This window comes from Oncorhynchus masou, chromosome 15, assembly GCF_036934945.1.
Source record: "Oncorhynchus masou masou isolate Uvic2021 chromosome 15, UVic_Omas_1.1, whole genome shotgun sequence".
In the NCBI taxonomy this organism is placed as follows: Eukaryota; Metazoa; Chordata; class Actinopteri; order Salmoniformes; family Salmonidae; genus Oncorhynchus; species Oncorhynchus masou.
In genome coordinates, this window is record NC_088226.1 from 64,841,079 (window position 1) to 64,985,257 (window position 144,179).

The 144,179-nt window shown below is 43.6% G+C and overlaps 4 protein-coding genes and 2 long non-coding RNA genes across 6 annotated transcripts in view; 3 read left to right on the forward strand and 3 right to left on the reverse strand.

Moving 5' to 3' along the window:
• Positions 1–3,714: 3,714 nt before the first annotated feature.
• LOC135556656 (uncharacterized) lies at positions 3,715–4,530 on the reverse strand. Its single transcript, XR_010458034.1, has 2 exons — positions 4,391–4,530; positions 3,715–4,285 (listed from the first exon to the last, which is right to left on the reverse strand). It is a non-coding gene; the product is annotated as an uncharacterized LOC135556656 (long non-coding RNA).
• A 1,495-nt stretch (positions 4,531–6,025) lies between these two features.
• Positions 6,026–17,950, reverse strand: LOC135556655 (nucleobindin-2-like). Its single transcript, XM_064990030.1, has 13 exons — positions 17,703–17,950; positions 16,577–16,714; positions 12,250–12,357; positions 11,867–11,999; positions 11,079–11,176; positions 9,365–9,550; positions 9,047–9,137; positions 8,859–8,917; positions 8,696–8,788; positions 8,481–8,570; positions 8,184–8,354; positions 7,777–7,837; positions 6,026–7,566 (listed from the first exon to the last, which is right to left on the reverse strand). Exons 2-13 carry the CDS (start codon positions 16,712–16,714, stop codon positions 7,454–7,456), a joined length of 1,341 nt encoding a protein of 446 aa, XP_064846102.1. The 5' UTR covers positions 17,703–17,950; the 3' UTR covers positions 6,026–7,453.
• Positions 17,951–18,581: 631 nt separating this feature from the next.
• LOC135556657 (phosphatidylinositol 4-phosphate 3-kinase C2 domain-containing subunit alpha-like) lies at positions 18,582–90,904 on the forward strand. The gene is made up of 33 exons (XM_064990031.1): positions 18,582–18,669; positions 28,678–29,876; positions 40,457–40,551; positions 41,195–41,355; positions 46,494–46,614; positions 47,985–48,096; positions 50,364–50,443; positions 50,561–50,624; positions 50,877–51,023; positions 53,341–53,374; positions 53,553–53,811; positions 59,050–59,172; positions 59,904–60,071; positions 62,994–63,102; positions 64,223–64,365; positions 73,687–73,875; positions 74,204–74,297; positions 74,457–74,551; positions 75,168–75,348; positions 76,345–76,449; positions 78,923–79,015; positions 79,677–79,806; positions 80,111–80,247; positions 80,720–80,889; positions 82,398–82,554; positions 83,235–83,344; positions 87,052–87,259; positions 87,497–87,621; positions 87,788–87,905; positions 88,052–88,133; positions 88,209–88,318; positions 88,575–88,700; positions 89,057–90,904. The coding sequence occupies exons 2-33, from the start codon at positions 28,767–28,769 to the stop codon at positions 89,237–89,239; spliced, it is 5,139 nt and encodes a 1,712-aa protein (XP_064846103.1). The 5' UTR covers positions 18,582–18,669; positions 28,678–28,766; the 3' UTR covers positions 89,240–90,904.
• A 6,581-nt stretch (positions 90,905–97,485) lies between these two features.
• LOC135556659 (small ribosomal subunit protein uS15-like) lies at positions 97,486–107,135 on the forward strand. Its single transcript, XM_064990033.1, has 6 exons — positions 97,486–97,584; positions 98,049–98,097; positions 99,536–99,614; positions 104,596–104,765; positions 106,449–106,549; positions 107,064–107,135. Exons 1-6 carry the CDS (start codon positions 97,562–97,564, stop codon positions 107,095–107,097), a joined length of 456 nt encoding a protein of 151 aa, XP_064846105.1. The 5' UTR covers positions 97,486–97,561; the 3' UTR covers positions 107,098–107,135.
• An 88-nt stretch (positions 107,136–107,223) lies between these two features.
• On the forward strand, positions 107,224–110,818 carry ppp1r15b (protein phosphatase 1, regulatory subunit 15B). The gene is made up of 3 exons (XM_064990032.1): positions 107,224–107,857; positions 108,224–109,551; positions 110,167–110,818. The coding sequence occupies exons 1-3, from the start codon at positions 107,674–107,676 to the stop codon at positions 110,419–110,421; spliced, it is 1,767 nt and encodes a 588-aa protein (XP_064846104.1). The 5' UTR covers positions 107,224–107,673; the 3' UTR covers positions 110,422–110,818.
• A 14,852-nt stretch (positions 110,819–125,670) lies between these two features.
• LOC135556660 (uncharacterized) overlaps positions 125,671–144,179 on the reverse strand; it is an 18,580-nt gene continuing 71 nt past the window's right edge. The window contains exons 1-3 of the long non-coding RNA XR_010458035.1: positions 143,710–144,179; positions 130,276–130,379; positions 125,671–128,503 (exon numbers count right to left, since the gene is read on the reverse strand). The exon at positions 143,710–144,179 is cut by the window's right edge and continues 71 nt beyond it. This is a non-coding gene — a long non-coding RNA (uncharacterized LOC135556660). The remainder of the gene's footprint in view (positions 128,504–130,275; positions 130,380–143,709) is intronic.

Genomic DNA, 144,179 nt, shown 5'->3' on the forward strand with positions numbered 1-144,179 from the left:
CCACGTGGAGTTCCAGGTCTCCGGTAGCCTCTGGAGCTGCCGATCTGCGGCCAACAAGGCAGAGTTCATCTCAGCCTATGCCTCCCTCCAGTCCCTCGACTTCTTGGCACTGACGGAAACATGGATCACCACAGATAACACTGCTACTCCTACTGCTCTCTCTTCGTCCGCCCACGTGTTCTCGCACACCCCGAGAGCTTCTGGTCAGCGGGGTGGTGGCACTGGGATCCTCATCTCTCCCAAGTGGTCATTCTCTCTTTCTCCCCTTACCCATCTGTCTATCGCCTCCTTTGAATTCCATGCTGTCACAGTTACCAGCCCTTTCAAGCTTAACATCCTTATCATTTATCGCCTTCCAGGTTCCCTCGGAGAGTTCATCAATGAGCTTGATGCCTTGATAAGCTCCTTTCCTGAGGACGGCTCACCTCTCACAGTCCTGGGCGACTTTAACCTCCCCACGTCTACCTTTGACTCATTCCTCTCTGCCTCCTTCTTTCCACTCCTCTCCTCTTTTGACCTCACCCTCTCACCTTACCCCCCTACTCACAAGGCAGGCAATACGCTCGACCTCATCTTTACTAGATGCTGTTCTTCCACTAACCTCATTGCAACTCCCCTCCAAGTCTCCGACCACTACCTTGTATCCTTTTCCCTCTCGCTCTCATCCAACACTTCCCACACTGCCCCTACTCGGATGGTATCGCGCCGTCCCAACCTTCGCTCTCTCTCCCCCGCTACTCTCTCCTCTTCCATCCTATCATCTCTTCCCTCTGCTCATACCTTCTCCAACCTATCTCCTGATTCTGCCTCCTCAACCCTCCTCTCTTCCCTTTCTGCATCCTTTGACTCTCTATGTCCCCTATCCTCCAGGCCGGCTCGGTCCTCCCCCCCCGCTCCGTGGCTCGACGACTCATTGCGAGCTCACAGAACAGAGCTCCGGGCAGCCGAGCGGAAATGGAGGAAAACTTCGCCTCCCTGCGGACCTGGCATCCTTTCACTCCCTCCTCTCTACATTTTCCTCCTCTGTCTCTGCTGCTAAAGCCACTTTCTACCACTCTAAATTCCAAGCATCTGCCTCTAACCCTAGGAAGCTCTTTGCCACCTTCTCCTCCCTCCTGAATCCTCCTCCCCCTCCCCCTCTCTGCAGATGACTTCGTCAACCATTTTGGAAAGAAGGTCGACGACATCCGATCCTCGTTTGCTAAGTCAAACGACACCGCTGGTTCTGCTCACACTGCCCTACCCTGTGCTCTGACCTCTTTCTCCCCTCTCTCTCCAGATGAAATCTCGCTTCTTGTGACGGCCGGCCGCCCAACAACCTGCCCGCTTGACCCTATCCCCTCCTCTCTTCTCCAGACCATTTCCGGAGACCTTCTCCCTTACCTCACCTCGCTCATCAACTCATCCCTGACCGCTGGCTACGTCCCTTCCGTCTTCAAGATAGCGAGAGTTGCACCCCTTCTGAAAAAACCTACACTCGATCCCTCCGATGTCAACAACTACAGACCAGTATCCCTTCTTTCTTTTCTCTCCAAAACTCTTGAACGTGCCGTCCTTGGCCAGCTCTCCCGCTATCTCTCTCAGAATGACCTTCTTGATCCAAATCAGTCAGGTTTCAAGACTAGTCATTCAACTGAGACTGCTCTTCTCTGTATCACGGAGGCGCTCCGCACTGCTAAAGCTAACTCTCTCTCCTCTGCTCTCATCCTTCTAGACCTATCGGCTGCCTTCGATACTGTGAACCATCAGATCCTCCTCTCCACCCTCTCCGAGTTGGGCATCTCCGGCGCGGCCCACGCTTGGATTGCGTCCTACCTGACAGGTCGCTCCTACCAGGTGGCGTGGCGAGAATCTGTCTCCTCGCCACGCGCTCTCACCACTGGTGTCCCCCAGGGCTCTGTTCTAGGCCCTCTCCTATTCTCGCTATACACCAAGTCACTTGGCTCTGTCATAACCTCACATGGTCTCTCCTATCATTGCTATGCAGACGACACACAATTAATCTTCTCCTTTCCCCCTTCTGATGACCAGGTGGCGAATCGCATCTCTGCATGTCTGGCAGACATATCAGTGTGGATGACGGATCACCACCTCAAGCTGAACCTCGGCAAGACGGAGCTGCTCTTCCTCCCGGGGAAGGACTGCCCGTTCCATGATCTCGCCATCACGGTTGACAACTCCATTGTGTCCTCCTCCCAGAGCGCTAAGAACCTTGGCGTGATCCTGGACAACACCCTGTCGTTCTCAACTAACATCATGGCGGTGGCCCGTTCCTGTAGGTTCATGCTCTACAACATCCGCAGAGTACGACCCTGCCTCACACAGGAAGCGGCGCAGGTCCTAATCCAGGCACTTGTCATCTCCCGTCTGGATTACTGCAACTCGCTGTTGGCTGGGCTCCCTGCCTGTGCCATTAAACCCCTACAACTCATCCAGAACGCCGCAGCCCGTCTGGTGTTCAACCTTCCCAAGTTCTCTCACGTCACCCCGCTCCTCCGCTCTCTCCACTGGCTTCCAGTTGAAGCTCGCATCCGCTACAAGACCATGGTGCTTGCCTACGGAGCTGTGAGGGGAACGGCACCGCAGTACCTCCAGGCTCTGATCAGGCCCTACACCCAAACAAGGGCACTGCGTTCATCCACCTCTGGCCTGCTCGCCTCCCTACCACTGAGGAAGTACAGTTCCCGCTCAGCCCAGTCAAAACTGTTCGCTGCTCTGGCCCCCCAATGGTGGAACAAACTCCCTCACGATGCCAGGACAGCGGAGTCAATCACCACCTTCCGGAGACACCTGAAACCCCACCTGTTCAAGGAATACCTAGGATAGGATAAGTAATCCTTCTCACCCCCCCCCTTAAATGATTTAGATGCACTATTGTAAAGTGGCTGTTCCACTGGATGTCAGAAGGTGAATTCACCAATTTGTAAGTCGCTCTGGATAAGAGCGTCTGCTAAATGACTTAAATGTAAATGTATTAAGTATAGTAGAATATGCATGGTATTAAGTATAGAAGAATATGCATGGTATTAAGTATAGAAGAATATGCATGGTATTAAGTATATCCATGGTATTAAGTATAGAGAATATACATGGTGTTAAGTATAGTAGAATATCCATTGTATTAAGTATAGTAGAATATCCATGGTATTAAGTATAGTAGAATATACATGGTATTAAGTATAGAGAATATCCATGGTATTAAGTATAGTAGAATATCCATTGTATTAAGTATAGTAGAATATCCATTGTATTAAGTATAGTAGAATATCCATGGTATTAAGTATAGTAGAATATCCATGGTATTAAGTATAGTAGAATATCCATGGTATTAAGTATAGTAGAATATACATGGTATTAAGTATAGTAGAATATACATGGTATTAAGTATAGTAGAATATACATGGTATTAAGTATAGTAGAATATACATGGTATTAAGTATAGTAGAATATACATGGTATTAAGTATAGTAGAATATACATGGTATTAAGTATCGTAGAATATACATGGTATTAAGTATAGTAGAATATACATGGTATTAAGTATAGTAGAATATACATGGTATTAAGTATAGTAGAATATACATGGTATTAAGTATCGTAGAATATACATGGTATTAAGTATCGTAGAATATACATGGTATTAAGTATATCCATGGTATTAAGTATAGAGAATATCCATTGTATTAAGTATAGTAGAATATCCATTGTATTAAGTATAGTAGAATATCCATCGAATTTAATTAATTTTGGGTAACAGACATATACAACAAAATGTACAATGTGGACTGAGAGGATATCACTTGAAAGTATTAATTAAAACACTTGTTTCCAAAGTGGTCCTCGATAGTAAAACAATAACACATATAATGATGAAAAGGCAAGACAAAATTACGAACAACCATAAATACATACATTTATATTGACATGCTAAAAAGTGGTACTACTCAATGCATTTTCCCCTAACTTTAAAAATCACATTAAAACAATATTTTCATACCTATCATTCAAATAAATACACCTGACCAGCAGTAGGGGGCACAAGGGGCAGTGGAGTGGTTTCTCTTAGACAATTTTACAAGACATAACATTAACTCTGGTATTGTAACTGTGTCGGTTATAGACCATATCAATGTGTTTTTTCATATAACCTGGGGCCCGGTCATTTAAGATGTCAAACATATGATTAAGGTTAAGTTGGTCCACTCTGGACTCCAAAGGCAACAAGCCCACCTCCCAGAACTCCTGTACCCCTATGCGGGTCCTAGGGGGGACATTTAGCATATACCTGATAACATTTAGCATATACCTGATAACATTTAGCATATACCTGATAACATTTAGCATATACCTGATAACATTTAGCATATACCTGATAACATTTAGCATATACCTGATAACATTTAGCATATACCTGCATTCTCTTTTTCAGCTTTTTTGATGGCCCACTATACCAAGCAGAGCAGCATAATCAAAATGACACTGAATGAAGGTTGAGACAAGCAGTTTCTTGACTTTGATGTTAAAATATCTGGTGTTACCCATATAACAATTCAAATGTGTTCACCATTTTAGCAGCAATCAGGTCTCCAGAAATGGATTGATCTAGGGACACACCAAGATAAGTCACACTTGTTTTAGATTCAATCTCCTTGCCTGCACAGTTTACCTTTATCTAAGTTCTGTTCCAAACAAAATCAATTCAGTTTTTCCCAAATGTCACGACAATTTGTTGTCAGTCAACCAATCTCTAACAAAATGCAATTCCTTCCTGATGGTCTCCTCTATGTGAATTGTATCCTTCCCTGATATCAGTATGGCTGAGTCGTCAGCATAAAGCAGGAGTTTGCAATTTACTGTATCTGGCATATCATTAACATATATAAGAAATGAGAGGCCCTAAAATGGATCCCTGCGGTAACTCCACAGGATATTGATTTGGCCTCTGACAGAACATCACCAACATTACATTCTTGTGTTCTGTTGGTCAAAGAAGACCTAAACCAATTCACTGCTACATCATTTAGACGCATGCATTTCAGTTTCATTAGGAGAATTGTCAGGACCCGGTTACGAACCTGGGTCTCCGGAGTGAGAAACAGTCACTTAACCACGAATAGTCAGCAGAACCCAGAAGATGAGGCAGACACAGCAGTACTTAAGACGGTGTATTTAATAAAGTAAAAAGGAGAAGTCCTTCAATACAAAAATGGCAAATCCAAAAGGTGGTAGGAATAGCACAAAAAAAGCCTCAAGAGATACTCAAAAACAAAAACAGAATTCCACAAGAGCATCCACCGGAATCGACAAGAATACACAGAACACTAGGGCTGGGTGCTAACATACAAACACAGAGCACAGAACTGAGGGAAACTAAGGGTTTAAATACAATCAGGGGAAACGAGGCACAGGTGCAAATAATAATGGGGAACAAGGGAAAAAACATAAGGTCAAAAAGCACAATGGGGGCATCTAGTGACCAAAACCCGGAACAACCCTGGCCAAATCCTGACAGAGAATATTATGGTCCACAGTGTCAAAAGCTTCCTGCAATTCTAACATGACCATACCTGTAGTTCCCCTTCTCACTTTCCTGCTAGATGTGGTCAAAAAGGCGGATGAGCTGTTCGAAAGCCAAATTGGAGTTCATTTGGAGTTCAGTTGATTAAAAACTAAATCTCTCAACAACTTTGGATAAAGGTGCTGAGGATCGTCACAGGCCTGTAGTTTCCTATACTTGTTTTACTGCTCTTCCTGTGGAACGGAACCATGATATTAAGCAGTGGTGGAAAACGTACATAATTGTACTTTAGTAAAAGTGAAGATATATTAATAGAAAATGACTCAAGTAAAAGTTAAAGTCCCCAAGTAAAATAACACTTGAGTAAAAGTCTAGTATTGGTTTTTAAGTATTTGGTTTTTAAACATACTTAAGTATCAAAAGTAAATGCAATTGATAAAATGTACTTTAACATCAAAAGTAAAAGTATAAATAATTTCAAATTCCTTATTAAGCAAACCAGACAGCACGTTTTACTTTTTTTTTTATTTTAATTTATGGATATCCGCGCCAACACTCAGACACAATTTACAAATGAAGCATTTGTGTTTAGTGAGTCCGCCAGATCAGGCAGTAGGGATGACCAGGGATGTTCTCTTGATAAGTCTGTGAATTGGATCATGTTCCTGTCCTGCTAAGCATTCAAAATGTAATGAGTACTTTTGGGTGTCAGGAAAACGTATAGAGTAAAAAGTACATTATTTTCTTTAGGAATGTAGTGAAGTAACAGTTGTAAAAAAAAAAAAAAAAAAGTAGAGTAAAGATATAAAAAAAAAACTACTAAAGTAGTACTTTAAAGTATTTAAACTTAAGTACTTTACACCACTGGTATTAAGTATAGTAGAATACCCATGGTATTAAGTATAGATCTGTGGTATTAATGTTGAATATCCATGGTATTACCCCACAAATCCATGGATTTTGTTCCTAATCTGTGATCCTCATACTTACTCTCACACAAAGACAAGCACTCACACACAAATACAGTAAACAGACAGTCACCACTAAGATAAATGAAATACCAATACTTATCAACCACAATGGAATAAATAACATTCACAGTCCACATCAACAGGGTGTTTTTGTTCAAAGAGGAAGAATGGCAGTTTATGGCAGGTAAAAAAAAAAGGTGGCCAATATTGAATTACAGTACCATAATAGTTTCTTAATTAACAAAATCCAGTTAAAATGAATGTAATACTGAAAATAACTATTTATGCCTTCATTGCCATTGATGTGAAGCCAATAGGAGTTTCTGTGTATGGGCAATTATTAATGTCAGGAATGAATCGGCAAGGCTATTTATTATCAAGGTAAATTTGAACTTCTTGAGGTTGACATACTATCAAACAGCATGTCAAAATAGGCATTAATTTGACCTTTATTTTCCCACCTCTGTAAACTATTCAATCAAATGTATTTTAAACATGTTTCTCCAAAGAAGCAATGCCACCGGGTAGCCTACCTAACTAGGTAGAAAATGAAATACTGCACACATTCTGCTAATATTCAGGAACAAAATCTCTTCCCACTTCTCCCAAAGCACATCCCATCTAGAACTGTGCCGTGGTTGTCAATAGGTTATAATGAACTAATAACGAAGAGTGGATTGTCCACAGAATGTCTGGTTCAGATTCTTTCAAGTCTTGTCGGTTGTGCTGGGTGCTCCTGTCAGCTACATAATGCCATAACTAGAAGTGGGTCAAAATCAAAAGGCTACATTCTATTTGGATCAGCTAGTGTCTGGAAATTGTTGGACTGTATGTGTTCATTCGGGTGTGTGTTGGGAAATCCGGAGGTCTGACAACACATTAAAACAGACTAAAACTGATTCACTGGGAGAGATATATATACACACACACACACGCAAACACACAGAAAAAGCTTCCGGGCCTGCTAAGAGCGTGCAGGTAAGTGTTGCTGGTGACCAGGGGGTAGAGGTAGGCTGTCTCCTGGTAGTACTGGCAATGCTTGACCTCCAGGGGGCACTGCTACTGTAGCGCCGCCATCTGAAGACAAGTTAACACATCATCCCCATGTTTGAAACAGATAGGGGCAAATCCTAACTTCCCCTTCAGTCAAATGTTGACTTGGTCTCCCATTGACATCAATGCATGACTACTTAAGTGGAAGTTAGGATTCGACCAATAGTTATTATTAATGATGGTAATACCAGTCTATGAAAGAGGATATTATAACTGAAGGCAACTTGAACTAACCTTTAACCTCAATGCCGGCGTTTGCTTTTTCCGATTTTATTATCTGCATGTGTTCCACAGCCTGAGGAGAAGTCAGACAAGAGAAGAAGTTATCCACCAACATGGGAGAGTGATGACCCAGTTCAAAAGTTTTTACAATTAACAAAATTGTAGATGAAACAGCTCTCTTTTGTTGACGATGAGCCAATGTCACACAATAAACAGTCAAATTACAAGTCACTTATTTATTAAGTTGGTTACCCCTCTAATACTGAAGGTACTTGATTCTACTGTGTCAAAGCTCTGCTGCTGTGTGCTGCAGATGCATTTTGTGTCAAACGGGTACAGTAGTTGTTAATGGATTGTTAGCTGTTTATGCTAACATTTTGTAAATGATAACATTGCTATGTGCTACTGTTTTATGTTACCTGCTGCAGCTCAGCTTTCTGGGCATTGAGCTTCTCCTGCTGCCTCTCCAGCTCCTCCTTCTGTTTCTGCAGATCTGAGTTCTTCTGGTTGAGGTTGCTCTCCTCCTGGGCCAGCTGCTCCTCAAACAACTTCATCTCCTCGTCAGTGTACGCAGGAGCCTGCTCCAGAGTCTGAGGAGGAGACGAGAGTAGAGGGTAGAAGCTCCATTACTGCATAGCCTCTCAGAGTTAGGATCAACAACATGTCTGTACTCCTGACCATCAGGTGGCAGCAGGTGGTGGCGGCCTGTCTCCTACCTCCCAGCTGTCTGGCTCTAAGAACTCTTTCTTGTTTGTGGACATCAGGAACTCCTCCAGGGAGACCAGTCTGTCCTTGTTGGTGTCTACCTGAGTACAGACGAAAGGAAGTCAAGTAGGTTGACTGAAGAAGCAGTGGGGTAAAATCCAGAAAACTGTTGGCTGTGTGAATGACTCAGTGACCCCATCATACCCCACCCCTTGTATCAGCTCACCTCATTCATGACATGTTCCCTCATGCGCAGTCTCTCCTCCTCCATCTCTGTCATGTCATCCTCATCTAGATTGGGTCTGTACATCTTCTCCAGCTACAAAACACAACACACATATTTCAAAACTAGGCCTGCTCCAGCCACACACACACACACACACACACACCTCTTTAGTGAACAGGGCTTCAAGCTCCTGCTCATCGATGTAGCTGTCTCCATTGGTGTCTGCAAGACATAATTTCTCAGTAGGGTTCATTGTGGTTGGTGTGTAATTTGAGAATGTGAGACAATATTATTGTATTAGACTTTTGTTCTGTGTTTTCAAGCTGTGAATAGCTTCTGGTGTGAACTTACCATGGAGTTTGAAGAAGGTCTTGGGGTCAAAGTCATTTGGGTCCAAACCATCTGACTCCTTCCAGACCTCTTTCAGCTGGTCCTGACTGCCCTACACACACACACATTTTGTAGCCTGGTCCCAGATCGGTTTGTGCTGTGAAGCCAACTCTTATGGTTGGCTACAGGTCTACAGCACAAAAAGATCTGAGACCAGGCTAGTGAATTTGGGGTTTAATGTCACTGAAATGTCTTGGGGGGGGGGTTGATTATCAAGGTAAATGCCTCACAGGGTGGTGGATTTTGGGTTTAGTTACAGTATCAAGGCAAACGTCTTACAGGGTGGTTGACTTTAGGATGGTCTGCGTGTTTCTTCCTCAGCTCTTCATAGTGCTGCTCCTCGTCTTTGCGATGCTCCTCGTCGAGGTTCTTCAAGTGCTCCTTCCTCTCGTGCTCCTTCATCATCTCGTACCTCTTAAACTCCTCGTGACGCTTCTGGTCATAGTTCTCCAAGTCATTAGTAGCCTAATATATATATAAACCAGAAAAAATAAAGCATTCTTATTCGATTCTTATTCTTCCTATAGCAACCCTAATTTTACCAGGTAAGTGAACATTTTGATAGATCTGTGTAATGAGAAATTATTTGATTAATTATTTTCCAGTATTTGATTTACTGGGATCTGGATTGATATGTAATAAATCATAACTGGCCGGTGGCACCTTAGTTGGGGAGGACGGGCTCATAGTAACGGTTAGGACGGGCTCATAGTAACGGTTAGAACGGACCAAATGGAATGGTATTGAACTCAAACACATGGTTTCTATGGTTTCATTCCATTTACTCCATTCCTGACATTAGTAAGAGTCGTTCTCCCCTCCGCAGCCTCCTATATAATAAACATGATTTTATGTTCGGGGAGACGCATACAGATTCCCTCCCCAACAGAATGTAACAGGACTTAACCATGTACATTTAAGTAGGTCGTTTTCACTTGTGAGTCTACAATTATCTGTTGTAACTATGTATGCATGTTCTTACCTTTGAGCCGTTTTAACTGCCTGTATCAAATGTGTGTCAGTGTTGAATGTTTGATAGTGATTGATGCCATAGCTGCAGAAGGTACACTGAAAATATCTCTGTGACAGAGTGTGATCCTGTAGTGATAGTGATTGATGCCAGAGCTGCAGAAGGTACACTGAAAATATCTCTGTGACAGAGTGTGATCCTGTAGTGATAGTGATTGATGCCATAGCTGCAGAAGGTACACTGAAAATATCTCTGTGACAGAGTGTGATCCTGTAGTGATAGTGATTGATGCCAGAGCTGCAGAAGGTACACTGAAAATATCTCTGTGACACAGTGTGATCCTGTAGTCGCTGATGTTGTAACTTTGTACAAGTCTCTCGGCTGATGTTTACAGAATATTTGGTACGGTCTGATTAATATAGGTGCCTTCTCAGAGAAGGACCGTTAGACGTGTTCTATGCTTATGTTCTGGAGGGGTCTCCCTGAATTATTGTATTAAACTGGATTGACTTCCTCAATGACTGCTCTCCTTTTTGTTCACCTGAAAATTCCCATTATATACTGGAAATTAAATAAATACTATACAAGCCCACTGTTCAGTGTCAGAGACCAATAACAACTGGGGAACGAGACCATTAGAGAAGAGAGTGAGAAAGACATGTTCCTGATGATTAGTTTTAAGTGCAAATGATGGTCCTCTAAACATTTTTTTTTTTTTTTCAGCATATGTAGCACATGTACGTGGTGTGCATGGTTAGGGTGAACTTTCCAATACAGCCTCTATTCAAACACAGCAAGTTAGCTTTAAGGCTACAACCCCTTTGGACTGTTGGCTCAAAATGGATGTCCTCGTTCACCAGAGAGTTGTTATTCATTCAAGAGACAAGTGCAGAGCAAACATTTTGGTTGTAAGGCCATTGTCAGTGTGTGAACTTTTAAAACTATTTTTCAGTATTGAATCTGGTTTAATTTTGGTATCTAGTTGATGATCCCTGATGTAGTGCGCATGAACAACATCCCTACCGATTGAATAAGCTTATCCAGGTCCTCCACTTCAAAGGTGTGTGGGTTCATGTGGTTCATGTACTCAAACTGCTTGAGCAGCGCCTTGTGGTTCATTTCTGAGGGGAAAGAGGAGAGAAGGCTCTAATTAGGAGGGAAACTAATACTATACGAGTTAAGTGGTTACAAGTCCCTTGCTGAAAACTGCTGACAAAATGGAGGCTGTATATGATGAGGTAATTGTGTAGTTACAGCTGACGTTTATCCGCAATTCAAATCCTTGTAATTAATGATAGTGACCTTTACTCTGAAATGTTCCATATTAAAATCCCCTCTTAATAATTAACTAGTCACACCATGTTGACTGATGACACCAAGCAGTTATTGACATTGTGGACATTTGTAGTGCAACGCTAAAAGAATGTGCTAACATTTCACAGGCAGTTGAGAGTTTTTTGGGGGCCGACTCAACTGCACGTTAGCTTTGACACTGACCACAGCCAAGTATTTCTGGCATTTCCAATGTAAGCACGGTCTTGGTTGAGTGCAAGACCATGCTCGGTAGTAGAACCTCAACCCCTCTTCCCAAATGTGTCAATATAGACATTTCACAACATGTGACTTTCCTATTTACTTGCACAATAGCCTCAAGGCACTTCCACTTTCCTATGTGACACACTATATCAATCTTAGGATGTTGGTGGTGCACTGCATCATGTCCTGTCAACTGGACAAACATTTCTGCTCATAGGATGGCAGCCATTTAGACAGGAAATGACATATTTGAATTAACAGATATACCAGCGCACCATGCCCTCCCTCAGCGTCTTGTTTGGCTTTGATGAGCGTCCTTAGTCTGTTCACCTCCTGCCTCTTCAGCTCGTCCAGTTTGGTCCTCACTTGATGGCCGACAAAGTCCAGCTCTTTGGCCAGCTTGCCTTGCTGCTCAGAAACAAAAGCATCCAGAGATTTGAGGGCCAATAACAATCAAAGGAAACTAACCAGGCCAGCTGGATCGTGTTCATTAGGGCATGGAACGAACAACAGCTGAAAATGTTTTGCAACGGGAAAATATAATGAGCATTTCTTATTGGACGAGTACAGGTAGCCCATCTCTGTTTCAGTACGTTTTTTTAAATATATTTGGTGTCTAATGAACACAGCCCTGCAAATGCTATAGCTAATGGGGTACCTTAATGTCCTCCATGTCTGTATTGTGGAGCTTCTCTCTGAAATGCTGGTCCTTCTCCAGGAAATCAATGACTTCCCTGAGGTAGCGGTCATAGTGAAGCCCGGTGTCCTGAAAAAATAAATAAAATCAAAATCCACATTGTAGTATGTAAGTGGAAAGTGTTGGGGAATAATCAGAATTAGTTGGGTAACATAGATAGGATGTTTTATTTTCATGATATGCTTATGAGTTATTTCTCATAAGAATGTCTTTTGTTGTACTATAGTGGTGGCCATTGGCAGTTATCTGTTCTCTGTCAGGACTAAGTTGCTTGGGCCGCAGAGAGGGGAGAGGTCAAGGTGTCATCATGTGTAAACATATCTTTTGCTCCACTGTGTCTGTGTGCCAGTCACTCCCTACTTTTCCCATCGGGGAGAGGAGGATGGCAGTGTCTGGAATCATTCTATGCTCCCTCTCTCTTAACCTATAGCCTCACTCTCCTCTCTGTGAGCTTGTCCAGGATTGGTTGTATTTAGAATTGGTTGTATCTAAATGACAATTTGTTATATATCATAGGGTGGGGGTAATGTCTTGGTACCATTTTTTACCAAGGACAAAATAAGAGCTTTGTTTAGGAGACCAAACTGAACGATAATTTATAGCCAACTCTGTCTGGCTAGGGGATACTCCTCTCTGAAGTAAAGTCTTTCTTTGTGTAAGTTCCTGGGACCTGTGGATTGTCATGTCGTCTAAGGGGGGTGGATCTTCGCTATAAAGGATCCCATTTGCCATTATGTTGGGACTCTCAACTTTTCATTAGAGATACTGAACTGTTGAAAGTCAAAATGCTATTGCAATGTGGAAGGGACTCTCAGAGAATTCATTGAGACTCTGAATTGATCTGAGAGTCACAGGGTTTGTGATAGAGCTCATATAATTAAAGATGGACTTTGATAATTAACTCTGACTTGTGTGTGTGGTTTGCTCTCATGATTTGGTAAATAGAGGAAATTTCCACGACAAAAGGGGAGAGGTTTACATTGGATTCACATGTGGCCTATATGTCTAGACCTCCTTCCATTTTCTGCAGTGGTGTATTTCTTTAAAAGCCTTTCCTCTTTCTGACTCATTATTCATGCTCCAAGTGCGTACAAAGACAAATCACGACAGCTGTGACGGAAACAGGTAGTTTCGTTACAATTTTATAAATGCCGACAGATGATTTGTTCGTTCGACATGGTGGGATTTTTCTGTGTCTGTAAAATGTAGTATGCGACAAATGGCGGTGGGAATGCCTTTATGCACAAATATTAATATAATAACCATCCTATCGAAGTAAACTTGGAGTCATGCAATGACACAACTGTAATAAATTATGATGAACTTCACAAAAAATTTAAATCTGGATCTACACACAATGCACCATAACGACAAAGCAAAAACAAGTATCTAGCAATTTTTGCAACAGAAAAAATAAGAAAACAGAAATATCACATTTACATAAGTAGTTACAACCTTTACTCAGTGCTTTGTTGAGGCACCTTTGACAAACCAGTATTTTGGGAGTTTCTCCCATTCTTCTCTGCGGATTCTCTCAAGCTCTGTCAGATTGGATGGGGAGCGTTGCTGCACAGTTATTTTCAGGTCTTTCCAGAAATGTTCGATCGGGTTTAAGTCCGGGCCACTCAAGGACATTCAGAGACTTGTCCCGAAGCCACTCCTGCGTTGTCTTGGCTGCGTGCTGAGGGCCGTTGTCCTGTTGGAAGGTGAACCTTAGCCCTAATCTGAGGTCCTGAGCGCTCTGGAGCAGGTTTTCATCAAGGATCTCTCTGCACTCTGCTCCGTTTATCTTTCCCTTTAATCCTGACTAGGCTCCCCAGTCCCTGCCGCTGAAAAACACCCCCACAGCATGATGCTGCCACCACCATGCTTCACCGTAGGGATGGTGCCAGGTTACCTTCAGATGTGACGCTTTGCATTCAGGCCAAAGAGTTAAATCTTGGTTTCATCAGATTAGAGAATGTTATTTCTCATGGTCAGTCTTTAGGTGCCTTTTGGCAAACTCCAAGCGGGCTGTCATGTGCCTTTACAGAGGATTGGCTTTCGTCTGGCCACTCTACCAGAAAGGCCTGATTGGTGGAGTGCTGCAAAGATGATTGTCCTTCTGGAAGGTTCTCTCATCTCCACAGAGGAACTCTAGAACTCTATCAAAGTGACCAACAGGTTCTTGGTCACCACCCTGACCAAGGCCCTTCTCCCCCGATTGCTCAGTTTGTCCAGGTGGCCAGCTGTAGGAAGGGTCTAGGTGGTTCCAAACTTATTCCATTTAAGAATGATGGAGACCACTGTGTTCTTAGGGTCCTTCAATGCTGCAGACATTTTTGGTACACTTCCGCAGGTCTGAGCCTCGACACAATCCTGTCTCAGAGCTCATGGTTTGGTTTTTGCTCTGACACGCTGTGGGTCAACTGTGGGACCTTATATAGACAGGTGTATGCCTTTCCAAATCATGTCCAATCAATTGAATTTACAACAGGTGGACTCCAATCAAGTTGTAGAGACATCTCAAGGATGATCAATGGAAACAGGATTCACCTGAGCTCATTTTCGAGGGTCTGAATACTTATGTAAATAAGGTTTTAAAGAATAATCATTTGCAATCATTTAAAAAAACGGTTTTCACTTTGTCATTATGGAATATTTTGTGTAGATTGATGAAGAACAAATATAATTCAATCAATTTTAGAATAAGGCTGTTATGTAACAAAAGGTGGAAAATGTTAAGGCATCTGAATACTTTCCGAATGCACTCCTATATACAGTGTGGCTCTGGGTGTAATGATGGATATTGTGTTGGCTTCAGTCTGTAAAGAACAGGGTGGACCAGAGAATGGTCAGACCTGTTGGTTTCAGTCTGTAAAGGGTTGGGTGGACCAGAGAATGGTCAGACCTGTTGGTTTCAGTCTGTAAAGGACTGAGTGGACCAGAGAATGGTCAGACCTGTTGGTTTCAGTCTGTAAAGAACAGGGTGGATCAGAGAATGGTCAGACCGGTTGGTTTCAGTCTGTAAAGGACTGAGTGGACCAGAGAATGGTCAGACCGGTTGGCTTCAGTCTGTAAAGGACTGAGTGGACCAGAGAATGGTCAGACCTGTTGGCTTCAGTCTGTAAAGGACTGAGTGGACCAGAGAATGGTCAGACCTGTTGGCTTCAGTCTGTAAAGGACTGAGTGGACCAGAGAATGGTCAGACCGGTTGGCTTCAGTCTGTAAAGAACAGGGTGGACCAGAGAATGGTCAGACCTGTTGGTTTCAGTCTGTAAAGGACTGAGTGGATCAGAGAATGGTCAGACCTGTTGGTTTCAGTCTGTAAAGAACAGGGTGGACCAGAGAATGGTCAGACCGGTTGGCTTCAGTCTGTAATGGTCAGACCTGTTGGTTTCAGTCTGTAATGGTCAGACCTGTTGGTTTCAGTCTGTAATGGTCAGACCTGTTGGCTTCAGTCTGTAAAGGGTTGGATGGACCAGAGAATGGTCAGACCTGTTGGTTTCAGTCTGTAATGGTCAGACCTGTTGGTTTCAGTCTGTAAAGGACTGAGTGGACCAGAGAATGGGCAGACCTGTTGGTTTCAGTCTGTAAAGGGTTGGATGGACCAGAGAATGGTCAGACCTGTTGGTTTCAGTCTGTAAAGGGTTGGGTGGACCAGAGAATGGACAGACCTGTTGGTTTCAGTCTGTAAAGGGTTGGATGGACCAGAGAATGGTCAGACCTGTTGGTTTCAGTCTGTAAAGGGTTGGGTGGACCAGAGAATGGACAGACCTGTTGGTTTCAGTCTGTAATGGTCAGACCTGTTGGTTTCAGTCTGTAAAGAACAGGGTGGACCAGAGAATGGTCAGACCTGTTGGTTTCAGTCTGTAAAGAACAGGGTGGATCAGAGAATGGTCAGACCTGTTGGTTTCAGTCTGTAAAGGACTGAGTGGATCAGAGAATGGTCAGACCTGTTGGTTTCAGTCTGTAATGGTCAGACCTGTTGGTTTCAGTCTGTAAAGAACAGGGTGGACCAGAGAATGGTCAGACCTGTTGGCTTCAGTCTGTAAAGGGTTGGGTGGACCAAGGGTCTGAACACTTATGTAAATACGTTTGTTGTTGTTTTGTTATTATAAATGTGGGAAAAAAATCTCAAAACCTGTTTTCGCTTTGTCATTATGGGGTACGGTGTACATTGAATTAATTTTAGAATAAGGCTTTAACGTAGCAAAATGTGGGGAAAGAAATCAAGGGGTCTGAATACTTTCCGAAGGCAATGTAGGTACTGCAACACACACACACACACACTCCACACTCCACTCACTACACTTTGTGGTGCCTCCAGTTTCTCCTCTGGGGTTTCCACTTCAGTCTTGTCCACAACGATGGGCACTGCTTCCACACAGAACCACCGGCTCAGGAGGAGCACAGTGTATTGGCAGAAGGCATTACTCCACAACATCTGTGTACAGAGGAGAACATCACATAGCTGAGGTTAATCATTGACGACATAAACAGCTGCTTCAAGAGAAACTATGAGAAATGGCTAATGGCCAAATAGACACATTTCACGGTTGGTTAAATTAACTGACACTAATCTACTATTTCACAGACAGAATGGCAAGATATACAGCATCTATTTCAGCCTATAGGTAAGTCATTGATAGCGTGTTGCCAAACAATCTCTTCATATATATAGGGCATATGAAATTCCTAAATGTTTCATAGGTAACATGAAGAAACAGGGTTATACTGCACTGTTCTTCAGTAAACATCACCCTCCTACAGTAAAGCTCACTGGCCTGGGAAATGTGGCCGATGCTTTTGGAACCAGTGAACCCCCACTGAACTATTGACCAATGTGTTGACAAGTTAAACTAGTTTAATCTTAATCCCCACATTAACCTCGACCAGAATAACACCGCGGTGACTGTGCCACTCCCTTGTCTATGGGATAAAAGGGGTGTTCAGCAGGACACGTCAGATATGTTATGCAGAACAAAAGTGCCTCTCCGACATGTAGAACAAGAAATCATGTTGGTTGCATTTCTATCTGCAGTGTTCAACAAAGTTTAGCAACTGAACATAGCCCAGTTCTCTTGGGCTTTGACACCTGAAAGAGAACCTTGTTAACCCGTTTAGGTGTAACATCATGACCACATCAGCAGCAGCAGTCAATGGTGTTGCACTTGTTCTGTTACATCTGTTATCTAGCCATCTAATTTTACCAGGTTCATATTGTGGTTCTTTTTTGATAATATTCTAATGAGCTCTGGATATATTTGTAAGATATACAGGTAGCAGCATAATAACTATCTAGCTAGGTACTGAAGTGTTGAACAAGTAGGGTGTGGATAGAGCACGCACGATCTCCAACTACTGAAATGTAATTTGTCCATAATAGTATGATACTACATTTAATTGAAAAGCTAAAAGAAACAGAAACTTACTTTGACAGTGTACACCTTTTCAGTTATTATTTTTTTTAACGTTGGCTATAATTCATCCAACCCTGGAGACAATTCGAAAAGACTGGAGTCTGTTTACAGATGTCATGCACTTTACACTGGTCAGCCTCTTCCTAGTAAGACCAACCGAACGGCTAATTGCCATGGTAACGCCCCGCCCCCAACCATCCTCATTGGGTAGAAATGTTCTCTTTGCTCTGTGAAAAAGTCGCGTTGGCAGCCAGTTGGGCAGAAGTAGTCAGTCAAATTGTTTTCTTAAAATTGTTGGTCAAGGTGCTGTGAAGCAAGATGTACGTGGCGTTTATAAACCTGTGTAAAGCAAGAGGGCGGAGTTACATCAGAGCCAAAGAGATGCTGAATTGGGACGTGGTCCAACCCATTCCAGTCTCAACTGTTGCCTGTATTTGAGTCATTCTGGGAGTCAAGAATTACAGTAGTAATTTGAATGCAATGCACAGCCTTTAAAATGTAAATGTCTTAGAATTTCTCATGTCGTGTGTCTTGAGGTTAAGATGATACAGCTATTGTTTTATTTTATTTGAATAAAAAAGCTGTTCTGTTTGTTGTTTTTCTCATAGTAGTCAACTCTCAAGCTATGTAAAAACATCTGACTGCAAATGGAGCATACAAAATAAAATTACTAGCTGTTCATATTGTTTGTGAACCTGAGGACAGTGACACCAAATAGCCAGTCACGCATAAATAAACAAATTATAATCAGAGATTCAGATAACATCAACATTGTCCAAAGATTTTCCAGTATTAATTTTCCTTGTCATCTTTCTGTTTTATGGCACATGGTGACGCTGTTTCCCAATTTTGTATGATTTTGGTGAAACGTATCAAACCAAACTACCTCAACAGGAACTGACGTTGTGTCTGCGCGAGCGAGTGGATGGATAAAATTGCAGCTTCAGAAAAATGGCTATAAACATCGTACCGCTAAAAGGTGAGAAATTATATTTATTTACTGATCATATATGTATGAAAGAGTTAAGATACCGATAACTATATTTGGCCAAAATCGGTCAGGTATTCGGGCTTTGCTCGTACTCAAATTCCTGCGTTTCTTCCTTGTTGTTTAACTTTGTTGGCAGGTCACGGAGTGCTTTAAATTATTGAATCAGTGTTGTGCAAAATTCTGATCAACGAAGATAAACGTTTGACGCCTCCAGAGCACATTATTCCAAGACAAATGACACGTAGTTATGCCACCGTCGCGTACCAAAATTGATTCGATGTTTAAATTGATTTCTCTCACTCTGTCTGGCTATTTGAAGTTAGTCAATGTAGCCAAACTATATTGACAAGTTTATTCTCTGAATTATCTGTAACTAGTTAATCAACTCTAAATTATTATTTTCAATTTGTGAAATCCTACTTGATACGTGTGCGTATCAAAGTACGAATTGTATTTGTGGCAACAGTAATAGGATCGGCTTCAAAGTTCAGCTCGAGTCAGGTGTTACATTTATTTATTTTTTTACTTTATTTACCTAGGCAAGTCCTTTTAACCTTAAGAACAAATAATTATTTACAATGACGGCCTACAAAAGTCAAAAGGCCTCCTATATGTGTGTAAATATAGGACAAAACGCACATCACGACGAGATAACACATACAACACTACAGCAACTTTAAACATCTGCTAACCGATCGCTGCAGCTGTACATAGCCCACCTGTAAATAGCCCATCCAATCTACCTACCTCATCCCCCATATTGTTTTTATTTACTTTTCTGCTCTTTTGCACACCAGTATTTCTACTTGCACATCATCATCTGCTCATCTGTCACTCCAGTGTTCATTTGCTAAATTGTAATTTCTTCGCTACTATGGCCAATTTATTGCCTTACCACCTCACGCCATTTGCACACACTGTATATGGACTTTCTGTTTTTCAATTGTGTTATTAACTGTACGCTTTTATTCCATGTGTAACTCTGTTTGTGTCGCACTGCTTTGCTTTATCTTGGCCAGGTCAGTTGTAATTGTGAACTTGGTTTCAACTAGCTTACCTGGTTAAATAAAGGTGAAATAAAAATAAATAAAGAGATCTATGACAGCAACACATGACAACACAGCATGACAGCAACATGGCAGAAATACATGGTAGCGATACAGACAACAGCACAAAGGGCAAGAAGGTAGAGACAACAATACATCACACAAAGCAGCCACAACTGTCAGTAAGCGTGTCCATGATTGAGTCTTTGAGTGAAGACTGTCCAGTTTGAGTTTGTTTGCAGCTGGTTCCAGTTGCTAGCTGCAGTGCACCGAAAAGATGTGACCCAGGCATGTGTGCTTTGGGGACCTTTAACAGAATGTGACTGGCAGAACGGGTGTTGTATGTGGAGGGTGAGGGCTGCTGTAGATATCTCATATAGGGGGGAGTGAGGTCTAAGAGGGTTTTATAAATAAGCATCAACCAGTGGGTCTTGCAATGGGTATACAGAGATGACCAGTTTACAGAGGAGTATAGAGTGCCGTGATGTGTCCTATAAGGAGCAAGAGGATTTTAAAAATAAAGTCGTTGTTCAACTGCATAGCAAGTATCTTGGTGTTAGACGATCATTATGGTTTTGTTAAACTTGGCCTAGTTACAGCAGAACAGTTGGTAAAGATACTACAGAAAGACTGGAGAAGCAGGTGCTCCTTTGATTGTCCAATAACTATTTGCCCAGTCATCAGAAATGTTTCCCAGAAGGAAAGGCAGGATCTGTGTCTAGCTAGTTTTCCATCCAATTGGTGACAGATTTTCATGCAACTATTTAAAATATCTGCATAAAGAAAATATGCACATTTTCCCACCAGTGGTGTTTCCACGCAACAGACTTGTTGTGGATAAAAATCAGTGCATGATTACATAGTACACCCACTGTACTTTTTCACTTAAGTTTTCATGTACCGAATACAAATCTAAAGTTCAATGTGTTTCCATCACATCTTCAACTCTACCGATAGTTTTGTCAAACTGTTGTGTTGAATAGCAAATATGCCTACTCTGACACGTGCTCTCTAGCCAATAGCTTGCATATACTGTGTGGGTAGGCTAGTCCACATGAGGAGATTATGGAAAAGAGCAATTCATATTTTTATTTGTCTAACGGCAGTCAAGCATCGATCATGTCACCAGAATAAGACCCTTGATATTTATTGGAAAAAATATAAATAAATATATCCCATTTAGCAGACGCTTTTGTCCAAAGCGACTTACAAGTCGGCTGGGGCCACTAAAAGAACATCAAGATCACTGTGCACTTTCACCACCCAGTGACGGTCTTCATAACTGATTTAATCTGTAGCCTAGTAAACTGCTTGCTCAAGTCATATGGTGGTTACTATAGTAATATTTGCGCATAAAGGCATTTCCACCACCATTTCTTGCGTAATAAACCGTAAGACACAAAGTTCCCACCGCGTCGAACTAATAAATTGTCTGCATTTATAAAATTGTAGCAAAACTACCCGTTTCCCTCACAGTTGTGATATTTATTTATACAGTATGACTTTATTTGAGTAACTGTGGATGGAAACGTTGTTTGTGGCAGAGTTTGCATGTGGGAACCATGAATATTGAAGTGCACATGTACTGAGGTTATGAACTGACATTTTGAGTTAGGCTATTGCCACTTTGTTGCATTCTTTTACATATTATTGACATAGATGAGATTTGAGAGGTGACATTGTAGTTGTGTATAGGGTATTGAGACTCTACTTTTAAGCGTGGACTCTAAAGTCATGTCAGAATGTGTTTCTTTCTTGTTGCACCAGCTCTCTGTTGGACCCAAAGCAGCAGGAAGCTCAGCATTTTAGATTTAGCCCAGCCATCACTGTACAAACTGACCTGGTTACTCATTCCTTTCTTAAATATGTTGTTTTGTACTTTGATCTGCTGCCCAGTAGATTGTTAGCTTACATTTTTATTAGACAATTTGAAATTCAAAAGAGGCTATTCTACTCAATCGAGTGAACAAATGATCTCTGGAAGTTCCAAACTCAGAATGTAATTTGGTGTCGTGACCCCTCCATCCTTCATAAATGATTCTAGTCAGACATTTCCCTAGTAGTAGGTAGCTTCGAGTAGCGTTTGTCTTTTTAACACTTTTTTTTACTTTAATACGTCATTAGGGAATTTAGCTCAACATCGTTTACAGCGCCACAGATATTTTCTACTTTGAGCCTATTCTCCAACTGCTTTTTAATTTTAATTTCACCCTTTCCCTTTTAAGTGCTTCTAAAACATGATGCCCATCTCCAGTCAGAAACTTTTGTTCTGTGGCTGTAGGTTTAGTCTGCCTTCCTGCAGCCCCACATAGTAGCCTAATGTGGAGGCTAAATGTAAGAGACATTTGGGTACATTCTGTTTATAAACTTCTTCTTTTTTGCGATTCATGTCCATCCATTTATATTAGAGAATGTCCGATGTGTATTTTTTTTAGGGGGCTTATCATTGAATTAGAAAATGTTGATGACAATTTTCCAGAGCCATTTATGCATTACTGCATCAATTTTAATATTGAACAATAAATTGTACTTAGATTGATAAAAACAAACAACATAATGGTAATAATTGTTATATGAATGGCAAATCTCTTGATAAACGGGGTAAATTAAGATGGCATTGGCCTACAATACAGGTGAATGCATATTCAATAGGAGTGTGAGGTATGCATTGAGTTATTGAGCTTGTTTTGGCTGATCAGTGGAGTCTATGGTACCACAGATGATAAACAATCTGTTTGCCTTCCATTAGCCTACTGATCAACAACATTTCCATAGAAACGTCACTCCAGCATTTCACCCCTGTGTGGAAGGACGTCATATACTGTAGGCACTGCTGTTAGTTTGAGAATATAAAATAACATCTATTCAATGCAGATGCTTTCAACGTAATGTCATGATTTGTGCTCATGGATGCTTATTTCGTATTTTTATTTCACCTTTCATTTAACCAGGTAGGCCAGTTGAGAACAAGTTCTCATTTACAACTGCGACCTGGCCAAGATAAAGCAAAGCAGTGCGACAAAAACAACAGAGTTACACATAAAGAAACGTGCAGTCAATAACACAATAGAAAAATCTATGTACAGTGTGTGCAAATTTGGAATAGTAGGGTGAGGCAATAAATAGGCCATAGAGGTGAAATAATTACAATTTATCATTAACACTGGAGTGATAGATGTGCAGATGATAATGTGCAAGTAGAGATACTGGGGTGCAAGAGGGTAAGTAATAATATGGGGATGAGGTAGTTGGGTGTGCTATTTACAGATGGGCTGTGTACAGTGATTGGTAAGCTGCTCAGACTGCTGATGCTTGGAGATATAAGGCTACAGTGATATTTGCAATTCGTTCCAGTCATTGGCAGCAGATAAATGGAAGGAAAGGTGGCCAAAGGAAGTGTTTGCTTTGGGAATGACCAGTGAAATATACCTGCTGGAGCACGTGCTACACATGGGTGTTGCTATGGTGACCAGTGAACTGAGATAAACCATATTCCGTGCTCTGGAGAGAGAGAGAGGGAGATATCAATCTATATAGATATATGTTTTTGTTAGGACACATCTCTAAACAACTTGGCTGCCAGGACGAAATGACTGAATTGGCTAGTTCAGCTATCTGTCAAGAAATGGGCGGGTTGAACAGTGTTTTTGGAAAGTATTCACACCCCTTTTTCCACATTTTGTTATGTTACAGCCTTACTTTAAAATTCCTTTTTATTTTTATTATTCCCTTGTCAATCTGCACACAACCTGTTTTTGCTTTGTCATTATGGGGTTTACATTTTTTGCAAATGTATTAAAAATAAAAAACCATTACTTTGTTTTAAGCACCTTTGGCAGTCTTCTTGGGTATGACGCTACAAGCTTGACACACATGTATTTGGTGAGTTTCTTACGTTCTTCTCTGCAGATGCTTTTAAGCTCTGTCAGGTTGGAAGGGGAGTGTTGCTGTACAGCTATTTTCAGTTCTATCCAGAGATGTTAGATCGTGGTCAAGTCCGGGCTCTGCCTGGGCCACTCAGGACATTGAGACTTGTCCCTGAAGCCAGTCCTGTGTTGTCTTGGCTGTGTGCTTAGGCTCGTTGTCCTGTTGGAAGGTGAACCTTCGCCCCAGTCTGAAGTCCTGAGCACTCTGGAGCAGGTTTTCATGAAGGATCTCTCTGCACCTTGCTCCGTTCATCTTTCCCTCAATCCTGACTAGTCTCCCTGTCCCTGCTGCTGAAAAACATCCCCACAGAATGATGGTGCCACCACCATGCTTCACCATAGGGATGGTGCAAGGTTTCCTCCAGATGTGACACTTGGCATTCAGAGTTCAATAATCAAATCAAATCAAATTTATTTGTCACATACACATGGTTAGCAGATGTTAATGCGAGTGTAGCGAAATGCTTGTGCTTCTAGTTCCGACAATGCAGTAATAACCAACAAGTAATCTAACTAACAATTCCTAAACTACTGTCTTATACACAGTGTAAGGGGATAAAGAATATGTACATAAGGATATATGAATGAGTGATGGTACAGAGCAGCATAGGCAAGATACAGTAGATGGTATCGAGTACAGTATATACATATGAGATGAGTATGTAAACAAAGTGGCATAGTTAAAGTGGCTAGTGATACATGTATTACATAAGGATGCAGTTGATGATATAGAGTACAGTATATACGTATGCATATGAGATGAATAATGTAGGGTAAGTAACATTATATAAGGTAGCATTGTTTAAAGTAGCTAGTGATATATTTACATTTCCCATTCAATTCCCATTATTAAAGTGGCTGGATTTGAGTCAGTGTCAGTGTGTTGGCAGCAGCCACTCAATGTTAATGGTGGCTGTTTAACAGTCTGATGGCCTTGATATAGAAGCTGTTTTTCAGTCTCTCGGTTCCAGCTTTGATGCACCTGTACTGACCTCGCCTTCTGGATGATAGCGGGGTGAACAGGCAGTGGCTCGGGTGGTTGTTGTCCTTGATGATCTTTATGGCCTTCCTGTAACATCGGGTGGTGTAGGTGTCCTGGAGGGCAGGTAGTTTGCCCCCGGTGATGCGTTGTGCAGACCTCACTACCCTCTGGAGAGCCTTACGGTTGAGGGCGGAGCAGTTGCTGTACCAGGCGGTGATACAGCCCGCCAGGATGCTCTCGATTGTGCATCTGTGGAAGTTTGTGAGTGCTTTTGGTGACAAGCCGAATTTCTTCAGCCTCCTGAGGTTGAAGAGGCGCTGCTGCGCCTTCTTCACGATGCTGTCTGTGTGAGTGGACCAATTCAGTTTGTCTGTGATGTGTATGCCGAGGAACTTAAAACTTGCTACTCTCTCCACTACTGTTCCATCGATGTGGATAGGGGGGTGTTCCCTCTGCTGTTTCCTGAAGTCCACAATCATCTCCTTAGTTTTGTTGACGTTGAGTGTGAGGTTATTTTCCTGACACCACACTCCGAGGGCCCTCACCTCCTCCCTGTAGGCCGTCTCGTCGTTGTTGGTGATCATGCCTACCACTGTTGTGTCGTCCGCAAACTTGATGATTGAGTTGGAGGCGTGCGTGGCCACGCAGTCGTGGGTGAACAGGGAGTACAGGAGAGGGCTCAGAACGCACCCTTGTGGGGCCCCAGTGTTGAGGATCAGCGGGGAGGAGATGTTGTTACCTACCCTCACCACCTGGGGGCGGCCCGTCAGACCAGAGAATCTTGTTTCTCATGGTCTGAGTCCTTTGGATACCTTTTTGACAAACTCCAAGCAGGCTGTCATGTGCCTTTTTACTAAGGAGTGGCTTCTGTCTGGCCACTCTACCATAATGGCCTGATTGGTGGAGTGCTGCAAAGATGGTTGTCCTTCTGGAAGGTTCTTGTGACCATCGGGTTCTTGGTCACCTCCCTGACAAAGGCTCTTCTCCCTCGATTGCTCAGTTTGGCCGGGCGGCCAAGAAGAATCTTGGTTCTAAACTTCTTCTATTTAAGAATGATGGAGGCCAATGTGTTCTTTGGGACATTCAATGCTGCAGAGATGTTTTAATGCCCTTCCCCAGATCTGTGCCTCGACATAAATTGTAGAAACATCTCAAGGATGACCAATGGAAACAGGATGCACCTGAGATCAATTTCGAGTCTCATAGCAAGGGGTCTGAATACTTAAATGAAATACGTTATATTTTTTATACATTTCTGAACCTATTCTCGCTTTGTCATTACGGGCTCTTGTGTGTAGATTTCTGAAGGAAAAAAAATGTTATCAATTTTTGAACAATGTTGTAACTTAACAAAATGTGGAAAAAGTCAAAGGTTCTGAATACTCTCTGAATGCACTGTATCTTGATCCTTCTGCTACGATTGGATAGAACTAGGCTGTAACTCTGCTCCTTTTCATATCTCTCTCCATCACTCATATCACTTGCTGCAGTTTACTGCTACTATGAGAACTCCCTCAATGGAGATGACTTTTGCTACCAAGCCATAAATGTGCTTAATATGAGTGAGGTTAGGGAAGAATATGAAGCGGCGATGCATGTTCTGTCTGAATGACTCAAATCTGCCCATAGTTTGAGAAGGTTGAACGCACACACGAGCGCCGATCTTCAGCTTTCTTGGTGCATAAACATGCAGGAAGATTCTGAAGAAGCTAAACCTATTGCTAACCTTTTTATTTAAACATTTTTAAAACACCGTTCCATATCACAACAATAATGTAATGCGACTACCAACTGTCAATTTCTGGATTAGATTGCAGTTGGTCAGATCAGTACACCAGTGAATAGCTAACGTTGCACCGCAAGTCAGATGGCTCGTTGTCGAAAATGGTGCATGTTCAAAATAATAACCGGCTAATGTCAGCTAGCTACGTTGGCTATTAGCTCCTATCTGATATCTTAGCTCCATGTTTATCAGGCTAGCTAACACAGTTCTTGTGATCTTTGCTAACAGTTCACATAGCTAGCTTGCTATTGCATGCATGTCTGGGTGGGCATGTTGACACAAGCCTTTATTCGTCAATTAACTAAACTAATATTTGCAATAGGAGTTTGGTTTTGGTCACTGGATGATGGGCTGGCTTGTTGCTTGCTGCTGATTGTCTCAGACATTCCTCGGCATTGTGCAGTGCTCGTGGCTCAGGCGGTGAGTGGCAGGTACAATAGCAGCAGCTTTACTATCGGCAAAGACCACAAAGGGACTATCGACCCGATAATTCAGCTCGGCCTATTATCGGTCATTCTGTCATTTATATTGCATATAGTCTTGCATTCGCTCATTCTTCCTCAGTGACCCTTACTTTGAATGGCATTGGCAGTCCTTCTGCAAAGCTACAAGATGAAAAATGTATATAGGCCTGATCCCTTACTGTAGCCCTTTCAATTCAAACCTCTCCTCGGGGGCCCTCAGCCGTTCCATATATTTGAACTATTCCAGAGCTAGCACACCTGATTCAACTTGTCAACGAACTGTCAAGCCCTTGATTGGGGTGAGCTATTTTAATGCTACAACAAAACTATCAAATGTTTGAAAACCACTGACCTAGCCTATAGCATTAAGATGCCATAGCCCACTGCATCTCCTCCAAGTATAGGCTACTTTTTAAAAGAAATACTGAGGGTAAAACTGCATATTCTAGGCTACATGATGTTGAGTCAAAAAAATAAAAATCATCCAGTACCACCACTCTGCCTTCCTGTTTTCTTTACCCAGATCAACCGCGGTCGACGTCTGTCTGGCAGAGCTGTCTGTCACAAAGCTGCTAGACAAATGTTTGAGTGCTGCTCCCTCCGTTGGTTTGCCACCGCTGGAATCTCTGCCCAGGATCTGATATTAGTACAGCTGATAAGACGCTCTTGGGCCGTAGCATACAAAATGATACAGAGAGAAAGAGACCCGTCTGGCTGCCTTTCATGCCAAATTCCTCATGTACAATGGTGCTAGGCTAGCTGGAGAGCCCATGCACAGCTAGCCTTCACCACTATGGGAGGGGAGCTCAGGAAAGGGCTGTGTTGCCTGGGGGGAGAACTCTGACTGAGGGCCTGGGTAGTGAGGAGAATAGGAGCGCTGTGTCGTTTTTGAGGAACTCAATGAATGCACACGTTGCAGCCAGGGAGATGTTTTTATCACAACACATAGGCCTGTTAATGTTCTGCACCATACTGCTGAGATTTGTGACAGAAGACAACAAATACAAAAAACAGGCACTGTAATATCATGATATTATCATTTAGCCTGTCTATGAAACATTTTTATACGACATCATTTAACTACCTACCTGTATCATGGTTGTCAATTTTCAGGAAGAAGTAAGCCTCTGATAACATGGCTATTGCTTGCTGCTGTATGAGACAGACAATCAATTTCAATGAAAAGGGCATGCAGTAGATGTGTTGGCCTGATTCTCAACTCTTCACTCCAATAACACACACAAGCCAAATAACAGTCACTTATGACATTGATCCCTACTGTAGCTACACTCAGTGAAATCAGTAAGAAAGATGGTTTATTTTGAAGCACATTGTACTATAGTGTGAAACCCATGTGACAGTCCTTGTGCTAGTCAGGCGCAGTAAACTTTAACAGGCATTTTATGGTCTCCAACTTGACCCTGACTGTGCATCATTGTGTATGTGGGGCTGTCAAGGATTTTCTCTCTGCTGTTTCTACATGTTGAACAACTTCGATACTTCAGGATGTCAGTAAGCCTCTTGCTCTGTTGTTTTTACCAGTCACAGTCAAAGGTCCCGTGTGATTATAGCTGTTAAATCTTGGTAATACATTGTTCCCTTACAGCTAGGCTATTTAAAATGTAACGGCATTAGGATCGGCTAGTTTTTTTGTTGTCTTGCAGACTTTACGATTGGCTATGGAAATGGCTCACTAAATGCAGAACAGATGCCTCTGTCGGACCCTGTCGTGGTTGTAGACTGTTCCTGGTGATGTCTGTATTGTGACTTGCTCTCTTTTCTCGTCCTTTCCCAGGTTTTTGAATAAACAAATCTCCCGTCTGACCCATTTGTCACCCGTGCTGACTACAAACTCGACTTACATGGCACCCTCAAATTGACATCATGGCCCAGATATCCAGTGGTAATGGGTTCAAGCTGGACGTGACCCAGCCCATGGGGGTTGTGGGTAAGGAGGAGGCCCTTCGCATGGAAGCAGAGGCCTTAGCGAAACTACAAAGGGAGAAGAGACACACGCTCCCGGCGACCACTGCCGCTCCAAGGCCCACTCCTTCCACCAGCAGCCGACCAGAGAAGGACCTCATAGTCTTCCCCGATGCCAAGAAGCAGGCGGAGAAGGACAAGTTCCAGGACATCGACGTAGACAAGCTGACCAATGAGGAGCTGGAGAAGCTCCTGCTGGACGACAGCTTCGGGGCCAACAGCGGCAAGGCCTCGCGGCCCTCCTCGCTGCTGGGATTCAACCTCAGCGCCTCCTACCCGGGGGGCCAAGCTACCTCTCCCTTCCCCAACGGCCAGTGGACGCCTTCCATCCTCTCCAGTCCCTCCGGCTCTGGCGTGTCCACACCAACCCACCATCAGGCTCCCATGTTCCCCTCTGCTCCGTTCCCCAAGCCCCAGACCTGCTCCTTCCAGAATGGCTTTTCTCCAGCCATGCCGCCCTACATGGGCTTGCCTGGCCCGCAGACCTCCTTCATGGCCTTCACTCCTATCCAGCAGCCCGGAGCCATGGTGTTCCATCAGCCCACCGTCACCCCAGAGATGGCCAAGCTCTTCCACAAGATCCACAGCACCTCGGAATACTTGAAGAATGGCAGGTCAGCCAGTACTGACCTGGATGCTGCCCCGACCTGTGCCGTGTCGCTGGCGCCCAACCCACCGCCATCTGCCGTGGAACCACTTGCCGTCAGCCGCTTCGAGTGGCTGGACCTGGACCCGCTCAACAGGTGCAAAGCTGAGGGTGATGAGGGCACCTCACCGGAACCGAGCGGCACCGTGACTGTAGTGGGAGGGCCAGCCGGCGGGGACCCCTGGGACGCCGTGCTGCTAGATGAGACTGAGGGAGGGGCTGGCGGCAGCAGTCCACCAACTGAGGTGAAGGGTCATCTCGCAAGTCGCTCTCTGCCTCGGCAGTTGTCGGTAGGGGCGGGGGTCACCAGGAGCCACTCCCTCACCCTCCCAGAATCCGCTTCCCAGCACAAGCCAAACAATCAGGTATGTCTAGTACTCTACTTGCATAAGACGGTCATAAAAACTCTGAAACTGAAACCTCAAATTTTGTCCCTAAAGCAAATACCACTAGCCAAGCAATCAGTAATGGTTGCATTGCCCACACAATGGCTGCATTTAGACAGGCAGCCCAATTCACTAATTGTGTCTCTTGACCAATCAGATCAGCTCTGAAAAATATCTAGTGTGAAAAGGTCTGATGTGATTTGTCAAAAGGCCAATAAGTGGAAAAAAATATCAGAATTGGGCTGACTGTCTAAACGTAGCCCTTGTGACAAGCCAAAACAAATGGGTAAGATTCTAGCACAATAAAATAATTTTAAAGGGGTTCAACAAAGCCCAGCCAAAAAAGCTAGGTAACAAGTCCCACATCATACCAGCACTGCCAAAACATACATTTTGGTTCCCAAAGCATGTAGCCAAGTAGTCTGGTATGGTTGCCCACTCTTTGTGAAGGCTTGACCTCTAATACTTCCACCTTTTTCTCCTTTTTGAGAGGAAAGATGCTCTTTCTACTGTAAATCTGTCTCTTTTTAATCAACATTTCTGAGATTTGGGACAAGACCGAAGGCATGTGGCGCAAAATACCATTCGCCTCCATTTTCCTATAAGTGAGCAACCATCTGTCTGAAGCATTTGTCAGTGGGTTTGAGCTCAACTGAAGGGAGGCCACAACAATTCTAACTTCTCTATATACACAATGACTCGTCTATCACTTTTTATTTACCGTGTCTCTCCCTTTTAGTCTGGTTTATTACAAAATCTCTTCTCTGACTGAGAGAATGAATGAGTAATCAGGAATAAAGGCGTTGCCTGTGTGTGTGGCGTTCCCAGAAAGCCCACTTCCTGTCTCATTGTGTTTCTCTGTGTCGGAACAGGACAATTGGCTGCTGTCGCATTCTTCCCACAGAAAGACCATAATTTCCGTTCTGCATGAGATGATTGTCTTAAATATAAACGGCGTCATTTGTTTATTTCCCCCACTGTTTCGGCGGTATAGTAAGCAGGACACCTGCTTTGTTTACTGTACATTGACTATGATGGTCCAAAGTAGTGCACTATGAAGTGAATAGGGGGACTTTTGGGATACCACCTTTATCAACCTCTTGATGTCTATTTACCACCACAAACCGATGCTGGCACTAACACCACACTCAACAAGCTGTATAAGGCCACAATCAAAGAAGAAAATGCTCATCCAGATGTGGAAAACTCTAGAACACCTCTACACGCAGAGACGCATGCATATCTCACCCTCCATTTGGCAAATCTGACTTACTCCATCCTATTAATTCCTGTTTGCAAGCAAAAGCTCAAACAGGAAGTACCAGTGACGCGCTCAATATAGAAGTGGTCCAATAAGGCGGATGCAAAGCTACAGGACAGTTTCGCTAGCACAGATTGGAATATATGACTAATCCCATGGCATTGAGGAGTTTACCACATAAGTCACCGGCTTCATTAAGTGCATGGATGATGTCGTCCCCACAGTGGCAATACGTACATATCCTAACCAGAAGCCATGGAGTACAGGCAACAGCCTTACTGAGCTAAAGGCTAGAGCTGCCGCTTTCAAGGAGCATGGCACAAATCTGAACACTTAAAAAATAAATCCTGCTACACCCTCCGAATTATCAAACAGGCAAAGCATCAGTACAGGACGCAGATCAAATCCTACTACACTGGCTCTGACGCTCGTCAGATGTGTCAGGGCTTGTAAACTATCACGGATTACAAAAGGAAACCCAGCCACAAGCTGCCCAGTGACACAAACTTCTCAGACAAGCTGAATGCCTTCTCTAAGCTCTCTTCGAGGAAAGGAACACTGAACCTTGCATGAGCGCACCAGCTGTTCTAGACAATGTGAGTAAAACCTTTTAAACAGGGTAACATTCACAAGGCCGCGGGGCCAGACAGCACATACTCCGAGCATGTGCTGACCTTCACTGACATTTTCATCCTCTCCTTGACCCTGTCTGTAATATCCACGTTTTAAGCAGACCACCATAGTCCCAGTGTCCAAGCTTGCCAAGGTTAGTTCCTCAGTGTCCACATAACTAAGGACCTATTATAGTCCAAACACACCAAGACTGTCGTGAAGAGGGCATGACAACGCCTCTTCCCCCTCTGGAGACTGAAAAGATTTGGCATGTGCCCTCAGATCCTCAGTTCTACAGCTGCACCACTGAGAGGATCTTGACTGGTTGCATCACTGCTTGGTATGGCACCTGCTCGGCATTTGACGGCAAAGTGTTCGAGGGCAGTGCGTATGGCCCAGTACATCACTGGGGCAGAGCTCCCTGCCATCCAGGACCTCTATACCAGGCGGTGTCAGAGGAAGGCCCTAAATATTGTCAGATTCCTGCCACCCAAGTCAGTCTGTTCTCTCTGCTACCACACGGCAAGCGGTAGCAGTCTCTAAGACCAAAAGGCTCCTGAACAGCTTCTACCCAAAAGCCATTAAACTGCTGAACAGTTAAACAGTTTCTGCTTACCTTTATCTACATGTACATACACTCAGCAACAAACAAAAAACGTCCCTTTTTCAGGACCCTGTCTTTCAAAGATAATTCCTAAAAATCCAAATAACTTCACAGATCTTCTTTGTAAATGGTTTAAACACTGTTTCCCATGCTTGTTCTATGAACATACACCTGTGGAATGGTCGTTAAGACGCTTACAGACGGTAGGCAATTAAGGTCACAGTTATTAAAACTTAGGACACTAAAGAGGCCTTTCTACTGACTCTGAAAAACACCAAAAGAAAGATGCCACAGTTGACATGAGAAGACGTTTCTTTTTGTTGATGAGGTTTGTACTACAATCAATCACCTAACCAAACCTACATATTACCTCGATCAATCACTGCAACTACCTCGTACCCCAGTACACTGACTCAGTACCTCCTTGTATATAGCTCATAGTAACAAAATAAAATAACAATTATCTTTTCATCTATTAGTGTGTAAGTAAGCATTTCACTGTAAAGTCTACACTTTTTGAATTCGGCACGTGACAAATAAAATTTGATTTAACAAATATCTGTGAACTGTCAATTTACCTAAAACCCTTTCAATGTGTCTGTCACCAACTGTATACCATTAGTTGAGAACTATGTCCAGTTCACTCTGCTATGTCTGTTTTTCTGTGAACGTTTATGGCTGCCTGTCCTATGTCTGTATGTTAAACATACTACTGTTACATAACGTGTTGTCTGGACGTGTGCATTCATGTCGATCTGTACATGCTTTCGCCTTAACAGTGTGTTGCCCTAGTTTGCTAGCCTAGCTGCCAGGCAGCAGTAATGTTGGTATAGCCTAAACGGGGACAAGCCCATACAGCTCCCCACCATGCCCCGCTGCAGACTCATCTGACAAGCCCCAGAGCGGCCCAGCGTTGCCATGGCAGCAGGCGCTCTCATGTAGGCCGAGTGTGTAAACTGTGAGAGTGCTGGTGGGCAAAGCACTACTCTCAACCAGCATGGCACAGTGGTATAGTGTTACTTTCTACAGACCAAGACACCCCTTATCGGTTTCCAGACCCATAGTAATCTGGCCCACAGCCTATCACAGTCAACTCCCTACTCGAGCCAGAGTGCTATTTTGTTACCTTCCAGATTAACAGGTTGGGTGTAAGGAAGCCTGTTGTTGATAACACTACAAGGGCTGGCATCAGATGTTGCAAAGCAGGTGGAGTTTGTTTCTGTGGAAATGTTTGCTCTTGTATTAAATGAAACAAGTGCGCTTAGTTCGGGAGGTAACAATTGCATTTACATCTGTCTGTTTTTTTTATTTTTTTATTTTTTTTCTCTCTTTGACAACCTGTGGTAGCTAAGCCCAGGGCCGGGCCCTTGTATTGAAGAACCAAAGTCAAGCAAACAACATTAACTGCTCGAACAACGGATATGTCTCAGATTTAAAAAAAACAAACACATTTAGTCAGGCCAGCTCCCCCTGCAGTTTGTATTGGAAAGCCGAGAGGACTTCCCAGCATGCAGTAAGCCCAGGGGACATCACCATCTGCAACAGAACACTGAAGTGCACCATAGAGTTCAGTCATTGCGAAGTCAAGACTTTTGTACGCACAGAACGCCTGTGTCGTCACAGCAGAGTACTAGCTAGGACTTGCCTGTTACGACAGGCTATGGTGCTTGTTTCTGTGTGTGGGGACAGTTGATCAATGGGCACAGTTGATGAATGGACAAATTTCAGTTGTACAACTGACTAGGTCAGTATATCCCGTTCCCAATATGTAACTTTTTGGGCGACCCGACCACATTCACCATTCTTGGTTGGCCCTGGTTAAGAGGTTGAGGAAAGTCCAATAGACTCCTGCTGGTGGAAGTCTATAGTATTACTAAACCACTAATAACCTGGGCTCGTGAAGTAGGTACCATTCTAGGACTGCTACAGGCAGAAAAACTGGACAAGCCTGGGACAATAGTGTTTTACTGTACTATCTTAAGACTGACCTAAGACGGAGGAGCTGTAAAGCAGACTGGACCTGACTCAGAACAGTAGGGTGGACTAAAGCAAACCACATCAGATTAATGATCTGTGAGTCACATGGGCCTTACCCATCCTCTCTCACTCACACACTCACCCCTGTCAGACAATGAAACAGAGAATACAAAGACGGGCCTGTCTAACAGCCCGGTGTCTGTCCTGTGGGGGGATGTGAGTGAACACACCGCTCACAATGCCTCATTGGATTATCTTTGCATGTTTGTTTTCAATGAATGGATTGTGTATAAAACACACACTGCTAATCCCTCACTTCTTTCTTGCCTGGCTAGATGGGATGTACACGGTGCTTGGTGAGAGCGAGAGATTGGGGTCTCAGCCAAGTTGACGCTACTAGCACACTGCTTTGTAAATGTTTCATTTTAATACTATTTCGGGTCAAAACCATGTTTGTCTCTGTAAAAGTTCTCTGCAACAAATACTTTTAACATTTTTTTAAAGTCCAGGGTAGTCTTTCCATATTCCAATCGGGTTGTCTTCCGTTTGGCACCTAATGAACACGACCCTGATGCCACTTCTAGGTTCAGTCACATTTCATGTCCGGGTTGTTGGTTTTGCTTGTGTGAAGTTAAGAACCGCTGAGCAAAGTGAGCATTATTTTATGAGCTGATCTGCTATGTTCTTAACCCGCTGAATGACCAACATGAAGAAGGCAGACTCTTCTGTTGCAGTACAGCATTACCATTGTACTACTCATTTCATCAATTACAGATAGACAGCCATAACATCCTGTTATTATAAACAACTGGAAAGATGGGACCTTCTCTATAAACAAAACTGACATTACCTTGCTGGCCATTAAGTGTGCGTGTTTTAGATTTTGCATAGATCTCTTAACATGGAAGTCTAGAATCAAATTTTATTTCACATGCTTTGTAGACAACAGCGAGTAGAATGTAGGGAGTAGAAAATAACATGGCTATATACAGGAAGTACCAGTACCAAGTCAGTGTGCAGGGGTATGAGGTAATTGTGGTAGCAATGTACTGTACATATAGGTAAGGGTAAAGTTACTAGGCAACAGGATAGATAATAGACAGACAGTAGTAGTAGCAGCAGCGTGTGTGTGTGTGTGTGTGGGTGCCATCTTAACTATGGTTAAGATGGTGCCCGACAGAGGGGCTCCGATAAAACATTGGAGGTTTCTCTTTTTTTGTTTACCTCAAATGTTCTTAATCAGTTTGTTTTCATGCATTACTACATACACCCAGGTATTGGGATACGAAATAAAAACAATGAATTATAATATTTTTACAAAACAATTATACAGTGCATTCTGAAATTATTCAGACCCCTTGACTTTTTCCACATTTTGTTACATTACAGCCTTATTCTAATATATATATTTTAAATATTCCAATATTCCAATCTACACACACTACCCCATAATGACAAAGCAAAAACAGGTTTTTAGAAACTGGAAATATCACATTTACGTAAGTATTCAGACCCTTTACTCAGTACTTTGAAGCACCTTTGGTAGCGATTACATCCTTGAGTCTTCTTGGTTATGATGATACAAGCTTGGCACACCTGTATTTGGGGAGTTTCTCGCTTTCTCTGCAGATCCTCTCAAGCTTTGTCAGGTTGGATAGGGAGCGTCGCTGCACAGCTATTTTCAGAACTCAAATATGTTTGCTCGTGTTCAAGTATGAGCTCTGGCTGGGCCACTCAAGGACATTCAAAGTGATGACCCAAAGCCACTCCTGTGTTTGCTTGGCTGTGTGCTTAGGGTCATTATCCTGTTGGAAAGTGAACCTTCACCCCAGTCTGAGGTCCTGAGTGCTCTGGAGCAGGTTTTAATCAAGGATCTCTCTATCTTTCCCTCAATCCTGACCTGTCTCCCAGTCCTGTCTCCCAGTCCCTGCTGTGAGGAAAAACATCCCCACAGGATGATGCTACCACCACCATGCTTGCCAGGTTTCCTCCAGGCGTCACGCCTGGCATTCAGGCCAAAGAGTTCAATCTTGGTTTCATCAGACCAGAGAATCTTGTTTCTCATGGTCTGAAAGTCTTTCAGTACCTCTTGGCAAACTCCAAGCAGGCTGTCATGTGCCTTTTGCTGAGATGTGAATTCTGTCTTGCGACATAATGCCTAATTAGTGGAGTGCTGCAGAGATGATTGTCTTTCTTGAAGGTTCTCCCATCTCCACAGGTGGCCAGCTCTATAAAGAGACTTGGTGGTTCCAAACAGAGGCCACTGTGTTCGGCTTGGTTTTTCTGTTTTTAATACATTTTTTAAAAGCTGTGGGGGGGGGAGTGTATTTAATTCATTTTACAATAAGGCTGTAACATAACCATGTGGGAAAAGTCTAGGGGTCTGAATACTTTCTGAATGCACCAACGATACCAGCCCACAGAATGACATGGATGGAATGGGCGATGTTGATTTTAATTTAGAACAACATGTAAACATGTAAGACATTTTGATTTCTATATTGTATCAGAAAGAGCATGTTCTGCTGGTTCTATGACATTTTATTAGTGTCATATAACTCTCTCAATTGAAGAGGTGCAGCTCTATTTCCAACTGTCACTTTTCCCAGCAATATCCGTGCTGTTCATGCATTCAGAACATGACCACTTGCACGGCAGCATTGCTCTGGCTACAAGTAACATAACAGCAAAACCCAATAACATACAATTAAAATCTGCTATTCTGTCATCAATGAGTGGGCCATAGACACCTGACAAACTGATAATGGTGCATGTGACTTCAATGAACTGAATGAGGCCGAGGATGATTGAATTTAGATCAATAGTGTAATGATGAAGAGTCGTGGGCGGTCTTATTTTATTATGAAAGATTGATATGACTCAGGAAATGATATACCATTTATAGATGCTGAGTACAACCATACAATAGCAAGCCCAACCAAACAAATGGATGCACTGACAGCATTGCAAATGTTGCAGAATTTAGATGAGTTTGCTATTGAACTTGAAATCGACGTTGCTGATGAAAAGTAATCTGATTCTGATGTTTACTTCGAGCCTCTGCCTCCGATGAGTCTCGCCGCAGAAAAACAACAGAGCCAACAGACGTTGATCCCAACTGCCACGGTGAGACAGGAGTCTGGGGGGGGGGGTGGCACGGAGAGACAGGAGTCTGGGGGGGGGATGGCACGGAGAGACAGGAGTCTGGGGGGGGATGGCACGGAGAGACAGGAGTCTGGGGGGGGGATGGCACGGTGAGACAGGAGTCTGGGAGGGATGAGTTTGAAATGCAGATGTTGCAGCATATCAGATTGTACTGTTGCTTATGCGCACAGAAAAGGAAACCATACATGAGACATGTTTATGGATGAACTCAAAGCATTTATTGTACTCTTGTGTGTCCGCGGAATGTGGAGTCATTTTGGTATGATAGGTATGGGGTGGACTTTTCCCCCAGAGACCATGCCACACGTGCGGCATGTGCACGCAAAACAAGGCCCATAAACTGAAGTTCAATCAATTTTGTTTGCGGGGTTTGCTCGCACAAAGCCCCGAAAATGTGTGCCGACTGTGGATGCGAAGCATAAAGAGATGACTAGATTGATTCATGTGAAAAGGTACGCGTATAAGGCCACAATACAGTTTCCAATACGATCAACAAATTATTTTATATCTTGTCATGAATTAATTTCCACAAATATTTTTTTATGGAATTCATCCTTTACGATTGTTCATGCGCTGGTGCTTTTGTTTAAGCAAATCATTTCACCTGTGCACCTGGGGTTGTTTTTATTATTTATTATTATCATCTTTTTAATTTCTACTTTGTCAAACGGAGCTGTAACTGGACTTTTCCTATTAACTCTATTACTAATCGAATCTACAAATAAAGTTTATCAAATGGATTACATTAGTGTGTTTTTATTGTCAAGGAAACTAAAATAGGCTATAGGACTACATTTTATTGTCGAGGAAACTAAAATAGGCTATAGGACTACATTTTATTGTCGAGGAAACTAAAATAGGCTATAGGACTACATTTTATTGTCGAGGAAACTAAAATAGGCTATAGGACTACATTTTATTGTCGAGGAAACTAAGATAGGCTATAGGACTACATTTTATTGTCGAGGAAACTAAAATAGGCTATAGGACTACATTTTATTGTCGAGGAAACTAAGATAGGCTATAGGACTACATTTTATTGTCGAGGAAACTAAGATAGGCTATAGGACTACATTTTATTGTCGAGGAAACTAAGATAGGCTATAGGACTACATTTTATTGTCGAGGGAGGAAACTAAGATAGGCTATAGGACTACATTTTATTGTCGAGGGAGGAAACTAAGATAGGCTATAGGACTACATTTTATTGTCGAGGGAGGAAACTAAGATAGGCTATAGGACTACATTTTATTGTCGAGGGAGGAAACTAAAATAGGCTATAGGACTACATTTTATTGTCGAGGGAGGAAACTAAAATAGGCTATAGGACTACATTTTATTGTCGAGGGAGGAAACTAAAATAGGCTATAGGACTACATTTTATTGTCGAGGGAGGAAACTAAAATAGGCTATAGGACTACATTTTATTGTCGAGGGAGGAAACTAAAATAGGCTATAGGACTACATTTTATTGTCGAGGGAGGAAACTAAAATAGGCTATAGGACTACATTTTATTGTCGAGGGAGGAAACTAAAATAATAATCCTGATATATTTCTTCATGCAATGAATCCTCTACAATAGTTTACACTGTTAATCAAGTGTTGGTGCTTATGTTTGAGCACCGCCCGGCAATGTTCTCTAGCGCAGGGGATCCCAAACTTTTTCACTCTGGGGGAAGGCCCCCCTTCCAGCATTGGCGAACAACCCAGATGTGAGTGCTATGGGGTGATAGTCATTTTAGACAAGTTACCTTAGCGTTCTTGGGCACAGGGACAATGGTGGTCTTCTTAAAACATGTAGCTATTACAGACTGGGTTGAGGATGGGTTGAAAATGTCAGTGAAGACTTGCCAGCTCGTCAGTGCATGCTCGGAGTACGCGTCTTTGGTAATTCATCTGGTCCTGTGGTCTTCTAAATGTTAACCTGTTTAAAGGTTTTCCATCGGCTACAGAGAATGTGATTGGCTCTCCAGGTGCAATTACTTTGCTAGTGGAATGTTGTTCAGTGTAAAGCTGTGCTCTGATGCAACTTCTAGTCCGTGTCCTAGAAATCACACATTTGTGTTTTTGGTTTAAAATGTAACACACATGGAACAACACACGAAAGGGACTCTGCATACCAGACATTTTTGTTACCCTCCCCAATTCCCTCTGAGCAGAATCAGTCGTTCTCTTTCATGCATCGTGATGTCACTGAATTCCAGCACTCCTCTGTGTGCATCATGATGTCACTGAATTCCAGCGCTCCTCTGTGTGCATCGTGATGTCACTGAATTCCAGCGCACCTCTTGTGCGTTTGTGCCAAATCACAGTAGACCATGAAGAGGAGGCGGGACTTTTGCTGGTAATTTCCTGTTGCACAGGAAAGGAAATGCATTCTTAGATGGCTAGTTTGTAAAATGATGGGGCGTACTTCCTGCCAGTTCCCGGCAGCTTTCACACTACATCCAGGAATCCCAGAACTCAATTCCTAGGGGGGTCTTTTTAGTGTGTGTAGCTTTTTGCCCCAGCCCTTCCTGACTTGATGTTTATTCACTCGATGGGATTCAATGCGTTCATATCAAAATGTCTCCATTATTTAAGCCGGCAGCATACACCACTCCTAAACACCTCAGTTACTTTGGGGAAAATGCACAAGACTAAATTAATAGAGCCTCAGTCAGTTTGTATAATGTGTAAATGTATTCGTGGATTGGTCCAATTTAGTGTTAGGGTGCTCATTTGTATTTCCTGTCTTTACTGCAAGTTTTTGTGTTTTAATCTGTTTACAATACATGCATGCATACATACATACGAACGAACGAACACCAATTAAATTCCATATGAAATGAACACCAGTAAACATATACACCATCACAATGGAGGTTGAAATGTGTGTTTTGGCCCATGTACCGTTTTTCTGGTTGCTTACTGTTGTGTTTTGTGTCGTTGTCTCGCAGCATGATAAGAGACCTGTGAGAGTACTGTACACCGCCCTGGAGGAGAAGGAAGCCCAGAACCTAGAAGTTGTAGCCTTCTGTGAAGACGTAGCAACGTAAGCCACCGTGTGTGTGTGTGTGTGCTATAATGTTTGAATGATTCGGTATGCAGCCTCACTCCAGTCCTTTCAGGGTGCAGTGATGAATATCTGTGCTCTGGGAATCACTCTGACATGATGAACACCTGCATTATACCACACACACACACACACACACACACACACACACACACACACACTATTCAATAAACACATATGCAACAAATATCAGCAAAGCAGAAGAGTTTTTGAAGTTCTTTGGATCCCATAATGAAGTACGGGGCAGTAAAAATGAGCCAGGTAGCCTAGTGGTTTGTGCGTTGGGCCAGTAACTGAAAGGTCGCTGGTTCGAATACCTGAGCCGACATGGTGAAAATCTGCTGATGTGTCCTTAAGCAAGGCACTTAATCTGCTCCAGGGGCGGTATGTGTCTGTCTGACCCTGTAAAACAACACACTAGATAGGTGCAGTGAAATGTATGTGACAATACATGTTTTATTTTTTTATGGGAAGTTAAGTAGGAGAATGGATCATAAATGGATTATCTACTAGTTTATGGGTGTATAACTTCTAGATAAGCTAATTTAAGGAAATACAAATAAGATAATTAAGGATATGAAGTTTATGAACGGTAAAGATGACATACTGGCTTTTTTTTCAGCCTGAGGTCAAAGTTCACCCATGATGACCTCCACACCAACCCGGGGTATGTGCTGAGTGCAGTCATCCCTCAGAGGGACGGGGGCGGGGACAATGGCTGTAGCGTCAAGGTGTCCATCGAGATCTCTGAGTCCCAGGAGCCTGTCACCTTCACATGCGATGGTAAGGACAATAACACAATACACCTACTAACATTGCTAAATCCCATAAACGTTCTCAAAATTCCCATGTTTTCCAGAAATCCCTATAGGAGAGTTCCTGGGAATCAGGAGGGGAAACAGAATCCTCCAAACGGGATTTCTGGAAAACCTGTGAATTTTAGGAATGTTTCTTTGCAACCCTGACCCAAACAGGTGCTCAGTGGTCCCCGACCCTGAGTGTGCAGGCTTCGTGTTAAGACACCTTTACACCCATAAAAGTATGCATTGACATCAATTGGCCTCTTTTAATTAAATGTCTTTTATTTTTAGAATGGAGCTCTTCCAGGTTTCAATAACCCAACTCCAATTCATTTTACCTTTCTATTTGTATCTGAGGCATTTCCCTTTTTAAGACTGAGCTTTAGACTTCAGATAGAAGATAAGAACACTGGATGAGAGGTCTGAAGGAGGAAACAGCCAGTTTACTATTATCATTTTTTAAATATGTTTTGTTGTTGTGGGAATATGCCACATTCCCTCTCCTCACATAAAAGGTTGGGCCCCTGCCCCAAAGGCCTTCTCTATACCCTTGTCCCTGTGTCGCCCAAAAGGCCTTCTCTGTACCCTTGTCCTGCAGTAGTTACTGTATAAGGCCTTCTCTGTACCCCTTTCCTGCAGTAGTTACTGTATAAGGCCTTCTCTATACCCTTGTCCCTGTGTCGCCCAAAAGGCCTTCTCTATACCCTTGTCCCTGTGTCGCCCAAAAGGCCTTCTCTGTACCCTTGTCCTGCAGTAGTTACTGTATAAGGCCTTCTCTGTACCCCTTTCCTGCAGTAGTTACTGTATAAGGCCTTCTCTATACCCCTTTCCTGCAGTAGTTACTGTATAAGGCCTTCTCTATACCCCTTTCCTGCAGTAGTTACTGTATAAGGCCTTCTCTATACCCCTGTCCTGCAGTAGTTACTGTATAAGGCCTTCTCTATACCCCTTTCCTGCAGTAGTTACTGTATAAGGCCTTCTCTATACCCCTTTCCTGCAGTAGTTACTGTATAAGGCCTTCTCTATACCCCTTTCCTGCAGTAGTTACTGTATAAGGCCTTCTCTGTACCCCTGTCCTGCAGTAGTTACTGTATAAGGCCTTCTCTATACCCTTGTCCCTGTGTCGCCCAAAAGGCCTTCTCTATACCCCTTTCCTGCAGTAGTTACTGTATAAGGCCTTCTCTATACCCCTTTCCTGCAGTAGTTACTGTATAAGGCCTTCTCTATACCCCTTTCCTGCAGTAGTTACTGTATAAGGCCTTCTCTATACCCCTTTCCTGCAGTAGTTACTGTATAAGGCCTTCTCTATACCCCTTTCCTGCAGTAGTTACTGTATAAGGCCTTCTCTATACCCCTTTCCTGCAGTAGTTACTGTATAAGGCCTTCTCTATACCCCTTTCCTGCAGTAGTTACTGTATAAGGCCTTCTCTATACCCCTTTCCTGCAGTAGTTACTGTATAAGGCCTTCTCTGTACCCCTTTCCTGCAGTAGTTACTGTATAAGGCCTTCTCTGTACCCCTTTCCTGCAGTAGTTACTGTATAAAGCCTTCTCTGTACCCCTTTCCTGCAGTAGTTACTGTATAAGGCCTTCTCTGTACCCCTGTCCTGCAGTAGTTACTGTATAAGGCCTTCTCTATACCCTTTTCCTGCAGTAGTTACTGTATAAGGCCTTATCTGTACCCCTGTCCTGCAGTAGTTACTGTATAAGGCCTTCTCTATACCCTTGTCCCTGTGTCGCCCAAAAGGCCTTCTCTGTACCCTTGTCCTGCAGTAGTTACTGTATAAGGCCTTCTCTATACCCTTGTCCTGCAGTAGTTATTGTATAAGGCCTTCTCTGTACCCCTGTCCTGCAGTAGTTACTGTATAAGGCCTTCTCTGTACCCCTTTCCTGCAGTAGTTACTGTATAAGGCCTTCTCTGTACCCCTGTCCTGCAGTAGTTACTGTATAAGGCCTTCTCTATACCCCTTTCCTGCAGTAGTTACTGTATAAGGCCTTATCTGTACCCCTGTCCTGCAGTAGTTACTGTATAAGGCCTTCTCTATACCCTTGTCCCTGTGTCGCCCAAAAGGCCTTCTCTGTACCCTTGTCCTGCAGTAGTTACTGTATAAGGCCTTCTCTGTACCCCTGTCCTGCAGTAGTTACTGTATAAGGCCTTCTCTATACCCCTTTCCTGCAGTAGTTACTGTATAAGGCCTTATCTGTACCCCTGTCCTGCAGTAGTTACTGTATAAGGCCTTCTCTATACCCTTGTCCCTGTGTCGCCCAAAAGGCCTTCTCTGTACCCTTGTCCTGCAGTAGTTACTGTATAAGGCCTTCTCTATACCCTTGTCCTGCAGTAGTTACTGTATAAGGCCTTCTCTGTACCCCTGTCCTGCAGTAGTTACTGTATAAGGCCTTCTCTGTACCCCTTTCCTGCAGTAGTTACTGTATAAGGCCTTCTCTATATTATCTTCTCATTCATCCAAAGGGCTTTTCGTTCACTCTCTGGGGGTGCGTTGTCATTGGCTGACCCCAGGTTTGTAGCTCCGCCTCCGAGGCAACCCCTCCAAAGCCAGTCACTGATCTCTCTTGGCCCGCACACTGTGACCAAGTTCTCTGATGGAGTCTGTCCTGGACTCCCTGGGCCCTGGCAGCGAATCAACACCAACCTTTTGTGTGTGGATAATACTGACTGTGTTATGAGCTTAGGCGCTGTCTGTCCCCACTGAGGACTCAAGCTGGGAAGCTACAAATGGTGTCCCTCCCTTTCCTCACATGATGTCTGTGTTTCATCTGTCCTAATTGCCTTTTTTTTTTAACCCTCTGTGCCAAACAAACTGGTATCGTTTGGTATTTCGTGTGTGTGTGTGTGTGTGTGTGTGTGCCCAGTCCTGCTGACCCAGTCTCTCTCTGTACCTCACTAACTGGTCACACTGTCTCTTCCTTCCCCTGTACTGTACGGCCAGGCCTGATTCGCTGGCCACACCGCCTTCTCCTCAGTTCACTTCCTGGTTTGCTACCCAATTGTGCTGACCCACATTGTTGTGTTTAGATTCCCCTGATTGGCCACAATGGAAAAGCCAAGGTCGTATATATTGGCACACAGGAACACTGGCTTTCAGTTCTCTATTCTGTTAGTTCTGTTAGAAGAGAGGTGTGCGGGGGGAAGGAGAGCAGGCTGAAAAGTTGTTTTCTTTCCCTGTCTCTTGCTTCTCTAATCTGTGGCGTTCCTCTCTTTGTCGTCAGGTAGGCCGGGCCCCTTTCTTCCACTTCCACCAGCGTTTTACCAGCTTCCTAAATGTGACACGTGGAAAATTCAACCGGGGGGGGGAGACCCATTCCCAGACAACTCTTTCCCCGACAACTCTTTCCCCAACTGCTACTGTTGCAGCTTCTCTGCTCTCCGCTGACACTCTTACTGTAGTTAACAGCCAATCAGAGCCGAGCTGGCTTCTGTTACCGGGGAGATAATGACTTCTTTCTTAGCCTAGAATCTCCAACAGCAAGATTTAGGTTTAGGATACCCTGGTGTGGGGAGAGGGGAGACCCTGGGAACTGGCTGAGGTGGATGTCTTGTGGCTTTGAGTTTTGGATGCCACCTTAATCAAACCATATCTTTTTAACTCTGCTGCAGTTCTCTGAAATGCACTGGCCATCATACTCTCTCTCTTATTATCTTCTGGTATGTTCTTTGTCTCACTTGTTATGTTCTCCCTTTTCCTAGCATCCTGCTGTGTTGCTAGACTAGTACTGTAATCATAGACTCCAATCCGGCTTTAGACCAGACCAACCCCCTAACACCCATGTTGGTGTGTGTGACCTTGCACGTCTAAAACATTCCAGCACAATGTGTGAGTTTGTAGTCTTTTTTTTCCTTATTTTTTTTATCAACACACACCCTCGGAAATGCCAGCCTGGTCCCAGATCTGTTTGTGCTGTCTTGCCTCCTCCTATGACCAGGAGTCAAAGCAGCAACAGCAGATCTGGGAACAGGCTACCAAAAGGCCCCCCTCTTCGGTCGTTGACGATTTTAGCCTCCCAAGTATCCCAAGAAAGCCACCTCACAGCACCCACCCACTACCAAGGCGTGACCAATCAAAACACGCTCTGAATCCCTCTAGTATTGGTACCTTAATCCGGTCCATTCCTCAGTGGGTGTGGGGTTGTAATTGCTGGAGAGCCCGGGGTGATTCTTCTCTGTGTGTGTGTGTGTGTGTGTGTGTGTTGGCATCAAATGGAGAAGGCAGTAACTTGCCAGAAGTGGCAGATCTGTTGTGTGTCAGGTTTCACACACACACATATTTCCTAGAAGGAGACATGCTGACATGTGTTTTCCAATAACAGAGTACTGTAGCATCTTGAGATCTGGATTCGGTTAACTGTTTTTATGGAATAAGGGAATATGGTAATAGAATATGAATTAGCCTGGTCCTAGATCTGTTTATGATATCTTGACAACTCCTATACGGTCATTATCATGACTATAGATGTTGGCAAGACGGCACATACAGGTCTGGGAACAGGTTAAGTATGAGTATAATCCGTCCAAGAGGCCCTCCACTGTATTTTTTTTTTTTAAATTAAACTTCTGTCGGGCCAATTATTGACTGTTTTTACATGAGTGATCGTTTCGGACATAGTTCCATTGAGCCTCTTGGACTTGAAATCCTCACTTATTGTGTGGGCCACTAGATCTAAACTCCTCCTTTAATTAAAATCTGCTCCCCTCCTACCTGTGACTAGACATAGACCATCTTGCTTTATGCCTGATGCCCCTTAGTAATGTGAGATGCAGCCTATGGCCCTGTTCAAATTCTTTACATGTGCATTCTTCCTTTCTCCCTTTTCTTGTGTTCACTGATTACAAATGAGTGGACCATTGAAAGCCCTGTGGTGGAGGGCTGGCGCTCACCAATCATGTCTCATCAGTGATTACTTCAAAGAAGGGAAAAGGGAAGGAAACACTTTACAGGTCTGTGTATGCAATTATGCTTGTTTTAACCACCCTTTCTTCCCCCCCCCCCCCCTTTTCTCTCTCCCCTCTTTTAATCCCTCTCGCCCTTCTTTCTCTCTCTCTCCTGCCTCTTTCTCTCTCTCCCCTCTCTCACGCTCTCTCCCACCCACCACCTTCTACCCCATAGTGAGTTCTCCTGTGGAACTCCTCATCATGCAGGCCCTATGTTGGGTTCATGATGACCTCAACCAGGTGGATATTGGCAGCTACGTCCTCAAGGTCTGCGGCCAGGAGGAGGTGCTGCAAAAGTGAGTCCTGTACATACTCAGAAACCTCACTGACCCCTGCGTTTCCCACAATCCTGCCTCAATGTCCCTGGCAGAGAGAGGGGAGTGAGATAAAATAGGGATATCAATAAGATCACTGCCAACATTCCACAAGCAGGGAGCTATTTGTCTTTTAATTGTGTTAGGAAAATGTTTCCTTTTGGCCATTTTGCAGTGGATGCTTTTACTAATAAACAACGGAGGGGTTGTGCAATAGCAGGTCTCCCTTTTTAGAGACTTCTTAGGCACATTGTGTGTGTACTTATACGTGCGCACATATTTTTATTGCTTTGTGTCTCACTACAAGTTCGTGTGTGTGTGTGTGTGTGTGTGTGTGTGTTTATCTAGACTCTCCCAGCCTTGTCTGGTCTTGGCAAGCCCTCAGAAAGTGATGGAATTAGACTCAGCTGATGTTTCCATTGCTCCCTGCTAAGCATAGCATCTCAAGTCAGGTCCCCCTCTCACTCTTTAGATTCATGGGAACTCTAACTTTTAAGTGGGTGTTAAGTGTTTAGCCTCTTTGGGCTAGGGGGCGGTATTTTGACTTCCGGATGAAAAGTGTGCCCAAAGTAAACTGCCTGCTACTCAGGCCCAGAAGCTAGGATATGCATATAATTGGATTTGGATAGAAAACACTCTAAAGTTTCTAAAACTGTTTAAAATAATGTCTCAGTATAACAGAACTGAAATGGCAGGCGAAACCCTGAGGAAAATCAAAACAGGAAGTGGCTTCTATTTTGAAAACTCCATGTTCCATAGCCTCCCATTGCTCCATTTAAAGGGATATGAACCAGATTCCCTTTCCTATCGCTTCCTCGAGGTGTCAACAGTCTTCAGACATAGTTTCAGGCTTTTATTTTGAAAAATGAGCCAGAACGATAACATTGCATCAAGTGGTCACATGAGATTTGCTCGCGCAACAGAATTTGGACAGCCATTGTTTTCCCCTCTCCTACTGTGAAAGACATTTGCGGTTGTTATATTATCGATTATATATTTTAAAAACAACCTGAGGATTGATTATAAAAAAAAAACGTTTGACATGTTTCTGTGGACACTATGGAAACTATTTGGAATTTTCATCTGCGTTGTCGTGACCGCTCTTTCCTGTGGATTTCTGAACATAACGCGACAAACAAACGGAGGTATTTTGGATCTAAAATTCTTTGAGCATAAGGATATTACTGCTGGGTGTTGTTCAACACAACAGGAAACATTTAAAAACGTATTGAAAAGGTAGAAGAACATGAGCGTTTATTTTTGGACCAAGGTAATCCCTGATGTTTTCTTCCGATTGGTGCCATGATATCATATTAACCTTTGACCCCTATGGTCCTGTGTCCTCTCCATAGTAAACACAGCCTGGGCAGCCACGAGTATGTACAGAGCTGCAGGAAGTGGGAAGCAGAGATCAAGCTCCAGCTGCTCTCCCAGAGCACCATGAGAAGGGATCTGGCACGATCGGTAAGACCCAAACCAACCAAATCAGCAACGTATCACTTTGGTGTGTGTGTTTGTCACAAAGAAAGACCAGCTAGAGGTCAGAGGCCTGGAGGATGGTCAATGAAACAGACAGACGTCCAGAAAGACAAACTTTCAGACTTGCGGAGAGAGACTGACAGGTAGACTTGCAGAGAGAGAGACCGACGGGTAGACTTGCAGAGAGAGAGACTGACGGGTAGACTTGCAGAGAGAGAGACTGACGGGTAGACTTGCCGAGAGAGAGACTGACGGGTGGACTTGCAGAGAGAGAGACCGACGGGTAGACTTGCAGAGAGAGAGACCGACGGGTAGACTTGCAGAGAGAGAGACCGACGGGTAGACTTGCAGAGAGAGAGACCGACGGGCAGACTTGCAGAGAGAGAGACCGACGGGCAGACTTGCAGAGAGAGAGACCGACGGGCAGACTTGCAGAGAGAGAGACCGACGGGCAGACTTGCAGAGAGAGAGACCGACGGGCAGACTTGCAGAGAGAGAGACCGACGGGCAGACTTGCAGAGAGAGAGACCGACGGGTAGACTTGCAGAGAGAGAGACCGACGGGCAGACTTGCAGAGAGAGACCGACGGGCAGACTTGCAGAGAGAGACCGACGGGCAGACTTGCAGAGAGAGAGACCGACGGGCAGACTTGCAGAGAGAGAGAGACCGACGGGCAGACTTGCAGAGAGAGAGAGACCGACGGGCAGACTTGCAGAGAGAGAGAGACCGACGGGCAGACTTGCAGAGAGAGAGAGAGAGACCGACGGGCAGACTTGCAGAGAGAGAGAGAGAGACCGACGGGCAGACTTGCAGAGAGAGAGAGAGAGAGACCGACGGGCAGACTTGCAGAGAGAGAGAGAGAGACCGACGGGTAGACTTGCAGAGAGAGAGAGAGAGAGACCGACGGGTAGACTTGCAGAGAGAGAGAGAGAGAGACCGACAGGCAGACTTGCAGAGAGAGAGAGAGAGAGACCGACGGGCAGACTTGCAGAGAGAGAGACCGACGGGCAGACTTGCAGAGAGAGACCGACGGGCAGACTTGCAGAGAGAGACCGACGGGTAGACTTGCAGAGAGAGAGAGAGACCGACGGGTAGACTTGCAGAGAGAGAGAGAGAGACCGACGGGCAGACTTGCAGAGAGAGAGAGAGAGACCGACGGGTAGACTTGCAGAGAGAGAGAGAGAGACCGACGGGCAGACTTGCAGAGAGAGAGAGAGAGACCGACGGGTAGACTTGCAGAGAGAGAGAGAGAGACCGACGGGTAGACTTGCAGAGAGAGAGAGAGACCGACGGGTAGACTTGCAGAGAGAGAGAGAGACCGACGGGTAGACTTGCAGAGAGAGAGAGACCGACGGGCAGACTTGCAGAGAGAGAGACCGACGGGCAGACTTGCAGAGAGAGACCGACGGGCAGACTTGCAGAGAGAGACCGACGGGTAGACTTGCAGAGAGAGAGAGACCGACAGGTAGACTTGCAGAGAGATAAACATATCTCACATCAATAACTAGAGAAACTGCAGTCCAAACTCGGTCCTCAGCCCTTAAATGTGCCTTGCCCAAGCGAGGGAAAGTGATGATCGGCGAGACAACGTTCTTGGTGAAAATCTTAAAGTTGAGCTTAAAAACAACCAACCTGAAGCTATTAATGTACCTAGTAAGCTAACGTAGCTAGCTAGAACTCCTGTCAGGTAGCTTGCTAGTTACAGTTACCCATAGCTGGCCAGCTAGTTTTATTGTTTGGTCATTTATTCCAATACATTTCAGAATTGCCAAAAATATGTTAATGAAGCTCGCTCCGTTTTTATAGGCCACTCACTACAAGACTAAGTCAATTTGCCAATGCTAAATTAATCTATATATATTTTTTAGCAAGATCGTGTCATCATTTTGTCTCCCCGAAAATGCAGCTGTTTTGATTAAATATGAAACTTCGCGGCCACCGGTGTATGACACGTGACTACAGTTTGTGTTGAATTGTGGGTCATGTCAACCCCATAAGTGATCAGAGTTCTTCACTTGCTCCCTTGAGCTAAATCGAGGACTGTGGGTGGCTACGTTATTGAATTGGACCTCCATTTAAGATGGCAATCAAACTCCATCCAGTTACAATGGGGATTCCCCCAAGGGAAAGTGGCTAGCGTGAGGGCTGAGGGGGTAAAAATAACGTGTTTGGACTGCAGCCATTGAGGACCTAGTGAGACTGGAGTGAGAGCACAGTGAGATCTCATTGTTTCATGCTTTGTGTGCATGCAGGCGGAAGATGACTCTTCTCCGGTGGACTTGGAGAGGCACCTGAGCCAAGTGGAGAGGCTGTTTAAGGAAAAGGTCACCAGGTAGGAACTTTCTTTCTGCTTCTTATCGCATCATCTTCACCATTGTCTGGAACCAAATAAGGCCATCTGGAATTCCCAATAACTATCTGTTGATTCTCTCGCGCCCACCCCCCCCAGGCAAGGCCTGGCCGACTATCTGGAAGGCTATCACAATCAAGTCAACATCTGCCTGCAGAATGAGGTAATTTATGAAGTTTATTCACCTCTTTGATGCTCCATTGAAGGCCTTAAACATGTATGGTGGGGTTGTGGTGCAGAATTGCTATCAGGCGTTGAATGGGGGTTGTGCGTTGCGTGGGTAGTTCACACAGAATTGCGAAAGGCCTATAGATTCCTGGAAGATGTGCTGTTTCAAGAGTCACTTGCATTGTTGAGTAACTCAATAGAGATTGCTCTCACACACACTCTGAACAATGACTTTGTTCCACCACAGAGTACCCAGTATAAGACTGTGGATGGGGTGGTTCAGATGGTGAAGAACCTGTGCTGTGCCCTGGATGAGGTAGAGACCCAGGCCATCACGGAGGCAGTCAAGAAAGTCAAACGCTCAGTCAACCTCCCCAGGACACGCTCGCCAGAGGTACGTTCAACGATGCATAAACATCATATGAATATATCAATGTATGGGTTGTTCACGTCTCTATTGGGCACCAACTAACAAAACCTTTTGATGTAGCCATTCATTTCGACGACTATTTCACCTTGTAAAGTGCACAAAATGAGAAGTGAAGTGACAAAAGTGAACCATCATATTTGTCTATTGAAGATCTAATAATGAAAGAGAAGAATTGCTGTTTTGAATTTGGTCAAGTTTAGAAGAGATCCCTATTTGTTCCTGCCATGGCAGCAGCTACTCTTCCTGGGGTTTATTAGGGATCCCCATTAGCTATTGCCAAGGCAGCATCTACTCTTCCTGGGGTTTATTAGGGATCCCCATTAGCTGTTGCCATGGCAGCAGGAACTCTTCCTGGGGTTTATTAGGGATCCCTATTAGTTCTTGCCAAGGCAGCAGCTACTCTTCCTAGGGTTTATTAGGGATCCCTATTAGCTCCTACCATGGCAGCAGCTACTCTTCCTGGGGTTTATTAGGGATCCCTATTAGTTCCTACCAAGGCAGCAGCTACTCTTCTTGGGGTTTATTAGGGATCCCTATTAGTTCCTGCCAAGGCAGCAGCTACTCTTTACTCTTCCTGGGGTTTATTAGGGATCCCTATTAGTTCCTGCAAAGGCAGCAGCTACTTTTTACTCTTGCTGGGGTTTATTAGGGATCCCCATTAGCTATTGCCAAGGCAGCAGGAACTCTTCCTGGGCTTTATTAGGGATCCCTATTAGTTCCTGCCAAGGCAGAAGCTACTCTTCCTGGGATTTATTAGGGATCCCCATTAGCTGTTGCCATGGCAGCAGGAACTCTTCCTGGGGTTTATTAGGGATCCCTATTAGTTCTTGCCAAGGCAGCAGCTACTCTTCCTAGGGTTTATTAGGGATCCCTATTAGCTCCTACCATGGCAGCAGCTACTCTTCTTGGGGTTTATTAGGGATCCCTATTAGTTCCTGCCAAGGCGGCAGCTACTCTTCCTGGGGTTTATTAGGGATCCCTATTAGTTCCTGCCAAGGCAGCAGCTACTCTTTACTCTTCCTGGGGTTTATTAGGGATCCCTATTAGTTCCTTGCAAGGCAGCAGCTACTCTTTACTCTTCCTGGGGTTTATTAGGGATCCCTATTAGTTCCTGCAAAGGCAGCAGCTACTTTTTACTCTTCCTGGGGTTTATTAGGGATCCCCAGTAGCTATTGCCAAGGCAGCATCTACTCTTCCTGGGGTTTATTAGGGATCCCCATTAGCTGTTGCCAAGGCAGCAGCTACTCTTCCTGGGGTTTATTAGGGATCCCTATTAGTTCCTGCCAAGGCAGAAGCTACTCTTCCTGGGGTTTATTAGGGATCCCTATTAGTTCCTATCATGGCAGCAGCTACTCTTCTTGGGGTTTATTAGGGATCCCTATTAGTTCCTGCCCTGGCAGCAGCTACTCTTCCTGGGGTTTATTAGGGATCCCCATTAGCTATTGCCAAGGCAGCAGCTACTCTTCCTGGGGTTTATTAGGGATCCCTATTAGTTCCTGCCAAGGCAGCAGCTACTCTTCCTGGGGTTCATGAAGATAATATTATAATCATATATTCATCATATAACATTATTATACCACTACATATCTACAATACAAAATGTATAATACTACCATACAACATTATTTCAATGAATGTGGGTAGAGTGCTAGCGTTTGTGTGCGTGTCTTCACAGACCCTGCTGTTCCATAAGGTGTATTTGTTTTATGTTTTTTTATCTGATTCTACTGCTTGCATCAGTTACTTGTAGTACTGTGTGCCTCCCATAGAAAATGCCTAACCACTTGTATAATCTATTTGCATACACTTCAAGCAGACATGCATACCCCACCAGACATGCCACTATGGGTTTCTTCAAAGTACCCAAACCAAAAACAGATTTAATGCGTCAGTTATGTATAGAGCCATGTAATCGTGGAAGGCTCCGCCACCAGAGGAAAGAAATTTTAGCTTTAAAAAATTTATAAAAAAAGATATTGTCACAGCACCTCTCCTCTCTAGAGATCTGATTTAACTCTACTGTATATACGAATATGTATATATGAAGTGTGTAAATAGTAATTATGTTCTGTTTACAATATATCACTCTTATTTATTTGGTCTCTAACAGTCCTGTACTTTGTCATGTTTGTATGTTTTATGGAACAAATAAAACGTTTCTGCCGTATGTGCGGTTGCTAATGGGGATCCTAATAAACTAAACTAACAGCTTTCTGAACTGAAGAGATGGGCATAGAATTCCAGTCCTGTCATTCATATCTGTTTTACGTTTCTGTCTCAGGTGGGCTCCAAATCCTTAGGTGGCTCGGCAAATGGTGAGTGCTACAACAACCAGTCACAATTTTCATACGTTTAAAAGTTTGACTCAGCAAGACTATGATCCGAATATCATCACACACAGTGGCGCAACTTCCTGCTTACGGAAATCAACAAAAAAATAGTTCAAATCGTTTGAGTTAACATGACCCTCTCCATACCCTTTGACTCCTTCAGGTCACCTCAGCCCCGTAGAGGAGAGCATGTGCTTCCTGACGGATGCCGTATATGACCTGGCCAAGCTCTACCTGCGCTCCTTCTGCCCCGCCTCCTCTTCCTCTAGCTCCTCCCCTGACTCCTCCTTATCCATCTCCCAGCATGCCGAGGGGGAGTCTCCTGTGGAGGGGCGTAGCTGTAAGGAGGCCTCGGGCACCACTGACCACCTGCAGTTCACCCTGTTCGCCATGCATGGCATCCCTGCCGCTTGGGTCAGCAGGTGAGTGTACCAGGCACCACCTATTGGCTTGACATGGTAGTGCAGCTAGCTAGCGGTTTACTAACACATTGTTTTGCTACTAGCTACTTTTTGGGGATGGTTTGATAATAATAAAAATAAACAGGAAAGATCCTCACCTAGCAGTCCAATAATTAACTAAATACAATATGGCACTTTACAAAGTTTGGATGCTATGCTACACATCGGTCTTATTTATCCTCAAACATGTTTGGTAGCGAATGTCAGAGGTAGGACCAAGTCACTATTATTCTAGTCAGAAGCAAGTCACAAGGTCCGAGTCTCAAGTCGAGTCCCAAGTAGAACGGGTCAAGACTAGTGTCAAGTCCAAGTCGTGCATTCTAAGAGCAAGTAAAGTCTCAAGTCAAGTAAAAAAAAATCTATGCAACAAATCTTTGTCTGTTCATTGAGACTACCAGACAGCCCCTTTCATGATTTTGTCTACAACACATTTTGATGATGTAATTGTGAAATGGGGACCATGTAGCAGTCGTAAGGACATGACATCAGCAGGTTGACGTGCTCAGAGTGTAGATTTATTTACAGGTCTTGGTGATCCAATGGTGAAAGCCCCATATCATATAAAATACACCAGTGCATTTACCAAATAAACAGTGTATTCGGAAAGTATTCAGACCCCTTGACTTTTTCAACATTTTGTTACGCTACATCCTTATTCTAAAATTGATGAGAAAAAAAAGTAATCAATCCATACACTACCTCATAATGACAAAGAAAAAAACAGTTTTTTTAGACATTTTTGCAAATGTATTAAAAATTTAAAAATGGAAATATTACATTTACATAAGTAGTCAGACCCTTTACTCTGTAGTTTGTTGAAGCAGCTTTGGCAGCGATTACAGCCTCGACTCTTCTTGGGTGTGACGCCCCAATCTTGGCACACCTATATTTGGGGAGTTTCTCCCATTCTTCTCTACTGATCCTGTCAAATCAAATATGTCAGGTTAGATGAGGAGTGTCGCTGCATAGCTATTTTCCAAGTCTCTTCAGAAATGTTAGATCGGGTTCAGGTCCGGGCTCAAGCTGTGCCACTCAAGGACATTCAGAGACTTGTCCCAAAGCCAGTCCTGGCTGTGTGCTTATGGTCGTTGTCATGTTGAAAGGTGAGCCTTTGCACCAGTTTGACGTCCTGAGCTCTCTGGAGCAGGTTTTCATCAAGGATGTCTCTGTACTTTGCTCTGTTCATCTTTCCCTTGATCAGGACTAGTCTCTCAGTCCCTGAAAAACATCCCCACAGCATGATGCTGCCACCACCATGCTTCTCCGTAGGTTTGGTGCCAGGTTTCCTCCAGATGTGACGCTTGACATTCAGGCCAAAGAGTTCAATCTTGGTTTCATCAGATTAGAGAATCTTGTTTCTCATGGTCTGAGTCCTTCAAGTGCCTTTTGGTCAACTCCAAGCTGGCTGCTGTGCCTTTTACTGAGGAGTGGATTCCGTCTGGCCACTCTACCAGAAAGGCCTGATTGGTGGAATGCTGCGGAGATTGTTTGTACTTCTGGAAGGTTCTCCCATCTCCACAGAGGAACTCTGGAGCTCTGTCTGACTGACCAAGGCCTTTCTTCCCCGATTTGCTCAGTTTGGCCGGGGGGCCAGCTCTGGGAAGAGTCTCTTGGGGGTTCCATTTAAGAATGATGGAGACTGTGTTTTTGGGGCCCTTCAATGCTGCAGACATTTTTTGGTACCCTTCCCCAAATCTGTGCTTCGATACACTCCTATCTCTGACCATTCCTTTGACCTCATGGCTTGGTTTTTGCTCTGACATCCACTCTCAACTGTGGGACCTTATATAGACAGGTGTGTGCCTTTCCAAATCATGTCCAATCAATTGAATTTACCACAGGTGGACTCCAAGCAAGTTGTAAAAACATCTCAAGATTGATCAATGGAAACAGGATGCATCTGAGCTCCAGTTCGAGTCTCATAGCAAAGGGTCTGAATACTTATGTAAATAAGCTATTTCTGTTTTTTATTTTGTATAAATTTGCAAATATTTTAACAACCAGTTTTAGCTTTGCCATTATGGGTTATTTGATATTTGTATTTTTTTTAAAATCAATTTTAGAATAAGGCTGTAACGTAACAAAATATGGAAAAAGTCAAGGGGTCTGAATACTTTCTGAAGGCCCTGTACACAGGCAATGGCCCAAAAGAAAGCCTCTGTATCAGACTTAAAGACATGCTTTGTGACTACTGGCTAAAATGTAAACAAATGTACCGGAGAATCCTTTTAACCTGTCCTATCTGAATGGACACCGGTAGAGGGCAAGGCTGTACAGCCTCCCCTTGAGAAACCAAATGGAATCTGTCTAATAGGTAGGCCTCCACAACATAAGCACTTGGCCCCCAGGACCATACGATTACCACCAATCAACAGCTTCTATAATGTGAAACTTTATTTCCACATACATTTGTCTTAATCAGACTTAATTATTATTAATGAGATTTCAACAGATGCATACATGGAACAATTTTATCTTATTCAACATTCTGACTCCAAAGCCTGGAGCTCAGGCCACGTAGCCAATTTCTATGTGCACTGAGGCGCGCACGTTCCTATTATACACAACCAGAATGACCGAGACATAGGACACAGCACCCGGAACTCTGGCGTAACCCGGGAAATATGAACAAAGGAAACCATACAATGAATAAAAATAAATACACAGAACTTCTACCTCATGCGTTTTGTTAATGTGCATGTGCACAATAAACATTGCGCCACTCAGAGGGTAAGAAATGGTTGGCTAAATGAAAATGTATCGGAAACCTATCAAACATGAAACAAATGTCTATGTGTTGCAATGACCGGTTCGGGATGGAATGATGAAATGCTAGCATTTATTGTAGTATTAGATGGAATAGAGATTTACCACATAGGGCCTATTCATTTAAACATGTGAAAACAACAGCAAATATTTGAACAAGAGAAAAACTCCACTGACGGGAGTTTGGAGAGGGCAAGTGAAGAGCCACGCCTATGGTGCGTACTCACCACAGTAATAATTAATTTTAAACAAATTCCAAATGCAAAATTCATAACTAACTGAAACATGTCAAGCAATTGTTACATACCAGTAGGCCTATGCTAGTAATTGTTGCCCCATTGCTGATGAGCTTGCAAAGTATTCTTGATCACCAAACATTTTTTGGAGCTGCTTGTTTTCCATAATAAATCATCTTCTCTTCCTATAATTTAATGTTTGTGCTGCACCATATAGCGGTACAGCAAATCAACAATGTGTATGCTAGCTCACCACCCGGCCTGTATATCAGTACGCTGGCACAATCAGAGTGCCGAGGGTGCGTTTCACTAGCCAAACTGTTGCAGGTTTTTTTGCAAGGGCGACGCTACGGTCTCTGGCTGTGTGTAGAGTTATCCCCGTAGACTCTGTGCCACAAAATGAGAGGGAACGCATTAGAAAACATGGCCAGATAATTTCTCAAGTCAAAGTTGAGTCTTGAGGCTCTGAGTCAAGTTTCATTATTTTATTTTCTGTTGAGTCTCAAGTCATGAAATTTGTGACTCGAGTCCACAACTCTGGTGAATGTTCCGTTCCGGTCACTGTTCTTCCGTTTGATGCCTAATGAACACAACCCAGGCTTGGTGGGAGGGAGGCAGGTCCAAAATGCCACTGGAAAATGTGTTCTGGACGCCTGTGCCTTTGTGTTTGGCCAACGAGGGTTAAAAAAAGAGGCACTAGTAATCGCAGGCTATTTCCTTCTGCCCGTCATCCATAGGGCATCGTCCAAGAGCTTGCACTACATGACCAAAAGTATGTGGACACCTGTTTGTCATGCTGAATAGGAAAGGGCCTTCCCCAAACTGTTGTCATAATGTTGAAGTACAAAATCATCTAGAATGTCATTGTATGCTGTGGCGTTAAGATTTCCCTTCACTGGAACTAAGGGGCCTGAACCATGAAACAGCCCCAGACCATTTTTCCTCCTCCACCAAACTTTACAGTTGCCACTATGCATTGGGGCAAGCAGCGTTCTCCTGGCATCCACCAAACCCAGATTTGTCCGTCAGACTGCCAGATGGTGAAGCGTGATTCATCACTCCAGACAACGTGTTTTCACTGCTCCAGTGTCCAGTGGCGGCAAGCTTTACACCACGTCAGCCGATGCTTGGCATTGTGCATGATCTTAGACTTATGTGCAGCTGCTCGACCATGGATACCCATTTCATGACGCTCTCGACGAACAGTTTTTGTGCTGACGTTGCTTCGAGGCAGTTTGGAACTCTGTAGCGACTGTTGCAACCGAGGACAGACTATTCATTTCGCACTTCAGCACTCTGCAGTCCCGTTCTGTGAGCTTGTGTTGCCTACCACTTCACGGCTGAGCCATTGTTGCTCCTAGATGTGTCCAATTCACAATAACAGCACTTACAGTTGACCGGGGCAGCTCGAGCAGGGCAGAAATTTGACGAACTGACTTGTTGGAAAGGTGGCATCCTATGATGGTGCCACGTTGAAAGTCACTGAGCTCTTCAGTGAGGCCATTCTACTGACAATGCTTGTCTATCGAGATTGCATGGCTGTGTGCTCAATTTTATTCACCTGTCAGCAACGGGTGTGGGTGAAGTAGCCGAATCCACTAATTTGAAGGGGTGTCCACATACTTTTGTGTATACATATAGTGCATTTTTAGGAGGCATGGAAAACCTTTCTGAGCACCATATCAATGGAACTCTGAAAATGTTAATCCTGTAACACGATGAGAAATGAGGCCCGGAAATATTTAGTCTTTAACTAACAGTTACTCCAACGTTGTGGCATGGCTGGAATCGTCTCATCATTAAGGAGGGACTGTTCTGATCTGTTGTGGCTAGCGTATTATGAGACACACACACACACACACACACACACACACCATCTGTAGGCACAGTGATGCATCATGTCACCAGCAACAGTGAACGCATGCACACCGGGCTGTGTTGAAGCACAAGACAGATGGCGTTGAGTAATAGGAAATCTTTTGGAATCCTAAATGGTTCACTGCATGGTTTTCTCATTGGAGCTTATGGATTGTCAGGTCTTTCATAATGTCAAAAATGTCTTACATCAAAAATGTGAACTGTGAAAATAAACAGAGCCAACTTAACACCATTTTCTTTTTTTTCTCTGTACAAAGATGGATTTTAACTCCAGAATAATTAGTTCCTTCCTTTCTTTCCTTCGTCCTTTCTTTTGCAGCTATGAGAAGTACTACCTGATGTGTGCTCTGACACACAATGGCCGGAACCTGTTCAAGCCTATCCAGTCCAAGAAAGTCGGCACCTACAAGAGCTTCTTCTACCACATCAAATGGGACGAACTGTACGTCACTACTGCCCTCGACCCATAGAAATACAATACCGTTAGACAACTTATTATACATATGAATTTTCATTGTATATTTTTCTGTTTTTATATGTACATGATCACGAAGCAACTGAACAAATCAATAATAGCTGATCGAATCTATAATTGTGGTGTTTATCTAATCTATAATATCGTTGTATTGAATTTTGTGCCTATACCAATCTTGAGTTTCCCATTTAGGGTCAGATGTTAACTAGGGTCAAATTTCCTTGGCATCTGTTGCACAGGCCCAGTCACAAGCACCACAAACATAGCAGGACAATAATACAAACTGATAAGACATGACAACATTTAAAGGATTGTTACCTTGTAATACATGTATCATTTAGTCAACCGCTGGATACAATTACCAGTAATAATTACAGATTCCACATAAGACACTTTTTTTTTTTTATCCAAAGAAACTTAAGGGTACAGTCAGTGAATACATGTTTAGTTGAACCCTCTTACCAACTCAAACACACACTACCATTACATATCACAGACGATGCACATTCATACTTACGCTATTGCGTGTTTGAGAAGAACTGTATGCAGTCAGACTGCGCAGAATCACTGATCTACAAAAAATGACCTTTACGTCCCACAAATAACTACTCATTACGTGATCAAGATAAGCGATGCTGCGCCTTGCTTTGCTCAAACTGATCTCTCTCTCTCTCTCCTCTCTCTGTCTCTCTCTCCAGGATCAACTTCCCAATGGCGGTGGCCCTGCTTCCATTGGAGTCCATGCTGACTCTCTCTCTCTTCGGGGTTCTGAACCAGAACGCCAGCGGCTCCCCAGACTCCAACAAACAACGCAAAGGACCAGAGCTGCTGGGCAAAGTCTCCCTGCCCCTATTTGACTTTCGACGGTATTGCACAACCACATATACATTTTAGTAGTGTGGTTGTGTAATTTCTGTGTGTCTGTTGTGTTGTATGGCATAATCTTGTGGTCTATTTCAAGAGTTAATTGTGTGTAATCGCTGTCTATTGGGGATTCAGAATGGTGTGTGTGTGTGTGGGGGTGGCGTGTGTGTGTGGGGGTGGCGTGTGTGTGTGGGGGTGGCGTGTGGGGGTGGGGGTGGCGTGTGTGTGGGGGTGGCGTGTGTAGTGGGGGTGGCGTGTGTAGGGGGTGGCGTGTGTAGGGGGGTGGCGTGTGTAGGGGGTGGCGTTTGCGTGGGTAGGGGGGTGGCGTGCGTGGGTAGGGGGGTGCGTTGGCGTGCGTGCGGGGGTGGCTGCGTTGGCGTGCGTGCGGAGGGGGTGGCGTGTGTGTGTGTGTGTGTAGGGGGTGGTGTGTGTGTGTGTGTGTGTAGGGGGGTGGCGGCGTGTGTGTGTGTGTGTGTGTGTGTAGGGGTGGCGTGTGTGTGTGTGTGTGTGTAGGGGGGTGGCGTGTGTGTGTGTGTAGGGGTGGCGTGTGTGTGTGTAGGGGGTGGCGTGTGTGTGTGTAGGGGGGTGGCGCGTGTGTGTGTGTGTGTGTGTGTGTGTGTAGGGGTGGCGTGTGTGTGTGTGTAGGGGTGGCGTGTGTGTGTGTGTGTGTGTGTGTGTGTGTGTGTGTGGGGGTGGCGTGTGTGTGTGTGTGTGTGTGTGTGTGTGTAGGGGTGGCGTGTGTGTGTGTGTAGGGGGTGGCGTGTGTGTGTGTAGGGGGTGGCGTGTGTGTGTGTAGGGGTGGCGTGTGTGTGTGTAGGGGTGGCGTGTGTGTGTGTAGGGGGGGTGGCGTGTGTGTGTGTGTAGGGGGTGGCGTGTGTGTAGGGGTGGCGTGTGTGTGTGTGTGTGTAGGGGGGTGGCGTGTGTGTGTGTGTGTGTGTGTGTAGGGGGTGGCGTGTGTGTGTGTGTGTGTGTAGGGGGTGGCGTGTGTGTGTGTGTGTGTGTGTAGGGGTGGCGTGTGTAGGGGGGTGGCGTGTGTGTGTGTGTGTAGGGGGTGGCGTGTGTGTGTGTGTGTAGGGGGTGGCGTGTGTGTGTGTGTGTAGGGGGTGGCGTGTGTGTAGGGGGTGGCGTGTGTAGGGGGTGGCGTGTGTGTGTGTGTGTGCGCGTGCGTAGGGGGTGGCGTGCGTGCGTAGGGGGTGGCGTGCGTGCGTGCTTAGGGGGTGGCGTGCGTAGGGGGTGGCGTGCGTGCGTGCGTAGGGGGTGGCGTGCGTGTGTGTGTTGGCATGCGTTGGCGTGCGTGCGGGTGCTTGCGTGTGGGGGGTTGGCGGCGTGTGTGTGTAGGGGGTGGCGTGTGTGTGTGTGTGTGTGTGTGTGTGTGTAGGGGGTGGCGTGTGTGTGTGTGTGTGTGTGTGTGTGTAGGGGGTGGCGTGTGTGTGTGTGTGTAGGGGGGTGGCATGTGTGTGTAGGGGGGTGGCGTGCGTGCGTGTGTGTGTGTGTAGGGGGTGGCGTGCGTGCGTGTGTGTGTGTGTAGGGGGTGGCGTGCGTGCGTGTGTAGGGGGTGGCGTGCGTGCGTGTGTAGGAGGGTGGCGTGCGTGTGTGTTGGCATGCGTTGGCGTGCGTGCGGGTGCTTGCGTGTGGGGGTTGGCGGCGTGTGTGTGTAGGGGGGTGGCGTGTGTGTGTAGGGGGGTGGTGTGTGTAGGGGATGGCATGTGTGTGTGTGTGTGTAGGGGGTGGCGTGCGTGTGTGGTGTGCGTGTGTAGGGGGTGGCGTGCGTGTGTAGGGGGTGGCGTGCGTGTGTAGGGGGTGGCGTGCGTGTGTAGGGGGTGGCGTGCGTGTGTAGGGGGTGGCGTGCGTGCGTGTGTAGGGGGTGGCGTGCGTGCGTGTGTAGGGGGTGGCGTGCGTGTGTGTAGGGGGGTGGCGTGCGTGCGTGTGTAGGGGGTGGCGTGCGTGCGTGTGTAGGGGGTGGCGTGCGTGCGTGCGTGTGTAGGGGTGGCGTGCGTGTGTAGGGGGTGGCGTGCGTGTGTAGGGGGGGCGTGCGTGCGTGTAGGGGGTGGCGTGCGTGCGTGTAGGTGGGTGGCGTGCGTGCGTGTAGGGGGTGGCGTGTGTGTGTGTGTAGGGGCGGCGCGCGCGTGTGTGGTGTGCGTGTAGGGGGGGGCAGCGCGTGTGTGTAGGGGGGCAGCGCGCGTGTGTGTAGGGGGGCGGCGGCGCGGCGTGTGTGTAGGGTGGGGGCGGCGCGCGTGTGTAGGGGGGTGGTGTGTGTGTGTTTTAGAGTGGTGTGTGTAGAGGGGGGTGTGTGTGGGTATAGAGTGGTGGGTTTGGGTATGTGTGGGTATAGAGTGGTGGGTGGGGTGTGTGTAGAGGAGGGTGTGTGTGGGTATAGAGTGGTGGGTTGGGTGTTTGTGTGGGTATAGAGTGGTGGGTTGGGTGTGTGTGGGTATAGAGTGGTGGGTTGGGTGTGTGTGGGTATAGAGTGGTGGGTTGGGTGTGTGTGGGTATAGAGTGGTGGGTGGGGGGTGTGTGGGTACAGAGTGGTGGGTTGGGTGTGTGTGTGTATAGAGGGGGGGGGGTATAGAGTGGTGGGTGGGGTGTGTGGGTATAGAGTGGTGGGTGGGTATAGAGTGGTGGGTGGGGTGTGTGTAGAGGGGGGTGTGTGTGGGTATAGAGTGGTGGTATAGAGTAGTGGGTGGGTATAGAGTAGTGGGTGGGTATAGAGTGGTGGGTGGGTGGGTATAGAGGGGTGGTATAGAGTGGTGGGTGGGTATAGAGTGGTGGGTGGGTATAGAGGGGTGGTATAGAGTGGTGGTATAGAGTGGTGGGTGGGTATAGAGTGGTGGGTGGGTATAGAGTGGTGGGTGGGTATAGAGTGGTGGGTGGGTATAGAGTGGTGTGTGTGACTATGTGTGTTAATACTTAGGTGTGTGTTTCAGGGTGCTGATGAGTGGGACCAAGCTGCTGTGTCTGTGGACGTCTCCTCAGGCTTCCTCTGCTGCAGCCGGGAGCCGGAGGAAGAACCTGGCTGAGAGGATCATACTGCAGGTGACCACACCACTCTACACACACACACCACTCTACACACACACACCACTCTACACACACACACCACTCTACACACACACACCACTCTACACACACACACACACCACTCTATACACACACACACACACACACCACACACACACACACACACACATACATACACACACACACACACCACTCTACACACACCACTCTACACACACCACTCTACACACACACACACACACACACACACACACACACACGGGAATACCAATATAAATGTGAAATTTTACAACCAATATAATTGGGAATTACTGGAATGGCCTTTATCGTTAAAGTCAATCTTTGGCAATATTGTAATGTACAGGCACTGTTTGAATGCACGCTTCCTCAAAGCAATCAGTGATTCAGCCATTGGAAATCAAGCACCCGTTCAGTCATGTTAGATCTGTTTTTACCTCAAGAAAAAGATGCTTATTTGTTATTATTTATTTGTTATTGTTAAGTATTTCAAACAGGACCACGGTCTTGCTCACACACTCCCCTTACACAAACATATTTCCTCTTCTGTGGCGACCTAATAAGTGTGTGTCTACCTAGAGTCCAAACAGTTTGAGCATACATTATGACAATATTTTGTGACGTTATTGTTAGTTTTGGTGTTCAGCAGTATTGAGTATGTTTTTTTTCCCGGCTGTTCGAGCACACAACAATTTTTCTTATGGCACCCGAAGTTCTGCAGCTGATGTCTACGCCCCCACCCGTTGATTAGTGGTCAAGAGTAGGGATTCTTCAATTAAGTGTTTGTTGTCCAATGAGAGACGACTGGTTTTCATGTATATTTTTTTCACTTGAGAAACACTGTACTAAACATCTTAGCTAGATGCAAAAATGTACACATTTATGACAGATTTCTTGATTTGGCTGAGATTGATTCTACCTATGTTGTTGCTATGGCGTCTCAAAAAGGTGACAAACAGTAATATTACTGCTTTCTTCAATTTTTTTAAACCAAATGTATTTTTAAGGGTTTAAACAAGGCACAGACATTCGCTTCGCCTCGTCAACTTCTGCTAGGAACAAACCAAACCTAGTATGCGGATGCCTTAACCATTCCATGACCTCTGACCCCCTTCAGGTGGACTTCCCCAGTCCAGCGGTGGATGTGCTGTACGTGGGACCCCAGGAGAGACCCAGCCCTGATCCAAACACCCTGGAGGAGCTTGACCCTGACCTCCGTCGCCAGGTGGACAAACTTTGCAGCCGAGCCTCCACCTTCGGGTACGTATGAGTTACTGGGGCACTTCAGTAAGGCCCCCTCCCCCCCACACACCTAACTTTAGATCCGCTTATGTAACAGGCTGGAACTTTACCGAAATCCTGATCGATATCATTTCGAGAAACATTTGACTCAAGGGCGTGTGTATCGCATAATGATTTTGTGTTGGTCGTTCCGCTGTTGGGACTGTTCAGCGGTTGCTTAGAGTTCTTATTTTTGGGATTGGCCTGTCTACAAGGTAACAGCTTTTTTTAAAGTTTAAGACACTATTGTATTGTGTAGCTTTCTTCTTTGTTTTAGATTATTACATCATCACTATCTACGCTCTAATGAGATCCAGCCAAGGTTTTAAGGTATTCCCCAAGAATTGGACACGTGCGAATGTCCCATGCTTAAGACTTAATACACAAAGATGCCGTTATGTCCCAGCCGTAGGGCATTTGTTTATCAAGGGCAGGTTTGGTGAATTAGGTGCTAAGCCAAAGTAAACACAGGCTATAACAGGAGGACAAATTAAGGTGGCACTGACTGTGGTGACTACTGACACCAAATATACTCATGAATCAATGTCTTAGGCAAAGACCCTAGCTAGTTGGCAAGGCATTATGCAAGGGTGTTAGCATCTTAGATGGGTCTGATTTCATAAGCTGATACTAGCTGCCATGACAACTGTTACAATTCTAGTGTTATGTAGGGCCTTATGATGGATGTTTCTGAACAGTTTGTCATCATAATTGTTGCGTCTGTTGTCATAAGCTGATACCTGCTGCCGTGACATATCTTTACTTTACCTGCTGCCGTGACATATCTTTACTTTACCTGCTGCCCTGACATATCTTTACTTTACCTGCTGCCCTGACATATCTTTACTTTACCTGCTGCCCTGACATATCTTTACCTGCTGCCCTGACATATCTTTACTTTACCTGCTGCCCTGACATATCTTTACTTTACCTGCTGCCGTGACATATATTTACTTTTCCTGCTGCCCTGACATATCTTTACTTTACCTGCTGCCCTGACATATCTTTACTTTACCTGCTGCCGTCCTGCTGCCGTGACATATCTTTACTTTACCTGCTGCCGTGACATATCTTTACTTTACCTGCTGCCGTGACATATCTTTACCTGCTGCCGTGACATATCTTTACTTTACCTGCTGCCGTGACATATCTTTACTTTACCTGCTGCCGTGACATATCTTTACTTTACCTGCTGCCCTGACATATATTTACTTTCTCTGCTGCCCTGACATATCTTTACTTTACCTGCTGCCGTGACATATCTTTACTTTACCTGCTGCCGTGACATATCTTTACCTGCTGCCCTGACATATCTTTACCTGCTGCCCTGACATATCTTTACTTTACCTGCTGCCCTGACATATCTTTACTTTACCTGCTGCCCTGACATATCTTTACTTTACCTGCTGCCCTGACATATCTTTACTTTACCTGCTGCCCTGACATATCTTTACTTTACCTGCTGCCCTGACATATCTTTACTTTACCTGCTGCCCTGACATATCTTTACTTTACCTGCTGCCCTGACATATCTTTACTTTACCTGCTGCCCTGACATATCTTTACTTTACCTGCTGCCCTGACATATCTTTACTTTACCTGCTGCCCTGACATATCTTTACTTTAACTGCTGCCCTGACATATCTTTACTTTACCTGCTGCCCTGACATATCTTTACTTTACCTGCTGCCCTGACATATCTTTACTTTACCTGCTGCCCTGACATATCTTTACCTGCTGCCGTGACATATCTTTACTTTTCCTGCTGCCCTGACATATCTTTACTTTACCTGCTGCCGTGACATATCTTTACTTTACCTGCTGCCGTGACATATCTTTACCTGCTGCCCTGACATATCTTTACTTTACCTGCTGCCGTGACATATCTTTACCTGCTGCCCTGACATATCTTTACCTGCTGCCGTGACATATCTTTACTTTACCTGCTGCCGTGACATATCTTTACCTGCTGCCGTGACATATCTTTACTTTTCCTGCTGCCCTGACATATCTTTACCTGCTGCCATGACATATCTTTACTTTACCTGCTGCCGTGACATATCTTTACTTTACCTGCTGCCCTGACATATCTTTACTTTACCTGCTGCCGTGACATATCTTTACTTTACCTGCTGCCGTGCCATATCTTTACCTGCTGCCGTGCCATATCTTTACTTTACCTGCTGCCGTGACATATCTTTACCTGCTGCCGTGACATATCTTTACTTTACCTGCTGCCGTGACATATCTTTACTTTACCTGCTGCCGTGACATATCTTTACTTTACCTGCTGCCCTGACATATCTTTACCTGCTGCCGTGACATATCTTTACTTTACCTGCTGCCGTGACATATCTTTACTTTTCCTGCTGCCCTGACATATCTTTACCTGCTGCCATGACATATCTTTACTTTACCTGCTGCCGTGCCATATCTTTACCTGCTGCCCTGACATATCTTTACTTTACCTGCTGCCGTGACATATCTTTACTTTACCTGCTGCCGTGACATATCTTTACTTTACCTGCTGCCCTGACATATCTTTACCTGCTGCCGTGACATATCTTTACTTTACCTGCTGCCGTGCCATATCTTTACCTGCTGCCGTGACATATCTTTACTTTACCTGCTGCCGTGACATATCTTTACTTTACCTGCTGCCGTGACATATCTTTACTTTACCTGCTGCCGTGACATATCTTTACTTTACCTGCTGCCCTTTTTTATTTTTTATTTTTTTCACCTTTATTTAACCAGGTAGGCTAGTTGAGAACAAGTTCTCATTTACAACTGCGACCTGGCCAAAATAAAGCATAGCAGTGTGAACAGACAACACAGAGTTACACATGGAGTAAACAATTAACAAGTCAATAACACAGTAGGAAAAAAAAGGGGAGTCTATATACAATGTGTGCAAAAGGCATGAGGAGGTAGGCGAATAATTACAATATTGCAGATTAACACTGGATTGATAAATGATCATGTACAGGTAGAGATATTGGTGTGCAAAAGAGCAGAAAATAAAATAAATAAAAACTGTGGGGATGAGGTAGGTGAAAATGGGTGGGCTATTTACCAATAGATTATGTACAGCTGCAGCGATCGGTTAGCTGCTCAGATAGCTGATGTTTGAAGTTGGTGAGGGAGATAAAGGTCTCCAACTTCAGCGATTTTTGCAATTCGTTCCAGTCACAGGCAGCAGAGTACTGGAACAAAAGGCGGCCGAATGAGGTGTTGGCTTTAGGGATGATCAGTGAGATACACCTGCTGGAGCGCGTGCTACGGATGGGTGTTGCCATCGTGACCAGTGAACTGAGATAAGGCGGAGCTTTACCTAGCATGGCCTTGTAGACGACCTGGAGCCAGTGGGTCTTGCGACGAATATGTAGCGAGGGCCAGCCAACTAGAGCATACAAGTCGCAGTGGTGGGTAGTATAAGGTGCTTTAGTGACAAAACGGATGGCACTGTGATAAACTGCATCCAGTTTGCTGAGAAGAGTGTTGGAAGTAATTTTGTAGATGACATCGCCGAAGTCGAGGATCGGTAGGATAGTCAGTTTTACTAGGGTAAGCTTGGCTGCGTGAGTGAAGGAGGCTTTGTTACGGAATAGAAAGCCGACTCTTGATTTGATTTTCGATTGGAGATGTTTGATATGGGTCTGGAAGGAGAGTTTGCAGTCTAGCCAGACACCTAGGTACTTATAGGTGTCCACATATTCAAGGTCGGAACCATCCAGTGTGGTGATGCTAGTCGGGCATGCGGGTGCAGGCAGCAATCGGTTGAAAAGCATGCATTTGGTTTTACTAGCGTTTAAGAGCAGTTGGAGGCCACGGAAGGAGTGTTGTACGGCATTGAAGCTCGTTTGGAGGTTAGATAGTACAGTGTCCAATGACGGGCCGAAAGTATATAGAATGGTGTCGTCTGCGTAGAGGTGGATCAGGGAATCGCCCGCAGCAAGAGCAACATCATTGATATATACAGAGAAAAGAGTCCTGACATATCTTTACCTGCTGCCGTGACATATCTTTACTTTACCTGCTGCCGTGACATATCTTTACTTTACCTGCTGCCGTGACATATCTTTACTTTACCTGCTGCCGTGACATATCTTTACTTTACCTGCTGCCGTGACATATCTTTACTTTACCTGCTGCCCTGACATATCTTTACTTTTCCTGCTGCCCTGACATATCTTTACTGGCTTTATTTTCCACGTTTAAAATGGAGTTAAGAAAAGGACAACAACAGTACAGTAGACAACAAAATCAGGGCCGTTATATACATTATATATTAACCCCAGCTGTTTAGGAGAGATGTCACACCTTACTGGGTGGCTAGGGACATTAATCCCAGCTGTTTAGGAGAGATGTCACACCTTACTGGGTGGCTAGGGACATTAACCCCAGCTGTTTAGGAGAGATATCACACCTGGCACAAATTATTGTCTAGTTGTGTTTTTCTGGCTGGTGCCCTATACCTGCACCCAGAGAGTAGTTCCAAGTCCAGGTTTATAGCAATGTTATGATGGAAGTTTCAAGTCTTCATGCCCAAATGACTCTCCAGTCTTCCCAGACCATAGACGTCTATCTGTTCTCATTCCAGAGTGTCTGTTCCCCCAGACGTTTAATTGTGGGCATATAAATGCCCACTTACACCCACTGCCAACCTCTGCCAGGCTGCCAGCCAGATCCATTAGCCATTTTCAGCCTCCACAGAGAGTCATTTCTTCTGAGGCACTAATCCCTTTGACTTTCTCTGAGCGTTCTCTCATTTACTCCCATGTTAACCTTCTGTGGTTTGAACTTCTTCTTTTGCCATCTGTTTTGTTAGGGTGTATTTCGGAGTTATTTAAGATTCTCTTAGAACAAGAGACTTCAGCTAGTGTGCACTTGTTCTGTTCCCTTCACTGATCTGAAAGGAAATGGCTGGTATAAGACTCCAACAAGCCCATGCCTGGTCTCCCACTAGCCCACTAGCCCAGGATGGTCTCTAGATGACCAAGTTACAAAGGACGTACTAACATGTGCAATAAAGGGTATATCATCAGAGGATACGTTGCCAACTAGTAGATGGCTTTAGACTGGGTAAGGTTGAAGGATTTTGGCATTGGTAGCGATAATGTCGCACTGCTGTCCATCCTATTGCCAGATAGTGATGACCCTGTCAGCAGTGGTCTTTTTTGACCCATCCTATGACTCATCTACTGCCATTGAGCAAGGCACTTAACTGGAGGTCGACCGATTATGATTTTTTTCAACGCCGATACCGATTATTGTAGGACCAAAAAAGGCCGATACCGATTAATCGGACGTTTTTTTTTTTTTTTTTTTACATTTATTTTTAATAATGACAATTACAACAATACTGAATGAACACTTATTTTAACTTAATATAATACATTAATAAAATCAATGTAGCTTCAAATAAAATAAAACATGTTCAATTTGGTTTAAATAATGCAAAAACAAAGTGTTGGAGAAGAACGTAAAAGTGCAATATGTGCCATGTAAGAAAGCTAACATTTCAGTTCCTTGCTCAGAACATGAGAACATATGAAAGCTGGTTGTTCCTTTCAACATGAGTCTTCAATATTCCCAGGTAAGAAGTTTTAGGTTGTAGTTATTATAGAAATTATAGGACAATTTCTCACCTATTCGATTTGTATTTCATATACCTTTGACTATTGGAAGTTCTTATAGGCACTTTGGTATTGCCAGTGTAACAGTATAGCTTCCTACCTGGGCTCGAACCAGGAACACATCAACAACAGCCAGCCTCGAAGCAGCGTGACCCATCGCTCCATAAAAGCCACGATCCTTGCAGAGCAAGGGGTACAACCACTCCAAGTCTCAGAGCGAGTGACGTTTGAAATGCTATTAGCGCACACCCCGCTAACTAGCTAGCCATTTCACATCGCTTACACCAGCCTAATCTCGGGAGTAGATAGGCTTGAAGTCATAAACAGCTCAATGCTTGAAGCACAGCGACAAGCTGCTGGCAAAACGCACTAAAGTGCTGTTTGAATGAATGCTTACAAGCCTGCTGGTGCCTACCATCGCTCAGTCAGACTGTTCTATCAAATCGTAGACTTAATTATAACATAATAACACACAGAAATACAAGCCTTAGTTTCCGGATTCGACCATATTAATGACCAATCATCTCGAAAACAAGGCGTTTATTCTTTCAGTGAAATACAGAACCGTTCCATATTTTATCTAACGGGTGGCATCCCTAAATCTAAATATTCCTGTTACATTGCACAACCTTCAATGTTATGTCATAATTACGGAAAAAAATCTGGCAAATTAGGCGGCCCAAACTGTTGCATATACACTGACTCTGCGTGCAATGAACACAAGAGAAGTGACACAATTTCACCTGGCTAATATTGCCTGCTAACCTGGATTTCTTTTAGCAAAATATGCAGGTTTAAAAATATATACTTCTGTGTATTGATTTTAAGAAAGGCATTGATGTTTATGGTTAGGTAGCAACGATTGTGCTTTTTCTGCAAATGCGCTTTTGTTAAATCATCCCCCGTTTGTCGAAGTTGGCTGTCTTTGTTAGGAAGAAATAGTCTTCACAGAGTTTCGCAACGAGCCAGCTTAACAGGCAATATTTACTAAATATGCAGGTTTAAAAAGATATACTTGTGTATTGATTTTAAGAAAGGCATTGATGTTTATGGTTAGGTACACATTGGAGCAAGACGGTCCTTTTTCGCAGATACGCACCACATTGATTAAATGCAACGCAGGACACGCTAGATAAACTAGTAATATCATCAACCATGTGTAGTCATCTAGTGATTATGATTGATTAATTGGTTTATATAAGATAAGTTTAATGCTAGCTAGCAACTTACCTTGGCTTCTTACTGCATTCGCGTAACAGCATTGGACTAGTTAACTGTAAGGTTGCAAGATTGAATCCCCGAGCTGACAAGGTAAAAATCTGTTGTTCTGCCCCTGAACAAGGCAGTTAACCCACCGTTCCTCGTTGAAAATAAGAATGTGTTCTGAACTGACTTGCCTAGTTAAATAAAGGTGTAAAAAAAAAAAAAAAATCTGCCAAATCGGTGTCCAAAAACACAGATTTCCGATTGTTATGAAAACTTGAAATCGGCCCTAATTAATCGTCCATTCCGATTAATTGGTCGACCTCTACACTTAACCCCTAACCTGCTCTGTGCTGCTCCCAGCCTAACCCCTAACCTGCTCTGTGCTGCTCCCAGCCTAACCCCTAACCTGTTCTGTGCTGCTCCCAGCCTAACCCCTAACCTGTTCTGTGCTGCTCCCAGCCTAACCCCTAACCTGCTCTGTGCTGCTCCCAGCCTAACCCCTAACCTGTTCTGTGCTGCTCCCAGCCTAACCCCTAACCTGCTCTGTGCTGCTCCCAGCCTAACCCCTAACCTGTTCTGTGCTGCTCCCAGCCTAACCCCTAACCTGCTCTGTGCTGCTCCCAGCCTAACCCCTAACCTGTTCTGTGCTGCTCCCAGCCTAACCCCTAACCTGTTCTGTGCTGCTCCCAGCCTAACCCCTAACCTGCTCTGTGCTGCTCCCAGCCTAACCCCTAACCTGCTCTGTGCTGCTCCCAGCCTAACCCCTAACCTGCTCTGTGCTGCTCCCAGCCTAACCCCTAACCTGCTCTGTGCTGCTCCCAGCCTAACCCCTAACCTGCTCTGTGCTGCTCCCAGCCTAACCCCTAACTTGTTCTGTGCTGCTCCCAGCCTAACCCCTAACCTGCTCTGTGCTGCTCCCAGCCTAACCCCTAACCTGCTCTGTGCTGCTCCCAGCCTAACCCCTAACCTGTTCTGTGCTGCTCCCAGCCTAACCCCTAACCTGTTCTGTGCTGCTCCCAGCCTAACCCCTAACCTGCTCTGTGCTGCTCCCAGCCTAACCCCTAACCAGCTCTGTGCTGCTCCCAGCCTAACCCCTAACCTGCTCTGTGCTGCACCCAGCCTAACCCCTAACCTGCTCTGTGCTGCTCCCAGCCTAACCCCTAACCTGCTCTGTGCTGCTCCCAGCCTAACCCCTAACCTGCTCTGTGCTGCTCCCAGCCTAACCCCTAACCAGCTCTGTGCTGCTCCCAGCCTAACCCCTAACCTGCTCTGTGCTGCTCCCAGCCTAACCCCTAACCAGCTCTGTGCTGCTCCCAGCCTAACCCCTAACCTGCTCTGTGCTGCTCCCAGCCTAACCCCTAACCTGCTCTGTGCTGCTCCCAGCCTAACCCCTAACCTGCTCTGTGCTGCTCCCAGCCTAACCCCTAACCTGTTCTGTGCTGCTCCCAGCCTAACCCCTAACCTGCTCTGTGCTGCTCCCAGCCTAACCCCTAACCTGCTCTGTGCTGCTCCCAGCCTAACCCTAAACCTGTTCTGTGCTGCTCCCAGCCTAACCCCTAACCTGCTCTGTGCTGCTCCCAGCCTAACCCCTAACCTGCTCTGTGCTGCTCCCAGCCTAACCCCTAACCTGCTCTGTGCTGCTCCCAGCCTAATCAGCTCTGTGCTGCTCCCAGCCTAACCCCTAACCTGCTCTGTGCTGCTCCCAGCCTAACCCCTAACCTGCTCTGTGCTGCTCCCAGCCTAACCCCTAACCAGCTCTGTGCTGCTCCCAGCCTAACCCCTAACCTGCTCTGTGCTGCTCCCAGCCTAACCCCTAACCTGCTCTGTGGTGGACCCTGTGCTGTTCCCAGTCGTGTGTATGTACAGTATGAGGGGTACTGTAATATCGAAATTAACATTTTCCATTGTCTCTATATGACCAATCAATAAAGATGGATAGTGGGGGTCTCCTGAGTGGCGCAGTGGTCTAAGACACTGCATCACAGTGCTGGCTGTGCCACTAGAGATTCTGTGTTCAAGTCCAGACTCTGTCATGACCGGGGGCACTGCACATTTGGCCCAGTGTTGTCCGGGTTAGGGGAGGGTTTGGCTGACAGGAATGTCCTTGTCCCATCACGCACTAGCGACTCTTGTGGCAGGCCGGGCGCAGTGTACGCTGACACGGTCGTCGCCAGGTGTACGGTGTTTCCTCCGACACATTGGTGCAGCTGGCTTCCGTTTTAAGTGGGCATTGTGTCAAGAAGCAGTGCGGCTTGGTTGGGGTTGTGTTTTGGAGGACGCGCGGCTCTCGACCTTCGCTTCTCCTGAGTCCGTACGGGAGTTGCGGCGATAAGACAAGACTAACTACCAATCGGATACCATGAAATTGGGGACAAAAAAAGTGTTAAAAAAATACAAATTTAAAAAAAATATATATATTTTGTTTATGCCTCTCCCTCTTCCCTCCCTCTTACAGGTTGACGCGGGCCGACCGCCAGCTGCTGTGGGATCAGCGGCACCACTGCCGGGCCCACACCCATAGCCTGCCCAAGGTGCTGGCCAGCGCCCCCAGCTGGGACTGGGGCAGCATGGCTGAGATCCACTCCCTCCTTCATCACTGGCCCTCGCTTCAACCAGTCTGTGCCCTGGAGCTGCTTCACTCTAAGTACTTGTGGCGTACACATACACACAGATTCTCTTGAACACTTGATACACTTTTTTGAGACGTTGAGAGAAGTTGTTTGAGAGAGCTCGAGTTTGATTTATGGTCAATAGAAAAAAGTTTGATTTGTAAAATGGGAGGTGCAAGTTGCTATCACAGGAGTCTTTTATATTTCTGTGTGTGTTAGCTTGAGAGCTAAGAGAATGTAACCTATACTACTTAAATCACCTGTTTGACTATAGTTCAATAAATGGTAGACAGACAGATTGTACTTTACTGTAAGGAACATAGGTTGAAGGTCACTCTGTCGGTCTTTGTTTCTGTCCTGCAGGTTTGCTGACACAGAGGTGAGGAGTGTGGCTGTCAGCTGGATCGAATCCAGCAGTGATGACGAGTTGGCTGACTACCTGCCTCAACTAGTGCAGGTAAACAGTGTGTGTATATACACACACACACACACACACACACACACACACACACACACACACACACACACACACACACACACAGGAAATCAGTTTGTTAGTGACTCTGAATGCTTTGCTCACCCCATCTCCTTGTCCCTGTTCTTTTGGCTCTCTCAGGCCCTGAAGTTTGAGTGTCACCTAAAGAATGCCTTGGTCATGTTCCTACTGTCCAGAGCACAGGGCAACGTCAGTATCGCCCACTACCTGTACTGGTGAGTCTCCACCCACTGAACTAGTAGCATAGTATATAATATAGTGTATATAACATAGCATTGCATATTATAAACTGGGTGGTTCAAGCCCTGAATGCTGATTGGCTGACAGCTGTGGTGTATCAGACCGTATACCACGGGTATGACAAAACACTTGTTTTTACTGCTTTTATTACATTGGTAAACAGTTTATAATAGCAATAAGGCACCTCGGGGGTTTGTGGTATATGGCCAATATACCATGGCTAAGGGCTGTGTCCAGGCACTCTGCGTTGCATCGTGCGTAAGAACAGCCCTTAGTCGTGATATATTGGCCATATACCACACCCCCACGGGCCTTATTTATTAAGTATAATATATAGCATAATATATTGTGTAGCATAGTATATAGATATATATATAGTGGTCTGGACCTTTATGGAACAGGAGGTAGTGTGCTTGTCCCGGACACCCAAAACAGATCATTTTAAGTCAGTATCTAGGCTGGGAACTGTCGTAGGACTACATGTAGTAAGAATATTGTATCTAAAAAGCCACAGTAATCTATATGGAGCTATTAGCGATATCAACTGCTTTGTCTGATCCAATTGTACTCGGATCCTCTCTCCCCCACCAGGCTACTGAGAGATGCAGTTCTAGACCCTGCGTTTGGCCGGAGGTACGACCAAGTGCTGGGGTCCCTGCTGTGTCTGTGTGGGGCCGGCCTCCGGGATGAGCTGGACAAACAGACCCGCCTGGTCACTCTGCTGGGGGAGCTGGCCGAGAAGGTCCGGCAGGCCGGGGGCTCCACACGACAGGTGATGGGGCTAGGAAACACTACTAGAATGTCCAACCTGTACCTCAGGGAGCCTCTAAAAGGGCTTGTTAACACTTTATTTTACAGTCAGCTGTTCATCTTGTATTTACTTATGGTATGGATGTCCTGTTAACCCAATGAGTCCCGTCCCTGTGATTTAGGACCTCAAACCCCTTTTCAACATTGTGAGTTTGAGCTATAGAACTCGTCTATTTCTTCGGCATCCGTTGGTACCAGCCAACCGTCTGTGTAATTTACCGGGGCTGAGCTAGAGCGGTGTTTGTGAGACGAGGGCGGATCTCGGATGGGACCCGGGGCCAGAATAGTTTGAATTACAAACTACTGAAAGCTATCTATGAAAAGCTGAGACTCTATCGAACATGCACATGTAACATGTTGTGCTCTATGACGCTCACAAGCTACATAAAAGTTGTTAGAAGGTACGGGGTTCTTCTACATAGAAGATAAAAGGAAATCCCTGGACATAGTGTCTATAATACTTTAAGTTCACATAGTTGCTGTCACAAACGCCACAGATTTGTCACTGACTTGAATATTAATTTCCCACTCAGCAAACAATTTCTGTGTTTACAGCATTCATGTAAATTCATTTTGAGCAGACTTTATTTTGTTTATTGACATTTGTCAATAAAACTCATGAATGCAACTGTTTGTCAAATAGGGTTGTGTTCTACTTTTAGCCCTGGTTGGTTGTCCTGAAAGGAAAATTATAAAACACTTAATTGTGAAGCTAAATATAAGGGCTGGACAGGTAGCTAACTGAAAGTCAGATAAATTAAAATAGTATTTTTGCTGGGGTCTTGGGACTGAAGGGGTTAAAATCACTTTTATTTCATTTGGTACCGGTTATTTAAAATTTGTTTAAGTTTCCAATTTTTACCTTGTAATTCTGTTGTAAATATCAGCTAAACGATGAAATAAAGCGCTGTCAAATGTTAATTGGTTGACAGTAAATCAACTATTTGTGTGTGTCCAGGTGGTGCTCCAGGAGGGTCTGGAGAGGATGCAGTCATTCTTCCAGAGGAACAGCTGCAGGCTGCCCCTCAGCCCCAGCCTGGAGGCCAAACAACTCAATATCAAGGTAAGGCCATTGTCCATCAATGGAAAGAGTGACCCAAAGCTTGACCATTCACTCTGCAAATGCCCATTTGACCATCAAAATCATTTTTACCATCTCAACAACATATGGACTATGACCTATACCAGGGTTTCTGTTAGCCAGCTTTTGGCTGATTTTAAATAAATATAAATAAATAGTTGCCCGCCAAATTGCCTGAAAAAATCCATTGCAATTGTGTGTCCGCCGAGAGGGGATTCTTTCTTCAAAACAGAGTAAAGACAGCCTCCAGATCGCTCCTTATTGAGTACAAGGTAACAAGGCTGATGTGCGTCAAGCTGCTCCAAGGAGTTTCCAACAGCAGCAGCTCACTTTGAGCAGGCCAATGTCCTCTGCAAACGCAAGTAAATTAGAGGCTAAATGTGTTCCTCAGGCCCTTTTCTAGCAGTTCTGCTGCCGCCCTAGGCAAGACCAACATATGCCACCCCTGTCTCATGTATAGTTTAAAGATTTGGAATGGATTGATAGACAAGAGCAGGGCTGCCCAACCCTCTTCCTGGAGATCTACTGTCCTGTAGGTTTTCAGTCCAACCCTAATTTAGCACATCTGATTCAGCTAGTTAAGGTCTTGTTGAACAGCTAATTAGTAGAATCAGGTGTGTTAAATAAGGGTTGGACTGAAAACCCACAGGACGGTCGATCTCCAGGAAGAGGGTTGGACAGAACCCACAGGACAGTAGATCTCCAGGAAGAGGGTTGGACAGAACCCACAGGACAGTAGATCTCCAGGAAGAGGGTTGGACAGAACCCACAGGACAGTAGATCTCCAGGAAAAGAGTTGGGCAGCCCTGGACCAGAGTAATGATCTGTATCATGCGCAATTGGTGCATTTCAGTTGAGCTTACTGAGTTGCACTTGGAAACGAAACATCGTTGCCAACTATTCACAGCGGCGTTGCAATGTTGCAATCACTAGGCAGCCATCTGCCTATAGTAGGAACCAGAGTTGTTATCAATAAGCCACATGACACGAGTCACGACCACACGATAGTTCAAATTATAGTAAACATCATGTATTAACGTCAAGTAGAACTGTAAAGGGTGAGATAAAATTTGAACTTTGGAATCAAGTGCTCTCATAAATGCATGGCCTCATTTCACAAAAATAAGCTTTCGCTCAATGAACCAGCCTTAATACGTTTAGTTTATTTACATATAGTTTCTTAATTTCTTTTATGGCAGCGTAAGTGTCCTCTTTCCACTGCTGTGGTGAAGGCATCCAGCTTTTGTCAAATTAACATCAAAAGTATTTTTTGTCTGTTGCATTTTAGCTAACACTAACCCTTTTCCTAACCTCAGTCTCCTAACCTGCTACGTTAATTATCCTAACCTGCTGTGTAAGTTCTCCTAACCTGCTACAAAAAGTGAAATCTGACGTTCATTTGAAAAAAAGTTGGATCCATTCTAGCCATGACTGGCCGGTCCTTGTGTTCATAGACAACCATGTTTTGTTATTTGTTAGGCCTAATTTAAAGGTTCATGCTTAGGATAAATTAAATTAGATGCTAAATTACATAGAGATTCAACTAGAGAGGCCGAGATTGTATTTGTAAACAGCTGTGTTTTGTTATTTATTAATGAAAATGGTCATACAAATAGCCTATAAGACAGGTTGTTCTCAAATGATTTTATACACATATATTTTGATGTTGTTTTATTACTGGTGACTTGTTATTCTAAGCTAAATTATGTTTTATTTTTAAAATTATATTCATTTATGATTTATATGTTTTGCTTAGACATGGAGAGTCTCTAGACCATGTTAGTACTATCCAAGACAAGGCAATGTTTTGCTTAGGCTAATTTCTCTTCTGTTAAAACTAATTACAATCATGTAAATATGATTTTGAGCCCTGTGGGTAGCCGCCCTAATGTGTTTCGCACCCAATGCATATGGATGTTCGGTAAACCCTGACACATAATGTAGTCGTCCTAGTGACTGGTGATGTCACCATAACCTCTACCATCCAAACGCTGACTGGCACATCTACAGGTCACTTCAGTTACCCCCACCACCTCTGTTGTAAGAGGCCATTGACTAGAATACAATATATGGCGTGTGTGTGTGTGTGTGTGTGTGTGTGTGTGTGTGTGTGTGTGTGTGTGTGTGTGTGTGTGTGTGTGTGCTGTCCCCGATTGCTCCTCTTTTCCTGTCTGAGTGTTTTGCTCCATTCTCACGGCCACGTTTCTCACCGCTGGGCAAGTGTGTTTGTATATGAGAGGTCGTGTATTTGTTGTTGGAGTATGTGTTTTGCTCAGCGGTGTATCTGACCACAATCCCGTACCAGACAAGCCAAGGCGATGCCCCCTCATTGAATAAAATCCGCCCTTTGTCTCCCTAAAGCAGGCTAGTGCTCCCAGGGTCCAAGGAAGGCTTGTATAACTAACCACAGGGGCTTTCTCTTTGTGTGTGTGTTTGCGCACGTGTGTATGTACAGTCGTGCTCCTTTTTCAACTCCAACGCGGTGCCCTTGAAGCTGGCCCTGGTGAACTCCGACCCTCTGGGAGAGGAGATCAACGTCATGTTCAAGGTGGGTGGCTGGGACACGCTGATCCTAGATCAGCATTCCTACTTTAAACACACCTGGGATATATTTAGAGTGCTGATCTAGGACCAGTTTTGCCTTGTAAATAGCTGAACCTATATTAACACTCCTATTCTGGCCACGTTTTGTGAATGGGGGTCCACACAGAGATAGCTATCAGACTAGACGACTAGATTCTGTTTCTATGGCGCCAGAGTCTCTGAAAAGATGCAAAGTTTCATAGACAAGCAATTTATCACAGATGTAATACTAAGTAATCCATGGAATACCTTGACACGTTCTAGAACACATTCTCTGCATGACTTCACCATTCCTTCTGGAGTATTTGAAGCTTGAAGGAATGCAGGAATATATTCTAAAGAATTCCCTTTGTGTATTGATGCTATAACAGCTTAATATCAACGCTGCATTGTCCATTATTTTCCCCATAGGGAAGAGATCAGTTACTGCACTCGTTTGCATTGTCTTTCATAGTTGAAACGGCACCACCTGGTGGCATAATATAACACCAGACCCTGACGATAGAATGTGTACGGGAGTCTTTGTTTGACCAGACTTGCAGACACACAGATAGAATGAAACTCCTTATTGAGAATATTATAATACGTCTCTGTGGATGGTAACTAATGTGTGTGTGGTCTACTAGGTGGGAGAGGACCTGAGGCAGGACATGCTGGCTCTGCAGATGATCCGGGTCATGGACCGCATCTGGCTTCAGGAGGGACTGGACCTGCGCATCGTCAACTTCAAATGCATTTCCACCGGGAAAGACAACGGTACTACACACACAGACTAGAACTCACACTCAAATCACCAGCTAAATCATTCTGATTTGAATGAAACTTACTGAAACCTGTTTGTCCTCATCACAACCTCTGTGGCTCTGATTCTACCATTCTGGCCATTATAAAACTAGCTGAAAGTGGATGCCACTGCACAGACATATTTCAATGGGTGATTGTTAGATGATTGCTGATGAACTTGGTTCTTTGCGTCATATAACATCCGGTTTACTCATTTATAAATGTGTACTCATGCTATGCTTGCAGTTTTGACGTGGTTCTGTATGTGTGTTGCCAGGAATGGTGGAGCTGGTGCCGTCCTCCGAAACCCTGAGGAAAATACAGGCGGAGTACGGAGTGACGGGCTCCTTTAAAGACAAGCCCCTGGCGGAGTGGCTCCGCAAGTACAACCCCGCTGAGGACGAGTACGACAAGGTAACTGTCTGACCCCGAAACTTTACCCTCTGACCTTTGAACCCTAACACAGACTCCTACAGAGGGTGAGGTTGGGAAGATGAACAACTGATGATGACTTCTACGCTTTATTTCTTGTCTGTATTCAATATGCATATATTATTCACTGATTTGTCCTTGATATCAATGCATGATTCAGCTGAAAGTCCCAATTTACGTATGCAGATCTCGATTGAGCATTAGCTCAGAGTTCCTTTTGGATTGAGGACAAGATACTGTAGGGCTTTTCACACTGAGCTGAATGGCTTCAAGTCCAGCTGTTCTGAGCTGCCCTGGTTACATGTCCACCATAGTTGCTGGAACAGTGCTGAAGAGGGCAATGTGAACCAAAGACATCCAATCCAGCACAGTTTGGTTTGGCTCGGCATGATAGTGTGAAAATGTTGTGTATCTAACGACGACTCTCTGCCCCTCTCTGTGTGCGTGTGTTCAGGCTTCGGAGAACTTCATCTACTCGTGTGCGGGCTGCTGCGTGGCCACCTACGTGCTGGGTATCTGCGACCGCCACAACGACAACATCATGCTACGTTCCACCGGTCACATGTTCCACATCGACTTTGGCAAGTTTCTGGGCCACGCCCAGATGTTCGGCAGCTTCAAAAGGTAAGAATGTTACCTGCGGTGGTCGAAGCTGCTTCCTCCAGAACACATGTTGTAACAGTGTTAGCATGGGTAACCTGCTTCCTCCAGAACACGCGTTGTAACAGTGTTAGCATGGGCGGCAGGGTAGCCTAGTGGTTAGAGTGTTGGACTAGTAACCGAAAGGTCAGCTCGGGGATTTGAACTTGCAACAAGGTACAAATCTGTCGTTCTGCCCCTGAACAGGCAGTTAACCCACTGTTCCTAGGCCGTCATTGAAAATAAGAATTTGTTCTTAACTGACTTGCCTGGTTAAATAAAGGTAAAATAAAAAAAATATTTAAAAAAACCTGCTTCCTCCAGATCACACATTGTAACAGTGTTAGCATGCGTAACCTGCTTCCTCCAGAACACACGTTGTAACAGTGTTAGCATGGGTAACCTTCTTCCTCCAGAACACGCGTTGTAACAGTGTTAGCATGGGTAACCTGCTTCCTCCAGAACACGCGTTGTAACAGTGTTAACATGGGTAACCTGCTTCCTCCAGAACACACGTTGTAACAGTGTTAGCATGCGTAACCTGCTTCCTCCAGAACACACGTTGTAACAGTGTTAGCATGGGTAACCTGCTTCCTCCAGAACACACGTTGTAACAGTGTTAGCATGGGTAACCTGCTTCCTCCAGAACACACGTTGTAACAGTGTTAGCATGGGTAACCTGCTTCCTCAGAACACACGTTGTAACAGTGTTAGCATGGGTAACCTGCTTCCTCCAGAACACACGTTGTAACAGTGTTAGCATGGGTAACCTGCTTCCTCCAGAACACACGTTGTAACAGTGTTAGCATGGGTAACCTGCTTCCTCCAGAACACACGTTGTAACAGTGTTAGCATGGGTAACCTGCTTCCTCCAGAACACACGTGGTAACAGTGCTAACAAATCTGACCCACTACTCTTCTAGCACACTCCCTCCCCTCTAACTTTTACTGTTTCTTCCCACTCCTTAGTAAAAGTCAATTGTGTGCTTAGTTAAAATACTAGAAGTAAAGGTTTATTGACAACAAGGACGTGTGCTCCGAGAACCATTTGCACTCCAGATGGGGCCTGAGTGTTCTTTCTCTGACTTCGACCTGGGAAACCAGAAAGTAGGGTGCATGTTGTTCTCAGCTGTCCATACAAAATGACATGTAGGGCCAGCTTGGTTCAGGATGGACTCTGCAGTGGGTGGAAACAGTGGCGCTGTCTGTCCCACCGCTGTTATTTTAGTTTTGTTGACAAAGTGGAGGTGAGGAGTGTCGTGGTATAAACATGTGCAGTATATATTCTGCTGTTTTATCGCACGTCAAAGTCTGAGGGAAGAGAACTTAGTTTGTGGTTTGTAGTAACTTTGTTGTAATATTGCAAAACGGCGTGGCAGTTTCACCATTAAGGATTCCAGCGTTAAACCAGACTGAACGCTATACTCATCATTTAACCAGGTAACATGTGTCCCATGTTTTATTGAGTCTTTCTCTCCCTCCCCTTCTCCCAGGGACCGTGCTCCATTTGTGCTTACCTCTGACATGGCCTACGTGATCAACGGGGGAGAGAGGCCCACCAGTCGCTTCCAGCTGTTTGTGGACCTGTGCTCCCAGGCCTACAACCTCATCCGCAAACACTCAGGCCTCATCCTCAACCTGCTCTCCCTGGTAATAACTAAAACTCTGCTGTCAAGCTCCAGTTCTATCCTGGTCCCAGATCAGCATGTACTGTATAGCCTACTCCTATGGTTGTTGCCATGCCAAACATTTAACATGACAACGACCGAAGGAGTCGGAAATGGAACAAAACCAGATCTGGGACCAGACTAGTTAAGACCAAGTTCAAGTCGTATAACTACATTGGCCTTTTATAGGAATTTACCTGGCATTTCTTGAGTTTGCATGATAAATAATTCACACCAATGGAGGCCAAGGTGCACAGGACAGCTGAAAGATGGATCAGTCACAGGACCACTGACGGATGGATGGGTCACAGAGACTGCTTCGTGAAATAAGTGTTTTTAAGTGTGATGCCAGCCTAGTAAATAACTGGTAATGATTACTCTCCTGTTGCCTGGGTAATTTTTTTTGTTTGGCTGTGGTGATGGCCCAAGGAATTTCTTGAGTGTTCTCTTAGGGATTCAAATGCTCTACTCTAGCCTCGAATCAAACCTTGCTGGCTACAGTTATTACCTTCCTCAAATCATTGGTTCTTATAGTCTTTTGTTACTAAATAATTTCGTTGTACATTATAATGTATTGCATTTGCAATTATAAACTGTTTTTTACTGTCTCAAACCAAAACAAATTCGTGTGTGTGTGTGTGTGTGTGTGTGTGTGATTGACAGATGACGTTGTCAGGCCTACCAGAGCTGACGGGAAATCAGGACCTGAAGTATGTATATGACGCTCTGCAGCCCCAGACCACCGACGCAGAGGCCACCATCTTCTTCACCAGGTACATTGAGACATATATTAACGATCAACTGCCCCTTATAAACCAACTTATCTGGTTTAAACAGCCTATGTGGCATCGATATAGTCAAAGACGACAGGCGTTGGAACCGGTACAAGGAACCAAACCGGAAAATAACGTAATATTTTGAGGAACAGAATCAAAACCGGGAATGACTGTGATCTATACTGTTTCGGAACAGAAGCATTATTTTAAAAGAATGGGAAACGGTCATTAATGTTATTTTACGTTCTGGCCATTTTTTTAGTCACACAACAAATGCAACAAAGCGCCTATGCAAAGACCTCAAACGAATCCAGTGTCTGCCTGCCAGTTGAAAATCTTTGCCTCTCTGAGCTTTCTGCCCCTCTACTAGAATAATACTGACGTTACAAGTGTGACTCAGAAATTGTGGAGAGATATTTTTAATTTGAGAAGAATGGATTAACTTTTTCAAAGCTAGTTAAGGATACTAAAGTTCACATTTCACATTGGATTTATTAACTTCAAAAAGGTAAGACGTGTTTTTCTTCTATTATTCTGGTGCCGCTCTACAGAAAAGCTTGCTAGCTAGCTAGTTTTGGTCCAACAAAGACATTCAACGTTCCTCCATAGAAGCTGGTCCTCCGTAGGTATAATTCTGTGGGCCTTATTCAGATAATGCATGTCACAACAAGAAGATTCACAGCGCTTCAGGCCAAGCCATCCTCCTCCACCCTCCTTCGCACTCTCCTCACCTGCAAAAGTTCAGTTGCATCTTGCGTCCTACACTTGTCTGTCCAATGCATGTAAATAACGTGCCCACGCCATAGCAAGCTGCTCTATCCACAAAGTTTGGTTAAGTAACTTAGTGTCAAGACACCCCCCCCCCCTTTGAACCGGTTCAGAACTTTATTTTGCTGTTCTGAAGAGTGGAACAGAATGAAAAATAATAATGTTCCAACCCCTGGTCAGAAACATTCATTCTCGTCTCTCGCACAAAACACTTTTTTGTGTGACTGTGTCACAATTTACTGAGGTATTGGGTTACGATCATGCCCACTTGCCCAGTAACAGCTGCATGTGCTCTATCCAATCATATAGCAGACAGAACCTCCTGAGAGTGAGACCTTCCCATTACGCAGCCCCTCTGACTTGTTTACCTAAGACAACACGTCGCCAATGTCATGTTGAAATAATCCTTGGCCCTAAACCCTTCATAGGTTGGCCACTGGCTGATTGACTCGTGTCAATCACTTGAGAATTGAAACAATCAGAACACACCTAACTGCAACTTGTCAATATTTTAAAACCCATTTGCGAACATCTTGTTTTCCCCCAACCTGATATGGAACACTGCCAGACAGATGCATACTCTGTTATTAATAGATAGTGAGAAAGTTGTAAAAAAAACAATGACACTGAAGCACACGTCGCCACTCGCCAGGGACTTGATAAGCTGATTGTGGTCTGGCTGCTCAATGTGCTTGCTAGCTACTAGTTGCTAGCTTCATTAACAGACACGGAGTTGGAACTTTGCTTGCCAGCTAGTGATTTTGGGCACTGATAAATATCATGGAGCTTGTGCTTTATTTACGATACTTGGACCGCTGATGAGGAAGTAGTAGACATGTTATTGTTCTCAGCAATCAGTCTTGAGCGTGCAGCCAGACTTTCCCGACTCGATTGACTATATGCAGTGCACCGTCTAGTTTTTCCTGCAAATGTTTTCACTTGAGTTTACTGCACCAATAACATTAGCGAGATGTAAAATTGTGCTACTAAGACCTCTTCAAAAATGTCTAAATTAATTACATTTAAAACAATTTTTTTTATCGTAGTTTAATTCTAACTATTTTAAGTGACTATTTTCAGAACGTTGCTAGGTGACTTAGGGTTGCTTATTCCCTCCTGATTCCGGGAATTCTCCAACCAGGATCTCGGGACAACCAGCGAATTTATTGAAAGGTCCAGGAATTTTGCAACACTACTCAGGAGGGACAAACAACAGTACCTCCCAGGGAACGAAGTGCAAACATAATACAACCTCAAGACAACTCGTTTGGCTTGAGTCATGACCGCTAGCATTTCTTAATGAGCAGTCTTCAAAAGAAGGCCAAATAGGAAGCGCAATCTCCCTTCAACATAATATATTATATTAGAGGCCACCATCTTCACCAGGTGCTGTCTGTCAAGTGTTTGTTTTCCCACAAACTCTCTGGTGATTATCTTGAAACAAGGTGCACTGCTCCACTTTGAGCCTCTGTCACAGCCATTGTTCTGCCTTACAGTGCAAAATGCACCTGAACTCTTACTCTGTTTAGGAGCTTGAATTAGTTTCACTTGAAAAAAGCAATCCTTAGTCTCAAATAAAATATAACTTGGCTGAAATGGAATAGTGGGAAACTGTGGACTTTCCCCACAATGCCCAGCTGGTGGCAGCATAACAACGATGTATATAAACCCTGAACTGCAACCAATCCTCTGTCATTAACACAATGGAAAGGTCCAATTCTTTATCTAAGTGTTGAAAGTGTGTGGGCGATGGATAGAAACATTATGGTGCGTTTTGACACCATGTGGCGGAGAGTAATGCAGGCCTTGGAGAAGGGTTGTGAGAGAGAAATCACTATTTACCTGATTTGTTTAATATTAATAGTTAACCATTTAACATGCTTAACAAATTGTAAAGACGTATCTTTAGTGCCAATGCTGTGCTTCTGAGAGAGGATGGTTCTTCTCTTCCACGTTCACTCCCCACAGCTGGTCTTGTAGACAAGGACATGAGATAGAGATAAGCTTGAGGAACAGATAGACCTGTATTGTTTCAATGTCTCTGCTTCTGAGTAACCTGATCACACGGCAAATGACAAAGAGCCTCTGAGAAGTGACCACAGTTCTTCAGTAAATGAAAAGGATGGGCTATCTTCCAAGGGCACAGCTGTGGGGAGATGGAAGAGAACGAAGGCTAGCTTGGAGAAGGGAGTAAGCGGAACTGCCCTTATCACTTGTTTGTCCACTATGACCCGATACACCTGGCCACAAGAGGAAAACAAGGAAGCTTATGATGCCTTGATTTGCTGGAGAGGGGTGGAACCAACCATGACTAAGCAGTTCTTGAATTTCTATATAAATCGCTTGCGTCTCTGTATTATTCAAGCACTCAATTCACCTTGTGTGTGTTGTATTGACCTGCTCCCTCATTAATAAGTGAGTAAAGATTTAGTTTAAGTGTAAACTTGTGTGATAAGTTTCTCTCCTCATTTGATAATAGAGAAATAACCACCACAGGGTCTGGGCAGGTGTGATGTAGTTCATGTTTGTGTGATGTCTTTGTATGTTCTGTTTTGTTAAATGGTTTTATAAAATAATAATGTAATGATACCTGGATTGCTGATACTATTTATTGTCTAATGAGAGGCTTTGAAGCCAGTAAAGCGGTCCCCCATAGGAATGAATTGAATTCTATAGTATTTCATTTAAATGTTTCAAGGACAAACTTTTTTGTTGTAGTGAGGGTGAGACTTACTTTAACCCTTGGCCTTTTCAACATAACATTATGAACGCCTTAGAACTCCCAGTTACTAGCCTAAAACATTGATGTGACATGCTGCTATTAGCCATGTTATCTACCATTTACCTCCTGTCTCTCTTCTTCCTCTGTGTAATAGATTAATTCAACAACATACTCCCTTTTTGTCTGAAGTTTAACCTTCTTTCCCTCCATCCAGGTTGATCGAATCCAGCCTTGGCAGCGTGGCCACCAAGTTCAACTTCTTCATCCACAACCTGGCCCAGCTGCGCTTCTCTGGCCTACCGTCCAACGACGAGCCCATCCTCTCCTTCTCCCCCAAGACCTACACACTGAAGCAGGAGGGGCGCATCCGCGATGCCTCCATCTTCTCCTTCCAGAAGAGATACAACCCCGACAAGCACTACGTGAGTCTCCAACCAGAGACGTACATATATTCATGTCTACTGATGTGTTTTCATACACCATGGTCTCACTGTTCCTTCACTGACAGGGCCTAGCTTTCCTATAGGATGCCAGAAGAACACATATCTGGCATACACAGTTCTTTGTGTAAATCAAACTATATAGAGAAGTCACAACATTAATGGAATTCTGACTAAGATGAGCTCAAATTCCTCCTCTTCCTCCTCCCCTTCCTGTAGACGTATGTGGTGAGGCTCCTGCGAGAGGGGCAGAGCGAGGCCCAGTTTCTCTTCCGCACCTTCGATGAGTTCCAGGAGCTCCACAACAAGCTGTGCATCCTTTTCCCTCTGTGGAAGCTGCCAGGGTACACACAGACACACACAGACAGACACACGTGTGGAGAAGGTTGAAAGTCTGCCTTATTGGACCTTAGAAAGCCAAAGTGGGAGATACACCAAAGGGAGCTCCCACTTGTACCACAGATGCACCCTTCTTGTTAGTGCACTAATCTTTCCCCATCCCCTCCCTAGGTTCCCTAATAGGATGGTGCTGGGTCGTACCCACATCAAGGACGTGGCGGCCAAGAGGAAGATTGAGCTCAACGGTTATGTTCAAAACCTGTTGAGGAGTTCCACAGAGGTCACACAGGTGACTTACACAAACACACACACCCACCCACCTTACCATCCACCCACCCACCTAACCACCAAATCCATCTATCCATCCACACACACACACATACAAGTAAAAAGCCCAACGCACTCAATTTTCACTGATCATTTTCTCTCTATCAGTGTGATCTTATCTACACATTCTTCCATCCGATCGCGAGAGACGACAAGACGGAAGGATTGGAGACGACGGCCAGAGCACCAGGTAAACCTGAGCCCACTCTCTCTATGTATGACCATTGTCGCCACTACAGTTTTTAAAGGTTGATTTGTTCTGCAGATAAGCCACCGTTGAGTCCCACCTCTGGCAGAGTGGAGGGGGAGGTGAAGCTGTCCGTGTCCTACAGGAACAGCACACTCTTTATCATGGTCATGCACATCCGGGACCTGGTGAGTACAGTGGCTCACAGGGCCCAATCCTAACTCAAAACTTTTAGCATTTTTATAATGAATTTATACTGTTTATCCTCAGCCTTACAGATGGGGCTAAGGCAGCGTGGTGGTTCATTTACCATTAAACATATCTCAAGGGACATTTATTTGCCCCTGATGGGATGAATAAAGTTGTATTGGATTGAATTAAGAACGTGAATCCTCAGTTTGGCCTTAGCTAATGCTCCACTAACTAACATCCGCCTGCTCATAGGTATCTGAGGAGGGGACAGACCCTAACCCCTATGTGAAAACCTACCTGCTCCCAGACCCCCACAAAACCTCCAAGCGCAAAACAAAGATATCCAGGAAGACCAGGAATCCCACATTCAACGAAATGGTGAGTGAAATCGGTGTAGCATGTTGGTAATTTCCATTAGGGCCCTGTAGCAAATTGTCATAGTTAACGACTTTGCGTCACTTTGTTTTATTTTCATTTTACCTTTATTTAACTAGGCAAGTCAGTTATTTTCAATGACGGCCTAGGAACAGTGGGTTAGCTGTTCAGCCTGTTTAGAGGCAGAACAACAGATTTGTACCTTGTTAGCTCGGAGATTTGAACTTGCAACCTTCCGGTTACTAGTCCAACGCTCTAACCACTAGGCTACCCTGCCACTGTTCTCCTGATCTGCTTGTGTGACTGATCTAACTTATACAAACTGCTGCTAACTAGTCTGACTACCTCCACCTCCTCAGCTGGTGTACAGTGGCTACAGCAAGGAGACCCTGGGGCTGCGGGAGCTACAACTGAGCGTGCTCAGTGCCGAATCGCTGAGAGAGAACTGCTACCTAGGCGGCGTCACGCTCACACTCAAAGACTTCGACCTCAGCAAGGAGACGATCAAGTGGTACAAGCTGACCGCCGTGCCCTACTTCTAGATGACTCCACCTGAGAAAAATGCTGCTTATCAAGAAAACTCGAGATACACCTATTTAAGGGCAGCGGAACACCCCAGGGTGGTGCCTCAAATCCTCCCCCTTCCTCCTCAAGCTCAAGACCCTGTCCAGAAACCACCCCTTACCCCTTTAGGCCCTGTCTAGAAACCAGCCCTAGCCGCTTTAGGCCCTGTGCAGAAACCAGCCCTTACCCCTTTAGGCCCTGTCCAGAAACCAGCCCTTACCCCTTTAGGCCCTGTCCAGAAACCACCCCTTACCCCTTTAGGCCCTGTCTAGAAACCAGCCCTAGCCGCTTTAGGCCCTGTGCAGAAACCAGCCCTTACCCCTTTAGGCCCTGTCTAGAAACCAGCCCTAGCCGCTTTAGGCCCTGTCCAGAAACCAGCCCTTACCCCTTTAGGCCCTGTGCAGAAACCAGCCCTTACCCCTTTAGGCCCTGTCCAGAAACCAGCCCTTACCCCTTTAGGCCCTGTCCAGAAATCAGCCCTAGCCGCTTAACCCTTTTGTTAGATCTCAAAGAATGATAAGCAATATGGTTGTAGCACCGACCTTTCAGCTCTACAAAAGTGCCTAGATAGATGGGGGCAATGGGGTTTATTCTGGGTGGGGCCATTCTCTCCCTCACTAATCAAGGTTTTTTTCTCATTGTTTGCTACAATCTCCACTTATTTAGATTGTCCTAAACTATAACACGAGAGCTGTAATGTTTTGTACATTTTGACATTCGAGGACCAAAACATCTTACCTTCAGAAGAGTATATATAGATTGACACTTTAAAAAAAAAAATTATAGTGGCTCATTTAAAATAAAAAAATAAAATAAAAAAATCAACGTAAACAAATAGGAAGCGTCTGGTTTCCTGCTAAACTGGCTGAGAACGTCTGGGAATGTGCCCATCACAAACCAGACTCCAGGAAAGAGTGTTCTTGTGTTTCCCAATCACATGCCAAAAGAACTGATGATGGCAAACCACTCTCCCAAAGGGGAACCGATCATGGTGCCTTGTTTGTGTTCACAATCTCTTATACACTCCACTTTAGCCTTATTGCAATGTATTTTATTTTTAAAAATGTGATATTCCAATTTAACTATTTTTTATCTATTCTGTCAAATAATGTCAACAGTTCTCAGTGTGAGCAGGGTTGTGGACAAGCATCAGAAGGTGTTGGAACGGTCACCTCCCACTTGTATGCACACTACCATATATTTAATATGGTAAAAACTTGACTTTTCACTGCATACTTTTGGGGAAGACAAGTTGCCTCAACGCTGATCCAATGCCAGTTTTTATTTCACCTCTTATTGGTTTTAATGGTAGAATTTAGAGTGGGGTAAGCTGATCGTAAACTTGTGCTCAAGAGGTAACTGGACAAAAAAAGGGAAAGCCATTCAGGTCAGGAGATACACTGCTTCCTCTGAGCTGCTTACAAACCTAAAGATGAAATAATGAATTAATCCAGGAGGGGTTTTCAAGAGAATGTCAACAAAGACAATTATGATGAGCGACTTGATCTCCTATTTTAATGACTGTATGAGTTTCTATTAACATGGCCAGTTATTTATTCTTAATTAGTTACCTTAACCCGAATGAATCGGTGTGTACTGTAATCCCTCTTTCCTAAAGCAAATTAAATGTTTTTTTGAACAAAGATTGTGACATTGTTTTTTATGATTTATTTTGGATAAGGGCCAATATAATCTGTGATATTGACTCTCATTGAGAGAAAGGGCTATATTTCCATAGCCCATCAACCGGATGTCCTGTTTTTCAGGGGAAATTAAAAAAGCCTGCGACTTCTACTTTTAGATGTTAGCAATGCAACACTCAATTTTAACTCCTCCACATTCAGTTTTTCACAATTCCTGAAATTTAATCCAAGTAAAAAATGATCTGTTTTAGGTCAGTTAGGATCACCACTTTATTTTAAGAATGTGAAATGTCAGAATAATAGTAGAGTGATTTATTTCAGCTTTTATTTCTTTCATCACATTCCCAGTGGGTCAGAAGTTTACGTACACTCAATTAGTATTTGGTAGCATGGACTTTTAAATTGTTCAACTTGGGTCAAATGTTTCGGGTAGCCTTCTAAAGCTTCCCACAATAAATTGGGTGAATTTTGGCCCATTCCTCCTGACAGAGCTGGTGTAACGGAGTCAGGTTTGTAGGCCTCCTTGCTCACACACGCTTTTTCAGTTCTGCCTACACATTTCCTATAGGATTGAGGTTGGGGCTTTGATGTCCACTCCAATACCTTGACTTTGTTGTCCTTAAGCCATTTTGCCACAACTTTGGAAGTGTGCTTGGGGTCATTGTCCATTTGGAAGACCCATTTGCGACCAAGCTTTAACTTTCCAAACACCTGAAGGTAGACTGATGTCTTGAGGTGTTTAAATATATCCACAAAATGTGCCATCCTCATGAGCCATCTATTTTGTGAAGTGCACCAGTCCCTCCTGCAGCAAAGCACCCCCACAACATGATGCTGCCACCCCCGTGCTTCGCGGTTGGGATGGTGTTATTTGGCTTGCAAGCCTTCCCCCTTTTTCCTCCAAACATAACAATGATCATTATGGCCAAACAGTTCTATTTTTGTTTCATCAGACCAGAGGTAATTTCTCCAAAAAGTACGATCTTTGTCCCCATGTGAAGTTTCAAACCGTAGTCTGGCTTTTTTATGGCAGTTTTGGAGCAGTGGCGGCTTCTGTGTTGAGTAGGCTTTTAGGGCAATATAGGACTCGTTATACTGTGGATATAGATACTTTTGTACCTGTTTCCTCCAGCATCTTCACAAGGTCCTTTGCTGTTGTTCAGGGATTGATTTGCACTTTTCGTACAAAAGTACGTTATCTCTAGGAGACAGAATGCGTCTCCTTCTTGAGCAGTATGGCGGCTGTGTGGTCCCATGGTGTTTATACTTGCATACTATTGTTTGTACAGATGAATGTGGTACCTTCAGGTGTTTGAAAATTGCTCCCAAGGATGAGCCAGACTTGTGGCCTACAATTCTTTTTCTGAGGTCTTGACTGATTTCTTTTGATTTTCTCATGTCAAGCAAAGAGGGGCTGGGTTTGAAGGTTTGCCTTGAAATAAATCCTCAGGTACACCTCCAATTAAGTCAATTAGCCTACCAGAAGCTTCTAAAGCCATGCCATAATTTTCTGGAATTCTCCAAGCTGTTTAAAGGCACAGTCAACTTTGTATGTAAACTTCTGACCCACTGGAATTTTGACACAGTGAATTATAAGTGAAATAATCCGTCTGTAAACAATTGTTGGAAAAATGACTTGTGTCATGCACAAAGTAGATGTCCTAACTAACTTGCCAAAACTATAGTTTGTTAACAAGAAATTTGTGGAGTGGTTGAAAAATTAGTTTTAATGATTCCAACCTAAGTGTATGTAAACTTCCGACTGTAGGTAAGGGTAAAATGACTATGCATAGATAAAACAGCGAGTAGCAGCAATGTAAAAACAAAGGGGGTGGGGAGTCAATGCAAATAGTTTGGGTGGCCATTTGATTAATTGTTATGGCTTGGGGGTAGAAGTTAAGGAAACTTTTGGACCTAGACTTGGCACTCCGGTACCGTTTGCCATGCGGTAGCAGAGAGAACAGTCTGACTTGTGTGACTGGAGTCGTGGGCGTGTTCGTCCCTCCTTTTCCTGTAGTCCATCTCCTTTGTCTTGCTCACATTGAGGGAGATGTTGTCCTGGCACCACGCTGCCAGGTCTCTGACGACCTCCCTAGGTGATCAGGCCTACCACAGTTGTGTTGTCAGCAAACTTAATGATAGTGTTTGAGTTGTGCTTGGCCACGCAGTCGTGGGTGAACAGGGAGTACAGGGCAGGACCAAGCACGCACCCCTGAGGGGCCCCCGTGTTCAGAATCAGCGTGGCAGATGTGTTGTTGCCTACACTTAGCACTTGGGGGCGGCCTATCAGGAAGTCCAGGATCCAGTTGTAGAGGGAGGTGTTTAGTCCCAGGGTCCTTAGCTTAGTGTTGAGCTTTGTGGGCACTATGGTATTGAACACTGAGCTGTACTCAATGAACAGCATTCTCACGTAGGTGTTCCTTTTGTCCATTTGGGAAAGGGGAGTGTGATTGAGATTGCGTCCTCTGAATCTGTTGGTGCGGTATGCTAATTGGAATGGGTCTGGCTGCCTTCGCTTTCTTGGGCACAGGGACTATGGTGGTAGGAATTAGACTCGGTCAGGGAGAGGTTGAAAATGTCAATGAAGACACTTGCCGGTTGTGCCGTGCATGTTCTGAGTACCCATCCTGGTAATCCTTCTGGCCCTGCGGCCTTGTGAATGTTGACCTGTTTAAAGGTCTTGCTCACATCAGCTACGGAGAGCACGATCACAAAGTCGTCCGGAACAGCTGGTGTTCTCATGCATGCTTCAGTGTTGCTTGCCTCAAAGGGAGCATAAGTCATTTTGCCAATCTGGTAAGCTCAAATCACTGGGCAGCTCGCGGCTGGGTTTCCCTTTGTAGTCTGTAATAGTTTTCAAGCCCTGCCACATCTGATGAGTGTCAGAGCCAGTGTAGTAGGATTCAGTCTTAGTCCTGTATTGATGTTTGATGGTTCATCTGAGTACATAGCGGGGTTTCTTATAAGTGTCTGGATTAGTGTCCCGCTCCTTGAAAGCGACAGCTCTAGCCTTTTAGCTTGGTGTGGATGTTGCCTGTAATCCATGGCTTCTGGTTGGGATATTACGTCATCGATGCACTTATTGATGAAGCCGATGACTGAGGCGGTATCATGCCCTTGGATGAATCCCGGAACATATTCCAGTCTGCTAGCAAAACAGTCCTTAAGTGTGGCATCCGCATCATCTGACCACTTCCGTATTGAGCGAGTCACTGGTACTTCCTGCTTTAGTTTTTGCTTCTAAGCAGGAATCAGGAGAATACAATTATGGCCAAATTTGCAAAATGGAGGGCGAGGGAGAGCTTTGTATGCGTCTCTGTGTGCCGAGTAAAGGTGGTCAAGAGTTTTGTGACATGCTGGTAGAAATGAGGTCAAACTGATTTAAGTTTGCCTGCATTAAAGTCCCTGGCCACTAGGAGCAGCGCTACTTGATTTTATTTTATTAGGTTCGCTTTTTAGTCCTCATTTGGACTAATCTTCCAGAGTCCTTAAACATTAAAAAAAATTATAATACGATCACATTTTGACATAACACACTGTTACAAACAGACATAATACACGGGCATATTGACCAGATAAATACTCTTAACAGTCTAAAAAGAATCAATCTATCTACCATAGTCCAGCCCAACTTTACGATGTATTTGTTTGAATTTATGTATTGAATGGTTTCTGGTTTGCTCAGATAAATTATTCAATTTCTTTATTGCTCTAAATCTAAATGTTATTTTGCCTATTTCTCCTTTCTGTCTGGATAATATATAGATGGTGCACAAACTAATCCTAGTATTTACTGAATGTCTGTCTCTTACTAACTGAATACTGTTGTGAAGAAAGTTTGGCTGTTTTAAATGGTGAACATTATGAATTAAAATAAGCGTTTTTTTACATTTTTTTTTCAATTATCTTGTTGATTGATGAGCATTTTCTTGTTTGCTTATACCGCTCCTTGAGTGCCGTCTTAGTGCCACCGTCGGTTTGTGGTGGTAAATAGATGGCTACGAAAAATATACAGTGTGATCTACAGCTTATCTTGAGGTACTCTACCTCAGGCGTGCAATACACCAAGACTAATTTAATATTAGACATTGCGCACCACCTGTTATTTGCAAGTAGACACACACCCCCACCCCTCGTCTTACCGGACGTAGCTGTTCTGTCCTGATGATGTATATTATCCGTGTTGTCGTTCAGCCACAACTCTGACACATAAGATATTACAGTTTTTATTGTCCCGGTGGTAGACGGGACAATATCTTGAACGGAGCTCATCCAGTTTATTCTCCAGTGATTGTACGTTGGCCAATAGAACGGATGGTAGGGTTACCCACTCGATGAATTCTCATATAAGCACCCTGATCTGCGCCCCTGTATTTTCAGCCATTTCTTTAACGCCTGCTACATTGGGCTAGTATTTCAATGCACCTGATTATCTCTTGGGGATCCAAAGGGCCAGGCAACCCTTGGGTTCTCCTTTGAAGCGTTAACCACAGCACACTATAGTCCTGCCTGTCTAATTGCAGCCTCAATGTGAGTCGTTTTAACAGATTCCCACAGAGGTATTTTTTGCATGGGACATTTACCTGAACTATGGAAACTTGGGAAGGAACTCAGAAAAAATGTTGGCTCGAAGCTGTTCCACAAAACCTCAGTGGAAATCGGGGCTGAAACAGCTAACAGTAAGTGTACCTTTTTATATTTGTCAAATTCTTTAAATTATATTTAAGTTGAGTGTTTCAAAACTGCATTGCAATCAAGGATCAATTGTTTATGGATACAATTTACTCCAGTCAATTGTTTAAAGCTTTGCTCAATTCCCCTCAGGTAATCCAAGAGGGATTCAATGACTCCAATCAATCAATCAATGGAATGCATTGGAGTCGGGCAGACTGGGATCAGAAATCGGCCCTGGCATTTAACACATCGGACAATTTTTCTTTCCTCTGCCCCCATCATTAGCCAGACAATTATCATTTAGCAGTAAAAACCTAAATTAGACAGGCCCACTGGCCTAAAACATTTTATTAAACTAAACAAAAATATAAATGCAATATGCAACTATTTAAGATTTATAAGGAAAGTCTATTGAAATAAATTCCTTAGGTCCAAAGCTATGGATTTCACATGACTGGGAAGAAAGATATGCATCTGTTAGTCACAGATACCTTCTTTTTTTCAAAGTAGTGGCGTGGATAATAAATCCAGTATCTGCTGTGACCACCATTTGCCTCATGCAGCGTGATACATCTCCTTGACATAGAGTTGACCCGGATGTTGATTGTGGCCTGTGGAATGTTGTCCCACTCTTTCAATGGTTGTGCAAAGTTGCTGGATATTGAAGGGAACTGAATCACGCTGTTGTACCCTTCATTCCAGAGTATCCCAAACATGCTCAATGGGTGGCAACATGTCTGGTAAGTATGCAGGCCATGGAAGAACTGGGTCATTTTCAGCTTCCAGGAATTATGTACAGAAATCTGATGAGCTTCCCTGAGATGGTTTCTGACAGTTTGTGCGAACCCACAGTTTGATCAGCTGTTCGGTGGCTGGTCTCAGACAATCCCTGATGTGAAGAAGCTGGATGGGGAGGTTCTGGACTGACGTGGTTACACGTGTTCTGCGGTTGTGAGGCCGATTGGACGTACTGACAAATTCTCTAAAACGACGTTGGAGGCGGCTTATGGTAGTGAAATTAACAAATTCTCTGGCAACCGTTCTGCTGGACATTCCTGCAGTCAGCATGTCAATCGCATGCTCCCTCGAGACATCTGTGGCATTGTGTTGTGTGACAAAAATGCGCAGTTTAGAGTGGCCTTTTATTATCCCCAGCACAAGGTGCACATGTGTAATACTCATGCTGTTTCATCAGCTTCTTGATATGCCACAACTGTCAGGTGGATGCAATATCTTGGAAAAGGTGAAATGCTCAATAACAGGGATATAAAACAAATTTGTGCACAGCATTTGAGAGAAATAAGCTTTTTTGGCTTATGGGAAATTTCTGGGATATTTTATTTCAGCTCATGAAACATGTTGTTTATATTTTTGTTGAGTATAGATAGACAAGCATTCTTTCCATATTACAGCCCAAAAATAAAATTATACTACTCATCTGACTAAAAATAGGGTTGATTTGAGGGTGGATATACCTCCAGCTCCATCCCTCAGTTTTACAGCTAAACAAGTTGCGATGCTGCGGTTCATTTAGCTGAGAAAGAAATGCAGGAATAAAAAATTTTAAAAAGTATTTTTTTAAATTATATATATTTTTTAACATAATACATCACTACATGTATATTTTTATGAAAAAAAACAACATAAAATAGCATTAAAAGTAAAAATATATATATTTTTTAATTACAAGAATTGACTTTCAAAAGTAAAAAAAAAATAAAAAAGGATAAAAAGCCAGGGGTTACAGTTGTATAAACTTATGGAAGAGTTGTAAGAATACAGTGTTTTTTGTTGTCGTTATTGACAAAAATATATATTTGAAATCTGTCCCTAAATGCAACATATTTTTACTTGAAATCCAATATCTATTATGAAATTCAGGATTGTGGCTATCTACTCAAGAACATCTGACGTCATTTCCCCACACAGACACAAAGTCGTCCTTTCAGTTGGCTGGAAGGCCTCTCTTCCTCTACCGCCATCATGGGTCGCATGCACGCTCCAGGGTAAGCTTTATTTTCTACGTATTAAAGTGTCTAAATTACATGTATTTACCATTTATACAATGGGAATATATTGTGTACACATAACATCCTCATTGAAACGTCGAAATTTCCCCAGTTACAATTAATTGGTTTGAACAAGCTACCCAGCAATAAGCTAGTTGCCGCTAGCTAATGTTAGTTAGCCAACACACTTCACTGCTTTCATAATCATGTCGGATGTGAAGTCGACAAGCTAATTTTTATCACTGGTTTATTAATGAGTTAGTCAGGCCTACGCCCTGGTTACTTTTTTTTGTCGTATTGTCTAAAATAGAGCCATTGGTTAATTAGTATTTGACAGCTGTAGCTATCTCGCTATTGCCACGTCAGTTGGTTCATTTATTTTGTAGCCAATGAATTGTACCGCACGCAACTTTTTTTACAGTCACAGTCTACTAATACATTTAATATAATTATTGTTTCAGAAAGGGCTTGTCCCAGTCGGCGTTGCCTTACAGGCGAAGTGTCCCCACTGTAAGTATAACGGTTCATCAATATTGTTGGGTCAATATTGGTCTGCTGTTTACTATACCAGTGGATGTAGGCAACTAGTGTCTACTATCTACATAAGACGGGTAAGTAAGAAGGTGACTAGACACCTACCTGTTGCAGTCCAATTTAATCAGATTTGAACTTGCCGATACTTTCTGAATTCTCACCATCTGATCTCTTCTCATAGATCAAGGTGGGTGTATTCATTCGTGGCACACCGGAGCATAACGTTTTACAATGGAAACCGTTTCCTCCAATTGCTTTGAAACATTGCGTGTTAGTTCTGTTTCGTGGCTGTTAATTATTTTGAAGCAGGGCAGCAGAGCGATGCCGTTTAACTACATCTACTATTTAAGAACATAACGGTTGCAACCGCTTTTATGTCAATTTGCAAAGTGTTTTCTGTGACACAACGTTTCGCTATGGTGTGCCACAAATGAGCACCCCAAAGTACTGCATGTCAGTGCTACTTGGATTAAGAGTCGTTACCTGCTCTTGATCAATGAGATGATATTTGGGAAAGACGATGGCAGTATGTTTTTTGGGGGGGCAGTCTAGTGGTTAAGAGTGTTAGGCCAGAAACCGAAAGGTTGCTGGTTGGAATCTCTGACCCGACCTAGGTGAAAGATCTGTCATTGTGCCCTTGTGCAAGGCACTTAACTCTAATTGCTTTTGAAAGTCACTCTGGATAAGCCCATGTGCTAAATTACTAAAATGTAATTTGTGTGCAAAAAAATACGAGCATTTTCTGACTGCCTGGTTATCGTGGGCCGCTAGCCACAGAAGTTTAAGCCACTTTCCAAAACTAGAATGAAGTATCGACAAGTTAAGTTTGGTTGAAATGCTTCTGTATTTGGTGAGTATGGGGCCAATGGCAATATGTAACCGTGTGTGCGAACACCACATACCTGGTTAGTGTGACTAGGTGTTACTCTCGTCATTTCCTGATCTGCTCGCTGGACACTGACTCCAAATGGATATGAAAAGGTTCCTCAGTCCCCGGGGGTATTCAATAGTCGCACATTGTTGCAAAATGCTTTAGAACAGTGCAACAAAAAGCGGCAAATAAAGTATAAAAAAATATGCCTCGTTCTTTAAAAAAAACGCTGCATTCCAACTGCAAGCTAGGTAGCTAACGCTAAAGCAGCCTGCCCATTGTATTCTAAGACTCTGCAGCTTTTCATCCCAACAATATGCGTCACACTTTGGATTCCATTGGCCTGCTTCAGCATTAGCTTGGAGATGGAAGGCTGTTTTTTATGAATAAACTAAATGCATTTTGCTACATTTGATTTTAAATAATCGGGAATAGCCTTTTCTGACTCAAGTCCTGGATTGAGGAACATTTTCATATCCGTTTTGAGTTTGGGTTGTGTGAGGTGATCATCGGCCGTAATACTCTTATGGTCTTCTCTTCCAGTGGCTGAAGCTGGCCTCTGATGATGTCAAGGAACAGATCTTCAAGCTGGCCAAAAAGGGATTGACCCCCTCTCAGATTGGTAAGGTTAAGTACTCCACAGTGTAATAGGAATTAACACAAAAGTAGAGCTGTCATTGATTTTTGTATTGATATTATCAATCTGGTTTAATTCAAGGAGAACACCTCCAGCACAGAATTACATAAAATGTCTGACTGGGCTCTTGGAGACAGGTGCTTTATATTCTAATTAGATTGTACAAAATGTTCTCTAAACATTTACGTTCAAGTAATTTAGCAGACGCTCTTATCCAGAGCAACTTACAGTAAGAACACTGGAAATCATGCATACCGAAAGGGGAAATGTATAAATATGCTAAGCATTGTGTTAATCACTCTTAAAGCTGCAGTATGTAACTTTTTGGGGGACATGACCAAATTCATATAGAAATGAGTTACAGATCGTCATTGAAAGCAAGTCTTAAGAAGCAATAGATTGGTTCCAAGTGCGCAATTTCTATTCAGCGTCCTTTGGTTTTGTACATTGGCTTCAAATAGCTGAAAATACAATATTTTTCGTAATGGAAAATATATATTCACATTGGCTTCGATGGTACAATGATTCTCAACACTATACTTGCTTATTTTGTCACAAACTGAAATTAGGCAAACTATTAGTTTTTTAGCAACCAGGAAATGGAGGAGCGATTTCTGCATAGTGGGTCTTTAACTGAATATCAGCTAGGCTGGTTATCTGTAGAGAATTGCCATATTAACTCAGCTTTGTCTGTTCTATAGAGTTATTATCTATAGACTCAACCCCCAGGTACTATTATTATTTTACTTATATTAGAGATGTCTACAGATACAGCACCAGAGACTCTTAATATATTTAAGAGCATCTAAAAACCTTTTTATATAATCCTGCGCTGTTGAGTGGAACAAATGATCACATCAACTCAAAGCCCATGTTGACCATAACGTAGTTACAAATATAGAAATATATATATATTTTTTATTTTTTTACCTGTAACTAGGAAAGTCAGTTAAGAACAAAATCTTATTTACAATGACGGCCAAACCCGGGCGACGCTGGGCCAACGTGCGCCGCGCTATGGGACTCATTCAAAGAAAACGGTCTAATCCGGTTCTGGGACCACGCTGGAAATTCGTCCAACTTTTTTGTGAAATCCCTGTCATGTTTTTATTATTGAAAAAAAAAAATCAAATCAAATTTTTATTTGTCACATACACATGGTTAGCAGAAGTTAATGCGAGAGTAGCGAAATGCTTGTGCTTCTAGTTCCGACAATGCAGTAATAACCAACGAGTAATCTAGCTAACAATTCCAAAACTACTACCTTATACACATAAGTGTAAAGGGATAAAGAATATGTACAAGAATATGTAAAGATATATGAATGAGTGACGGTACAGAGCGGCATAGGCAAGATGCAGTAGATGGTATCGAGTACAGTATATACATATGAGATGAGTAATGTTGGGTATGTAAACATTATATTAAGTAGCATTGTTTAAAGTGGCTAGTGATATATTTTACATCAATTCCCATTATTAAAGTGGCTGGAGTTGAGTCAGTGTGTTGGCAGCAGCCACTCAATGTTAGTGGTGGCTGTTTAACAGTCTGATGGCCTTGAGATATAAGCTGTTTTTCAGTCTCTCGGTCCCTGCTTTGATGCACCTGTACTGACCTCGCCTTCTGGATGATAGCGGGGTGAACAGGCAGTGGCTCGGGTGGTTGTTGTCCTTGATGATCTTTATGGCCTTCCTGTGACATCGGGTGGTGTAGGTGTCCTGGAGGGCAGGTAGTTTGCCCCCGGTGATGCGTTGTGCAGACCTCACTACCCTCTGGAGAGCTTTACGGTTGTGGGCGGAGCAGTTGCCGTAGCAGGCGGTGATACAGCCCGACAGTATGCTCTCTATTGTGCATCTGTAGAAGTTTGTGAGTGCTTTTGGTGACAAGCCGAATTTCTTCAGCCTCCTGAGGTTGAAGAGGCGCTGCTGCGCCTTCACGATGCTGTCTGTGTGGGTGGACCAATTCAGTCTGTCTGTGATGTGTACGCCGAGGAACTTAAAACTTACTACCCTCTCCACTACTGTTCCATTGATGTGGATAGGGGGGTGTTCCCTCTGCTGTTTCCTGAAGTCCACAATCATCTCCTTAGTTTTGTTGACGTTGAGTGTGAGGTTATTTTCCTGACACCACACTCCGAGGGCCCTCACCTCCTCCCTGTAGGCCGTCTCGTCGTTGTTGGTAATCAAGCCTACCACTGTTGTGTCGTCCTCAAAACTTGATGATTGAGTTGGAGGCGTGCGTGGCCACGCAGTCGTGGGTGAACAGGGAGTACAGGGGAGGGCTCAGAACGCACCGTTGTGGGGCCCCAGTGTTGAGGATCTTCGGGGTGGAGATGTTGTTGCCTACCCTCACCACCTGGGGGTGGCCCGTCAGGAAGTCCAGTACCCAGTTGCACAAGGCGCGGTCGAGACCCTGGGTCTCGAGCTTGGTGACGAGCTTGGAGGGCACTATGGTGTTAAATGCCGAGCTGTAGTCGATGAACAGCATTCTCACATAGGTATTCCTCTTGTCCAGATGGGTTAGGGCAGTGTGCAGTGTGGTTGAGATTGCATCGTCTGTGGACCTATTTGGGCGTTAAGCAAATTGGAGTGGGTTTAGGGGGTCAGGTAGGGTGGAGGTGATATGGTCCTTGACTAGTCTCTCAAAGCACTTCATGATGACAGAAGTGAGTGCTACGGGGCGGTAGTCGTTTAGCTCAGTTACCTTAGCTTTCTTGGGAACAGGAACAATGGTGGCCCTCATGAAGCATGTGGGAACAACAGACTAGGATAGGGATTGATTGAATATGTCCGTATACACACCAGCCAGCTGGTCTGCGCATGCTCTGAGGGCGCGGCTGGGGATGCCGTCTGGGCCTGCAGCCTTGCGAGGGTTGACACATTTAAATGTTTTCCTCACGTCGGCTGCAGTGAAGGAGAGTCCGCATGTTTTGGTTGCGGGCCGTGTCAGTGGCACTGTATTGTCCTCAAGCGGGCAAAAAAGTTATTTAGTCTGCCTGGGAGCAAGACATCCTGGTCCGTGACAGGGCTGGTTTTCTTTTTGTAATCCGTGATTGACTGTAGACCCTGCCACATACCTCTTGTGTCTGAGCCGTTGAATTGAGATTCTACTTTGTCTCTATACTGACGCTTAGCTTGTTTGATTGCCTTGCCGAGGGAATAGCTACACTGTTTGTATTCGGTCATGTTTCCTGTCACCTTGCCCTGATTAAAAGCAGTGGTTTGCGCTTTAAGTTTCACACGAATGCTGCCATCAATCCACAGTTTCTGGTTTGGGAATGTTTTAATCGTTGATATGGGAATGACATCTTCAACGCACGTTCTAATGAACTTGCTCACCGAATCAGCGTATTCGTCAATGTTGTTGTTTGATGCAATCCGAAACATATCCCAGTCCACGTGATGGAAGCAGTCTTGGAGTGTGGAATCAGATTGGTCGGACCAGTGTTGAACAGACCTCAGCGTGGTAGCAAATACACTGAACAAAAATATATAAACGCAATGACTTACAGTTCATATTACAGTCGATTTATATAAACTCATTAGGCCGTTTTCTATGGATTTCACATGACTGGGAATATACAGATGTGCATCTGTTGGTCACAGATGCCTGGATCAGAAAACCAGTCTCCTTCACATAGAGTTGATCGGGATGTTGATTCTGGCCTGTGGAATGTTGTGGCACTCCTCTTCAATGGCTGTACGAAGTTGCTGGATATTGGCGGGAGCTACAACATGCCGTTGTACATGTCGATCCAGGGCATCCCACACGTGCTCAATGTGTGACATGTCAGGTGAGTATGCAGGAATGGGACATTTTCAACTTCCAGGAATTGTGTACAGATCTTTGCGACATGAGGCCATGTATTATCATGCTGAACTGAAGTGGTGGCGGGGGATGAATGGCACGACAATGGGCCTCATGATCTCATCACGGTGTCGCTGCGTTCAAATTTCCGTCGATAAAATACAATTATGTTCGTTGTCCATAGCTTATTCCTGCCCATGCCATAACCCCACCACCACCATGGGGCACTGTTCAATCATTGACATCTGCAAACCACTCGCCCACATTTCTCCATACACGCAGTCTACCATCTTCCTGGTACAGTTGAAACCGGGATTTGTCCATGAAGAGCACACTTCTCCCGCATGCCAGTGGCCATCGAAGGTGAGCATTTGTCCACTGAAGTCTGTTACGACGCCAAACTACAGTCAGTGTGGATGACGAGCACACAGATAAGCTTCCTTGAGTCAGTTCCTGACGATTTGTAACTAAATTATTCAGTTGTGCAAAGCCACAATTTCATTAGCTGTCCGGGTGGCTGGTCTCATGATCCCACAAGTGAAGAAGCTGGATGTGAAGGTCTTTAGCTGGCATGGTTACATGTAGTCTTCGGTTGGATGTACTGCCAAATTCTCTAAAATGATGTTGGAGGCAGCTTGTGGTAGAGAAATTATTATTCAATTCTCTGGCAGCAGCTCTGCAGTCAGCTTGCCAATTGCACACTACCTCAACTTGAGACATCTGTTGCATTGTGTTGTGTCAAAACTGCACATTTTAGTGGCCTTTTATTGTCCCCAGCACAAGGTGCACCTGTGTAATGATCGTGCTGTTTAATCAGCTTCTTGATATGCCAAACCTTTTTATGCATATTTAAAAAAATAATAATAATAATAATAATGGCATCTCATGAAATATGCATGTTGCGTTTTTATATTTGTTCAATATAAAATCTATCAATACTAAGTATTCATGTTAGTAACAGCAAAAATGTTCCTCTTGCAGACAGTCCATGAATGAGAGCGATTAATATCTATTTGTTGTTAAGCTGGATTTTGGCTAGCTCCGGTGCTTGTCCGTTTCTTCATAGGCAGACACCATTGTTATGCCAGACAGGCATCCAGCCTTGATATAGGTCATTTCTCTTGACTGTCCAGTTTCCTTCCTCCCCCTCTGTGTCCAGGTGTCATTCTAAGGGACTCCCACGGTGTGGCCCAGGTGCGTTTTGTCACCGGCAACAAGATTTTGAGGATCCTCAAGACCAAGGGCCTGGCCCCAGACCTCCCAGAGGACCTGTATCACCTCATCAAGAAGGCTGTGGCTGTCAGGAAGCATCTGGAGAGGAACAGAAAGGTGAGCAGGCTCACATAACATTAAGAAAAGTGTCCTTCCTTGTAGGCTTATGGCTGATCTTAATATGGCTTGATTTCACAGTAAGGTCTACACTTGTATTTGAAAAAGTTTGATTTGATGGGTGAAATCTAGTCATGACCGATCAGTTTTTACTACAAGGGTCTGGAGGTTTGTTTTTACTTATGTTGCATTGTATTCAGATGAGCAGGCTCACATAACATTAAGAAAAGTGTCCTTCCTTGTAGGCTTATGGCTGATCTTAATATGGCTTGATTTCACAGTAAGGTCTACACTTGTATTTGAAAAAGTTTGATTTGATGGGTGAAATCTAGTCATGACCGATCAGTTTTTACTACAAGGGTCTGGAGGTTTGTTTTTACTTATGCTGCATTGTATTCAGATAAGCTGTCTCTTCAAGTCACTCCATCGATCTGATAGAAGTGAACGTTATGGGGTAGAAACTACTAGACGGCGCTCTTGCCTACGTCTATGGAAGAGAAAAGGGACACATTTTTGGGAATGAAGCTACACAAGACATGTATCCAGATGTCAAGCAGGTTTTTGAAAGAACCAGAATGCATGTGTTGCGTTCATTACACACACAAACATAGCATACATTTTGAAATGAAAGGGGTACTACTGAAGCTTGTCCAACAAGAATGCTCAATTTTCACTATCTGTTCCAAACGATTTCCCCCATTTTGAGTCTAATTAACAATAACCAGGTTACTAATGTATTTTATACATTATTTCTCTGAACCAAATATTGTGTGCTGCACTAGCTAGCTACTCTAACATCCGATAGTCGACGTGACCCCCATCTCACAATTGGCAAAGTAGGCCAACCAATGTAATCATGTTTTTCTGTCACAAGATACTTTTGTTCATGTAGTGTATGTGGACACTTGCTTGTCACATATTAATTCCAAAATCATGAGCATTAATATGAAGTTGGTCACTAGAACATTCTGCCCTAGATATTGGAACATCGCTGCGGGGACTTGCTTCCATTCAGCCTCGAGCATTAGTAAGGTTGGGCACTAATGTTGGTCGATTGGGCATTCCAATTCATCCCAAGGGTGTTTGGTGTTGAGGTCAGGGCTCTGTGCAGGCCAGTAAAGTTCTTCCAAACTATTTCTGTATGGACCTTGCTTTGTGCACAGGGGCATTGTCATGCTGAAACAGGAAAGGGCCTTCCCCAAACTGTTGCCACAAAGTTAGAAGCACAGAATCATCTAGAATGTCATTGTGTGCTGTGGCGTTAAGATTTCCCTACACTGGAACTAAGGGGCTTAGCCCGAACCATGGAAAAACCGCCCCAGACCATTATTCCTCCTCCACCAAACTTTAGAGTTGGCACTATGCATTTGAGCAGGTAGGGTTCTCCTGGCATCCTCCAAACCCAGATTCATCCATCAAACTTCCAAACTGTCAGCAACGGTTGTGGCTGAATCCACTAATATGAAAGGGTGTCCACATACGTTTGTGTGTGTGTGTTTCTAGATATATATAGTATGTTGATTACAGCATATTTTGAGTCATATCATGGACTGCACACTCCCTTCTTGGCTGGGTGTTTTTGTACTGCATGTGGGGAGGAGTCATGTTCACGCTCTTCAAGAATCAATTGTCAAGATTTTTTGTTTCTAGATATGCTAATATCTGTACCCGTGTTCTTTGCAGGACAAGGATGCCAAGTTCCGCCTGATCCTCACCGAGAGCAGGATCCACAGGCTGGCCCGTTACTATAAGACCAGGAGAGTAGTTGCTCCCAACTGGAAGTAGTATGTACCCAAAACCTCTGTCAGGGAAATGTTTTACCCCTGATAAATCACATTATATTACTGTATCAAGCCACTGTCTTTGCCATTCATCCTGCACAATTCACAGTCCTGCTCTGTAAGAGATGAGATATATTTTGTGCCAGAGGAACTTTGGGGGTCAATTAGCAGAGTGGCTGCACTGTGTCAACTCTTCCAGTCACCTTCAAACAGTGTTGTATAAACACTCCAACCAATGGTTTAGTTTCTGGGATTTCCAGTACTCTATTAATTTGATTCACATAGGCTTATTCAGACTGATCTGGGGTCAGATATAAATGATTAGAAAGTGAGTAATTATTTAGGATTTTAAAGTAAAGCCTTGAAATGAGTGTGGTTTCCTGGATTAATGTTGGGTATTGAAATGCAAAGCAGTTATGTATTTTCCTCATGGTTGTTTTGTGTTAAACTTTTGGTTTATAAAAGTAGACTTGTGTTTTCCTATTTCTAATCATTTCCATCTGTTTCTGTTTTACAGTGAGTCGTCAACAGCTTCTGCTCTGGTGGCATAATCATCACGTTTTGGAGAAATAAAGAATTTGGATTCAAATATTAATTTGTCTTTATTTGAAGAGGAAATGTTTGAGAATAGTTTGTTTTGCTTTATGAAGCCCACCATTGAATAACACTTCGGCATGAAATGGATAGTGAAAGCTGTCTTTGTTATTGTGCTATCTTCAATTTAAATTCACACTGACCGAAAGGGGTAAACGGGAATTTACGGGCACTTTCAGTGCGTCACTAAAACAGGGGCAGTGTCAACAATGGGGTACTTGGGTGTAACTGACACTTACTTGGTCCAATCACATGTTTTACGACGCGACTTGTTTGTCCAATCACATCATGTTATGACGACACGACTTGTTTATAGTAGGGCAGTGTCGCAATCATTTGACATTCACTCTACTAGCTACAACGAACGACAGGAAATATGGCGCCACTAATCAACATTTGAGATTTTATATAGGTGGAAAGAAATACATTCTGGTGAAAATGAAGCCTTTTCGTATAGTACGACAACTGACGGAGAATAATCTATTTGTTTTGGACGAGGAATATCAGAATACGTGAGGATAATTCCTAGGATCATGGACATCGCTCAAGAAAAAATGGCATCAAGTGTTGATTTTAGGAAGGCTTCTCATCGAACTGCGATGGAGAGGTTTGGCGACGGGGGTATGGCGCTTCTACCGTGGACCAAGCACGTACTGACCGTACTGTGGGAACAACTACGGGTGTTGGTCCATGTCATTTACTACAGCTTCTTGGCAGGTAAATTTGATGCAACAGAAACCTCCGTGTTTATTTTGTATGTGTGGTAAATGTGGCCCGGGTCAGACTGCTAACTTGTGTTTTGTTACTGTACAACAGGCGACAGTAACAGACCCAGTTTCTAAACCCTGCTGTACTATCTTTGGTAACAATATATCGGTGGCTTACGTTTTAGAACACGGACAGAATGTACTAGTGACGTTACAAAGTAACAAATGCCGGATTTGGAACTACTGTTGCCATTATATTGTCATATTTGTGTTAATTGTTAAATCCATAGTCTGGTTTAATCAGGAAAAAAAGAGGTCAATTTTTTAAAATTAATTTATTGTGAGCCTAATCTTTTTGTTTTGTTCTTTTTAACAGTTTTCCAAATGTTCAGGTTTGAAGTTCACCTGAGAATCACGGATGAAACTGGTCAACACGTCCAGCACATGACCACGGCATCAAATCCAGCCGACTCCTTCCTCTTCTCCTCATTGTTTGACAGTGAAGAAAGTGTCATGCTTGCTGGCTCTAACCCCCTATCGAATTTCTGTGGGGACGTGGGTGATTCTTTCTCTGGGAATCCCCACGCAGGGTCCCTTCTGTCTAGCCTACGGGCTGAGGAGCTGTGCTGCGGATTGGTGGACGACTTTGTGTCCCGCGCCACAATGGATAGCGAAGATGGACTTTGCCTTGGACTCCACCCCAGCTGGAAACTGGGCTTTCCAGGTGACTGGAACCTGTTTATGAGCAGCACTGACAGCAGCTCCAGCTCAGATGAAATGTGTTGCAAGAACAAGGAGAAAGTGTTTGGCTTCAAACCCAAACATGACACCACTGAAGATGATATGGATCTTAACTGGGGAAAGGAGGCTGACCGAAACATGGGTGAGTTTGACAGCGAGGACAGTAAAGCACTTTGGGAGTCCTTGTCCATCTCCAGCGACCCCTATAACCCTCTATCTTTCTCCGCCTGCATTTCAAGTTGCTCCAATATGGCGGAAAGGGAAAATGATTGTGTTGGGAGCCGCCTCGAATGTAACTTATCCAGCAGGCCCGGCGAAGACCTTCAAGAGACCTGCGGTGGCGTGAACTTCTGGAGCAGCCGTTCAGATAGTGAAAGCAGCTGGGGCAGTTCGGAAGGTTCGTGCGCAGACCTGGACAAAGAGGAGAGTGAGAGGCTCTGGGAGCTCTTCACCAGCCCCACCGACCCATATAACCCCCTGTGCTTCACGGCATCTGTAGTCAGCTCAGTCCCTCACACAGACAAAACACTTACACACTTCCAGGAGGCTGAAGGGGCCTCAGTCATGACCTCATGTTCTTCTGACACAGAGAGGGAGAGTGTGGGCCATTCCTCTTCTGATGATGATGAGGAGCAGCATCTATGGATGTCCCTCTCCCAAAACAACGACCTTTACCACCCTCTGAACTTCCATGCCTGCTTCCAGAGATCCCCGAAAACCACAGAACCACCTGCCTTCAGCACTAAAGACCCACTTACTCCACATAGCTGCCCCACAGAGACACCACTCGGCCAGGCTAAGCAGAGGGGGACCAAAAACCCCCAAACAACCAGGCCCACAAAGCCTTGTCTACCCAAGAGACCGCAGAAGCAGCATTGCCACCCAGCTACTACACTGGTGCCCTGGAGGAGACCTGAAGCTAAAGTAACACAGGAAGACAAGGACATCCATCCTCTAAAAAAGGTTATTATAGTTCTCCGTGTTCTACATCCCACAGTCTATAGTCCAAGTTCTAGCGTTACCACCTTAAATATGATGTACCACTATCACATCCTCCATATAAACATACACAACTAAACCTGGGCTATTTATAGCTCAAACTTGACATATTAGCTAAACAATGAACACACAAGAAATCCAGTTCACACTACTTGAATATTAGGAACTGCATGTTAGGATGGTAGAACCACCAATTTACTCAGGAAAAACTTGGTATTAACAACCAAGGTATGTGATTACAGATAGGTCATGTCACTTACAGTATTGTTTATGGTGAGGTCAGTCTGACACTTCTGCCTCATAAGCACTCACCCAAGCCCTTGTTTATGGTTGGTTAGCAACAACAGAGGTTGTCATGACTAACCCTGTCATGTGATACGAGTCAGCAGAGAGTTCATTTCCAGTTAATTGGTGTTGTGCGAGTCAGTCTGACGCTCCAGTCAAATGCTCTTTTTAACACAACTGGATTAGAATATTTAAATGGAACCTAAACTGCCCATTCTGTTATATTCTTAACTACAATAATGTGCAATTGAAGAAGACCTTATCTGACTCTGACACCTGTTTTATATGTTTTAGGTGCGGTTCTCACCACTTGTTCAGGTCCACGTGATGCGTACTTGGCCCTTCGCTAGGCATGTGTCTCGCAAAGGACCCTGGGAGGAGCTAGCCCGAGACCGAGGCCGGTTCCGAAGGAGGATCCAGGAAGCAGAGCAGACCATTGACTACTGCTTCAGTCAGTCTCACAGAGAGAAGATCTGGGCCAATCTGCTTAGCATTTCAACATCAGCCACACCTCTGGTCCAAGAGCTCCGAACAAGTGTCTTTCCATAATTTTCTATTAGACTTTTGACTGGTTGCAATGCAACACATGTTTTTAGGTCCATTAGAACAAATGTGGTCCTAGGCCAATAGGATTTGGCATCAAATGTTACCCACACTGTACCTCAAAACACTCAAGTGATTGTTGCACTGATTTTATATTTATTATAGTTTTTAATCTTGTATGTAATGTACTTTTGTATGCCTTACTCATTGATCCAGCTATGTAATTTATTCATGCCCTATGGAGCTTGTTTTTATTGTGAATGTTTTAAGTGTTTGAATTGTATCAGTTTTGAAATGTTCATCTTTATCCAGGAATGTGGTGTATTTAGAACTCTTATTATTATTAGCAGATGGTATTTGTGATCATACCGTAGTTAATAAATAACCTTGTTTCACACCATAATCATAATGGACTGTCTATATTCGTCTTAACACACTCTGAATGTTCCGAAGCAGGTTATAGGAAGGATTCACCCACTTGGAATGCTATATAGATTCTGTGCATCTCTGAGCAGTGTAACATTCAAAAGACTGAATCTTGCTTTAACACGATTAGGACTTTGGAAAAGACGCAACTAAGCATCTACTTTTACATGTCAGTTACGTGAAGAATCAGGATAAATTCTGTTGGGGTGATTTTTTTTTTTTACTGGAAAGCTGTTGTAGTACTGGGACAAGACTTGGATTCAAGTCATGTTGTTTAATGACTCGTGACTCGACCAGTGGTGACATCGTCAGTCTCTCCCTTGCATATTTCAACATTCTAGCTATAATGGCAAACGTTAGATACACAGCAAATTTTCCAGTGTTTAAAGTACATTATTGGTTTGTGTAAAGCCTTATTTGCATATTTCCAAGAGGACCTTGCCACAAGTTGTATTTACCCCACCATGACTTTGTTAGTGACAGAGACTTAGTTACATTCATTCACACATTTTGAGTCCTGTGCCCTTCAAGTGAGATCCTAAGCAAATATGTTATTATTCAAATTAAATTCTTAAACACAATGCAAGTAATATGGCCTTATTTGAGAGCCTAGTTTTGCCTTTATACAGTGGCCTGAAACTGATGGTTTTCAGGCATACGAATTGCATTATGATGGCTTACACAATGTGTAATTCCTATTGGAATCCAGCCCGAGTGGGGATATCCAATATGTTTGTTTTTATTCACCAGCAGCCTGGATTCAGAACGACTGTGACTGCCGGGTTGGGAAGCAGTGACTGCCGGGTTGAGAAGCAGTGACTGATTGTTCGCGAACGAATAGGACTTTGAGGGGCTCTTTTTGGTGAACGTTGGGAACCGAATCGCATCGGTAAAAGAGCCGTAAATTCGGATCCCTGATTTCCATACGGCTACTATTGCTTTTTGAGTTTCAAACAACCATTATCTGCAAAAAAGTTACAAATTAATTATCTGAAGATTGTGAATCCCCACTGCAGAAACGGTAAATAGAGGGGAGAGCGCTTCTTTCTGGTCCACGCTTATTTTTGCAGTACGTAAAAAAATAATTGCATGCTATCTAATCAGTTGACAATGTAAACATGTATTTGATCGTGCATGTCACGATCTGACACAATTGTAGCTTACTTTCTGGGCATAACATTAGAGCTTTTCAATGTCGTCATGGATCTTGTCATAGAATTACGAGTTAGATCCTATTACTGTTTTATGTGTTCTAGGTGGTGTTCTAGCCGAGTCAAATGATGCAACTCATCCAAAATGCTTTTAAAATGCACATCACTAAACTTTTGGGAAGAATATGTTATGAGACTACCTAAACCATCTAAACTGGTACAACCATTTCAATAATGGGTGCAATAAGTCCAAGTAACAGATTTGATTAGTTTAGAAAAATGTATGTTATTTATATTTGAGTTGGACAAGATTAATTCATCAAACAATGTACATGCAAAAACAGATATTGAAACAAACATCTCTAAAAATGAACCTACAATAGAGCATGCTGGGAAATATGTTGGGGAAAGTGGTTTTGGTTCAACTCTGGTTATTAACACCAACAATGGGGTTAATTTACCACTGTGTTAATTTAACACCTGAATCAACACTAGAAATGCAACACTGAAAATCAGCACTAGGTAACACTGGCCAATTTGCTGTGTAGCTACAATATTTGGAGTATATACGTTGACTCTTGTGTGGGGTCAACCAAACCTATATGTCTGTCATTGTATTACACAGAAGTCACTTCATGTCAATAACTTCAATGACTAATGATATGGACTTTGGGTTGGATTCAATCTGTATCGCTGAAGTTCAGCATTAAAGTGTGATTGAAATTTAAAGGCAACGTTCCTCTGTTAGCAGAGTCTGCATTCACGGTAAACACTGCATATGTTGGCTCAATCAGAAATTACTTTTAAATTTCGATCATGCAATCTATAACGCTTCAGCGATACAGATTGAGTCCAGCCCTTTGTCACATTTAGATTCAATGCCTTTTGTGGGCACAGCCATTACATGTAAAACCATTAGGCTTTCTGTCTCCGCCTTAGCATTGTGAAGTGCTTACAAAGCAGGCACTGTGTGGTCACCTGGGGTGTGTTTAGTGGAGTAAAAGTTCACAACGCTGGAGATAAAAATGTAATTTATAGAACTCACATGAGTCAGTGACAGAGAAACATGTCAGTTTTAACCTACAACATACCAGGATGGCTGTATTTTCTGTATAATGTTGCACCTTCCTGAATAACTCACTGTACTCCCTTAAAAATTCTCCACAATTCACATCATAAACCTAGTCACCTATCTACACTACATGATCAAAAGTATGTGGACACATGCTTGTCGAACATCTCATTCCAAAATCATGGGCATTAATATGGAGTTGGTCCCCCCTTTTCTGCTATAACAGCCTCCATTCTTCTGGGATAGCTTTCTACACAATGTTGGAACATTGCTGCGGGGACTTGCTTCCATTCAGCCTCGAGCATTAGTGATGTCGGACACTGATGTTTGGCAATTAGGCCTGGCTCGCAATCGGCATTCCAATTCATCCCAAAGGTGTTCGATAGGGTTGAGCTCAGGGCTCTGTGCAGGCCAGTCAAGTTTGTTCCACACTAATCTCGACAAACCATTTCTGTATGGACCTGGCTTTGTGCACTGGGGCATTGTCATGCTGAAACAGGAAAGGGCCTTCCCCAAACTGTTGCCACAAAGTTAGAAGCACAGAATCATCTAGAATGTCATTGTATGCTGTAGCGTTAAGATTTCCGTTCACTGGAACTAAGGGGCCTCGCCGAACCATGAAAAACAGCCACAGAACATTATAACTCCTCCACCAAACTTTACAGTTGGCACTATGCATTCGGGCAGGTAGCGTTCTCCTGGCATCCTAGCTTTACACCACTTCAGCCGACGCTTGGCAATGCACATGGTGATCTTAGTCTTGTGTACGGCTGCTCAGCCATGGAAACCCATTTCGTGAAGGTCCCAACGAACAGTAATTGTGCTGACGTTGCTTCCAGAGGCAGTTGAAACTCGGTAGTGAGTGTTGCAACCGAGGACAGGCGATTTTTACTCGCTAACCACTTCAGCACTCGGTGGTCCTGTTCTCTGAGCTTTTGTGGCCTACCACTTTGCAGCTGAGCCATTTTTGTTCCTAGACATTTCCACATCAAAATAACAGCACAGTTGACCAAGGCAGCTCTAGCAGGGTAGAAATTTGACAAACTGACTTGTTGGAAAGGTGGCATCCTATGACGGTGCCACATTGAAAGTCACTGATCTCTTCAGTAAGGCCATTCTACTGCAAATGTTTGTCTATGGAGGTTGCATGGCTTCTGTGTTCGATTTTACGCACATGTCAGCAACGGCTGGACTGAAATAGCCAAATCCACTAATTTGAAGATTTGTCCACATACTTTTGTATATTTAGTGTATTTTCACCTATCCCTCTCATTCACACCTTTATTCACTTTATTTTATTTACACACATTTCCCCCTCCTGCCCACTCGCTCATAGATTTACTCACTCTCATTTCGAGGGAAGATCCCTCCGAGACGGCATCCATGCTCAGAGAGACTGTACTGCAAGCATTGTGTAAGACAAGAGTTAAAAACAAAAGTATGATGAAATGACTTCCCTGGAGAAGAAATCAATTAGCATGTCCCTTGACACACACACTCACACTACATGAAGCCACCAGCAGGATGGTGTAAAGGTGTGCAATTGCTGACATGACTTTGCAATGCTTCCCAGCAGGTGACTCATGTGACCGATGCTTCGGTGAAATGTTTTCCTGTTGAGTGTTTTGATGTGTTGCACTCAGTCAGCACCACACCAAACCCAGTCGTACTGCCTAATGTATCCCCCGTTGCTCTTAGACGCAGTTCTGCTGAGAAGCTTATAAGGAGCTACAGATCCATCAGATTAGAGGATAGTCTTCATTGTATGTCACTAATGAATGCTCAATTCTACTCTATCCTACCTTAAGTCAACTAGTCACTTAAATGAACCTTTTATCTACTGTTGCAGTGAGGTGTTGTTTTGGGTAGCAGATCGTGATGAAGATAAGTAGTCTCCCGCTGTCATTCTCATGTGAGTGATGCTGAGGAAAAGAGAGAGAGAGTGATGCTGAGTGAGAAACAACAAGAGTGGGAGAGAGAATGACAGAGGATAGATAATGACATTGTCCCTCTTTCATTCTCTCTCCCTCTCTTGTTGTTTCTCAATCAGCACCACTCTCTCTTTCCTCAGCATTTCTAGCTCTTTTCCTCAGCTTCTCTCTCTTTTCCTCAGCTTCTCTCTCTTTTCCTCAGCATCTCTCTCTTTTCCTCAGCTTCTCTCTCTTTTCCTCAGCTTCTCTCTCTTTTCCTCAGCTTCTCTCTCTTTTCCTCAGCATCTCTCGCTCTTATCCTCCTACCTCCCATGCATCACTCTTTCAGGGTATCTGTAGCCATGGTGGTCTTTGACCCCTGTTTCTAGGCAACGGCAGGCAACGGCGGCGCATGGCGGAGTGGTGAAAGGATTGCAGGGGATTGCAGCATGTCTGCTGCTATTGCTTCTTGCGTGGTAGAGAGGCATCTCTGGGGTCCTAATTATCCTCCTACCTCCCATGCCTGACGCAACACAGCAGAAGCTATTGTGTCTGATACAGACAGATACACAGAGAGAGGCATGGGCAGGTGAGCCTCATGGTGTTTTACTGTAATAAACATCAATGTATGTTGTTACAGTGTTACATGAGGGGTCTGTTTTAGCTCAGTGACTGACATGCACCTTTCATCTTTTACAAAGATAATCATTGTTTTGATAAATTATGACGCAGTTATGAGCATATAGTTATGAACCATCATAATGTTTTACAATCATCTCATAGCGACCCTCACTAAATACCAGTCAGTTGACCTTTAGATATAGAACCAGTCAAAAGTTTGGACACTACTCATTCAAGGGTTTTTCTTTATTTGTACTATTTTCTACATTGTAGAATAATAGTGAAGACTTCAAAACTATGAAATAACACATGGAATCATGTAGTAACCAAAAAAGTGTTAAACAAATCAATATATATTTAATATTTTAGAATCTTCGAAGTAGCCATGCCTTGATGACAGCTTTGCATTCTCTCAACTAGCTTCATGAGGTAGTCATCTGGAATGCTTTTCAAACAGTCTTGAAGGTGTTCTCACATATGCTGAGCACTTGTTGGCTGCTTTTCCTGCACTCTGCAGACCAACTCATCCCAAACCATCTCAATTGGCTGAGGTCAGGTGATTGTGGAGGCCAGGTCATCTGATGCAGCATCCCATCACTCTCCTTCTTGGTCAAATATCCCTTACACAGCCTGGAGGTGTGTTTTGTGTCATTGTCCTGTTGAAAAACAAATGATAGTCCCACTAAGCACAAACCAGATGGGATGGCGTATCGCTGCAGGATGCTGTGGTAGCCATGCTGGTTAAGTATGCCTTGAATTCTAAATAAATCACTGACAGTGTCACCATCAAAGCACCATCACACCTCCTCCTACATGCATCACCATCCATGGTGGGAGCCACACATGCAGAGATCATCCGTTGACCTACTCTGCATGAACAGATGGCATGGCGGTTGGAAACCAAAAATCTAAAATTTAGACTAGATCAAAGGACAGATTTCCACCGGTCTAATGTCCATTGCTCGTGTTTCTTGGCCCAAGCAAGTCTCTTCTTCTTATTGCTGTCCTTTAGTAGTGTTTTCTTTGAAGCGATTTGACCATGAAGGTCTGATTCACGCAGCCTCCTCTGAACAGTTGATGTTGAGATGTGTTTGTTACTTGAACTCTGCGAGGTGCAATCTGAGGGGCAGTTAATTGACCATTTCTGAGGCTGGTAAATCTAATGAGCTTATCCTCTGTGGCAGAGGTAACTCTGGGTCTTCCTTTCCTGTAGCAGTCCACATGAGAGCCAGTTTCATCATAGCACAGCAGTGGTAACTCTGGGTCTTCCTTTCCTGTGGCGGTCCACATGAGAGCCAGTTTCATCATAACGCTTGATGGTTTGTGCGACTGCACTTGTTGAAACTTTCAAAGTTCTTGAAATTTTACGGATTGACTGACCTTCATGTCTTAAAGTAATGATGGACTGTCGTTTCTCTTTGATTATTTGAGCTGTTCTTGCCATAATATGGACTTGGTATTTTACCAAATAGGGCTATCTTCTGTATACCACCCCCCTACCTTGTCACAACACAACTGTGAAACAACTCAAACACATTAAGAAGGAATGAAATTACACAAATTAACTTTTAACAAGGCACACCTGCTAATTGAAATGCATTCCAGGTGACTACCTCACCAAGCTAGTTGAGAGAATGCCAAGAGTGTGCAAAGCTGTCGTCAAGGTAGCTACTTTGAAGATTTGATTCCAGAATGGAATGAGTAGGTGTTTTCAAACTTTTGACTGGTACTGTACATCAAGAGACATAACATGGTATAACCTTTATTATAAGATCAAATGTATGTTCTGAATCGGTTGTTTTTACATTGACAGTACAGAGGCATTATCCAGAGTCAGTCCATATCTCAAAGCTGTTTCTTGTGTCTCAATCACTTTGAGTTTCTTACAGAGATCAACCTTGTTCTCACACAGTTCCATCACAAAAATTCAGGCTCAGATTTCCATTGGGAGTCACACAGCACATGTTTTCTGGCAAATGTTGACTTTATAAATGAAACGTTTGATAAGATGCATTTGATTTCCTCATCTGACAGATTTTAATTCCACTGAAATCTATTGTTAGATGATGCTATGATGTAAAGCCTTTAGAATGTGTATTTATTGCCACTTTGATATAATAATATTATGATTTTATTTTTTACCTTTAAGAACATTCTTATTTCCAATGACGGCCTACCAAAAGGCCTTCTGCGGGGACGGGGGCTGGGATTGAAAATAAAACATTTAAAAAGTATAGGACAAAACACACATCACAACAAGAGAGACAACATAACATTACAGTACATAAAGAGAGACCTAAGACAACACATTACAGCATGGTAGCAACACAACATGGGTGTTTGTTGAGTGTTTGTTGCAGCTCGTTCCAGTCGCTAGCTGCAGTGAACTGATAAGAGGAGCAACCCAGGGATATGTGTGCTTTGGGGACCTTTAACAGAATGTGACTGGCAGAACGGGTGTTGTATGTGGAGGATGAGGGCTATCTCAGATAGGGGGGAGTGAGGTCTAAGAGGGTTTTATAAATAAGCATCAACCAGTGGGTCTTGCGACGGGTATACAGAGATGACCAGTTTACAGAGGAGTATAGAGTGCAGTGATGTGTCCTATAAGGAGCATTGGTGGCAAATCTGATGGCCGAATGGTAAAGAACATCTAGCCATCCTTACCTGCCAATCTATAAATAACGTCTCCGAAATCTAGCATGGGTAGGATGGTCATCTGAATCAAGGTTAGTTTGGCAGCTGGGGTGAAAGAGGAGCAATTATGATGGAGGAAACCAAGTCTAGATTTAACTTTAGCCTGCAGCTTTGATATGTGCTGAGAGAAGGATAGTGTACCGTCTAGCCATACTCCCAAGTACTTATATGAGGTGAGTACCTCAAGCTCTAAACCCTCAGAGGTAGTAATCACACCTGTGGGGAGAGGGGCATTCTTCTTGCCAAACCCTATGACCTTTGTTTTGGAGGTGTTCAGAATAAGGTTTAGGATGGAGAAAGCTTGTTGGACACTAAGAAAGCTTTGTTGTAGTGCGTTTGACACAAAATCCGGGGAGGGGCCAGCTGAGTATAAGACTGTATCATCTGCATATAAATGGTTGAGCGAGCTTCCTACTGCCTGAGCTGTTGTTGTTGATGTAAATTGAGAAGAGTGTGGGGCTTAGGATTGAGCCTTGGGGTACTCCCTTGGTGACAGGCAGCGGCTAAGACAGCAGATATTCTGACTTCATACAGTGCACTCTTTGAGAGAGGTAGTTAGCAAACCAGACCAAAGACCCCTCAGAGACACCAATACTCCTTAGTCGGCCCACAAGAATGGAATGGTCTACCGTATCAAAAGCTTTGGCCAAGTCAATAAAAATAGTAGCACAACATTGTGCTACTATTAAGGGCAATGGTGACATCATTGAGGACCTTTAAGGTTGCAGTGACACATCCATAACCTGAGCGGAAACCAGATTGCATAGCAGAGAAAATACTAGAGACATCAAGAAAGCCAGTCAGTTGATTGTTGACAAGTTTTTCCAACACTTTTGATAAACAGGGTAAAATAGAAAAAGGCCTATAACAGTTAGGATCAGCTTGATCTCCCCCATCAAATAAAGGACAGACCGTGGCTGCCTTCCATGCAATCGGAACCACCCCAGAAAGGAAAGACGGGTTAAAAAGGTCAGAGAATACGCTTGGCGATGATAGGGGCAGCAACCTGAAAGAAAAAAAGAGTCTAAACCATCTGATCCAGATGGTTTTTGGGGTCAAGTTTCAGGAGCTCCTTTAGCACCTCAGACTCAGTGACCGCCTGCAGGGAGAAACTTTGTAGCGGGGCAGGGGAAAAAGACAAATTGCATCTACGTGGAGGTGGCCAAATCCTTAGCCACCTGTAGAGGGAACATTTTTGTACTGCTCTTCTGCACCACAACCAACAACAATGTATTAATCAACTTATTCTATGAACTTACTAAGTATCGATAAAGCGTATAGCTACACATTTATTATTGACAAATAGTATTTAACTGGTAGTTTATCTATTGTCAATGAATATATTGCCACGGCTGCATTTCTGTAGTTTAATGCCTCCCTTGTCTCCCTCTTCTGGCTATTTGGGTGAAATACAGTGTTTCAAAATGAATATGGCAAATGAGCGATTCTGAATAAAATGAACAAACGTATAAAGAGGGAAAGACGTAGGAGTCCCGTCCTAAACTGGTTTAGACGTGATTCTTCCGCCCCACTGGCGGAGTATAGAGAGAAATATGGTGTCTCCTATTGCCCTGGATGAGGTGGTCTTCCCTTAAACAATATACATTATGCTTTGGTCCTCTTATTGCTCACTATGCTTTGGTTTAATTATTGTTGACACAATCTCTATTTGGTGATACATTGATAAACAATGTAACTGGGAATCAAAATGACATGTCCGTACTCCAATATTTACCAGTAACGTCTTGTGATCTGAAGGGCAGCCTTTGGCATCCCTCAAATGGTCCAAATGTGGAATCCGTAACCTTGACGATGTCATGGACTAATGGTTTTAGAATATTCCAAGATTTGAAAGACACACATTACCAGACAACTCCTTTTTATATATTTACAATGAATCTATGCTGGGAAACCCAACTACAGAACCATCCAATGATGGGATTTATCAATAACTTATCTGGGCTCCCAACAGGACTGATCTCTATAATATGTAAACAACTATTGGAAAGCTCATATTCTGAGCTAGACATTAAAATAGTACGGTCCACAAATCTAAGCGAATATGAACAACCCTTTAATTTGAACATATTATGGGATACCAAGGTAAAAAACATTACCTTGACATCCCATAATCTGAACCATCAAGTTATACATTGGACATTTGTTCACAGACTGTATCCTCCAAATCAGATAAGCACATTCCTTCATATGATGTGGTAGTGCCCTGCAGGTGAATGCTTTTGGGACTAAGTTACAAAATGCATTTAGAAGGGCATGAATGTAAAATATTCAATGCTTCCCATCTACTATGTTACTTAATGATGATAGCTCCTTGAATCTATTTATAAATCAGACGATTACTGCCACAAAAAAAGGGGACTGACAAGAAACGCTTGTTGCTAGGGGCGGTGGGAAGATGTGGATAAAGACTTGGTCAAATAATATAATAACATCGATATGCCAACATATCAAGTAGATCACCTTTGACCATAAATAGATATGCTAATTTATATAGAAAAAATGTTATATAAAAAAACACTGGGGAGTTTGTTGAAATGAAAACACAGAACATCACAAAGGCGAGTCACTGTTCAGACATGAGTTTGAGTTACTAGCCAGTATCGAGCTGACAAAAATGTATGGCGGGCACTAGGCTGTTTAAACTTTGTTTATCGATTAAAAAAACTACACCTGTACTTTTTATTTTTTATTACTAGAAACCATACATTTGACATATGGCTGGTTTCAGCTCGCTGCTGTTCTTCCAATGGGGTGCATTATACTGCCATCCAGTGGATATAAGTGGTACTACACCGCCTAGTTTCAGAAGCGTGCCTGCTAAATTGCCATTGGCTCAGAGAGGCTCATGTGATGTCGACAGCTACAAACTTTCATGCGAGATAAGGTGAACTGCTTTCTGTTATCCCACCTCGGTTGCTCCCTCAGCCAATAATAGATCTAGGGTAAGAGCTGTTGAGGAAGGCCTAGATTCAGTTGTAAGTGAACTTTAAGAACACAATAATACTATGCTTTCTTGAGTATTCACAGATGGATCTAAAGACCCTAAAACAGGAAGGACAGGAGCAGCTTTTAGTGTTGCTGAGTTTAAGGTGTCAGTGGCAAAAAGAGCAACAGATCATTTATCTGTTTACACAATGGCGTTGATGGCCATACTCTTGGCTGCAGAGTGGGTGGAGGAGGTGAGGCCAGACAGGGTAGTTCTCTGCTCTGACTCCTGTGCAGCACTGATGAGCTTCAATTATTTTGTGTTTTGGAGCAGACAGGATGTATTGTATGAGGTTTTGCAGTGTTTGTATTTGGTGATAGATGGGGTATTTGTGATGAATATCAGCTCATGTGGGAGTAGAGGGGAATGAGGTGGTGGATGTCATCGCTGAGCAGGCTCTTAAACATCCTAATGTTGAGATGGAATTGTCCATCAGCAAAGCAGAAGCCTCGGGGTTTATAAAAACAGTGGTTAAAAACAAATGGAGTTGTGGGAAAGGGAAGACACCTGTATAAAATTCAGGGAAAGGTGGGGCAGGGAGGTCGACAGGCCGAGAGAGAAGGGAAGAAATTGTAAACACAAGGCTGAGACTGGGACACACAAGGCTCAATAGTACATTGAAATTGGTGTGAACCATCCGACTGGGAGGTGTGATCCAGTCTCAGCAGGGTGGCCTAGTGGTTAGAGCGTTGGACTAGTGACCGGATGGTTGCAAGTTCAAACTCCTGAGCTGACAAGGTACAAATCTGTCGTTCTGAACAGGCAGTTAACCCACTGTTCCTAGACTGTCATTGAAAATAAGAATTTGTTCTTTAACTGACTTGCCTGGTTAAATAAAGGTAAAATAAAATAGTCAGGAGGAGATGGGGACAGTGGAACATGTTTTATTTCAGTAGCAGAAATATGTAAGAGAAAGGGAGCGATTGTTATTAGACTTGAGGAGTCATGTGGTTGAAGAGCCAAGATTAAGTGATCTTCAGGGGATGTAGTATTTAGTTTCCATAGGGAGATGAGAATATTGGGTAGGATTTATATAATGTTTTATTTGATACAAGGTTTTTATAGGGGGAAAGAAAACAGATTTTTAGGATGTATTTGGGCCTGTGATGTGCCAATTCAGTAAAGGTGTCCGCAGGCTTGGATCCGTTTGTTCCTAACAGAACTCAGCTAGGTGGAAGATAGCCCAAGAATGGACACACAATACCCCATAATAACAAAGTGAAAACGTGTTTCGAAATGTTTGCAAATGTATTGAAAATGAAGTACAGGATGATCTAATTGACACACAGTGCCAGTCAACAGTTTGGACACTTCTCATTCAAGGGGTTTTCTTTATTTGGACTATTTTCTACATTGTAGAATAATAGTGAAGACATCAAAACAATGAAATAGTTGACAAAGAAGGAGACAAAGATGGAGTGCTGTATCAGATGACCTGGCCTCCACATTCACCTGACCTCAACCCAATTGAGATGAGTTGGAATGCAGAGTGAAGGAAAAGTATGCTCAGCATATGTTGGAACTCCTTCAAGACTGGTGGAAAGCATTCCAGGTGAAGCTGGTTGAGAGAATGCCAAGAGTGTGCAAAGCTGTCATCAACGCAAAGGGTAGCTATTTTGAAGAATCTAAAATATATTTTGATTTAACACTTTTTTGTTTGCTACATGATCCCATATGTGTATTTCATAGTTTTGATGTCTTCACTATTATTCTATATTGTAGAAAATTGTCAAAATAAAGACAAACCCTTGAATGAGTAGGTGTGTCCAAACTTTTGACTGGTACTGTAAGTATTCACAGCCCTGAGTCAATACTTTGTAGAAGCACCTTTGGAAGTCTTTATGGGTAAGTCTCTAACAGCCTCCCACCACTGGATTGTGCAGCATTTGCCCCTTATTGTTTTCACAATTTGGTTGTCATTCCATTGGTTACCTCTAGGCAGATACCAGAGTGCCCACACTCATTGAATATGGCACTTTTAAATGTTAGAGCAATCACTTGTAAAACCTTTTTCGTGAATGACCTCATTACTGATCGCAAAGTTGATTGCATGTTTCTCACGGTCTTTAGACTGTAGCGTCGCTCTTATTGAAGCCTCCCCCCCGACTACAGCTTTTCATACTCTATTAGAGAAGTGGGAAAGGTTTTTTTTAAACTTTTTTTTTTAAACTAATGCTCTCAGCTGTAATTTGGCAACTTTTGATCTTTTGAGCATCATGCTATACTGTTTAAATGTCAGCCACCACTTTATATACTGATTTCTCTGAACTATTGTCCTTGAGAATAATGATAAAAATCATTGTGCTGGGTGATTTTAATATTCATGTGGACAAAGATGTCATTGAATTTCTGTATCTTTTGAGCTCTATGGACTTTATCCAACATGTTGCTCGGCCCACCCATAACCGCAGCCATACTCTGGTCCTGATTATTACCAAGGGGTTTTCTATTGGCATTTTCTCTAATTGTTGATGTTGCGTTATTTGAACACTACTGTGTATTTTTCACTACCTTGTTGCCCATAGCACTGTGTAATACTGAACACATTATTAAGAAATGATATCTTACCTCTGAAGTTGCTACAGATTTTATTGAGCGTATGAACAATACTCCATCACCTTATCTGCCTTCCTCTTGTGATGATTTAGTTGAGTTAACTTTAATAGCAAATTAAGGGCAACCATTGATGCCATAGCTCCAGTAAAGTTGAAAAAGGCCACATCCAAACAGAGTGAGGATGTGGATGAGTGAGGAAACTAATCAATTAAAGAGAAATTGCAGAGAGGAAGGGGAGAAAGTCAGTTGCAGGGTCCATTATGATATTCTGAGAGAGCAACTTGGCATATATAACAAGGCAATTAGAAATGCCAGACGGGCTCATTTTTCTAACTTGATCACTAATAATCCAAATAATTATTCTCGACCAATGATGGCCTGATAAATCCTACCCCTGCAAACCTATGTGAACGTTCCTCCACATCTAAATGTGATGAGTTTGCGGAAAATTTCAGAGATAAAACATTAGGCTGGGTATCAGTCTAGCAAGACCTGATGAGAAGTTGGATGATATGTGCTCTAGCCAACCATGCAAAGGCACTATGGATTTATTTGACTTGGTTGACACAGACATGCTCAGGAAAGTGATATCACAACTTAAGCCTTCTACCTGCCTTCTCGATCCTATCCCCACCACCTTCTTCAAAACAGTTTTTAATTGCATATCTGAAATGTAAGTTATTGTTAATCACTCCCTGTTCACAGGTACTTTCCCCACTGCACTAAAACCTGCTATGGTGAAACCCCTTCTAAAGAAAAATGATCAAAATTCTTCAAATATTAAAAATGGTTTGGACAATCTCCAACTTTCAAATTCTTAAGTAAAATTCTGGAGAAATTGGTTTTTAAAACATCTAAATGATTAAGTGCCAACTGTATTTAAAAAAAACAAACAAAGTACAATCTGGCTTTCGGGCCCACCACAGCACAGAGACCGCCTTAGTTAAAATGGTGAATAATCTTAGAGCCAACACAGATGCCAAACAGCTTTCTCTCCTTGTACTTTTGTATTTAAGTGCTGCATTCGACACTGTTAATCATGATGTTCTTCTGAACAGTCTGGAGAGGTGGGTTGGCCTCTCCGGTCCAGTATTTAACCAGCCGAGAGCTTGTCACCCTTGGTGAACGGAACTCAGAGAAAATACACATCATATGTGGCATTCCACAAGGTTGGATTTTGGATATATACAGTGCATTCGGAAAGTATTCAGACCCCTTGTCTTTTTACACATTTTGTTACGTTACAGCCTTGTTCTAAAATGGATAACATTTAAAAAATCTACACAAAATACCCCATAATGACAAAGCAAAAACATGTTTTTGGTTGGGGAGTTATACGTCCCTTACTGACAAAAACAGGTTTCTGGCAAACAGTTGTGACAAACCTTTGGCCAATTTGCCGCTAGCTCATATTTTCACTTGTAAAGGAGTTTAGATATTTCCCAAATAAATGATTTAATCTTTTTATGTAGCTACAGCATTTACATGAGAAATGTGAACAGTATGGGCATGTTGACCTTAGGATGTTTAACGGGACATCTACATCATTATTTACATGAGCCAAGTGATAACTGAGCAATAGATTAACCAATGGAGGTTTGAAAAGGTAATTAAAACAATTGTAATAATTCAAACAACAAAAACCAAATCAAACCCAGTTCAGAACTTTTGCCTTTTTGAAGGAACTTTGGAAATGGCAGCCCTGTGGAAGTCCTTCATGTTGAATGCATTCACAAACTGAAAAAAATCTATTTTGAGTTATGCCTAATAATATTCTTTTTCAAAAATGATTTGTTACTCTAAAAAATGCTGGGTTAAAAATAACCCAATTTGGGTCATTTCGACAACCCAGCACTGGGTCTCTGTTGGACAAACAGCATTGGGGTAATTGAACCCAGTGAGGGTGGGTTTTGATTCTTATCCAGCGTCTTGGGTTGTGTGCTTGACCCAACAGCTGGGTAAATTATACTATATTACTGGCTTATTTTCAGTGTCGTCCTAATTTAACATTTTCTTGCATATTTTTGCCTTCACTACCATCCCCCCACACACAATGTTGAATTTAAAATATATATTTTTATTGCCTGCATTTCAGAACATACATCACGTCAGAGAATGTACATGAATATATAAAACATTTAAATAGCACAAAGCCCTATTGTCTAAATACAGTTGAAGTCGGAAGTTTACATACACATAGGTTGGAGTCATTAAAACTTGTTCTTCACCCACTCAACAAATTTCTTGTTAACAAACTATAGTCTTGGAAAGTCGGCTCGGACATCTACTTTGTGCATGACACAAGTCATTTTTCCAACATTTGTGTACAGACATATTATTTCACTTATTCACTGTATCACAATTCCAGTGGGTCAGAAGTTTACATACACTGAGTTGACTGTGCCTTTAAACAGCTTGGAAAATGCCAGAAAATTATGTCATGGCTTTAGAAGTTTCTGATAGGCTAATTGACATCATTTGAGTCAATTGGATGTGTACCTGTGGAAGTATTTCAAGGGCTACCTTCAAACTCTGTGCCTCTTTGCTTGACATCATGGGAAAAATAAAAATAAATCAGCAAAGACCTCAGAAAATAAAATTGTAGGCCTCCACAAGTCTGGTTCATCCTTGGGAGCAATTTCCAAACACCTGAAGGTACAACGTTCATCTGTACAAACAATAGTACGCAAGTATAAACACCATGGGACCATGCAGCCTTCATTCCGCCCAGGAAGGAGACTTTCCGTCTTCTAGAGATTAACGTATTTTGGTGCAAATCAATCCCAGAACAGCAGCAAAGGACCTTGTGAAGATGCTGGAGGAAACAGGTACAAAAGTATCTATATCCACAGTAAAATGAGTGATATATCGACATAACCTGAAAGGCCGCTCAGCAAGGAAGAAGCCACTGCTCCAAAACAGCCATAAAAAGCCAGACTACGGTTTGGAACTGCACATGGGGACAAAGATCATATTTTTTGGAGAAATGTCCTCTGGTCTGATGAAACAAAAATATAACTATTTGGCCATAATAACCATCATTATGTTTGGAGGAAAAAGGGAGAGGCTTGCAAGCCAAAGAACACCATCCCAACCGTGAAGCACAGGGGTGGCAGGAGGGACTGGTGAACTTCACAAAATAGATGGCATCATGAGGATGGAACATTTTGTGGATATATTGAAGCAACATCTTAAGACATCAGTCAGGAAGTTATAGCTTGGTAGAAAATGGGTCTTCCAAATGGACAAAGACCCCAAGCATACTTCCAAAGTTGTGGCAAAATGGCTTAAGGACAACAAAGTCAAGGTAATGGAGTGGCCATTACAAAGCCCTGACCTCAATCCTATTGAAGATTTATGGGCAGAACTGAAAAAGCGTGTGCGAGCAAGGAGGCCTACAAACCTGACTCAGTTACACCAGCTCTGTCAGGAGGAATGGGCCAAAATTCACCAAACTTATTGTGGGAAGCTTGTGGAAGGCTACCCGAAACATTTGACCCAAGTTAAACAATTGAAAGGCAATGCTACCAAATACTAATTGAGTGTGTAAACTTCTGACCCACAGGGAATGTGATGAAAGAAATAAAAGCTGAAAAATCATTCTCTACTATTATTCTGACATTTCACATTCTTAAAATAAAGTGGTGATCCTAACTGACCTAAGACATGGAATTTCTTCTAGGAATTAAATGTCAGGAATTGTTAAAAACTGAGTTTAAATGTATTTGGCTAAGGTGTATGTAAACTTCCAACTTCAACTTCTCACAAGATATGATTTCATCAGATGGGATTGATTATTAGAATTCATGTATATTATTTCATGACCCAAACAGTCCAAACAGACTAAAACCTCAGTTGAAATTGATTGTGCACACTCCGATTGCAATCTGAGAAAACAAAGTGTGTGTGTGACACAGTCTCAAAATGGTACTAACACAGGTCTGTCTCAGACAGTGCCAATCAATAGATATTGACATTCACTGACACACGTCGGCCATCTTAGGTGAGAGCACACACCATGCTGTTTTGCCATACAATAATGGTCTACATTTGGGTCGAGTTAAAACATTGTTACACAAAACATTTGAAGGTCACTCTACTAAAGACATGGACTAATGACTCATTACTTAACTGTATTTCATTCATAAATGCACTTTTACAATCCCCAAAATGTAACATTTGTTTTTCAAATCAATTGTTGTGATAGAATAAAAGTGTACCAGAACACACTTCAGTAGTTGAACTAAAGGCAAACAAGCCACATACTATACTGTAGCAAAAAGCAGGCACAAATGCATTAAAAAACAAATGAAAAGTCAATTTAACAGAGATATAAAGTACCTTAAGAGCATATTAGCATTGGAATGAGACACTTATGGCTTGGGGGGGGGGGGGGTGTATCATTCCTGGCAGCTGATACACTATGGTCTTCAGGAGTTCCCATGCTGGGGCACAGTGGGAAAGTTGATATCAAAACACATAATAGGACTTGAATCACACATCCAGTGCCCCGAGCAGTGTACCTTGCTCCAATGCCTGTCCACTAATTACTGTAAACAAAATGTCAGCATTCTCCAAGAGCCAACACAAATGGGTGGTGTCTCGTCACCTCCGCCTGGTGCAGGTACTCATCCATGTTGGTCCCAACCTGTTAAGAGAAATCATTTGATTTTAGAATATGAGGACTTGTGCAAAGCCTGGAGGCCCACTGAAAATGCCATCACATACAATTGATTTTGTATATTTTATAGCCATTTACATGAATCAACACCCAATCCCTGTTTGATGCTTACATCTTCCATTTATTTGAGATTGGGGCTCATAGGTTCATTTACACAACACTAACAATCACTTGGCTACAAAGCTGATGCCTGCTGGACTGTCCATTAAATGAAGGTGCAATTTTTTTTTTTAATAACCCTGTTTCCATCCAACCATTTCATGTGGATGAATTACCTGATGCATGAAATCACGACCAGGCTGATGGGAACACTAAATGCCGGTACAATTTTATAAATGCTTACAATTTGTTCGATCTGCATGGTGGGATCTTTTTGTGGAGGTGGAGAAATGGAGGTGGAAACAACTTTATGTGCAAATATTGATATAATAACCATCATATCGAAGTAAACTTGGAGTCATGTGATCATAAGTTGTGTGGTCCTCCCACTACGACTCGGGAAAGCGTGCAGTTTATTAGACTACAGATTTAATAAATGATGAACTTCACAAGGTGATGAGCTTGATGCTGCTTTCCAATAAATGATCCTGGTGACATTATGATTGATGCTTGGCTGAAGTTTGACAAATATTGTTCTTATCCATAATAATCTCATAACGTAGGTAGCCTACCTGCATTGTATCTGCTAGTGTCACGTTAGTCGTATAGAGGAGACCAAGCCGCAGCATGGTAAGCGTACATAACTCTTTAATGAAAGTGAGAACACTGAACGAAACTATACAAAATTAACTGACGCTATATGGCTGTGCAGAACAGGCAACTAAACATAGAATAACAACCCACAAAATACCCAAGGAATATGGCTACCTAAATATGGTCCCCAATCAGAGACAACGATAAACAGCTGCCTCTGATTGGTTCTCAATCTAGGCAACCATAGACATATAAACACCTAGACCCCATGACATACAAAAACCCCTAGACATACAAAAACCCAGAGACAATACAAAAACTTAACAAACCACCCTTGTCACATCCTGACCTAACCAAAATAATAAAGAAAACAAAGATAACTAAGGTCAGGGTGTAACAGCTAGCTGTTGGCTAGAGCGCATGTGACAAGACCAGAGTGGGCACATATAATGCAACAGTTATGACAAAACCATCAGCAGAATTGAAAATGCGATGGAAACCCATTTTACTTGCATTTTCTTATTTGGCACATGGGAATTTCACTGCAAAAGTTATGTTTACTGTGTGTGCACTACGTCATCACGCACAGCCTTTAATCCGCAAAAAGTCCGTTTGTTGGAAACATCTCTGGCGGGAAAATGCTCATTGTGTTATGCAGATTTTTTTATATTCACATGAAAATATGTCGCAGATTGGATGGAAACCTACCTAATGTCTTGGAGTGTGCAGTTACGTGTAACAGATTTTGGAATGCTGTTCCCTTCATTCAAGGTTTACAAAATGCATTCTAATTTCCCCATCCATCTCCCAATGCCAAACCACTGTAAATGTACAAGCTGCAAGTCAATGAAGGACTTTCTGGTCTCATTGAAGCTGGGTCAGAATGTCTACCTGCCTATCCTGTAGACTGGTGTTGGGAGGCCCATTGGTAGAAATGTTAAAAAGATGTCACCTTGTGTATCTGGAGAGGAGAATAACTTGATTGTTTCAGGTTAAAACTGAATGAGTATCTGATGTACCACCAGCAGGGTCATTTCTAACTTTACCTGCACTTCCAAGAGAAGACCTTGGGCCTGCAAAACAAAGTTTGTCCTTGAAGACCAAGTTTCCCTGAGCAGTCCGGGTTTAGAATGTAGAAGTCCTGAACAATCTGTAGTAAAGCAGACAATTACTTTCTTTGTAATATTTTGTTTGTACAAACAAAAGCATACATTGACATAAAATGACAACATTTACATACATATGTCATGTCTTGTTATGTCTGTTCCTGTCCTTTCTCTTCACTCTCTCTCTCTGCTGGTCTTTTTAGGTTACCTTCTCTGTCTCTCATTCTTCAGCTGTTCTACATCTCCTCTAACTAGCTCATTCACTCTTTCACACCTGTTCTCTCTTCCCCCTCTGATTAGGTCTCTATTTCTTTCTCTGTTCCTGCTACTTTCAGTGTCTGATTCTTGTTTGTGTTTTTTGATGCCAGAAGCAAGCTGTCGTCTCGTTTGCTTCCACCTTGTCCTGTCCTGTCGGAGTCTGCCTGGCAGGTGCATCCTGCACTATACTAACGTTCTTTTTGTTCCGCTGACAACGTTGGAAGAGGATTTATGCCATTCCTGTTTTTCATTAAAGAACTCTGTTTTCTGTTAAAACCGCTTTTGGGTCTTCACTCAAGTTCATAACAACATATCCACAAAAATGTATGACACTTGCTAAGATCCACATCTTCCCCCCGTATCCACACCCAATGCTGTTTCTAAGCATTGTGAGACTGCCGCAAATGATTTAAGATTCTGTTATGTTGTATCCAGACAAACATATTTTCCATTGCAGTTAATCAATAATCTGGCTAACAGTTTAACACCTAACTCTCAAAGCCCTCCTGACCTCAATCTGGAACAGCTCTTCGATGTTGTCAGCACAATGTGTTGCTAATGAAGTGGGCTGTGCTTTTACTGGTTGGCTCTCCTCTGTGTCTTTCACACTCGAACACCTACAGCGCCCCCCCCCCCCCTTCTATTACAATGGTTGGATTTTCAAATCCAAACAATGTCTCAAAAAACATTTGTGAGAACCAATCAAACCCTGTCGCAACAATTTCTGAGCGAATATTGCATTCACAATCAGCCTCCTTTCCAGACCAGTGTGGTCACAGCTCTCCCTGCACTGTGAGTCAGTGCAGGGAGAATGGCCCAACCTCTTAACCGCTAGGCTACCTGCCGCCCAGGGAATCGATAGGTCACACAGCTCTCCCTGCACTGTGAGTCAGTGCAGGGAGAATGGCCCAACCTCTTAACCGCTAGGCTACCTGCCGCCCAGGGAATCGATAGGTCACACAGCTCTCCCTGCACTGTGAGTCAGTGCAGGGAGAATGGCCCAACCTCTTAACCGCTAGGCTACCTGCCGCCCAGGGAATCGATAGGTCACACAGCTCTCCCTGCACTGTGAGTCAGTGCAGGGAGAATGGCCCAACCTCTTAACCGCTAGGCTACCTGCCGCCCAGGGAATCGATAGGTCACACAGCTCTCCCTGCACTGTGAGTCAGTGCAGGGAGAATGGCCCAACCTCTTAACCGCTAGGCTACCTGCCGCCCAGGGAATCGATAGGTCACACAGCTCTCCCTGCACTGTGAGTCAGTGCAGGGAGAATGGCCCAACCTCTTAACCGCTAGGCTACCTGCCGCCCAGGGAATCGATAGGTCACACAGCTCTCCCTGCACTGTGAGTCAGTGCAGGGAGAATGGCCCAACCTCTTAACCGCTAGGCTACCTGCCGCCCAGGGAATCGATAGGTCACACAGCTCTCCCTGCACTGTGAGTCATGTGGGTCCTGTCAGCCAGGCTAGGAAATCACAGAAAATCTAATACATTTGAAATCTAATGTTTTGTAAAAATAAATCAATTTACCCACCATGCCTGAAGTATCCCGCAGACATGGATACTCTTGGACTATCGACTGTCTTGGCCCCATTCTGTCTGGACCACTGAGCCCTCTGGATCACAGTCTCCTTCATGTGCCAGGCAAGACCCGGCTACTGCTCAAGCTTTGTTGTGTCGCTTGGTGTGTCCACAGTCCTATGGAGGGCTTAAAATGAACATCTGCCACCCACCAAATGTGGTAAGATTTTGGCATTGGCGGGTAAGATGTCTATTTTTTTTTACCAGCCACATCTTTGCTGCCCAGGGAGCAGTTGTTCGGGGTTAACTGCCTTGCTCAAAGGCAGAATGGCAGATTCCACCTTGATGGCTCAGGGATTCAAACCAGCAACCTATCAGTTACTGGTCCAACGCTCTTAACTGCTAGGGGGAGATTAAGGGATAGCTTCACCCACATTTCTAAAATGAATACTTTGATGTAAGGGTTGATAAGCCAGGTCAAATGGTTAAACAAAGGCAAGGAACTGAGGAATGTGGCAGGGTCTACAGTCAATCACGGATTACAAAAAGAAAACCAACCCCATCGCGGACCAGGATGTCTTGCTCCCAGACAGACTGAATAACTTCTTTGCTCGCTTTGAGGACAATACAGTGCCACTGACACGGCCCGCTACCAAAACCTGCGGACTCTCCTTCACCGCAGCTGACGTGAGTAAAACATTTAAACGTGTTAACCCTCGCAAGGCTGCAGGCCCAGATGGCATCCCTCGCCGCGTCCTCAGAGCATGCGCAGACCAGCTGCCTGGCGTGTTTACGGACATATTCAAATCAATCCCTATCCCAGTCTGCTGTTCCCACATGCTTCAAGAGGACCACCATTGTTCCTGTTTCCAAGATAGCTAAGGTAACTGAGCTAAACAAATATCGCCCTGCAACATCACCATGCAATGCACCCTGGACTAAAGAGGCAGACTAATAGGAAAAATGTGCTAGACCCTACGAAAAGGGTCCAGTATGATCAATGGCTCATTCGAGAGAAGACCGAGTTATGCCATCAACCAGTATTGAAATCTTACATGTACGATAGATGTTTTTCAATCTAAATGTCATATTCCTATTAACTTCCAGTGTAATTAACTTCCAGTGTAGTGAGAGTGACTATCACAGTGCTACATCATACCGGCCGGAGTTCTGCCTGCTTGAACGCCAATAACTCAGATAGACATTTACATTTCAGTCACTTAGCACTTGCAGACGCTCTTATCCAGAGCGACTTACAGGAGCAATTAGGGTTAAGGGCAGGTCAACAGATGTTTCACCTAGTCAGTTCGGGTATTTGAACCAGCAACCTTTCGGTTAATGGCCCAACCTCTTAACCGCTAGGCTACCTGCCGCCCAGGGAATCGATAGGTCACTCAGAGATGCACAAAAACAATACAACATTCAAAATGGGTGAACCTTTCCTTAATAAATTCACCATGCTCAAAGGCATATTCAATGTCTGCTTTTTTCCTTTTTATCCACCTACCAATAGGTGCCCTTCTTTGCGAGGCATTGGAAAACCTGCCTGCTTTTTGTGGTTGAATCTGTGTTTCCCAGGACAGAGTTTGGGAAACCCTGCTTTTAAGGGTAGGAAGCATGAGTTTTTGCTCACCAATGTAACAACAGTGTGGCCAAGACTTAGTCATGATCTGGTTACCTATAAGTACAAAATAGTTATGTTTTTGGGTTATTGCATATTTATTACAATTATTTCCGGATATCTTCTAAACTACCCACAATGCACTATTTCTCAACGTCATATGGATGATCTAATCTGCTACAGAGTTCGTATGCTAGTTCGGTAGCTAGCTCAAACTGGCTAACATAGAACCGCATCTGTTCTCCTTTTTGTTTTGTCAACTTTTTGGCATGTTCTCTGAAGTAGGCTACAGGAGTATTGTAACTTTTTCCACCTTGGCTTAGTTCTAGCACGTTAAAGTACTAAAGTAGTTTTTTGGTTACCTGTACTTTACTATTCATATTTTTGACAACCTTTTACTCTATACGTTTTCCCTGACACCCAAAAGCACTTGTTACATTTTGAATGCTTAGCAGTACAGGAAAATGCTCAAATTCACACACTTATCAAGAGAACATCCCTGGCCATCCCTACTGTCTCTGATCTGGAGGACTCACTAAACACAAATCTTCATTTGTAAATTGTCTGACTGTTGGAGTGAGCCCCTGTATATCCGTTAAAAAATTTTTTAACTAGAAAATGGTGTCTGGTTTGAATAATTTGAAATAATTTTTACTTGTACTGTACTTCTGATACTTAAGTATATTTTAAACCAAATACTTTTAGACTTTTACTCAAGTAGTATTTTACTGGGTGACTTTCACTTGAGTCATTTTCTATTAAGGAATCTTTACTTTTACTTAAGTATGACAATTGGGTACTTTTTCCACTTCTCGTGTTGCGCATGAGATGACTAACATCTGGAATATATTTTTTTCCGCGTCCTATAGTTAGTTATTGAATTTCTCTCATTGACTCTCCCCTCGTTGACTCTCCCTCGGCCGATGAAGCGCCCGCCTGCCCCGGCATTGGTAGCTAACTCAGCCTGCACTCCTAACCTTTTACTACTGTGGGCTAAATCAGGGTCACAGAGTGATTCTTGTCAGTCTTAAACAAAATCCACTTTGAAACAGAAGTATACATCTCACACACATGGTTATGGGCTTAGAAAAAAAAAAGGAAAAAAAGAAAACAACTGTCTTTTTTTGTAATAATATTTATTAATTATGAAAAATATTAATAACAACCCCCCATGAGGCCAAAGAGTGCACTTTTGGTCATTGACTGCTACACGTTTTACCATCAGATGGGCCCCAGCCATCAATTTGTAAGTCTCTGCGGTTGTTTTAGTTGTGTTAGTTTTCTAGCTAGTCTCCAGTTGTTGGGCTCTGGCTTGTCCACCATAACCATGGTGGTTGGCTAGGCTGGCTAGGCTAATAGCTAGTTGGCTAAATAGCTAATGTTAGCTGTCTGGCTAAGAACTGCATATAGGTAACAATCTTTGATAACTGGTTAGATGGCGTTCTGTATTTCCAAGACTTTGGTTTAGTTTAAAGTATCTGTAAGCTAGGTGTTGATAGCAACTGGCTGACTCATGCAGTGCTAACATAACGTTAGCAGGCTGGTAGGGCTACCATTAGTTGGCTAGCAACCTTGCAAGTTGATTTGTAACCAATTCATAAAAGTATTTGCTTGTAAGTTGGCTGAAAATGTTAGGGGCAACTTCACCTTACACCGTAACCCAGCATTTACTGTACATCATGTACAGAGTGACTGGCATGACATAACAGCCAGCAGAGGGGGCCCGAGTAACACAAAGGGGTTGCTTCACTTTCAATCCAACAAGTGAAGCGATAAAGAAGTACATAGCGGTAATGTCCCCTAGGTCTTTGCTAATGGCTAATAAAGAGCCAGAACGTAAGAGTTTTTATTTAAAACAATGGTGTTGTTTTCTAGAGATAAAGTTTAGCATCAAACTATGTTTTAGTAATTTAGTAATGTGGTACGCACTGTATATATGTATTGTGATGCACAAGACAGGAAAAGGTTCCTTCAGGGCTGCTTGGAGATTTCACTGTTACGTAAGTTGCAAGTGCATGCATTATTCACACTACATTTACATAAGAGACAATAGGGAAATTTGTCCCGAAAGTGTGTGCGCAAGCATGTTTGTATGGCTGTTAAATTCTCTGAAATGCATTACCTTCCAGACATCTCGAAATAAATACTGCCAACGGTTTTGTTGATGCGAAGTTGTGGAGGTGGGCAAATGCCCCCAGACATCACTGTCTCCTACCAAGATGGGGGGCAATAAATGATTAAACAATAGAGAATCCATGTATACCAAACGGATCAGTCTGTATCCATCACATTATTTATTCTACTCGTCTCTTTCTCGCATGCTCACATTTTCTTCCATTTTTTGGTCACACACACACACACACACACACACATTATTTGGATCCTGTCTCTAAGGGAGGTCCATGTTGAAGCTTGTCTAAGCAAAGGCAGACTGAGGTTTCATTACACAAACAGTGGCTGGATTAGTAGCGGATTAGTTCTGGATTACTTTTGCAGGTAACAAGCTTCCCCTGAGAGCGTCGGGCTGTATCACCGCCTGGTATGGAAACTGCACCGTCTGCAACAGCAGGGCTTTCTAGAGGGTGGTGCGGTCAGTCCAAAGCATCATTGGGCGCACACTGCCTGCCCTCCAGGACATCTACAGCACGCGGTATCACAGGAAGGCCTAAAAGATCATCAAGGATCTCAGCCACCTGAGCCATGGCCTATTCACCCCGCTAGCATCTCGAAGGAAATGAGTACAGATCCATCAAAGCTGGGGCCGAGAGACAAACGGCTTCCATTTCTAGGCCATCAGACTATTAAAAAGTACCCCCAGCCAAACCCTCCCCTAACCCGGACGACGTTGGGCCAATTGTGCACCGCCCTATGGGAATCTCGTGACGGCCGGTTGTGACACAGCCTGGGATCAAACCCCAGGCTGTAGTGACGCCGCAACACTGCGATGCAGTTCCTTAGACCGCTGCAGTACTCGGGAGGCTCTGTTAACATACTGTTTTACCCACTTTATATGTATATAACATATTCTAGTCATTGCTCAACCTATATACACTACCGTTCAAGATTTTGGGGTCACTTAGAAATGTCCTTGTTTTTGAAAAGCACATTTTTTGTCCATTAAAATATTTAATTGATCAGAAATACAGTGTAGACATTGTTAATGTTGTAAATGACTATTGAAGCTGGAAACATCTGATTTTTTAATGGAAAATCTACATAGGCGTACAGAGGCCGTTGTGTTAGCTAATCCAAGTTTATCATTTTAAAAGGCTAATTGATCATTAGAAACCCTTTTGCAATTGTTAGCACAGCTGAAAACTGTTGTTCTGAATAAAGAAGCAATAAAACTGACCTTCTTTAGACGAGATGAGTGTCTGGAGCATCAGCATTTGTGGGTTCGATTACAGACTCAAAATGGCCAGAAACAAATAACTTTCTTCTGAAACTTGTCACTCTATTCTTGTTCTGAGAAAGGAAGGCTATTCCATGCAAGAAATTGGCAAGAAACTAAAGATCTCGTGCAACGCTGTGTACTACTCCCTTCACAGAACAGCGCAAACTGGCTCTAACCAGAATAGAAAGAGGAGAGGGAGGGCTCGGTGCACAACTGAGCAAGAGGACAAGTACATTATTAGAGTGTCAAGTTTGAAAAACAGTCACCTCACAAGTCCTCAACTGGCAGCTTCATTAAATAGTACCCGCAAAACACCAGTCTCAACATCAACAGTGAGGAGACGACTCCGGGATGCTGGCCTTCTAGGCAGAGTTGCAAAGAAAAAGCCATATCTCAGACTGGCCAATAAAAATAAAATATTAAGATGGGCAAAAGAACAAACACTGGACAGGAAGATTGGAAAAAAAGTGTTATAGACAGACAAATCTAAGTTTGAGGTGTTCTGTTCACAAAGAAGAACATTAGTAAAAAGACGCTGAAGGAAGGCTATCACTCCATTTTGCAATGCCATACCCTGTGGACAGCGCTTAATTGGAGCCAATTTCCTCCTACAACAGGACAATGACCCAAAGTGCAGCTCCAAACTACGCAATAACTATTTAGGGAATAAGCAGTCAGCTGGTATTCTGTCTATAATGGAGTGGCCAGCACAGTCACCAGATCTCAACCCTATTGAGCTGTTGTGGGAGCAGCTTGACCGTATGGTATGCAAAAAGTGCCCATCAAGCCAATCCAAGATGAGGGAGGTGCTTCAAAAGTCGGAGGGTCAAATCTCTTCAATGACCTCAACAAATTAACAACTAGAATGCCTAAGGTCTGCAAGGCTGTAATTGCTGCAAATGGAGGAGGATTCTTTGACGAAAGCAAAGTTTGAAGGACACAATTATTATTTCAATTAAAAGTCATTTATAACCTTGTAAATATCTTGACTATATTTCCTATTAGTTTTTGCAACTAATTTCATCTATGTTTTCATGGAAAACAAGGACATTTCTAAGTGACCCCAGACTAAGAGAACGGTAGTGTAACTATTGTGGTTACAAATCGTCTTGCAACGCTTTTTAGCCTGCTAACATTAGCCCTACTAGCCTGCAAATGTTAGCTCTACCAGCCTGCAGTGGTGGAAAAAGTACCCAATTGTCATACTTGAGTAAAAGTACATTTACCTTCATAGAAAAATACTAAAGTAAAAGTTACCTAGTAAAATTCTACTGAAGTAAAAGTATTTGGTATTAAATATACTTAAGTATCAAAAGTAAATGTAATTACAAAAAGTAAATGTATAAATCATTTCAAATTCCTTATATTAAGCAAACCAGATTTTCTTGTTTTTTAAATTTACGGGATAGCCGGGGGCACACTCCAACATCATTTACAAACAAAGCATTTGTGTTTATTGATTCCGGCAGATCAGATGAAGTAGGGATGACAAGGGATTTTCTCTAAGTGTGTGAATTAGACAAAATGTTTTCCTTCAAAATGTAATGAATACTTAAAATGTTGCTTCTAGTGCCGACCGTGCAGTAACATCTAACAAGTAATCTAAAAATTTCACAACTACCACACACACACACACACACACACACGTAAAGGACTGAATAAGAATATGTACATATAAATATATGGATGAGCGATGGCCGAACGGCATAGGCAAGATGCAGTAGATGGTATAGAGTACAGTATATACATATGAGATGAGTAACGTAGGGTATGTAAACATTATATAAAGGGGCATTGTTTAAAGTGACTAGTGATGCATCCATTACATCCATTTTTTTATTATTAAAGTGGATAGAGATTTGAGTCAATATGTTGGCAGCAGCCACTCAATGTTAGTGATGGCTGTTAAACAGTCTGATGGCCTTGAGATAGAAGCTGTCTCTTGGTCCCAGCTTTGATGCGCCTGTACTGACCTCACCTTCTGGATGATAGCGGGGGGAACCGGCAGTGGGTCGGGTGGTTGCTGTCCTTGATGATCTTTATGGTCTTCATGTGACATCGGGTGGTGTAGGTGTCCTGGAGGGCAGGTAGTTTGCCCCCGGTGATGCGTTGTGCAGACCTGACTACCATCTGGAGAGCTTTACGGTTGTGGGCAGAGCAGTTGCCGTACCAGGCGGTAATACAGCCCGACAGGATGCTCTCGATTGTGCACTTGTAAATGTTTGTGAGTGTTTTCGGTGACAAGCCAAATTTCTTCACCATGCTGTCTGTGTGGGTGGACCATTTCAGTTTGTCCGTGATGTGTACAACTTAAAAAAAAAAAAACTTTCCACCTTCTCCACTATTGTCCGGTTGATGTGGATAGGGGGGTGCTCCCTTGCTGTTTCCTGAAGTCCACAATCATCTCCTTAGTTTTGTTGACGTTGAGGGTGAGGTTACCTCCTCCCTGTAGGCCGTCTCGTCGATGTTGGTAATCAAGCCTACCACTGTAGTGTTGTCGGCAAACTTGATGATTGAGTTGGAGGCGTGCATGGCCACACAGTCATGGGTGAACAGGGAGTACAGGAGAGGGCTGAGAATGCACCCTTGTGGGGCCCCCCAGTGTTGAGGATCAGTGGGGTGGAGATGTTGTTTCCTACCCTCACCACCTGGGGCGGCCCATCAGAAAGTACAGGACTCAGTTGCACAGGGCGGGGTCGAGACCCAGGGTCTCGAGCTTGATGACGAGTTTGGAGGGTACTATGGTGTTAAATTCTGAGCTGTAAATCGATGAACAGCATTTTTACATAGGTATTTCTCTTGTCCAGATGGGTTAGGACAGTGTGATTATGATTGCGTCGTCCTTTGGACCTATTGGGGCGGTAAGCAAATTGGAATGGGTCTAGGGTGTCAGGTAGGGGGAGGTGATATGATCCTTGACTAGTCTCTTCAAGCACTTCATGATGACGGAAGTGAGTGCTACAGGGCGATAGTTGTTTAGCTCAGTTACCTTAGCTTTCTTGGGAACAGGAACAGTGGTGGACCACTTGAAGCATATGGGAACAGCAGACTGGGATAGGGATTGATTTGAATATGTCCGTAAATATGCCAGGCAGCTGGTTTACGCATGCTCCGAGGGCGCGGCTAGGGATGCCGTCTGGGCCTGCAGCCTTGCGAGGGCTAACACGTTTAAATGTCTTACTCACGTTGGCTGTGCTGAAGGAGAGCCCACAGGTTTTTGGTAGCGGCCGTGTCAGTGGCACTGTATTGTCCTCAAAGCGAGCAAAGAAGTTGTTTAGTTTGTCTGGGAGCAAGACGTCGGTGTCCACGATGGGGCTGGTTTTCTCTTTGTAATCCGTGATTGACTGTAGACCCTGCCACATACGTCTCGTGTCTGAGCCGTTGAATTGCGATTCTACTTTGTCTCTATACTGATGCTTAGCTTGTTTGATTGCCTGTTTGTATTCGGTCAGGTTTCCGGTCGCCTTGCCCTGATTAAAAGCAGTGGTTCGCGCTTTCAGTTTTGCGCGAATGCTGCCATCAATCCACGGTTTCTGGTTGGGGAATGTTTTAATAGTCACCATGGGTACAACATCACCGATGCACTTGCTAATAAACTCGCTCACCGAACCAGCATATACATCAATGCTGTTGTCTGAGGCTATCCGGAACATATCCCAGTCCACGAGATCAAAGCAATCTTGAAGTGTGGAATCACATTGGTTGGACCAATGTTGAACAGACCTGAGCATGGGCGTTTCCTGTTTGTGTCTGTCTATAGGCTGGGAGCAACAAAATGGAGTCGTGGTCAAAAGGAGTGCGAGGGAGGGCTTTGCATACGTCGCGGGAAGTTAGAGTAGCAATGATCAAGACTTTTGCCAGCCCGGGTCGCGCATTCGATATGCTGATAAAATTTAGGGAGCCTTGTTTTCAGATTAGCCTTGTTAAAATCCCCAGCTACAATAAATGCATCCTCAGGATGTGGTTTCCAGTTTACATAGAGTCCAATGAAGTTCTTTCAGGGCCATTGAGGTGTCTGCTTGAGGGGGTATATACATATATACACGGCTGTGAATATAATCAAAAAGAATTCTCTTGGTAGATAATGAGGTCGGCATTTGATTGTTAGGAATTCTAGGTCAGGTGAACAAAAGGACTGAGTTCCTGTATGTTGTTATGATCACACCACGACTCGTTAATCATAAGGCATACCCCCCCTTCCCTTCTTACCAGAGAGATGTTTGTTTCTGTCGGCGCGATGCAGGAAGAAACCAGGTGGCTGTACCAACTCCGACAGCGTGTCTCGAGTGAGCCATGTCTCTGTGAAACAAAGAACGTTAGGTCTCTAATGTTTCTCTGGAAGGCAACCTTTGCTCGAATTTCGTCCACTTTGTTGTCAAGAGACTGGCGAGTAGTATACTCATGAGCGATGTGCCCGTCTACGGAGCCTGACCAGAACCCCGCTCCAGCTGCCCCCTTCTGCGGCGCCATTGATTTGGGTCACCTATTGGGATCTGATCCATTGTCCTGGGTGGTGGTCCAAACAGAGGATCCGCTTCGGAAAAGTATTCCTGGTCGTAATGTTGGTAAGTTGACGTTGCTCTTACATCCAATAATTCTTTCCGGCTGTATGTATTAAGACTTAAGATTTCCTGGGGTAACAGTGTACGAAAAAAATCCATAAAAAAATAATGCATAGTTTCCTTAGAACGCAAACACTTTTGGGTGTCAGGGAAAATGTATGGAGTAGAAAGTACATTATTTTCTTTAGGAATGTAGTGGAGTAACAGTAGTTAAAAATATAAATAGTACAGATAAAGTACAGATACCCCATGACTTAAGTGCTTTACATCACTGCCAGCCTACTAACGTTACTGCATGAGTCAGCCAGTTGCTAGCAACACCTAGCTTACAGCTACATTAAAGTAAACCAAGGTTTTTCAAATACATCATCTAACCGGTTATCAAAATAATGTTACCAATATATGCCAACTATCACAGTGGACATAGCTAAGTAGTAAGTCAGAGAACACAAAACTAGCCTAGCACAGACAGGAACCCATAGAACACAATAAAAAGCCAGCGGATATAAAATAGAGAGTGTCACGGTTTTCTGTAGGTGAAAGAGTCAGACCAAAATGCGGCGTGGCTATTACGATCCATGTTTAATGAAACAGAGATAAACACGAATCAAATACAAACGTAACAAGAAAACCGAAACAGCCTAATACTGGTGCAAACTAACACACGACAGACAAAAGGACAATCACCCACCAAAACCCAACACCAAACAGGCTACCTAAATATGGTTCCCAATCAGAGACAATGACTAACACCTGCCTCTGATTGAGAACCATATCAGGCCAAACACAGAAACCGACAAACTAGACACACAACATAGAATGCCCACTCAGATCACACCCTGACCATACAAAACATATAAACATACAAAGCAAACTATGGTCAGGGTGTGACAGAGAGCAGAGTCTTGCCGATTGACGGCCGAGTTAGCTACCAAAGAAGAGCCAAGAAAAGGCATTTCAGAGTGAGAGGCTGTTTCAGCAGCCTCGGGAGAGTCCGCTAATCCAATAGTGATATACTGAGGTAAATCCAATGTAGATAGATTCCAGAGGCGGCATTGGGCAAAGGAGACGAATGGAAGAATCAACAATAAGACTGAGATCGGAGTAAGGCTCCAGCAGATAGAAATTATCACAATACCAGTGAGTCAGCTACTGTAGCACACTAGTACTAAGCCAAGTTTGATAACCTCTGGTAACCTACTTTGCGGAGAACTGGTCAAAAAAGTTGACCAAAAAAAATGCAGAATGGAAGATACAAAGAAGAGACAAGGTACTAAACAATTAGAGCAGGAATGATTTTCCACTTTCCTTTTGAGCCAGAGGCAAGCCTGCTGGTGATGCAGGAGAGGTCAGAGCTGCCTCGACTGGAGCAGCCGAGTAGAATCACACGGCCCCCACGTGTGGGGAATCTGATTGGTTGTATACGTCACACCTCACGATTGAAGCTCACCACTGCCAACACTCATATGCATGGGTAGTGGCTAACATTAGCCAGCTCGAGCTAGCTAACACAGAGTACATTCTCCATATGACATTGAGAAATAGTGCATTGTGGGTAGTTTAGAAGATATCCAGAAGTTAATTGATATAAAATAAAAATCATGTTTGTAGTTATAGGTAATCAGAATGTGACAACTCAGTTAAAGTCTTTGACCAGAGTGTGCTACTTTGGTGAGTAAAAACTCATTCTTCATATCCTTTAAATTTTCCTGAATGCACTGGATTGAAGTGTTGGGGAAGCTACTCTGAAAATATAGTTTACCAAGCTACCAATTACTATACACTACATGTTAAGCTAAACTAAAGCTACCCTTCAGAAAAATATAGTTTACTTAACTACTTTTTCAAAGTAACTTTAGATAACTACTTTGTGATACATTATAATTTCTGCATCTGAAACATCACACTACACATTGCAAGAACAGATCACTCTGGAGTCAGATGTTAACAGAATGTGTAATTTAGCCTATTAAACACAAAAGGTACGTTGTTTCAAGGGAGAATGAGGCAATTGCTTACTTTTTTTTGCAAAAACAGTAATGTGTAGTTCCAGTAGTTAGCTACACCACTTCATAGCAAAAAAAAAAAATTACATTCTGAAAAGACCTCTCCATCACGGTCTCCCCCTCCCAGAGTGCAAAGAATCCTGGCCTGACCCTGGACAACATCCTGTCGTTCTCTGCAAACATCAAAACAGTGACTCGTTCCTGCAGGTTCATGCTCTACAACAAACTTTTCTCACACAGGAAGCTGCGCAGGCCCTAATCCAGGCACTCGTCATATTCCGTCTGGAATACCGCAACTCTGTTGGCTGGGCTCCGTGTTTCTGCCATCAAACCCCTGCAACTTATCCACAACACCGCAGCCCATCTGGTGTTCAACCTTCCCAAGTTCTCCCATGTCTCCCCGCTCCTCCGTACACTCAATTGGTTTCTAGTCGAAGTTCACATCCACTACAAGACCTTAGTGCTTGCCTACGGAGTCTAAGG

What these genes read in the sequence shown, in the direction of transcription:
- LOC135556655 (XM_064990030.1), bottom strand. Translation starts at nt 16,714, where the DNA reads ATGTTGTGGAGTAATGCCTTCTGCCAATACACTGTGCTCCTCCTGAGC. An exon ending in AGACGCTGAGGGAGGGCATG is followed by an intron (nt 11,177 to 11,866) that starts GTGCGCTGGTAT and finishes CTTTCCCCTCAG; the next exon opens with AAATGAACCACAAGGCGCTG. An exon ending in TAGAGCCAGACAGCTGGGAG is followed by an intron (nt 8,355 to 8,480) that starts GTAGGAGACAGG and finishes TCTCCTCCTCAG; the next exon opens with ACTCTGGAGCAGGCTCCTGC.
- LOC135556657 (XM_064990031.1), top strand. Translation starts at nt 28,767, where the DNA reads ATGGCCCAGATATCCAGTGGTAATGGGTTCAAGCTGGACGTGACCCAG. An exon ending in CCCCTATTTGACTTTCGACG is followed by an intron (nt 60,072 to 62,993) that starts GTATTGCACAAC and finishes TGTGTGTTTCAG; the next exon opens with GGTGCTGATGAGTGGGACCA. An exon ending in CTGAGAGGATCATACTGCAG is followed by an intron (nt 63,103 to 64,222) that starts GTGACCACACCA and finishes GACCCCCTTCAG; the next exon opens with GTGGACTTCCCCAGTCCAGC.
- LOC135556659 (XM_064990033.1), top strand. Translation starts at nt 97,562, where the DNA reads ATGGGTCGCATGCACGCTCCAGG. An exon ending in GGTCGCATGCACGCTCCAGG is followed by an intron (nt 97,585 to 98,048) that starts GTAAGCTTTATT and finishes TTATTGTTTCAG; the next exon opens with AAAGGGCTTGTCCCAGTCGG. An exon ending in GTTGCTCCCAACTGGAAGTA is followed by an intron (nt 106,550 to 107,063) that starts GTATGTACCCAA and finishes TCTGTTTTACAG; the next exon opens with TGAGTCGTCAACAGCTTCTG.
- ppp1r15b (XM_064990032.1), top strand. Translation starts at nt 107,674, where the DNA reads ATGGACATCGCTCAAGAAAAAATGGCATCAAGTGTTGATTTTAGGAAG. An exon ending in TTACTACAGCTTCTTGGCAG is followed by an intron (nt 107,858 to 108,223) that starts GTAAATTTGATG and finishes TCTTTTTAACAG; the next exon opens with TTTTCCAAATGTTCAGGTTT. An exon ending in ACATCCATCCTCTAAAAAAG is followed by an intron (nt 109,552 to 110,166) that starts GTTATTATAGTT and finishes TATATGTTTTAG; the next exon opens with GTGCGGTTCTCACCACTTGT.